The 141,908-nt window shown below is 36.5% G+C and overlaps 16 protein-coding genes and 1 non-coding gene across 19 annotated transcripts; 9 read left to right on the top strand and 8 right to left on the bottom strand.

The window, feature by feature from the left end:
• Positions 1–5,621: 5,621 nt before the first annotated feature.
• LOC140812725 (elicitor-responsive protein 3-like) lies at positions 5,622–8,348 on the top strand. Its single transcript, XM_073171075.1, has 7 exons — positions 5,622–5,789; positions 5,866–5,970; positions 6,049–6,175; positions 6,281–6,352; positions 7,593–7,638; positions 7,724–7,991; positions 8,079–8,348. The coding sequence occupies exons 1-7, from the start codon at positions 5,747–5,749 to the stop codon at positions 8,117–8,119; spliced, it is 702 nt and encodes a 233-aa protein (XP_073027176.1). The 5' UTR covers positions 5,622–5,746; the 3' UTR covers positions 8,120–8,348.
• Positions 8,349–13,575: 5,227 nt separating this feature from the next.
• Positions 13,576–14,898, top strand: LOC140811856 (uncharacterized). Its single transcript, XM_073169967.1, has one exon. It carries the CDS (start codon positions 13,612–13,614, stop codon positions 14,803–14,805), a length of 1,194 nt encoding a protein of 397 aa, XP_073026068.1. The 5' UTR covers positions 13,576–13,611; the 3' UTR covers positions 14,806–14,898.
• A 12,582-nt stretch (positions 14,899–27,480) lies between these two features.
• LOC140812741 (stress enhanced protein 1, chloroplastic-like) lies at positions 27,481–29,878 on the bottom strand. Its single transcript, XM_073171100.1, has 4 exons — positions 29,728–29,878; positions 29,557–29,646; positions 28,640–28,818; positions 27,481–27,725 (listed from the first exon to the last, which is right to left on the bottom strand). Exons 1-4 carry the CDS (start codon positions 29,780–29,782, stop codon positions 27,621–27,623), a joined length of 429 nt encoding a protein of 142 aa, XP_073027201.1. The 5' UTR covers positions 29,783–29,878; the 3' UTR covers positions 27,481–27,620.
• Positions 29,879–31,954: 2,076 nt separating this feature from the next.
• Positions 31,955–35,201, bottom strand: LOC140812426 (D-3-phosphoglycerate dehydrogenase 3, chloroplastic-like). Its single transcript, XM_073170686.1, has 5 exons — positions 34,576–35,201; positions 33,727–34,103; positions 33,235–33,345; positions 33,051–33,146; positions 31,955–32,754 (listed from the first exon to the last, which is right to left on the bottom strand). The coding sequence occupies exons 1-5, from the start codon at positions 35,120–35,122 to the stop codon at positions 32,083–32,085; spliced, it is 1,803 nt and encodes a 600-aa protein (XP_073026787.1). The 5' UTR covers positions 35,123–35,201; the 3' UTR covers positions 31,955–32,082.
• A 22,598-nt stretch (positions 35,202–57,799) lies between these two features.
• On the bottom strand, positions 57,800–60,402 carry LOC140812513 (receptor protein kinase-like protein At4g34220). Its single transcript, XM_073170792.1, has 2 exons — positions 58,720–60,402; positions 57,800–58,559 (listed from the first exon to the last, which is right to left on the bottom strand). The coding sequence occupies exons 1-2, from the start codon at positions 60,230–60,232 to the stop codon at positions 57,991–57,993; spliced, it is 2,082 nt and encodes a 693-aa protein (XP_073026893.1). The 5' UTR covers positions 60,233–60,402; the 3' UTR covers positions 57,800–57,990.
• Positions 60,403–62,801: 2,399 nt separating this feature from the next.
• Positions 62,802–65,878, top strand: LOC140812666 (protein TIC 21, chloroplastic-like). Of its 2 annotated transcripts, XM_073171004.1 has the most exons (5): positions 62,802–63,136; positions 63,657–63,914; positions 65,049–65,252; positions 65,500–65,614; positions 65,727–65,878. In XM_073171004.1, exons 1-4 carry the CDS (start codon positions 62,858–62,860, stop codon positions 65,611–65,613), a joined length of 855 nt encoding a protein of 284 aa, XP_073027105.1. In that variant the 5' UTR covers positions 62,802–62,857; the 3' UTR covers position 65,614; positions 65,727–65,878. The 2 variants fall into 2 exon arrangements, with proteins under 2 accessions (XP_073027105.1, XP_073027104.1); XM_073171003.1 differs by having other exon boundaries at positions 62,803–63,136; positions 65,500–65,872.
• Positions 65,879–66,667: 789 nt separating this feature from the next.
• Positions 66,668–68,577, top strand: LOC140812906 (uncharacterized). Its single transcript, XM_073171283.1, has 2 exons — positions 66,668–67,007; positions 68,099–68,577. The coding sequence occupies exons 1-2, from the start codon at positions 66,738–66,740 to the stop codon at positions 68,363–68,365; spliced, it is 537 nt and encodes a 178-aa protein (XP_073027384.1). The 5' UTR covers positions 66,668–66,737; the 3' UTR covers positions 68,366–68,577.
• A 354-nt stretch (positions 68,578–68,931) lies between these two features.
• LOC140812413 (uncharacterized) lies at positions 68,932–74,071 on the top strand. The gene is made up of 10 exons (XM_073170671.1): positions 68,932–69,147; positions 70,471–70,538; positions 71,337–71,362; positions 71,642–71,732; positions 72,107–72,202; positions 72,439–72,507; positions 72,691–72,749; positions 72,826–72,948; positions 73,553–73,624; positions 73,706–74,071. The coding sequence occupies exons 1-10, from the start codon at positions 69,055–69,057 to the stop codon at positions 73,768–73,770; spliced, it is 762 nt and encodes a 253-aa protein (XP_073026772.1). The 5' UTR covers positions 68,932–69,054; the 3' UTR covers positions 73,771–74,071.
• A 4,922-nt stretch (positions 74,072–78,993) lies between these two features.
• Positions 78,994–83,463, bottom strand: LOC140812132 (triacylglycerol lipase 1). 2 transcript variants are annotated; one of them, XM_073170339.1, is made up of 9 exons: positions 83,234–83,462; positions 82,548–82,649; positions 81,620–81,760; positions 81,055–81,165; positions 80,829–80,972; positions 80,715–80,755; positions 80,482–80,558; positions 79,680–79,775; positions 78,994–79,456 (listed from the first exon to the last, which is right to left on the bottom strand). In XM_073170339.1, the coding sequence occupies exons 1-9, from the start codon at positions 83,393–83,395 to the stop codon at positions 79,134–79,136; spliced, it is 1,197 nt and encodes a 398-aa protein (XP_073026440.1). In that variant the 5' UTR covers positions 83,396–83,462; the 3' UTR covers positions 78,994–79,133. The 2 variants fall into 2 exon arrangements, with proteins under 2 accessions (XP_073026440.1, XP_073026441.1); XM_073170340.1 differs by lacking the exon at positions 82,548–82,649 and having other exon boundaries at positions 83,234–83,463.
• A 2,116-nt stretch (positions 83,464–85,579) lies between these two features.
• On the bottom strand, positions 85,580–86,299 carry LOC140811074 (uncharacterized). Its single transcript, XM_073168949.1, has one exon. It carries the CDS (start codon positions 86,297–86,299, stop codon positions 85,580–85,582), a length of 720 nt encoding a protein of 239 aa, XP_073025050.1.
• Positions 86,300–91,301: 5,002 nt separating this feature from the next.
• On the bottom strand, positions 91,302–101,095 carry LOC140811073 (uncharacterized). Its single transcript, XM_073168948.1, has 6 exons — positions 100,715–101,095; positions 99,466–99,508; positions 93,192–93,310; positions 92,168–93,112; positions 91,935–92,081; positions 91,302–91,826 (listed from the first exon to the last, which is right to left on the bottom strand). Exons 1-6 carry the CDS (start codon positions 101,093–101,095, stop codon positions 91,527–91,529), a joined length of 1,935 nt encoding a protein of 644 aa, XP_073025049.1. The 3' UTR covers positions 91,302–91,526.
• LOC140813410 (U6 spliceosomal RNA) lies at positions 94,462–94,564 on the bottom strand. Its single transcript, XR_012113944.1, has one exon. It is a non-coding gene; the product is annotated as a U6 spliceosomal RNA (small nuclear RNA).
• A 5,022-nt stretch (positions 101,096–106,117) lies between the features above and the next one.
• On the bottom strand, positions 106,118–107,140 carry LOC140812152 (uncharacterized). The gene is made up of 2 exons (XM_073170364.1): positions 106,533–107,140; positions 106,118–106,386 (listed from the first exon to the last, which is right to left on the bottom strand). Exons 1-2 carry the CDS (start codon positions 107,031–107,033, stop codon positions 106,303–106,305), a joined length of 585 nt encoding a protein of 194 aa, XP_073026465.1. The 5' UTR covers positions 107,034–107,140; the 3' UTR covers positions 106,118–106,302.
• Positions 107,141–109,508: 2,368 nt separating this feature from the next.
• Positions 109,509–111,327, top strand: LOC140812679 (uncharacterized). Its single transcript, XM_073171017.1, has 2 exons — positions 109,509–109,926; positions 110,909–111,327. Exons 1-2 carry the CDS (start codon positions 109,624–109,626, stop codon positions 111,026–111,028), a joined length of 423 nt encoding a protein of 140 aa, XP_073027118.1. The 5' UTR covers positions 109,509–109,623; the 3' UTR covers positions 111,029–111,327.
• A 1,126-nt stretch (positions 111,328–112,453) lies between these two features.
• On the top strand, positions 112,454–113,963 carry LOC140813284 (3-oxo-Delta(4,5)-steroid 5-beta-reductase-like). The gene is made up of 2 exons (XM_073171788.1): positions 112,454–112,611; positions 112,684–113,963. Exons 1-2 carry the CDS (start codon positions 112,573–112,575, stop codon positions 113,812–113,814), a joined length of 1,170 nt encoding a protein of 389 aa, XP_073027889.1. The 5' UTR covers positions 112,454–112,572; the 3' UTR covers positions 113,815–113,963.
• Positions 113,964–117,031: 3,068 nt separating this feature from the next.
• On the top strand, positions 117,032–117,997 carry LOC140811072 (uncharacterized). The gene has a single exon (XM_073168947.1). It carries the CDS (start codon positions 117,032–117,034, stop codon positions 117,995–117,997), a length of 966 nt encoding a protein of 321 aa, XP_073025048.1.
• A 13,895-nt stretch (positions 117,998–131,892) lies between these two features.
• Positions 131,893–133,447, top strand: LOC140813286 (3-oxo-Delta(4,5)-steroid 5-beta-reductase-like). Its single transcript, XM_073171789.1, has 2 exons — positions 131,893–132,132; positions 132,217–133,447. Exons 1-2 carry the CDS (start codon positions 132,094–132,096, stop codon positions 133,345–133,347), a joined length of 1,170 nt encoding a protein of 389 aa, XP_073027890.1. The 5' UTR covers positions 131,893–132,093; the 3' UTR covers positions 133,348–133,447.
• Positions 133,448–141,908: the final 8,461 nt, after the last annotated feature.

Genomic DNA, 141,908 nt, shown 5'->3' with positions numbered 1-141,908 from the left:
CATATAGTCTTATTTTCGTGTCTCGATTAATCCTCTCATAATCATATCAAATTATAGATCAATAATTACAGATTACTAGGATTAAGTTTCCGGGCATTACAAGTATAGATAGATATAGAAAAAAACATGTATAAATGATTATTATTAAATGAAGGTATTAGTTTTATATTTTAAAATAAAAATGTATTAATGATTATTATTAAAAGTTTATGTAAATTCACAATTCACATTCTTATATTTATATTAGTATATAGAAAAAAACATGTATAAATGATTATTATTAAATGAAGGTAAGGATATTTATGTAAATTCACAATTCACATTCATATATTTATATTAGTATAGACAAATTGTAAAACAAAAAAAATAATATAATAGTAAGCTCACAAATGAAAGTCATATATTTAATAGATTAATAGATAGATAATATATTATTTAGTAATATGTATTTAGCATCATATATTAAAAATTGATTAAATAACATAAATGTTTGCAATGAAATCACTTACATACAAACATTTTCTCTCAATCACGTATTTTTGTTGATATATAAGTAATCTAAATATATCTACGTTCTAAATGGGAAAAAAATGTTTTATATGACCTTAATATTTATTAATAATTTAATTTTATTCAATCACACTCATCTCTATTCGTCTTCCCATTATTACCTTAATATTCGTAATATTAACAATTTATTTAAATTTATAACATTATGATTTTGATTTTCTATGAATTTGATGTGAATGTAAACATTAAAGTAAATAATTTTAAATTTAAAAACAAAATATATTAATGATTATTATTAAATGAATAGATGAAAAAAAAAAACTAAAAAAATATGTATTTATGATATTGATTTTATGTGAATTTGATGTCAATGTAAATATTAAAGTAATTAAATATAAATTTAAAAATAAAAATATATTAATGATTATTATTAAATGAATATATGAAAAACAAACAAAAAATAAACATGTATTTATGATTATGATTTTCTGTGAATTTGATGTAAATGTAAATGTAAATATTAAAGTAATTAGTTTTAAATTTTAAAATAAAAATGTATTAATTATTATTATTAAAAGAATATATGGAAAAAAAACATTTATAAATGATTATTATTAAATGAAGGTAAGGATATTTATGTAAATTCACAATTCACATTCATATATTTATATTAGTATAGATAGATAGATAGATATAGATAGATTAGTATAGATAGATATAGAAAAAAACATGTATAAATGATTATTATTAAATGAAGGTATTAGTTTTAAATTTTAAAATAAAAATGTATTAATGATTATTATTAAAAGTTTATGTAAATTCACAATTCACATTCTTATATTTATATTAGTATATATAAAAAAAATATGTATAAATGATTATTATTAAATGAAGGTAAGGATATTTATGTAAATTCACAATTCACATTCATATATTTATATTAGTATATAGATAGATATATAGATATAGAATAGATATAGATATAGATTATATTAGTATAGATATAGATTATTCACTAAAACAATTTTTGTTTTATTTCATCTTAATTTATGTTTTACTTGTGATTTTTTCAAATCAAGTGACATTTTATTCTTATACATTTTATTCTATGTCCTTTTATTTTTTAATGAAAGTTCACAAAAATCAATGGTGCTGAACGAGAAATGAAATGGCCGCCATCTTGAATGACCCATTTTTTGTGCGGTCTTTTTAAGAATGAAATATCATATCGTATTTTTGCCGAAAATTATATCTTGTATATCGTAACGAAAATTACGGTATAAGAAAATTCATATTGATATCGTATCGAAATTGTATGATATATCGAAAATTTCATCGGTATATACCGTTTTATACTGAAATTTTATAAATTTATTGTTTTAAAATATTATATATTTTAAAATTTTTATATATTCTTTCAATGTTCCGATATATACCAAGATTTTCAAATTACATAACGTTATGGTACCGAAAATTCGATCTTATTATCGTATCATACCGAAAATTCGATATTTTTTACCGATCATAATCATTCCATAATTTGGTGGCATTGTGTCGACAATACATATGTAGTCAACCGATCGTGCCTAGTCAACATTAAATAACAAATCAAATACAAAAAGCACCACAACGCCAACCAAAGACTAATGCTAAAGTTTAAATATTTAAATTTAAATAATAATAATAATAATTTTCAAAGTCAATTTAGACAAACTGTTCCTTTAATTGAACTAAAATAAATATTCTTCCGTAAAATTTATTTTTGATTAAATTTTTTATGAAACGATATCACATGTCTATATTCGTGAAACAGATCAATCATATTAATATTTAGAAACGAAGCTATTAAGCTCGGGTGGCCCAAAATTTTTAGAATTTTTATGTATTAATTTTAGAAAACTTTTATATTAATTTGATATTAATTAGTTGGCTCTATCTAAGATATTAAATGATTTCAGAATGTAAAATTTTAACCTGAGTATAGCCCAATATTTGTGGCTCCGGTGTTACCTATATTTATTGTAATGCCCGGAAATTTAATCCTAGTAATCTATAATTATTGATATATAATTTGACATGATTATGAAAGGATTAATCGGGACATGAAATAAGATTAAATATGAAGGGTGTAAGTGTTGGACAGAACTGGTGGCGCCCGAGCGGTAAGAAATGACCGCCCGAGCGCCAAAGTTCAATAAAAACACATTTGGGACAGAAGGTGTGGCGCCCGGGCGGTAGTTTTTGACCGCCCGAGCGCCAATGTGCAATTCGGAAGGATTTGCACAGAGGATGCCGCGCTCGAGCGGTAGTTTATTACCGCCCGAGCGTCGACCAAAATACATGAAAATGTGCCACGCTTCTTTATCATGCAACCGAGGATATATATATATATATATATACACACGTATCCTTTAAGATTCAGAAAGGAGAAAACCGAGAAAGAAGCTCGAGAAAGTTCACCGAAAATCCTTACGCCTTTTGTGAGAAATCCGTCCGTCAGATTTTGAATCCGACTTCGATACCGAATTCCTAGCAACGTAGGCTACAAGTGCACGTAAGTTTTGCTACGTTTTGACATGCTTTGAAATTATGATTTTGTCAGAATTGAATGTAATTCATATATGATGTTCTTGACATGTTAGACATCATAGAATCGAAGTCAGATTAAGAAATGGGTTGATTATGGAATTATTATGAATTGTTAGGATATATTGATTTATACCAGACAGATTTGAATGGTGATTGAATTACAGATTGTAATGGACATGAGTTACGATTTGTAATTGATATCTGTTGATTTGGTATTGACGGGGATACTGAGATTGTACCGTTGTGCCGTTGATTTTGAATTAAATCCAGATTAATTAGATTGTTAGTAATTTGAAAGGTATATTGATATGAGATTATTGGTATTACCATTGTCAGATTGAGGGATTGACAGAGTTTGGATTCCAGACCGAAACCGACAAACGAAAGGTATAAGTCCATGTGTATTGGGACATCGACTCAAGTAGGATGTACTTGAGTTTCCCTAAATCACATACTTATTATTTGTTTATCATTGTATTTAATGATTTGATTTAAATGCTTGTTCTATGGAGTTATAGGAGCATGCATTAGACGAGTAATCTTGTGACAGAAGTACCTGATAGTGGCAGGTAATCACGGGTACATTGCACGATGTCACAAGATATGGCGATAGACCATAGTCTATGACGGATGCGTCTGGACACTGGATGTTGGTTATATCGACTTGGATAGAACTGGAGTCTTTTCTATTACTGTTTGTCGATATAGGAATGCCACATCTGGACACCGGGATCCCTAGGCTAGGAATGAGTCTAGTCTGAATCGTGGAGTCACGAGTATTGTCGACAGATTGATATTGTTTACATTTCTGATTTTGATTTGTATTACTGTCATATGTTTCATGCTTTATATTTATTATATGACTGCATGTTCGTTGAGTTATACTGGGATTTATTCTCACCGGAGTTATCCGGCTGTTGTCTTGTTTGTATGTGTACTTGACAACAGGTGGGACAGGTTCAGGGTCCAGGAGATGAGGAGAGATCGTTATTAGAGTGGATGCTCCGGACTTGGATTAGATATAGGGTGTGACACTCGATATATAGATGTTGTACCTTAGTTGTACCGGTTTGTAGACGATACATGACATGTGCTTTATTTTATACTGATATGTATATTAGTTTGATCTCACTACGTTCCGCATTTTAAAAAAAAAATATTTAGACCCTGTTTTATAATTGATTAATTAGTCCCAATGACGATTATGATTATGATTAGCGTACGGGTCCCCACAACAGGTGGTATCAGAGCGATAGATCCTTGAGATTGAGATAGGAGCTAGTGAGCGGGGTAGAATGTGTTTTCTTTCCCTGTTTTGATTGCTAGCATGATTTTGTTCTTGAAATTAGTATAATTAAAGCGCACGATATCAAAAACATTTTTCACAATTCACACGAATAGACAGACAACTCATTTAAAAAAAACGTTTAAAATATCTGGAAATTCAAATGCAAGAACAATATACAATACCGAGTGGAGATACTTTCTTCATCTGCCTTAGAAGCAAATTATTTAAATGTCAGAAACGTGTGCAACCACAATACGCGTCACTCGTTTCGTACTAAAGCTTGTTCTTTTCCTTTTAATTTTTTAAATTATATTTTTTTTTAAATTCTAACATATCTCAATATAAGAGTATGTCTCTTGTGAGACGATCTCACGAATTTTTATCTGTGAGACGGATCAACCCTACCGATATTCACAATAAAAGTAATACTTTTAGAATAAAAAATAATATTTTTCATGGATGACCCAAATAAGATATTCTTCTCACAAAATATGATCCGTGAGACCGTCTCACACAAATTTTTGTCCTCAATATAATTAGGGGGAAGTTATTTAAAAATCCCCAATCATAATATTTCTTTGCATTCACTCCCTACCCACAAAATTGTGGTACTATTTCATACAAAATGTGGTACACTTCATGTGGAAATGTGGTACACTTCATGTGGAAATGTGGTACTAAAAAAGTACCTAGGGACTGAAAACAAAGAAAAAAGGCGGCTGGGGACTGAAGCCAAATTTCCCGTATTAGAGGGACCATATAAGTTTTTAACATATTAGTAGACGTTGATATCATATGTTGATGATTTAAACAATGAAATTTTGTAGCATTACTGGGTATAAACGCTTAAAAAAAGAGACCAACTTCCGACGTGGTACCCTAACTATTCAGAAACAAGTAGATATCCATTTATAATATTTGACAAAGCTTAGAATTTATAACTTCCTTTAAACAATTACTTATATAAAAATTTATGGATTTGGATCGTTGAAAATACAGTACTTGATGTTGTATATTTTTTATATATCATCTTGTGGACATCATACCATATGAGATAAATTTAAAAAATTGTTAGATTAAACTAGGTCAACACAACGTAAGATCAAATCCAAGAATGTATTCGGATCCAAAAACAATTATCCGGGAAAAAATTATATGGATTAATTTGTGTCTGAATTGAGTACGTTTCCACGCGCAGCATTGTACCATTTGTACGTATGTAATAATGTTTCATTTCATGGTCAGCCACTGATTTCTGAATTCTTCAACAAATAGTAAGTAAAATATCTATAAAGTCAGAAGCGGTGACGCCAAGTTCGTGCTCAAAACTCAAAATCCATCATCTTCATCTCTTCTTCAATGTCGATTTCTGGGATCCAAGGTCAACCCCTGGAGGTCACCGGTACTGTTTCTCTTCTTTATCCAAGGTTTTCTTGTAAAAAAATTTGCTTGCTTTATGGGTATGTTTCGGATGGCAGTTGTTGCTTGTACCAAGTTGAAAGATACTGAATGGATTTCTAGGCAAGATCCCTACGTCTGTGTCGAATATGGTAGCACCAAGTTTCGTACTCGTACTTGTACAGGTACATCACCGATTTCGTGTAATACATACAGCTAGCTTGCTATTTTTTTTTGTTTTAATTTTGGCGAATTTTATGTAGATGGAGGGAAAAATCCGACTTTTCAAGAGAAATTCGTGCTTACGTTGATAGAAGGTTTGCGGGAGATCAATGTTTCTGTATGGAACAGCAATACTCTGACTTATGATGATTTTATCGGCAGCGGAAAGTAATTTTTTTTTCTTTTTTTCTGGCTTGTGTGTGTCTGATTATGATTCTTTTGAATATCTGTAAAGTCTTTTTCTGAGCTTGATCTTGAATTGGGTGTGTTTAGGATTCTGTTTCAGAAAGTTCTATCCAATGGTTATGACGACAGCTCGTGGCCTCTTCAGGACAAGAAAGGCAGGTATAAGTCCCACAAAACAAACTGCGGCGTTTCGATTTTTGTCTTAAGCATTTTGTGCGATCTTGTGTCCTTGTAATCGTTTGTTTGCTCGTGTTTGGTGTTTGCATTTTCGAGGCTGCTTTATGAGACATGTTTGCTGCATTGCGAGTGAGCTTGTGTCTTTTATGAACTAGTTGAAAGAACTTTGTCTGAGCTTATTATATATTCATGTAAAATTTTTGCTTGTATTTGTTCTTTGAGACTATATTGAAACTTGCATTTGCATGATGACATAACATCTCCAAAGTACTCATAGTCGATTATCATTATTGTATCGGCACACAGAACATCTGTTCTTTCATATCCGTCTTATTAGCATGGTAAAATGATGGATTTTTAGTTAGTTATCGTTGAAAATACAGCATCAGACAACCAACTTCCCCATATATCATACTTCTTTTGTCTTTTGGATCAAATATAGTTTTTAGCAGCCAAAATATTACAACCGAGAGCATCTCTTCCTCCTTACATGCCTACTCGTCAACTGAAAAGTCAATTTCTGTTTAAGCCCATTATCGTCTGCCAAATCAATCTCATAGGCTGAACATTTGTAACTTTACGTTGGGAAGCCAACATGCGAATTTGGAAGATGGAGCGGGTGATTTTTCTCTTTGATAAACTCATTAAACATCATACTTTCTGTCCACATGCGTGACTTCCATCTTACTTTACACTTTGTTCGAGTCTCAAGCCGAGGCGAGAGTGTGAGAATATTTTTTCCTTCTTTACGAACATCCTCCGTGCTCTTATGCCCGAGTATCCTCGTGAATCTTTTTAGAATGAAGATTTGATTTTTCTCCAAGAGTGTTATGTCGATCATGTTTATTACTGCTTGTATATAGTTGCCACCTCCATCCCACTTTCTCCAGTGCATTCCAGTGCCCCCAGCCCGTGAGATGGATGTATCTTTTTCAGAAATTTTTTAATACTTTAAAGCTAAAGTGTGAAATTTGATTTTCATTATTCGGATAAACTTTCATCGAAGTTTCTGGCGGAGGCTCCACTTATTACGTTGTTCTTGACTTTGATCTCTATTGATGTGATATTGCCACTCTAATCTCTATCTTTCAAAATCTGATAAATTACGATTGTAATATGATATGTAAACAAGAACCTATAGATGCTTGCATCTACATGAGTACTTATCATGTATTCGGAATGAATTTCTGGACACCTGATGCATGTAATCTCTCTTTTTCAGACATGCTGGAGAAATTAAGTTAATAATGCACTATTCTACTGCCAATGTAAGCTATATTCGATTTTGTTTCGTGCAAGTACCAGGAAATTATTGCAGTATCTGAAGCTTATGATCATGTTTTATGTTTTCAGAAACCAGCCAAAACCACCCCGGCACCATCAGCTCCTCCTTACCCGGGCATGCCAGCACCTCAAGCCCCTCATTACCCTGCACATGTGCCACCATATCCTCAAACAAGTATCCCAGAGCCAGCTTCTTATCAATCTTACCCTCCTAATCCAACTGGATATCCCCCATCCCCGTATCATCAATCCGTTACTTATCCTCCAAATTATCCCCCTGGGCCATCGCATTCAATGTATCCTCCACCACCGCACATTCCACATCATCATCCTCCTGGTAAGATATATCCGCTCTTCACTTATGCAGAATCGCGTTCCTTTGAAAAAGCGTAAACTTTATGGAATTTATGGTTTTTTATAACAGGGATGTATCCTCCGCCACCTTATCCTCCACCACCTTATTAAGACAAGCTTTTGCTCGTCGATCTGGTTCTGCTTAGCCAAAGAATTTGTGTTGTGCTTTGTTGTTAAAAGTATTGTAATTTTTTTTCTCAATTATTTCACCATCTGGAGTATTCGGTAGTGCGGATTCTATTATATTTTTTCGTCTTTTGTTTTTCGAAGTTGTTAATGTTGCAAGGACATTGTAAAAAGCAAAACCATATTGTAAAAAGTAGCAATTTGGTTCTTTGAACTGACTTTAAATCCACTAGGTAATTTTTTTCGAAAGAATATGGGCTTCTGGTGAAACTAAATTTAGTGGAAGTTCCTGAAATTTGAGAGAAACGTGTGTTTTTTTTCCTATCAATTTTTCAAATTGATATATATTATGTATTTAATGTCACATATAATTATTTTTTCGAGTTATCCCTAGTTATGCCTTTTCCATGTAAGCTATGTAAGCTTTGTTAATTGTCCCACATCGGTTGAATAAATAACCTGGGAGTTGTATATATTGATTTGGACAATTCTCTCTCTTTGAACTAGCTTTTGGGGTTGAGTTAGGTCTAAGTTTCCATCTTTACATGGTATCAGAGCTCGGTTCCACTGTTATGTGTTCCGGATGTTCATTTTTGGGCGTGAGAGGGGTGTTGGTTAAATAACCTGGGAGTTGTATATATAGGCTTGGACAATCCTCCTCCCTTGAGCTAGCTTTTGGGGTTGAGTTAGGTCCAAGTTCTAATCTTAACAAGCCTGACATTTAGGAAAAATATACACTACAAGAAAACATTGGTTTTAGCGACGGTTATGTTCGTCTGGAAAATCTTGATTACTAACTAGTTACAGTTTTGTTTGTTCGTTCGCAACCATCTTTAAACATAGTATGGCATGATTCTTTCGCTCCCGTTGCAAGGCTCATTTTAAGTTGTGGGTCATAGGATGGGCAGCTTTATTTGTTAAAGGGTCGGGGCACAACAGTTTTGGTACTATCTAGGTGCGAAGAACCCCGGAGCCGAAGGGGACTTCAACGAGCAGAAATCTCACTCACGGGCCTAAACGCCGAGCAAATACTCGAACGTGATAGCAAGGGATTAATTTCAAATGAAGTCCCAAACAAATTTTGTTCATATTGTTTAGATATTAAGTGACAGAGGGATTAAAAAAAAAGGACAGAATATTAATTTCAAGAATATGTTGATTTTGGCCTTAGATGTAGTTTAAACTTGTGAATTTTATTTTGAAATCATATTTATGAGATGTTTATCCATATAAGTTAATATATATTGTTTGAGTAAGATGAACAGAAATTTTAGATTCCATGAAAAGGAAAACTTTTATACATCAAAATTCAAATCGTCAAAGCTATTTCAATTTATAATTTGAAAATAATAACTCAATTTTGACGATACTAAGTTGGAATGAATTCAATTTTTTTTAACCTTTTCTATTGTTATAATTATGATATAAATATTCAATTTTATAAAGATATAAACTCCAAATTTGGACTAGGCTGGATAGCATTATTGGTCTGTGTGGTGCAGATATATTTGTTCTGTTTCACTAATTTTGTGGACGAAATAGAACTAAACAAATGGAATCAAGAATCATTTGCTTTTCTTCCTACTTGGATAAGGATGCTTCTCACGAGCTATGAGTTTCAAATATTCTTTTGTGATTGATTATGATTAATAAATTTAAAATTATATATAAATATATATACACACAAATATAAATGTATTAAATTTTAAAATTTTAATATTGGATTACCCATTAAGAATTTTTAATATGGTACATTTTATGTATGACGTGATCAATAACAATAACAAAAATAATCTAAATAACATCATATCGAACACTTATCATTAGGTCAAAATTTATAGTTGTTAGTCAAGAAGTAATTTTATTTTCTTATACTAATGACATTACAAATTGCACCTACTTGGGTGATAATGGATCAGATTGTTAGGTTCATGGGTCAGAAGATATACATATTTATCTGCTGGTATTGTCACGCATCGCTTTGAAATTTCTCCATCGTCAGCCTTGTCCTTGCAAATACACTATTACCTGTCGTTAACATCTAGTCAGCCCAGCCAGCCAACTAGATCAAACAGTGCAAAATTAGCATTTTGACGCACAAGAATTTCTCAAAAATTCATCCATCTCAGTCTCTCAATGATGCTTGCTTAATCCAACAATCACCCCCAAGAAGTATAAAAAATATTCTTCGTAGGAGTCAGAACTCATAAATCGCGCCATATCAATTTTTAGGATAAACATTTACCATTAAACCAAAGCTATTATTATTAACCAAGAAACAACTTTATTTGTTTATATTTGTGGCAGCTCAGAGTGCACCTACTTGGGTGATAATGGCTCAAATTGTTAGACCGATGAGTTTGGAGATGTGAATTTCTATCTGCTAGTGCTTCTTATATCACTTAGATATCAAATTTGTCATTTCTCTACTGACAGCCTTGTCCTCGACAAAGACTGTATTACCCGCTAAAAATTAGCATAACTCCTTTACAGCTCATCTAGCAAACCAAATCAAGTAACGCAACATCAACAGCTTGATGCACGAGAACTTTCTATAAGATCATTTATCACAATACTACTATCACTCATCCACGTTTAACCTAACAAAATTCTTATAGTATTAATTTATATGTTTTATCTTTTTTATTTATATACTGTACATAATAGATTAAACATTTATCATTTTAAAAAAAACACGACTTTATATTAAAAATAAAAATCAATGTACTCTTGGTACTTTAAAAAAAAACTAGAATACATTTGAATATTGCACTCTAAAATGAGTTTTACATATCGTATAGGTTTAAGATTGAAGAATTATCATTTGATTTTTAACCAATATATTATGAAAATTTATAGTTTTGATCACGTACGTTTGTCTCTTTAAACGATGATATCAAAATATATATAATTTTTACAATTTTTTCCACGAGATTTTTTCATGTCAATATCATATCGATGTCATGTATATGCTACATCGATATCATATAAACGCCAATTGTAACGTCTGGGAATAAGACTAAAATTTTCAAACAAAAACACACACACAAAACAAAAATATAATAATATAACTGTCAAATAACATAAATTGAAAAAACGCAAACTTACATTGTTGAAATTTCAATTTTACATCAATATTAATAGCACAAATCATTTCCTTTATCAATGCGTTCAAGTGTGCGCCATATCAATTAGAGCAATTGATTCTATCTCATCTAAAATATTCCCTATTTATTTTTTTAGTATTTAAATTAATTTATAATTTTTAAAAACAGGAATACTCATATAAAAAAATCAATTATATAAACATGCAAAACGCGCTCAAGATCACTAATACATATAATAATTCCAAAATATATTTAGAAAGAAAAAAAAAAAGTTATCATTTTCGTTGGACGAAGACGTGATTTCATTGAAGATTCATTTTTCACATTTTAATTAGAGTTGCCAAAATAAATTGGGCTCGTAAAATTGACACGTCCCATCAATAAACCTGTTGGATCGACAATTTTCCGGGTTTGTTTCAACCTACTCGTGCAGGCAGTGCCTGCACGGGCAATGAACGGCCTGGATCACTCCATATGAGTGATCCAGGCCACTTCCATGTAAAAAAAAAATTGACTCGAAAAAATCCGAGTCATTGGATCGACCTTTGCGGGCAGTGCCCGAAAGGGTAGGGTCGACTTAACCAATTTTCCGAGCCTCCGAATGGAAAGCGTCCCACCTCGCCCCACCTATTATGACTGAACATCGATGGATTGACAATTTCTCAACCAGGCAAATGGTGATCCATCCTGTCTCGTTGACCCGTTTTGAGTGCTCTACTTTAATATTAATCTGTCCATCTTATGTAATTTCTTGAATGATTGACTCAAAAGAATTTATTAGGCTTCAAAATGCTACTAATATATTTCTTTCAGCGGAAATTATTGAACTTGTCGATATGTATACAATGAGATCTTACCGTGTGAAAGATTTGTCTGAAAATCATTGGATACCATCGGATAACATGAATTAAACTTCAAGTTATCAGGTGGATCATCAATCATTTTATTAGAATCAAAGTTCTTGTGTGAGACGGTCTCACGTGTCGTATTTTGTGAAACATATCTCTTATTTGGATCATCCATGAAAAAATATTACTTTTTTGCTAAGAGTATTATTTTTTATTATGGATATCGGTATGATTGACACATCTCATAGATAAAGATTCGTGAGACCGTCTCACAATAAACTTATTCTAGTTATAAAAAGTCAAATAATTGAATCGAGAACCACAAGCTAGATGCTTTTTGGCTTAAAGTGATGTCTTTTTCATGAATGATTAATTTCCAACATTTATATTAAATTTTGACTCTCAATTTGGCTAATAATTAGAAATATATGTTTTTTGCACAGCTTGGTTAATTTTTATTAATGGACAACTTGAAAATTTTTCAAATATTGGTCACGCCAAGTAATAGGAAAACATTTGTTTTTTTTCCCAAAAAAGATGAGTTGAAAGCGATTTAATTGTAGAATAGTAAATTTTCAATTATAAACTTCACATGTCAAAATTATTAATTTTAAGCATGTGAAAATGTTTTGATCGTCACACCAAACTTTTGCTGTCTCACTTTGATCATAAAAGGGACATTGAAATTTAGATATCTCATAATCATAGAAACCTAATTTTGGTTTTTACCAATATCTGATTTGAATGTCAATTGATTATGAAATTTTCTGCTTTACCTGATATTTCAAATCGTGTTATATTTTGTTCAAACAAGTAACGTTTGCACGAATTAAGAAAAATTGAATATATCAAACATTATATATAAATAAAATAAAACAAATCACGAACAAAACATTTGATTTTGTCCCGGTTCTATATTAAAACTTATCATAATTATATTGTTCATATTTATTAGTTGTCTCACATCGATTGGATAAAATTCTTCAGAGTTACATATATAAGCTTGTATAATCCTCTCTCTGAAACTAGTTTTTGAGATTAAGTTAGGTTCAAGTCTTAATCTTAACAATATTTTTATTAACATTGAAATCATTGGGGGCAAAAAACATTAGTATAAAGGTCTAACTTGGGAAACCAAAAAGTGGCTATTCTCGGTTTCTTCAGAAACATTCATGTGAAATATACTGTACGGTTTTTGAAATACGAAATTTAATACTTGTGGATAAAATTATTATGATGTCAATTTTAAAAGTTAAAAATGTATGTAAGACAGTTTTACGGATCGTATTTTATGTGACATATATCTTATTTGAGTTATCAATGAAAAAGTATTACTTTTTATACTAAAAACATTAATTTTTATTGTAAATATCGGTAAGATTGACCCACCTCACGATAAAAATTCGTGAGACGGGCTATTAGAGAACTAAGCGTTATAAGTTATTATGTACATATATATAATATAAGAAATCTTTTGATGAAATCTTTGAACAAATGCCAACTCCAAAAGGTTAAACCAGAAATGGCACTCCACACTTGGCCAAACCTCTCCATTTTCACCATGCCTAGCCATTTTATCCTCCTTTTTATCTTCATCTTCTCCATTTTCACCGTTGACTCAACCACCTCCCCCGGAGACATCGCCGCCCTAATGGCCTTCAAGTCCGCCGTAAAACCAGCCTCCATCCCGCCCACCTCCTGCCTCGCCACCTGGAACTTCTCTACCGACCCATGCTCGGCTCCCAGAACCACGCACTTCACCTGCGGCGTCACCTGCTCCGGCAACCGAGTGATCCAGGTCACCCTTGATTCGCAATCTTACTCCGGAACCCTCAGCCCGCTCGTATCCAAGCTCACTGGACTCATCACCCTCGACCTCAGCGATAACGCTTTCTACGGCACCATTCCCTCCTCCATTTCTTCCCTTCTCAACTTGAAAAGTTTGATCCTTCGAGCTAATTACTTCGAGGGTTCAATCCCTTCTTCCCTCACGAATCTTAAATCCCTCGAAACCCTGGATGTTTCCCGCAACTCCCTTTCCGGCACGTTGCCGGATATGAATTCTCTGACCGGGTTAACCAACCTCGACGTCAGCTACAATAATCTCACCGAAAACATCCCCATACTTCCGCCAAATCTCAAGGAGCTAGCAATGAAATCCAATTCATTGTCCGGGTACTTACCCATATATTCTTTCTCCGGGATGGCCTTGTTAATGGTGTTGGAGCTGAGCAATAACTTGTTCTCCGGGACGCTGGATTCTTGGCTCTTCCTCTTGCCTTCTTTGCAGCAAGTAAATTTATCAAACAATTCCTTCACAATTGCCTTCGTCGCCAAGCCTCCATCGGGCTTCAGTAGCGATCTCGTGGCCGTTGATCTGAGTTTCAATAAAATCGAGGGGCTTCTGCCAGTGAATTTTACCAAATACCCGATGCTGCGGTCACTGGCATTGAGCCACAACCATTTCAGAGGGCCGATTCCGAAGCAGTTCAGCAGGATGGAATATTTGCAAAGACTATATCTGGACGGGAATTATCTGAATGGGTCTCCTCCGGCGGGGCTTTTCGCTGGCGGGGGACCGGTTTCCGGTAGTCTGGGAGATAATTGCCTGGTGAATTGCCCGGTTTCTTCGGAACTATGCTCGAAATTGCAGAAACCAAAGTCAGTATGCCAGCAGGCTTATGGTGGGAAACACAAAGTATTGAGGGTCAGTTAAAGTCAATGTCTTTAGATTTTTATTTATATTTTATATATAAATTTCTGTCGTGTAAGTACCGAGTATAGATATTATTAAGGGGAAATTGCTCCTAAATCCCTAAACTCAAACTTAACTTGTTCCTAACTCCCTAGCCATCAAAACTCTCTTTTAACTCCCTAAACCTATAAAATTGACAAAACTACCCTTATTCTCTATTTTCTTTAATTGATCCTCCGCGCTTCAAAAAATGGTATCAGAGCATGGTTAATTTATTTCAAACACGAAAATTTTATTATTACTAGTAATTAAATGTATGAGGAAGAGAATTTCGAAAAAATTATGAATCCGAATTTTAGTTCGAGGAGAATAATTTACAAGAACTATTCCAATATTTTGGAATATACACAAGTTTATCTAACTATTGTTAGATATCAGAAACAGGAGAACAAAGGAAATTTATCTCCTGATGAAAGACAGCAGTGTTTGCAAAACCTTGCATACACAATAGGTAGACTCTTACAGGCCGAAAAGACCAGATCTTCAAAGATCTGTTAAATATGCCAGGGACTACCATCCAGTCCGAAATTGAACTTATTTCCCTAGAAATAATTCAATTAGAACAAGAATTACAGCGAAGTACATGCTTCACTGAACTCAGAACGAAAGGTATGCGTTTACAAGGTTTAAAGAACCGTAAAAACATACTTCAAAATCTACTCAGAAGAAATTCTTCAGAGAACAACGGATCTACAGAAGATCTACGAAGGGAAGCAACAGCACCCTCAGGTAAAAATTTATGATTCAGAATAATAAATTTCTGGAGATAGTACCAGACTCCTCTAAGCTCTCTCTGGATCTTAGAGAAATACAGAAAACGGTACAAAATTATGGCAATATGCTATATTATGTACCTCAAAGGATTGAAAAGGTCCTAGAGAAACAAGAAGAAATTCTTGAGATCTTAAAGGATATTCAAACAAGAATACAGAAACTAGAACAACAACCAAGTTCTAGTAGAAGAATTTCAGGAGGCTGGTTACCACCATCCTTTGGTACCGAACCTTTGTTACATCAACAAGGGAAGGCCAGAGTGGTGTCAAAACCTTTAACTGAAGAAGAAAAGATGATCAATCTAATCAAGTCTGTCTCAGAAAAGAAATTGATCTGATGACAACTTTAGAAAGGATTGGTTTGGAGGATCTACAAGAGCTTGCGGAATCTTTCGCAAATCTCAAAGTTGTAGATCTAAAGATGAATACAGCAGTAGGTGAAACACCACCTGCAATAACCTGGTCATCTTCTCAGGAACCACCAAGGGAAAGTATGGGATCTCATAATGTAAATATGAGAGAATCTCAGACTGATTTCCATACTGGTGGAGGATCACACCCAGCGGGAACAAGGGCAAGGAGAACCCAAATTCCTCTGCACCAAACACCCTATGGGAAAACTGTTTTAGATCCTATACATCCTTACGGGGTTATGCTTAACCTTGATGTATTGGACTTCAAAAACAGAGAAGATCTCATAGACGATTGGACATCTGCTATGAGGATTGCAGCAGGAACACTTGATCTCAACAAAGAAGGATTCATTAAACTTTTGGAAATGAGTCTTATGGGATCAGTAAAAATTGCTTGGGACATGACTTCATCAGACATGAAAGAGTCAGTCCTAGTTGGGGAATCTCTTAGTGAGATCGCTGGAAAGATGGCTACCCTATTCAAAGCACACTTTATAGGGGTAGACTATTTCAATAGTCAAGATACAGAGAAGAAGAAAAAATATACTCAAGCTCTGTATAGTCTTGAATTACATGATATATGTTTGATAGATGAATACATTATGTTATTCACCAAATATAGATGGAATTCGGGAGTCGAAGAAGATATAGCTATGCAGCTTTTCTTCGCAAAAATGCCAAGCCCTTGGAGAGAAATGCTCATAAGGGAATACGTACCTGGTAATCCAGATACATTGGCAAGAAGAGCCTCTTTCCTTAAAGGGAAATTAGCAGAATAGTGTCACATGGCAGCATTACAAAAGAATTACAAACGACTAAGGGGTATCAACAAAAGAACTCCTTTGTGTTGTAAGGAAAATGATCTTCCAACAATTATTGGAAGTAAACCACAGAAGCATAAAAGGAAAAGTTTTAGGACTCATCCTTATGCACGAAGTGGAAGAAGTTCTTGGAAACCAAGAACCGTATGGTCTAGACAGAAAGCCAGATCTTATAAATCTGGACAAAGAAGCGGACCATCGAGAAGTAGGATATCATCCCAGGCATCAAGTTCATCTCGAAGCACAGGAAGAACACCTACAAAGAAAACTTTCAGAAGAGCTCATACTCGAGCTAATGAAAGTTTCAAAGATTGTAATTGCTGGACATGTGGAGCAAGAGGTCATATCTCAACCAACTGTCCAGAAAATGAGAAAAGAGGTATTAAACGCTTCGATCCTACTCCGGATATAGAAGATGCAGTTTATTACCAAGATCTCATTCAAGTATACCGATTTGAGGACATTGCCTCAGATGAGAGTATATATGAAGAAGAGGAAGTCTTAAGTCAGGAAGATTCTGATGGAACAGAATCGGAATCCGACTGAAGACGAGGTGTTTCGACACGAAACACATGAAGATTTGTCTGGGTTTTTTAGCCAGACAACAATATCTCATAACATGGTTCAAAGAATCATGAGGGAAAATCCAAGTCTACAGAGATATCAAGGTTTCTCTGCAGGACAGATAGAAAAGCTCTTAGGAAGTCTTGGCCTGAGAAGCAGAAAGCATCATCTAATCTATAAAGTTTCTAGAAGGGAAATGGCAATCCCAATGGAACTTACAGGAAATAAAATGGAGATGCAGTTAATTCCTTCTGAAGAAATAAAGGAGGAATTACAAAAACTCAAGATAGAAGTAGCAAGGACTATGTCCTGGATTCATATAGGAGCAATCCAGATTATGATAAAAGCTACTTTCAAAGAAGGGATAGATTCACCAATTGATATCGCCATATGCGATAAAAGAATGGGGAATCTACAAGATTCAGTACTAGGAACAATCTCAGGAAACCTCTGTGCAGGAAAAATTGTAGGAGTAATCTATCCAAGGATAGCCTACAACCTGGCAGATCGAGACTTCAGCCGAGCCTTGACATTACATCAGAACTTCAAGGAAAAAAGGTTGATGAAAGAAGGCAATAGACCATATTCTATTACCTATCAAATTTCATATGCTCTATCTAATACACATCATTCTGAATTGTTTATTAGAAACGAGTTTATTGAAATCCCTGAGATATTTGGAAAAGTTGCGCAGGCAATTTATCCAGAAAGAATTGAGTTTCCTTTAATACAGGAAACAGATATCCAGATCCAAGACAAACCGATTCTACAGAGAAATCAAAGTCTTAGACTGGAACCAAGAAGACTATCTTTTCAAGGAGATAGAATTACAAGTTACAGATGGGATAAAAAGCCTGTCATAGAAACCCAACAGGAGTTGAAAAGTTTTTCTACAATAGGAAAGCTCAGATGCCCAGAAGGTTGGAAGGAAGTAGAAATAGTATTTGACATTACAAAACAAAGGAATCAATTTCCTTGTAATTCAATATACTATTTGGAACAACCGATGATAGGAACTTATCAAGGACTGATTAATATCGGAGAATTGGAGGTTCATATTCAAGGAATTCCAGGAAAAGAATCAGAACGACTGATTCTTGGGCTAGAGTTTCTCGAGGAACATAAACCTTGGAAACGTCTAGAGTATGGAATGGAGTTTATGGCAGAAGATAAAATGTGGAAAATCCAATGACCACAAGTCCATTCTCCATATACATTCCAGTAGGAATGTTGTATGAACAATATAAGGCAGAATACTTTGCTGCATATATTGATTCAGGCGCTGGAATATGTACAGCAAAACGAGGAGTTTTTCCAAATAATTTGGAAGAAGAGTTACCCAAGATTGCTGGAAGAGATTTTTCCAGAAGAATCTTAATCTTATGTAAAGAGATTAAGATGACTGAAATCATGATTGGCGGTGCTGGACAAACACCTTGGTACAAGGTAAAGACACCACCAATTTATTTTCATGATACAGGAGCTGACATATTGTTAGGAAATAATTTCCTACAAATGTTCAAATCCTATACACAGGAAAATGAGACTAGAAGATTAATGTTCACAACACCATGTGCTCACAAAATCATAGTCCAGAGACTTAGGGAGGCATTTTACAGAAAATTGCCAATCCAGTTTCGCAGCAAGCGTGGTGATTCAGGAAAACTTCTGAACCCAAAAATGAAGGATTCAAGACGGTTTGGAGAAACAATGCTTCAGTTAAGAGCAGATAAGGAACTCCAACCAGAAGATATAGAATGCCTTAAGATAACTCTACATACAAATGAAGTAGAGTTTGAATCTAAGGTATCACTGGAAGATGTCAAGAAGAGGATCAAAGAAAATTATAACGAAGATCCCTTGGCATGGTGGGACAGAAATCAACTCAGGGCTTGCCTTAAGATCAAGGAAGGCAAAGAGTATGAATTTGTCCGTTGTAAACCCATCCCAATGAACATCATTGAACAGAGGGATATGCAGATTATAATCAAGGAACATTTGGACCTTGGATTAATCAAAGCAGGTATGTCACCATATAGCAGTCCAGGTTTTCTGGTAAGAAACCATGGTGAAATTAAACGAGGAAAACCCAGATTGGTCATTAATTATCAAGAAATTAATAAGATTATGGAGTTTGATGGGTATTTTATACCTAGTAGAGAACACTTGATTAGTTGCATTCGCAATGCCAAGATATTCTCTAAATTTGATTGCAAGTCTGGATTCTATCAGATTCGGATGCAGGAAGAAAGCAAGAAATTCACAGCTTTCTCCACACCTCAAGGACATTATATTTGGGAAGTATTACCAATGGGATTGGCTAACTCACCCCAAATATTTCAAAGAAAGATGGATAATCTTTTCAAAGATTATTTCAAGTTTATGTTTGTTTACATCGACGATGTTTTAATAGCATCCAGAGATATGAACGAACATGTTAAACATTTGGAGATTTTCTCTAATGTTTGCAAGAAAGAAGGACTGGTTTTATCTGAAAAGAAAGCAGTCATTGCTACAAGAAAGATTGAATTCCTCGGAATTGAAATCGATGAGTCAGGAATAATTCTGCAAGAGCACATAGTAGAAAAAGTGCAGAATTTTCCAGAAAATCTCAAAGACAAGAAGCAACTTCAAAGTTTTTTAGGGGTTGTTAATTTTGCTGGGATGTTTATTAAAAACCTAGCAAAACACAGGAAGGTGTTCAGTCCATTATTAAAAAAGGATGCTAGATTTATATGGACAGACGAACACACAAAAGGACTTATCCATTTAAAGAAGGTTTGCAAAAATCTTCCAAAGATGGCTATTCCTCAAGACGAGGATGATCTGGTATTATATACCGATGCCAGTGATCATTGGTGGGCTGCAGTATTAACAAAGCTCACACCAAATGGAGAACAACCATGCAGATATTGTAGTGGGTTATTCTCAGATGCAGAAGCCATAAGATGGCATATCAACGAAAAGGAATTTTATGCAGTAAAGAGGGCTTTTGAAAAATGGCCATTATTTTTACTTGCAAAGAAATTCACTTTGAAAGTTGATAACACTCAAGTTAAAGCCTTTTTGAGGAATAAAATTGAGTCTAAACCGGAGAAGGCTAGATTATTACGATGGCAAGCTTTATGTCAAAATTATATTTTTGATATTATGATAATAAAATCTCATGAAAATATTCTTGCAGATTTTTTAACAAGAAATGGACAGCATTGACATTGATGCTATTATCAAGATGCAGAGGCATTTGAGGGAACACCTTGAAATGCTTCAAACCGAGTTCAACAAGTTAGCTGTTAACGCAGAAGTTGCGGGAAGGCTACAACAAGCTGATAAGAGAATTGTCTCTGATCGAATTACAGGATGTTTACAGGCATATAATCAGTTATGGTCTGTAACGCAAAGGCCTATCCTCCAGGGCATTGAGAGACCACTGGTTTCTCAAATGGAGAGTTTTCGAGTACAGGACTCTATACCTGTAGCAGGGGATTCAAATACCCCTTGCACAAGTGTTAAGTCGGGATCATCACGAGATGAGTCGGCTGAAACAAAAATTGAGACTCCTGATCCTTATCTTGAGTCCTCAAGTCAACCCTTCACCTCGGGGTTTGAAGAGTGAGAGATCAACCTTAGGCCTCGTATGGACAAAGGCAAAGCTAAGGTTGGTACTAATGAAGGTGTAATTTCTCCATTTCAGGTTTATCAGCAAAATTGGGAGAAATTAAAAACACGAATTGGCATTAACCCAGCTACAAATAGGGTTGATGTTTCAGGAAAATATCCCAGGGTATGGATGAAACCTAATTCATATCCTAAGGAGGTTAAACCTTGGTATGAATTTGGGGCTCTTGCCTCAGTTTATACTACATCACCCAGCTTTCCGGAAATCTCAGGTTTACCAAAGTGGATCCAGGAAGCTGTTCACGAGACTTGGGCAAACAATGATTATTTGTCCAGAGGAGATGTTTTGGAGCTATACTTCTTTAGTGCAGCACCAGAACCAGCAGGGAAAGGTTCTCACGAAGCCTTTCATTTCATCAAGCTAAGGAGGCCGGATACAAATGTCCAAAAATTTATCAAGGATCCTCCAACAGAAGAAACACCCCTGGTTGCTTCAATCACTGAAGATGACATTTCTACCAGAAGAGCTTGGGGTTTATGGGTCTGTCTTACTGAGATGGACAAAGTCAAGTTTCCGTTCAAATTCTACAATCATTCAGTGAACGGATCATTCCTGTTGAATACCATGACAGGAAAAACAACAAGTTTCGCAGAAGATTTATTTGAAAAGAAAAGAAATCTCTTGTGGAACAGCAAGCTACCGGCAAGCAAAGAGACTCGCCGAAAGTTCTGTAATATGGCACACATAGGAAGATGGTCGGAGAACATCTGCTCTGAATGCCAAATACAGAAAGAACCAGAGTTCGGTAAAGGTTTCAAACCAAGATCTGATCGGAAACATTTTACCGAAGCAAGGACAAGTGGGGAAGGACCACATGCACATTTTCCTCGAGGATACAAAAAACCGAAGATTTCTCGACAAAATTAAAAAGGACATGTGACCCTCCATTACAAAAAGCAGGACCACTACCATGTGAGTGGTAGAATAAAGACAACCACTAATTAGTGGTAAAGGACAAATGGACCACCAATAACAAATGGTGGATGACTCAGCAAGCATTGGATACCAATCTAAAAGGAATCCAATGAATAAAAGTAAATTAACTGGTCCCGAAAATTCATCCATAAATAAGGACAGAAAGGAAACCAGCTAACACACCAGAATCAAAACTTAAAAATGTATCGTGTATATTTGAAAGTTTTGAAAATAAGAATAACATACAAGAGGAAAGAGGCAGAAGCACTGAAATGGTTAGTAAATCATTTCAAAGAGTATAAAAAAGATGAGATTACTGCCGATATCCTGGAAACTCATCGTCAGTGGTATCTAAAAGAGATAAAAGAGGATGAGAAGTTGATGTCAAGATTAATAATCTAGACAGGGACCCCTCAACCACCAAATGGTCCCCAATGCAAGCTGTAAAGGCTTATGAAGATTTGAAATCCGAAGTTCAAATCCGAAGGAGCCTTCTATAAATAAGGCAGGAAGAAGGAAGTGAAGATCATCAAATATTTTCTCCATTTCTTTCATACAAGGTTGTAATATTTTCTCTTAAGTTTATGTGTGTTAAGAGTTCAGCTACGATAAGTAGCTAAACAAGTTTCTCCTCCTCTACAGGAGATTACTATGTAATAAATAAATGTTTGTGTTTGAATAAAAGAGATCTTTGCTCTTAGCCCCTATCATGTATTATTTTCAAAAATTGATCTTTTGCTGTACGCTCTAAGGTAGGAAACGAATTAGAGCTGTGCTAAGTATTGCTGAAGGAATCTGCTTAGTAACCATCGGTTGCGATCGTGTGGTTGGACTGTGAGGAACAGTTCGTAAAAAACGGTGGATATAACCCGGTGGTACTCTAGTCAAAAGGTAAAAGATTCAATTTATTTTACGGAAGCATGATGGGCCTTTTACTACAAAAAAGAAATCAATTATTTAAAATAAATATATAAGGGCAAACTTGGAAATTTGAGGGATATGGGGAGTTGAAACAAAGTTTTAATGGAGTAGGGAGTAAAGAGGAGGTTGAGAATGGAAATAGGGAGTTTTTGACAATTTCCCCTATTATTAATTACAATTATTTTTCAGTCTTTCTGTATGATTGGATTAATTTTAAAACAAATTAAACGGATCGTTTATTATTATCTTTAGAAAACAAAAATAAAGATGAATCGCCCAGTTTGTCCCCTTCTTAATAGGATAAAAACTTGTGCGAGACGATTTTACAGGTCGTATTTTGTGAGACGGATCTGTTAATTGGGTCATCCAAAAAAAATATTATTTTTTATGCTAAAAGTATTACTTTTTATTGTGAATATCAAGAGGGTTGTCTCATCTCATAGATAAAGATTCGTGAGACAGTCTCATAAGAGACATACTCTCCTAATAGAATCTTTCCTTCAAACAACAAGTTCGTCGGAAATCAACATTATTTACTCGACTTCGACACAAAATATTAGAACATATTCGATAGCAATTCGAACTATTATTCGAAAATAAATACTTTAAAAGTCTCAAATCTATTTATTTTATATATATTTATATTATATCAGTAGAATATCAAATATCAAGAACTATCAAACAATATGATTTGAATTCGAATTCGATAAATTCAAATAAGAATCAAATACTTTTCGAGTCAACTCGATCGTTTACATTTGGATCTTGACCACTCTGAATCCACATCCTTGAGTAAAGAATATCCAAATCTTATTTCTGGAATTCTCGTACAACGAATCGAAATGTTTGGTTTATGATACATAAGATTAAATATGTTTAGACAATTGACGTAATACGAAATTTCAATTAGTTCAAAATACGTAAATTTCTTTGGTATTCAAAGAGGGTTGATATCATAATATAACATGCGCATCGCATGATATGAATTAAATCAAATCAAGCAAGTATTCAGTAGAAATTAATTGCACAATATAAAAGGATGGTGGGAGGAAAGCTGTGATCAAATAAATGAATTTTATAAAAATTAAAATTAAAAGTTGCAAATTGGTCAAGGGATGTCGGAGGTTCAAAGGAATCCAAGAAAAATTCATGAAGTAAGTGTCATGATAACTGTGTCAGCATATGTATATCAGAATATATATAATACCGATATGGTTGCTCTGTTTGTAAACCATAATAATTTAATTTTCAATTATTTTTATATATTTTCAATGCATAACATAACCATCCTAAAAGGAATAAACAATTTTCTTTTTATTTGTTACATTGTACTATGTTCATATTTTGAAAGATTATGTTAGGATGAAATGCTGATCACAAGAACAAAAATTATAGCTGGTAATCAATGTACAATTTTATTTATATATATATATATGTGACAACGTAGAGTGCACTTAATTAAGTGTTAATAGATCGAGTTATTAGGCCCGTGAGTATATGAAATATGTGTTAATATATTGGTATTGTGTCACATCCATTAGAGATCAGTCTTACTTTGTTTCTTACCGTCGGCTATGTCTCCATCAGAGACAATATTACCTATTAAGGTTTTGTGTCACTCTTTTACGGTCCACTTAACCAACCAGATCAAGTGGCACGACGTTAGCAGCTTGATGCACGAGAACTTCCTAAGAAGTCGCATATCATAGTGCTACTCTCACTCGTGTACACTTAACTCAATATTGACCCCAAGAAATATATAAATACGCTTCTTGAGATACTTGAATTCATAACCTCCCTCTGATACTAAATGTTATGATCAAGCGCTTACAACTAGACCAAAAACTATACATAACTTTATATTTTTATATTTCTATCAACGCAGAATGCAATCTACTTGAGTGCTAATGGGTCGTGCTGTCAGACCCATCAGTCTAGGGAGACATGTTTCTATCTATTGGTGATGTCTCACATCCCTTAGTGATTTTTTCAACCGTTGGTCATGTTCTCACGAGAGAATAAGTATTATCCTTTAGAATCTGAAGTCACTCTTTTACAGTCCACTTAACCAACAAAATAAAATAACGTAATGTTAACAGCTTGACGCATGAGAAATTTTCACGAGATCATTTATTATCATTATTACTCTGTCATTCATACATGTTTAACCAAAAAAATCGGAACTTAATATTTGAAAATTCGATCCCGCGTTTTAGTATTCACTATTTAATAATTGTTCTCCAAAGTCCGAAAGGCTGAAACTTGCACGAACCTATTTATTTCCCCAGCCAGAGAACAACCTCATTCGCTATTTTTAATTCCAATATTTTAAAGTTATTTCCAAACTTAAAATCTATTTTAGTGCATATATTACATTAAAGTAATTCAATTTTTTCACCAAATACAACATTTGTTTTTACTCATTTACTTCAAATGTCACACTAAAGGAATATTAGTAGAATATTTTTTAAATTTACTTACATTATTTCTTATCATTTATTTAATATCTATTTGATATCATTTACACGATATTAGTATTATATAATTAATAAATGCAATTATAATAACATTTAAAATTTTATTTTAATTATCATATATTTATTAAATTATATATCATATGAATTGATCCATTATTTAATGTTTAAAGAATTAGACATATACTTACCAACTTAATTATATAATCACAGATAAGTTTATGTTTTTGCATGTTGTATTAGGAGTTATAATATTGCATTTATTAATGCACTAATTAATTTTTTGCTAATTAAATATTTTTAAAATCATTATAAAATTAACTTCAATATATATTACATATTTATAAATTGGATTAGATTATTCTTTATCAAATTAAACTATTTTTTAAACTATTTGTTAAAATTTAAAAATAAGTAAAAAATTTCAAAATTTTATATAATTGCAATGCCAAATTTTGGTGCAATTGCAAGGACCATTGGAGTAGCGATGCTGTACTAGAATTTAACTCCATTGAAACTGGCCTAATATAAGATCCTTTGATTTAGTTCCAAATTTGCCTTCAATCCCCCCAAAATATAAATAATTATTAAAGTTTTTCTTTTAATTTTTTTTTGTCCAAATCATAATTTCCTTCATTTTCGCGGCTCCTTGTGTTATATTTCTTCAGTTCTTTATCATTTCCCAACTTATTGTCTTATTACAACCTCAAACCTGAATTTAAAACTTTTGTAAAACAATATATATCATGAACAACAACTATCAAAAAATATCCAGACATTTCCCTATTCAACTTTAAAAAGAAGAGTACCATTTTCAGGTGGACCCGTCTCCCCTTCTACTCAATTTAAGGGTAAATTAAAAGTTCGATGAACCTCCAAGGTTGGTCAAGTGTAATCACCAATTTAATTTTTAAAAATGTTTATTTTTAAGTCATTGGGAATTGACATATACGACTATTCCTTGAGTTATCTTTTGGATTTAATTTAAACTTAAATCTAAATATAATATAAGAACACAACCCATGTTATATGTTTTATGGACACTTCTCGTTCTAATTATTTTTTTCTAGGAACTATGAGGTATAGTTTGGTACATGGGATAAGAGAGGGATTGATAAACAATCCTCCTTATCCCATGTTTGGTACATTTTTAAAAAGCTCATGATAATATCATGGGCCCTTGATAAATAATTTTTTAGAAGGATAAGATATCCCTTCATTTAGGTGTGATAATTTTTATTTAAGGATAAAATACACTACAAATGACTTAATTGCCCTCAATTTATAAATGATTTTTATAAATCTATACTAGTTGGTAGAAATTAAAATCAAATAATTATTTTTATTATATTATATAATATGATAATTATATAAATGAATTCGAGATAATTATATAAATAATTTTTATAAATCTTAATAAAATTATTAGTATCATCCGAATAACATTAAAAATTGATATTTGAATTGACTCACAAAATCAAGGGCTCAATTATCATATTATATAATATATAAAATTAGGTAAAAATAAATAAAATATGCAAGCACTATCGGCGTATGAACAAATAAAAAATATAAACTCAAACAACAACTTTGAAATGATAAAAATTATTATGATAAGGTTAATTTTGTCATTATAATCTAATATATAAATTTAATCACTCTTATTAAAATCATACCAAACATTAAATATAATATCCTACATCTTATTTATCCTTAACTTATCTTTACATTATATATCACATGCTTATCCTATCATATGTGCCAAACTATACCTAAGTGTTAAATTTCTCACATCGATTAAATATTGGAAATTTTTGTTGTTGAATTAAATTTTAAGTCTCAATCATGATTCATAACGGAACATTTCTTACATATATGAAGAAACAATATCCTTCGGATTTGAATCACATGGATAATTTTATCATGTCATAGTAAACGTTTTGGTGGTGTTTTATATAAACATATAGTCTATAATAAAAACATTAACTGACTATTTCAAACTAAATGCAGTTTTTTTTCTAAAAAAATATTTCAAATTTCACTTTGAAATATAATCTGCCCGAACATGCGCACAAATGCCATATAAAAGTGGGAAACAAATATGACAGACTTTACATATTCAGTAGGCAAGTACATGGTAAATTATACATGGACAAAAAATAGTAACTCGACAGAAAAAGATTTGAAAATGGAAGTGGGGAGAGAAATGTAACTGATCAATTGTTGGATGCAGATTGGAAGATGAAGACTGCGAGTAGAACTCCCACCAGTGCTGTAACTGTCAATGCTGCTATGGGCAATGGTGTTATCAGCCCAACATTCTGAAAATAGGAAGAGTCAATATTTCACTATAATTCGCCACTCGGGGAGCGGGACCAAACTTCAATCCATCATAAAAAGTTTCCCACCATTTCTTTGATTATGGAAGAGGTGGACATGGTTTTATAAAACTACACAACGGACTCTTGCAGCAATTTTAGTCTATTATTGCGAAATGAATAAGGACAACTAGTAGTTTCTAGCAGAGTCCGTATCTAAAGTTTTTTTGGCATGCCCAAGTGACCTAGATTGTGATACATAATACCAGCAAAAGTTCCTAATTTCCACAAAAGCCTCTCCCGGATTAGGCTTCCTAAGATTGGGGAGGATAATGAGACATCAACGGCGCAAGGCGCAGAATCATGCGTTGCATGTGCCTGAACAAAAGCTTGTTGTGGTGTGTAAATACCCGAACAAAATGCCAACTCTTCCTTTTCCTTTGGTCTTTTCAAATACCCTCCTCAACTATGGTTTCTTTTTACTTTATGCTATACTGATGATTAAAGCCAAATGATATTATTAGTATTTCCCTTCTTTTAGGGTAAGGAACAAATTAAAGTCACTTAGAACATAATGAAAAGTGAATCTCATATCATGAACTTGAAAGACCATGTGCATCCTCCCGTCCAACTAGGTATATCATGAGAAATGCCTTACATTCAGCATATATGATGCTACTCGTACCAAAATTACAGATCACATAACCAGGGCAGACCCGAGATATGGAAGAGGGGATGGCACATGAATTTTTTATTGAAAAAATTCCATAAAAAATTTAAGGATGGTCGAAGTGTGCCAATAGCCCCGCTACCTGCTGTGCCCGAGAATAACTAAGAGGAATTGGAAAATTCGAACTCCAGCAATTGTCAATAGAAGATTCAAAATCTCAACAAAAGCATTTGTACAGATGGAATACCTCTAGGAGTCCTTTGCCTGTCGCGATTTCGATGGTAATAGCTGCAGTAAAGCCTACCATTGCCAGTCTCCCAATCCATATATCTAAACCATTCCCCTCCTTGGTGTTCTGCTCACATCTAATGGAAACAAATTTTGAATTTTGTGCTGTAAATCTCTGGTAAAATGGTTTCTGAATCACTGGAAAAGAAAATAAACATTAGCAAGATTACACTCAAATTCCTTGAACCAAGTCCATCTTCACCAGGGCCTAAGCAGGAGCTAGTGGTGGTAGCCACTGCCAGATTTTTGTCTTGAGTTTTCTAAAACTATCACAATCTCTTATGATAATACTTGAACTGAAGCACATGACAATAGCCCTATTAAGCTAAAAATTTAGCTACGTGTTCATGAGAGAACACCAGACCGAAAAACAAAAAATAAAAGAAATTAAAAATAGTCTAATTTTTTCTAAAAAACTTCCACTGTGACCTATGGCAACAAAAAAAACCGAACCACCCACCCAGCGGCAAAGATTTTTTTCGAGTTCTTCATCACTCCTTGCGATTTCTCGCTCCACGACCAACAGTTCAATTTCCAAGTTCACGATTAACCTCAAAAGGAACATTGTTTGACATTTTATGCCAAAACTTTTCCAAAACCATTACTTTATATCTCCACAAAACAAATACATAAAATTAAAGAGCCACGCAATACATCATAGCGGTCCTATTCGAAAATTCAGTTCCATCCCATTTAAGATTGGCATTTGAAATAACCAAAAAAAATAAAAATAAGGTACCAAAACGATACACTGAACCGAGCAGCGAGAGAATGATAAGCAGAATCGTTGCCGCTTCTCCTCAACAAACACAAATACGAATTGCGAAAGTTACAGCAAGCATACATTACAATCAAAACTTGTTGAATACATCTTACAGAGAGGACAGCCAGTAGCAAATACGGTTCCGAATTTGCACGGGACACGAGCAAAGGCAAGAGTTTGTGCTGGAGTTATCCCACCGCCATCTGCCAAATGCGAGTAACCAGGGACAGTAAGAATGGTAGGTAGTATAAGAAGCATCGAAAACTATAAGCTATTAAATCTACCGCGAATTGAAGCGTAGCTGCGGAGAGGAGAAGAAATCTGCGTAGCTGCCGCCATCTCACTGTAAGCCTCCCAATGGCTATCAGGATTTGGGAATTTATTTGAGAGGCCAAGCAGGGAAGGGAAATGTCGACACGTGTCATATCTATGTGCTGACTTCAAAATGTTGTCTAATTCCAAAGAATTTACTTTACTTTATCACAGCGAGGACGACGCACACGTGTTACGCATACGTGTTGTATATTACTTAATAAAATATATTATAATTGATTTGCTCACGTTTGTAGACATAGTTTTGTTAATATCGAAATAACCGACCGGATCGAAAAATTCTGCTTAAATGGCTCAGTTTATCAGTTCTTCGGCCATTATGATTTCAAAATTAAAGAAATTCGGTTTTTCGATTCGGTTTATGGTTTTGATCCTCAAAAACCGAAATAATCGAACTGACCATATTATGTTTAAATATTAGGTTTTTTGTATAATGCGCATTAATCATGTGACAACTCCAATATTGACTATTGACTAATCATCTCGTTTGGGAGTTAGGGTTGAACTTAGTCATTACTCATCAGTGTACGTTTATACCTCTATCAACCGTTTTCTTTCCTTCTTCATCTGAATTCACGCAACTCCATTATCTGCTTGAAATTTCAATCTTCATAGCTCATGGTACTTCAATAACTTATCATTTTGTTTTTCTTCTGGATGATTCTTAACCATAATTTTATTTTATTGGGTTGTTCTCTTCCAAGTTCACGGTTCTGTTTCTTAGATTGTTAAGTCATAAGTTTATTGTAATCATATATATTCTACTCATCTACTGTCATTGTTTCTTTTATATATATTGCATTCATCAAACATCAAGCGATGTATAATTTTATTTCTTAACAAAATATTATAAAACTGTATATAAACGATCATATAAACCGAACTGTATTACAAAAAAATCGGACGAACCGTAATAAAATGTTTAGGTTTTGGACCAGATATATTCAAAACCGAAAACTGAAAAATCGAACCGTTAGAGAGAAAAACTAGAATGAACCGACTGATTTACGAGTTATTTATTTATTAATTCGAAAATTTGAAAGATAAATCCATGGAAATTAGGGTTAATTTTGTAATTTGAAGGTACATGGTTATGTGTCTTGATTTTGTTCAGTTGAAGTAGATATTTATCGAAGCTTGAAAAAAGAGCTTTGGTTAAAATGATGATGGAGTTCAGTTATGAAAGGGATTCTTCTGAAACGGAAAGCGCATTTGAAAAACCGTGCTTAAGGCACCAACTAATTATTTTTTCTTGGTAATTCAAGATTTAGACAAGTGGGAGACCAAATTGGGAGGGAGGCTCAAGCAAAACCGAATATTCTATTAAAAAAATAAGTTCAAGATTCTGAATTCTGGCAGCTCGTAGCATTTTGTGCTGGTACAGACAGGTGGATCCATATTAGTCATCGGATCTTCTGCTGCTGCTGCTGCTGCTGCTGCATTTATGGGGATGGAGAATGTCCAATTCTTTTGGTACCTGCGAAATGTATATTTTGCAAGACATGTATTATCTACGAGACTAAATGAATTTTTCATACCTTAAACTGAGCCACTCTATTTTTTCTTTTACTCAGGTAAGTGGCTTTGCTTTTGCTGGTTATGCGGCTGGTATTGCTGCGTATTTGGCTGTTCACCATCTCCCCGTATCCCTTCAGACTACTCTTGCTCATGTCCCATTCCTTTCTGGTTCATAAGTAGGAACTATTGTTTGTCATTGGCTTCTTGGTAACATTTAGCCACTGTATCTTAATAATGCTTTTGTGATTAGGAAGTTGCAAAAGATATTGTAATTTCTTATTACCAGTGAAATATGAAGTAACAAAGTTAATGGCCAACTGTTTTGAATGAATCAGAACGTGATGTCTGACCTGATTTATAGTATAAAACAATGTTGTCGTCCTAACTTTTAGTTAAGTGCCATTTCATTTTCTGAACTAAATATCTCTTACGTTTAATTTTCACTGAAGGCAGTTACAAGGACGTATTGATCCTGCACTGAATTATGCGCAGAATCAATTGATAATGCCACTGAAACTAGCGTATGGTTCAAAAGATAGGCTATTCATGCCAGCAATAAGTGATGAGTGGGGATAGATAGGAAAAGTTCGAACCACTAAAAGGGCGAATTGTTTTAAATAAAGATTGCATGCGGTTTGCTTTTTGCAGATATATGGAAGCTTGAAAGCAGAAAAAAGGATACAAGGAATACTTGCAAAATTTGTTAATAGACTGGATTGGAAGTTGATTTTTCCTTGTGGTATATTTAACAAAAATTGAGTGCTATACAACAAAAGAATAATGAATCTCTACAACTTAAGGTAAACAAATTCCTCAACAGCTGAGATTTCTCCAATCCTTCTCAATGACTGTCTGCTTGGTTCCTCGTCGACTCCAATAGCCATTATAGCTTGCTTCCTAGGAGCTATCCTTCCAACACTCATAAAGTTCACATTCACGTTCTCCTCGCCCAGAATGCTACCAACTTTTCCTATCATTCCAGGCTGATCAACTTGCCGGCAGAGTATGATACTGCCTTCTAAGCTGACATCTACACCAAAAGATCCTACTTTTGTCAAGTGTGGGATTCCATCTTTAACCCGACCTTCGACATTGATTTCGCCAAAATCAGATATTGCACTGGCAAATCTTGATTCCACGCTGAAGATTTGAACTTGGATTGAATCAAGTGGGCTTTCTGGTGAACCATCAAGTATAATACGTTCTTCAACTATGTGTAGTCCTCTTTGTTTAGCATTGAAATCAGCATTCACCAGATTCACAAAAACGCTTGAGATAGGCTCAATCAGACCCTTGATTATCATGGCACGAAGCACGCGTGTGTCGAGATCATCTGGGGCCCTAGCGGAAGCATATGTGATTTTTACATTGGTTACGCCACTACCACCTGCCACTAACTGGACAGCAAGGCGACCGAGTTTTTCTGAAAGAGTAACATAAGGCTTCAGCTCTGAGAGAACCTGCAATCAAAAAATTTATGTAGATAGAAACTTCGACAGTTTACAAAGGCAATCCTGTTTTCCACAGTAAGAGTTTTACTCTCTCTCTCTGTCTCTCTCACTTCATTAAAAACTAGCGACAAGTCGATGTCATAAAATCTGCATCAATGGCCAAAATACCTTTCCTTGTACAACAAAATAATAACAAAGCATGACAAGCACCATAAATTAGGATCACAGCTCAATCAGATAGTGGCTGTGTCCCTTTGGAAAAACAAAGGACTAAATTTTGTAATAACCGTGTTTAATAAGAGTACCTGTGCAGAAACCATGGGAGCATTGACAGCAGTTGCAGCAAGCTCCCCGTTCAAGGCTCCTAAAACAGCTTCAGCTATTTCAATGGCCACTCCTTCCTATATTTAATTTAAACAGGAAGAGTTATGAAAAACTAAAATTGGGGAGATTCAGAAATCAAGAAAGATCAAGCAGCATTGTGCAAACCTGAGCTTCCATTGTACTGGCACCAAGATGTGGACTAGCAGTTACATTCTCATGCTGTACCAACTTGCTGCCCCTGGGCGGCGGCTCTTCCGTAAAGACATCAAGTGCTGCCTGCAACGACACTTTTGAGAAAATTTTTATTTAAGATAACCTCTTATGAGCTTGAACTTTTAAGAAAAATAGTTTCTAATATGACATTAGATCACGAGTTCGAAACCAGCAGACACAATCCCCATCATATTTCATTTAAGTGGTCTTAAGTGATTATTTTAGGGCTCTTGTTGCCGAACATCCAAACACATGTAGGAGCACGCCTTGAATATTAATTTGCACATATATTTCCCAATCGTAAACTAAGATGTGAGTGTATTGTAAAGTATAAATATTAATACTCCGGGCCACTTTCCATGACTTCAAGCTTTTCAGAAAAGTGACTTCTAACAATAATTACCACATCATTTATCATTTGTTATTCGAAGATGAAGCAAGAACCTGGGCTACAATGCCGGCATCCAGGGCTCTAACTAATGCTTCTTCATCAATCACTGCCCCTCGTGCAATGTTGACAATCCGGACTCCTTTTTTCATCATAGCAAAAGTTTCATCATTTAAAATTTTGGCAGTGGAAGCTGTCAGTGGCATGTGAAGTGAGATAAAGTCGGCTGACATAATAGCTTCTTCGAAGCTCACAAGTTGTACACCTATGGCCCGTGCACGGTCAGCAGGGGCATATGGATCATGTGCGATGACATGCATTCCAAGTCCCTTAGCACGCCTGGAAACTTCAGACCCCACCTTCCCGAACCCCATTACCGCAAGTGTCTTTCCCACAAGAGACACACCAACATATTTACTTCTCTCCCATTTCCCTGGATCGGTCACAAAATGAAATATTAAGAAAATTCCAATTTCCAAGACAGAGTCAAAAACTAACAAACATGCTTAAGCATTGGACACAAAAAATATTTACAGGAATGCTGGAAACAGAAGCTATATTGACTGGTACAATGCAGAGTCAGATGGGTTGGATGGATACACCATAATGGAATTGGCAGAATGAAACTGATTAACCTTGATGCCAAAATGAAATATGCCTAAAGGATTTGGGAACGGCGATGATATGTATTCATGAAAATGTAATTCTTATGTGAAATTAGCTTCTTCTGTTTTTATAACCATTATGTTTGAAGTTTGTCTATGACAGCATCTACCTTACTCCAATCACTTGAAACAAAAAAATTCTATATGATCAACGATTTTAAGAAATGCTTCCAAATCAAACACGGGTATGGTGCATTCACATAATTTGATGACTGTGCAAAAATTACGTCGAATACAAACCAGCTTTGATCGATGCGTCCGCTTGAGCAATATTCCTGGCCATGGCTGTTAGGAGAGCAATCCCATGCTCCGCTGCGGCCACTGTGTTAGCCGTTGGCGCGTTCACCACTAAACACCCATGCTCAGTCGCGGCTGCCAGATCCACATTATCGATTCCAACTCCAGCTCTTCCAACAACCTTCAGCCTCCCGGCGGAGGCTTCGAATACCTCACGGCTCACCCTGGTGCCACTCCTCACAATCAGCGCGTCACATAGCGAAATCTTGGTGCAAAGCTCCTCGAGGCTGAGGTTGTACGAGCAGTCCACGTTGGAGAATTCTTTGAGCAGCTTCAACCCCGCGTCGCCGAGCTTATCAGCAACGAGAATCGTCGGTTTCGCGTCCATGGAGAGAACAGAGAACCGGCGAGGTTGATGGTGGCGACGGCGGCGGGAGAAGGAAAACGAGTTGATGAGGAAAGTGGAGGAGAGGGCCCGATGGCCTAGCCATGAGACGACGATGGACTGCGGCGGAAGTTTAATGTTCGTTAACGAAGGTGAAGCCGCCATTTTAAAATAACAACAATACCGGTCTTACGGTGGTATGTGCTAACTTGCACCTGGAGGTGCGGAGTGCAGGATAAAAGGAGTGGAAAAGGTGCGATTTTATAGCTGGAAACTGGGGGTGTACGAGATTGGATTTGCCTTGGTGGGGTCGGGAGGCAAAATAACAATTTTTTTAGTAATTTATAATGATTTTACTCAAGGACAAATTGCTTAAAACTCACTATATTTCAGTGTTGTATTTTCTCATTTTTACTCAAGTTAACGGTTAATTCGATGCTGGCGTTAGGGCTGTGCCCTAACTCAGTCGGACGCTGACATGTGGCACTTTTATTTAAAAAAAAATTGAAAATCTGCTTTGAAAAATAGAAGAGACTATGACCATGGTTAATCTTTCCACCTTTTTCTACTTCTACTGTGGTTTGATATTCCAATTAAACGTCAGGGTGGAGAGGTACACGATCACCGTCACCATCACGAGCCACCACGACGATCGCCGTTGTCACCACTCCGCCACCTCCGAAAAACTGTCTGCGTTCATTGGTTGGTTTGTGCGTAATTTTGAATCATTTTATTTCCAAGTCTTTATTGATTCCAAAGTCTTTATTGATGGAATCAGTTCTTTATTTGATTGGGCAGATTGGGTAAGCATAGATTCATATTATACAAATATTTTTCATCCTCCAATTTATGATTTGGAGGTTTGATGAAAAAAAATGACCATGAGCTCTAATTTTTTATTTGGGCGTGTGCTTGGATTTACCATCGACTTTAGGTTAAGGAATACAGTAGTCCAGCAAGAAGCTGAGGTAGGAGTCTCATTAGAAGCAGAGGCCCTAAGAGGAAGTAAGGTAATCCTTGTGTCATGTATTCTCTTATTTTGAACTTTATGTGCATTTTAACTGAACTAGACACTGATATTTTTTTGTATGCATATCAGTGGAGAAATCTGCTTCAAGATCACCATCTGCATCTCCTGGTAAACCTTCCAGGTACAAGAAACTACATTTTCACTCTTGCGTTGGAATGGAGTTTTGAAAATTTGTGTTAGATAGGCAACAATTTGTGCAATACAGAGGCATTGTGTGTGACAGAGGGATCAACACTAATAGGTTGGGTTGTGGAGCAATAATAGGAATTGAACAAGAGTTTTATTTGTGTGGTACTGCTGAGATAGGTTTGGCTTCCATTGGCTGTTTTAATTCAGTAAAGACTTGGACTATTGGACCTTCGCAGCATCTGCTGACTTGATAGTGCTAAAATGGTGAGCCGTTTAATTTGAAGTTGCTATTTTTTGTATTATTTATTGCATTTAGTAAACTAGTTAATTTTTTTGGAAATTTTGTGTAACTATAGGGCAAAACATATGTTGTGTTTGTTGGACGCAATCCCGGCGTATACGTCTTGGGAAGAAACGCATATGCAAGTTAACAAATTTAGTGGAGCTGTACACAAGTCTTATAAAACTAATGAAGAAGCAGTAGCAGCATTTACGGCGTACAAGGAAAAACAATCTTGTTCGAGTTCAAGGTCCGCTTCAGCGCCGCTTCAGCTTCCGCTTCAAGTTCTACTACAGCTTCAAGTTGCACCACATCTGCCGACCAATATGAGAAACTAGCTAAACTAATAGATGTCTAGGTAGATTTAGCACGTGATCAACGGGAGCAATGCTTAAAGGCTGCACAAATTTTTGAAGAGATAGAACGACAATTGAAATCTCTTCGTGTTAAAGAAGATTAAAAGTAGTATTTGTATTATTACAATGAATTTTTTTTAATTATTTTGTTTTGTCATGTAAGATAAGTGGATTAATGACTTTTGTTTTGTCATGTAAGATAAAAATCGAGAACTAAAATTTTGTTAATGAGTACATTATTTGTATTATTACAATTCAATCAGCTCTCAATTAACTAGAAATAAAATTAGGTTAATTAGTAATTTAGTAATTACAGTTTTGGATTATCATCTATTTCACAAACGAGTTGTACGCAATTTAAAATCCCACGTGATACATGATCATCTTGGAGCATTAAGCTCAGAAAGGGAAAGTTTATCAATTCATGAACTCAAGATACAAGCTTCGCCACATGTAAGGAAAATTCTTTACACCCAGATGGTTCAAAAAAGGTGTTTCATCGGTACATATTTAAGCAAAAAGATGGATAGTTTTAGTCAACAAAAGCATGTTTTGCAACACAAGACTCTAAAGGTCAACACCACAAAGAAGGGGTCCTCCAAACTAAATATTTAGATAATTAGGAACTCTGCAACGATTCAACTTTACACTCCGTAGTTTCTCCCTCTCCCACAACTTTATCATCAGCTTTTTGGTCTTCGGGTTTATCTACCTCTACATGATATAAGATAGGCATAATAAACAAAACAAATCAAGAATTAGCGCACAACCAGAAGACTGAAACCATATGAGAGAAGTACAAATCAAGACCTAGAGCACAACCAGAAGACTAATAACAAAGAAAAACCAAGTATAATGCCTGGCAACAGATGCGGAAACTTACAGAGAAATCCATGTGTTGCGTGTTTTCACTACCGCAAGTATACGGTGTCAAGTTTTAGTACTGGTTAGAGTACAGGTATCGATCCCACGAGGAGTGTGTATAAAAATGTATATCAATTCTTGTAATTAAAATAGCCTAGACTTTATCTAGAAAAATCAATAATCAGTTTTGTTTGTTTAAACGAATTAATTGAAAGCAATGAATAAATTAAATCACCGGATTGAGAGATAATAATGAGAGAAAGTACCTAGAGAAATGATTTCACAAAGTTTCCACGATAATTATTCACAGTTTAATTTATATTCCTGAATTCCAATCGATTAATGGCCAAGAACACTTAGATTGTTTTATTCCCCCTTTCCCAAGTGACGAATAAAGTGTATCTATCAACTTCGATTCAATTATTCCTAATTAGAATCTACGTTTCATAGATAAGCGCATACAATGTTCTTACTAGGTCTCGCTAAAGTTATACGCCTTCCGAACGCTATAAACATTCAACGATGTGTCTCTAATGATCTATAATCCTAGTCCCTCTCCCGAGTTATAAGATTAATCAAACAACAAACAATTTATGGCCAGTAAATTGCAGTGCAGTAAACGCAGAGAACACAATTAAACGAAAGCGGAATTCAATCACATAAACAACGGTGTCAAGTCATCGTATCAACAGAGTTACGTCATTCTCTAGAATGGGAATTTAGTTCATCACGAAATCTAGATAAACACAATGCATGTTTGTTGATTCAGACATTGAGTTACACGAAAATATAAAAACGAAAGATAAAATACAAATCCGAAGTGTCGTCTCTGTGTCCAGATCCGTCGTTCTTCGTATCTGCGATCGATCTTCGCGTTCCGGATCTTCGTCTCTTGATTTCTCCAGCCCTCCGAGGTGTTTTCTCTACCAAAACGGCTGATGATCTCCTGTGCTTCTCCAGTGATGGCTGCTCCCCTCGTTATGACCTAACTCGCGCAATTTATATATTTCTGGACTCGCGGTGCACGCTATGGCGCGACAACTGGCGCTGGGGCGCGTTGTGTGCTGCCGAGTATGGTGTTGAGTGGGCGCGCGGTCGCGCGAGGTTTGGCGCGAGGGCGCGCGGTCCTCTGTCAATGAATGCTGCTGCGAGCGCGCGGTTGCGCGTGATGTCGCGCTGGGGCGCGGAGTGTTCTGCAAGTGGTGTTATGGGGAGTGCGCGCGGTCGCGCGTGAAGTCGCGCTGGGGCGCGGAGCTTTCGGGTTTGCACACTTGCATGTCATTGCGCGCGATGGCGTGAACTCTCGCGCTGGGGCGCGCATCGTTCTGTCCTTGGGCGTTTTCTCGGTTTTCTTGGCTTCGTGTCCGCTATTTCCACCATTCCTGAAATGACAACAAAAACAACCAAAAACGCATAATTCTGTTCGAAACAAGCATAATTCAAAATGGATTCTAATATAAATTAAGTGCAAATCTTGCACTTATCAAACCCCCCAAACTTGAACTTTTGCTAGTCCCGAGCAAAATAGAATAAAAGCTAATAACTAAGGAAAAGATTAACGCCACTACTAAAGTCATGGATATGCGAAACATGATATTGGCCTCCGACTTATCTTATTTCATGTAATTCATGATTTCCCAAGAGTCACGTGCGTGTATGATATGTCAATGTTTATTTACCCAATCAAATGCTCAAATCGAGTTGTCATACCCATTCGCCTTACAAACTCAAGAAATCATCATCTCAGTGCAGCTCACACTTCATTAAAATTCAAATTCACATTCATAGATCACATAGGACTTTATTGGCGATTAATTGGCTCAATGACTATTCAACGAATTTATACCAAAGATGAAATCACAAAATGAGATGATTGCACGCAAGTGATTAAAGTCTATACTCGTTGACAATGAATTTCAGGTATCCATAGGCTTGAGTTGAACAACTTTTCTCCACTAGTATATTGGATAAATGTGACAAGGTTAATAGGTCTTGTAGGCTTGTAATGTTAGGCCACGGCTCATGGCTACAATAAAAGGTATGGGATTCAAAATTTGAGAGAAATATTTGAACTTCATCAATTTCACTCATTTTCATTCTCTTTCCATTCACCACTCAATTACTGTTTTCTTTTCATTCATATCCTTCATTTCCCATATATTTTCTTTTTCACCACTTTTGATTCATCCTTTTCTTTGATTGAACTTTTTCTCCTTCTTTTTGTCTATTTTCAACTCCCTCTTTGCACACTTCAATAATTTTTTTTTTTTTAAACGAGCTTTTGAATCATTACAACACCAATGAATTTATTTCTCTCAAAATCAGGTAGGAAAATAAGTGTATAAGCTTCATTAGGTAGTTGTTGTGGGATGTAGAATAGATACAAGTGGGGGCTAATTGTATGTCATTGACACACACCACTTGTTTTTTAGTAAGCTCAAAACGGGACACTAGGGACATTTCATGTTCATTTGGTAGGCTCGAAGGCTCAACGGTTTCAAAGATCGCCTAAATCATTCCTATGTCACATATTATCCGTATTTCGCCTCGAAAAGTGTTCGAACAAGTTCTAGACTTCCGTCAATCCATTAGTCAACTCATACAAACAAGTCACATGCAATTTTTAATCAAAATGATATATGAAATAGGTGTACGAAGAAAAAGTAAGTATCTCAGTTAACTTTTAAGCTCAAAGGGTTCCAATTGACAGTAAACAAAGAATCCAGGCCCAAGGATGTTGTGAAAGACTGCCTAGATCATTTCTAAGTCTGCAAAAGTGTCAATCAATGTCATGCAAGATTTACCAAGAGTCGGATCTCCCTCATCTATTTAGCATCATAGGCATGCAACTTGTCTCTGAGCAATGATAGTATCAACAAACACGATAGTGCAGACTAATTGTGACTCCTAAGTTATCATGAACACATATAAATTTCAGGATCGCAATTCAGTTTTCATCATCGGTCACACATTTTACTTATCCATGACTCTACCTAACAAATATAGAATGCAATAAATCAAACTAACTACTGATCGATAAAACAAAAAAAATAAATAAATAAAAAATTTGCAGAAAAATTCTAACAAGCAATGACCAACAATTTTACCCTCCCCCAAACTTAAAGTATGCATTGTCCTCGATGTATAGAAATAAAGAACACGACAACACATACCTCGCGCACGAGTGTCAAAACTCGGGCGCTCGAGTTGTTGTCCGCAGCATCTGAGTCATCCATTTCCACGGGCTGCGGCGGTGATAGATCTGGTGGTGGGTAAAATTAACAACTAAGGACGTAAAATAAAATAAAATAAATGAATGCTAAAGAAAATAAATTGTGGGTTGCCTCCCACACAGCGCTTGGTTTAACGTCATCAGCCCGACTATACCAATCCTGTTCATGGTGGATCATATGATATCTTGGATGCCTTTATTTCCACCAGCTGACCTTCAACTTCCATGGTCATCTTTCCTCGTTTCACGTCAATAATAGCTCCAACAGCAGCCAATAATGGTCGTCCTAGAATGACATGAACGTTCTGACTGTTCTCAATATCAAGTACCACAAAATCTGCTAGAAGCCTTATTTTATCAATCTTAAGTTCAACATCTTCCACAACACCCAGCGGTGTCCTGACCGATTTATCTGCCATTTGCAAGCTTAGTCCTGTGGGCTTTATCCTGCTCAATCCAAGTTTCTCGTAAAGAGAACTTGGCATTATATTCACGCTCGCTCCTGAATCACAGATAGCATTTTCCACCAATTTACCCCCTATTTCACATGGTACTACAAATTCTCCGGGGTCTTGTAGCTTCTGAGGGAGATTTCCTTGCTTCTCCTTATAATCTCCTCCATTAAATTCCACATCTTCCTGCTCTGCAAACTGAATATTAGAATGTAGGGTCTTGAGATCTTCAAGACTTTTTTTCTTTTTAAATTCAGCTTGTAATTGTAAAAATCTCTGAGGGTAGGGAAGTAAGGAAATATCAATGCATTGATTTAAATCATACCTCTCAGATTTCTTACCTCGGGTTCTTTTGCTTGGAGTTGGCTTTTCATTCTGAACATGTGTGAGTTCAACCTCTTTCTCTTCGCTGCCTACCACACCAATCTCCTCATGCTGCATAAAAATGGCATTCACCTCTCTCAGATTTGGATTTGCAGTCTTTTGTACTGCGCCTGACGGTTGAGACGTGAGTTGCTTCGTTATCTGCCCAACTTGCGACTCTAGGATTTTCAACGAAGCTCCAATATTTGTCATGTGTGTCTCGAGGTTGTCAAGTCTAGACTCAGTCCTAGCCATCCTCTTGCCAGATTCAGAAACGAATGTCCCAACTAAATCCTCAAATGACGGCTTCCCTTCCCTATTTGATGTATTGAACCCCGGTGGAGGATTCAACACATTCTTATTGTTTGCATATGAAAAATTCTCATGGTTCCTCAAATCAGGATGATAAGTGTTAGGGAGAGGGTTACCTCGATATCCTCCATAGCCTCCCAAGTTTTTGTTGTTGATGTATTGGACTTCTTCAAGAAATTGTGGTTCTTCAACAACAAGCGGTGGTCCCTCAGTGTTTGATGTACTCACTTTATTCATGGTTGCTATCTGTGTAGTCAACGCTGAGACTTGCGCAGTGAGTGATGTGATAGGATCCACAGCATAAACTCCAGCTGTCCTCTGTAATCCTGACCTCTCAGACGGCCATTGGTAGCTATTAATAGTCATCTGCTCAAGTAAGTCATAGGCTTGAGCAGGAGACTTGGCAAAGATCGTGCCACCTGCTGCTGCATCCACAGTTGTACGCGTCTGACCATTCAATCCATTATAGAAAAGCTCGATTTGTACCCAGTCTTCAAAACCATGATTTGGGCACCTCCTCAATAACTCCTTATACCTTTCCCAAGCTTCATACAATTGCTCGAAGTCAGTCTGTCTAAAAGTGCTGATCTCAATCTTTAATTGTGCAGACTTCGCAGGTGGAAAATATTTAGAAAGGAACTTCGTCGCCAGCTCTTGCCATGTCGTGATGCTCCCTAACGGCAGTGATTGGAGCCATCCTCTTGCTTGATCCCTAAGAGAAAAAGGAAACAAGCGCAGTCGAATAATATCATCAGAAACACCATTTATTTTTACCGTATCCGTAATCTCCAAGAATGTTCTGAGATGTAGATGAGGATCTGCAGTAGTGGCTCCCCCAAATTGGTTCTGTTGAACCATGTTTATCAATGCAGGCTTAAGCTCGAAATTGTTGGCGTTGATGGTTCCTCGAGCAATGCCAGAATAATGCGTGTTGATCACTGGTCGGAAGTGATCTCTGATTGGTATAGCCTCAGGCGGCATCTGCCGGTCGTTTTCTCTGTTATCAGCCATCGCTTTGATTTCTTCCCTTCTCGCTTTTCTCAATCTTCTCGCAGTTCGTTCGATCTCCGGATCAAAAATAAGCAAATCAGGGCTGTGCGATCTTAGCATGCACTGTCAAACAGAGAAAGTGAATAAGTCAAAAATGAAATAAAATAAAAGTTCTAAATTAAAATCTAGACTAATTGGTAACAATATTGATATAAATGCAAATTTGACACTCCCCGGCAACGGCGCCAAAAACTTGTTGCATGTTTTCACTACCGCAAGTATACAGTGTCAAGTTTTAGTACTGGTTAGAGTACAGGTATCGATCCCACGAGGAGTGTGTATAAAAATGTATATCAATTCTTGTAATTAAAATAGCCTAGACTTTATCTAGAAAAATCAATAATCAGTTTTGTTTGTTTAAACGAATTAATTGAAAGCAATGAATAAATTAAATCACCGGATTGAGAGATAATAATGAGAGAAAGTATCTAGAGAAATGATTTCACAAAGTTTCCACGATAATTATTCACAGTTTAATTTATATTCCTGAATTCCAATCGATTAATGGCCAAGAACACTTAGATTGTTTTATTCCCCCTTTCCCAAGTGACGAATAAAGTGTATCTATCAACTTCGATTCAATTATTCCTAATTAGAATCTACGTTTCATAGATAAGCGCATACAATGTTCTTACTAGGCCTCGCTAAAGTTATACGCCTTCCGAACGCTATAAACATTCAACGATGTGTCTCTAATGATCTATAATCCTAGTCCCTCTCCCGAGTTATAAGATTAATCAAACAACAAACAATTTATGGCCAGTAAATTGCATTGCAGTAAACGCAGAGAACACAATTAAACGAAAGCGGAATTCAATCACATAAACAACGGTGTCAAGTCATCGTATCAACAGAGTTACGTCATTCTCTAGAATGGGAATTTAGTTCATCACGAAATCTAGATAAACACAATGCATGTTTGTTGATTCAGACATTGAGTTACACGAAAATATAAAAACGAAAGATAAAAGACAAATCCGAAGTGTCGTCTCTGTGTCCAGATCCGTCGTTCTTCGTATCTGCGATCGATCTTCGCGTTCCGGATCTTTGTCTCTTGATTTCTCCAGCCCTCCGAGGTGTTTTCTCTACCAAAACGGCTGATGATCTCCTGTGCTTCTCCAGTGATGGCTGCTCCCCTCGTTATGACCTAACTCGCGCAATTTATATATTTCTGGACTCGCGGTGCGCGCTATGGCGCGACAACTGGCGCTGGGGCGCGTTGTGTGCTGCCGAGTATGGTGTTGAGTGGGCGCGCGGTCGCGCGAGGTTTGGCGCGAGGGCGCGCGGTCCTCTGTCAATGAATGCTGCTGCGAGCGCGCGGTCGCGCGTGATGTCGCGCTGGGGCGCGGAGTGTTCTGCAAGTGGTGTTATGGGGAGTGCGCGCGGTCGCGCGTGAAGTCGCGCTGGGGCGCGGAGCTTTCGGGTTTGCACACTTGCATGTCATTGCGCGCGATGGCGCGAACTCTCGCGCTGGGGCGCGCATCGTTCTGTCCTTGGGCGTTTTCTCGGTTTTCTTGGCTTCGTGTCCGCTATTTCCACCATTCCTGAAATGACAACAAAAACAACCAAAAACGCATAATTCTGTTCGAAACAAGCATAATTCAAAATGGATTCTAATATAAATTAAGTGCAAATCTTGCACTTATCACCATGCCTCCCAAATCCAAATCAAACCAAGGTTTGAAGTAAGCTCCAAAACTCAAGTACATAAAAAAACAAGTGCAAAATCATTCCATGTTCCTATCAATGCATGATCTACTTCTTGGCTATTCATGCATTGGGAAGCCTGTGAGCTTTGTCCTTTTCTTTTGCCACATCTTGCATCTCCTACATCACACAATGAGAAAATTTATTAAAGATTGAAATAACTATTAACAATTAACAAAAGAAATCACGACTTACTTGAACTGTGAACTTTTCCTTTTCCTTTTCTTTTCTTATTTTTGTCATCCCAATGACGTTGTATGTTTTTATTTGTAATTCGTCTTGACTTGACTTGAGGAGGATTACGTACAACCATTTCATCTACCATGTTTTCTTCTTGAATCCAGTTGTCATCCAACTTAAGTTTTTCGAAGAACTCATCTATTTGTTCTCTCGCACCTTCAACAATTTCTGTCAATTTCTTTCTTGCATCTCCATTAGATTTACGTCGCATGGTAAGATTATATGTCGATCTCATAAGTTGGTTTACAAAAATCATCTCAGATTCCTGGCCACTTCCACTTTCTTGCTGACAAAAATCATCTACCAAAACTCTATTTTTTGCATTTTTCATCCAGCGCTTCTTCAAGTAGGGTTTGAGAATATAATTCACATTCATAAAATTAAAGACCATCAAAATGTGTTTGCACAATATTCCCATTGACTCGAATTTCTGACAATTGCATTTTACTTCAGTAGTTTCCTTATTAAATAGCACGTGTCGAACCCTTGAGTTCTCATCATGAGATTTTACTTTAAATAGAGGATAACCGCACTGAAATCCAAAGGCATCTCAATAAACCGCATATTCAAAGAATTAATAAACTCTAACTCGAATAGCTTGTACACGGTGAGTGTATAAACATCAGCTGCAGAATTCAACATTGGAATGTTTTTCAACATTTTCGGGGCTTTCTTGTGATGACAACGCGTATCTTCGGCCTTATCTTTCTCTCGCCAACTTTGTTGGATTTTTTCGTAATTAACCACAAAATCATACAATGAAATTTCAGTGTTACTTGATCTCTTCAACACAAGCATTTGTCACATCGCTTCTAGAAGTTGCCAATATCCCTGCACTAAACTTGTGATTGTAAACGCAGTAGCCCATTTGTATCTCAATGTGTACATACCATTTAACCATTTGTGGCCACTGAGATTGTATTCATCAATCATAATACTCCATGTGGATTCAAATTCTTCTTCAGATTCACAATGAGTCATGCATTTATTCCACAATCTTTTAAAACTCGAATCACCATTCAAACTACCTAAGTGTGATGGAGCATTTTGATTTATGTGCCATTGACATAACTCATGGTGTGAATGTCGAAAAATTGTTTCAATTGCATTCATCATTGCTTGGCATTGATCTGTAAAAATTGTTTCAGGTTGTTTCTCATTCATAGAATCAAGAAAAGTTTGGAACAACCATTCAAATGAACTCTCAGTTTCATCTGACATAAATGCCAAGCCAAACATTACATTTTTTCTGTGCTGATTAATTCCAACGAAAGGAGCACATATCAAATTGTACCGATTGGTTCGATAAGTCGTGTCAACTGATAATATATCACCAAAAAACTCATAATCAACTTCACATCTGGAATCCCTAAGGAAGAAGTTCATGACTCTATTGTCATCATCTAATTGCACATTCCAATAAAAATTTGACTCTTTATTCGACTTGTTTATAAAATGATGAAGTAATGCAGAAGCATCTCCGTTCTCAACTTTCGTTTGTTTTTTTATGCGACAAAGATGATTAATCATATGCATCTTTTCGAATAAAGCTCAAATTCTGTGGTCCTTGTGCTTCATTTATCATATAAGAGACATCATTAGACACTGTTATCCCAGAATTTACCATGGACTCCAAAATAGATTTTTGAGCATATGAAATATTGCGTGATGATCTCAACAAATATCTTTGATCAGCAGCAAGCATTTCATGATTATGTTCCATGACAAATCTACCGACCGTCCATTCTCCACCATGTTGCCTAGTTATTCTGAGCTTTGCTTTACATTTACTTCTACTTGTCGGCTTCAAGTGAACATGTATTTGCGCATTAGAACGTTTTTCATCTTTACTACCCTCACAAGAACATTCAAACTCTTTAGCTTGAAGTTTGTTAGTGCCAGAAAAGTAGCGTTGATCACCTTTTTTAACACTAAAACCTTTTGCATGACCATAATTACAATATAGTATATAAGCATCTTCAACACTTTTCACAACTTCACCAACAAATAGTCTACTCTCCAATTGATCTACAATAAAATTTGTGGATAGTACCTCAGCATCTCTATGAATCACAGATTCCAAATTTGAAACTCGAAACTCTTCAATATTATCTACCACAAAGTTTATAAGAACAAAAAATCAATTTGGATAGTATTTGGTTATATTCTAAAAGGAAATTTATAACTATTGAAAAATAGTACAAGAGTCAATATATCTACCATCGCAATTCAGATCCATTCGTCTTGTTTCAGGTCTCGGTTCAGTCAATGTGATGTATGTAGATGTGTAGCAACCACAGATGGACCAGGATCTAATCTTCTGATGAACTCAGGAAGAACAATACTCCAGTAAATTCTATGAGACAATAACAAAAAAAATTAGAAGTAGTACCAAAGAGCATCATGTGCCAAATAAGAAATATGAGTTAGTTCATGCCCTGTCAAATGCTGTTTCAAATCAAAGATTTCAACTTTCCAGTTCATTGATTGAACTCAAAGGCTAAAATTCAAAACCCGAGTCTAGAATTCCAGTTCATAGATTCTTTAACCATTTACACCAACTACAACCAGCGAGTTTTCTGTTTCACGTTTACGTCTCGATAGCATTCTCACTTTTCAAATTTTGACCAATTGGGAAAGACAAAACCAATTTTATTTAGTGAACATGTGTGCATGAAAAGAAGGCAAACAAAGTACATATCGAGTATCTAAACTTATAGTTAACATCTAAAATTCTGAAACCAAATAAAATTTACCAAACAGTATCATAAAGAAATTGTTCCCCATGAATCACTCTTTCACGATATGAGAAATTGCCTGTTACGCTGGAGTTGTGCTATAAATTTGACAGAGGGATCAAATTTCTTTCCATGAGACAATTACGCTGGAGCGCCGGTGCTGTTTTGGGGAAAGTATGGAATGAAATTTAACGATGAAGATGGTAGAACCTGAAAGAAGAGGGAAAATAATGTGGGTAATTTTTTCACGGGAATTTGAAATAATTTGAGTTATTATTTTTTTTAAAAAAAAAGAAAGGGTTGAGCAAATAACCATGGTAAAACAAAAGGCTATTTTTCAAAGCAGATTTTCAATTTTTGTTTTTTAAATAAAGGTGCCACGTGTCAGCGTCCGATATAAATTATATTTAATTTCATAATTACATCCATACATACTGTCAATGTCATTTAAAATATTTATATTTAATTTATAAAGTTTATCAATCAAAGAACCAATATAAATCATATTTGAATTTCGAAAAATTGAATTTTTTATATTTCCATATGGATAAAAAAACTTGATTTGTACAAATATGAAAATTTCTTTTAAAAATAACTCTAACAAAAATGTTTTTCTAATTCAAATACTAGAAAATAAAAAATCAATTCCTAAATAAAGCTTTAAAAACACCAACAATCTTATTGTCATTTTCTATAAGATGTATCTTTCATAATTAGTTGGGAACCGACTCTTTAGGCAATTCTTTATTTGCAAGTGAATTGGTGTATTTGGGACAATTCTTTTCACATGCCCATCAGTTCTTTTGCAAAAAAAACAAATGATCACTTTATCTCGTTTATGTTGTTTCCTATGCTATGAAGTCCCAGAGTTTCCCTACTTATTTATACATTTCTTTTTCTTATTGATGCAATTACCTTGATAGTTACATGTCAAGTGAGCACTTTCAATCACATCTTGTTTCAATATCTCCTCCTCCTGAACGAACTGCACAGTAAGATCATTCAAAGTCGACTTTTCCTTCTGGGTATTATAATTTATTTTGAATTGATTAAATTGCGCAGACGTGACTACATGCACGAGTATGTACTTACGACAATTCCAATTTGAATGCTTTTTTAGTCGAATCACGATATTTGACATTTCCATTATGTACTCCATTATGTTCTCTTTCTCTTTGTACCGCATGAGACAAGTTCAGTTAGAATAATACTTGTTCCGACCTTTTCGTTTGCCGCGAAACGATCTGCTATTTGACTAAGGAACTTTTTGGTATCATTTTCTTCAGGAATTTTTCCCCTTATAGTATCTGGAATAGAATGTTTCATAATCATCATACTCGTGTGATTTGACTGCCACTTTTCCAAAGAACATTTTTGATTAGCAGTTCCTGAACTGGTCAAAGGTTCTAGGCGATCTTCCCTTAGCGCATAATCAAAATCCATGCAGCCGTGCACTATCATAACATGCTCTTTCCATTTGCACTATCATAACATGCTCTTTCCATTTCTTGACGTTTGAATCATTAAGTATTGGAATGTTGTTCAGATTGGCAGATATAGATGATGGTATAACAAAATAAAACAAAAACTCACAATAATTATAATTCATGCATATATTTAACTTAAATAAATCACAAAAATATACACATGCATGTGATGACCAATAAAAGATACCTAGCACAATATTGATATTTAGTCTCTGAACAAAAATAATAATTTCTAAGTGATACATTTAAATATCATGGTTATTAAATATTGATAATAAATCTGGCCAACAATATGTTTTTCTTTGGAACGACAATTGCATGCATGAATAAATCCAAATTATCACATATTCAGTACCACATATTGTGTTATAATTTGGCAAGAAAATGACATTCCCTTGGATCAATCATTTTTCGCATAAATTTAACACAATTTAAGACCATATAATCATGTGTTTATAATATGGTAAAAAATAATCTTACTTTGGACCGATTATTTTATGTATAAATTTAAACAATTTTTTGGTCACTTATTAAGTCTACAATCTGGCCAAAAATAGCTTTGTTTTGAGCCAACTATTTTTGCATAGATATAAATACACTTGAAGAAGATATATTATACCTAAAATCTGGTTAGAAAATAATATTTCTTCAGGCCGATTATTTTCTGCATAAATTTATATACCCTTTAAAATCATCTATTGTGTTTGCAATTTGTCCAAAAAATAGTCTTCTTTTAGGCCTACTATTTTTAACATAAATTGAAACACAATATATTTTTAACTTTAACAATATCTACATATCTAAAAAAATAATATTATTAACATATAATTTAAATTTAACCAAATTTGAGATACACGATATTAATTGAACTCAAAATTTTCACAAGAAAATTAATTTAATTTTAATGGGTCAAATTAAAAAATTTAGAGACCAAATATGCAAGAAATAAAATATTTGCATATTATAATTATTCATCCATAAATATTTTGTCGAAATAAACAAAGACGATAAAATAATAAATAAATCCATATTAATTTTATTTCATGCAATTAAATTTTTGAAATAGTCGAATTTAATTTCACAAATCAGAATTGCAGAAGTCAAAATTTAATAAAATGTCAAAATCTTGAATTCCACAATTTGATTCAAAATTGGACAACCGAACAAGAACTTAAATTCAACCAAAACCCCCAAATCTCCGAACCTTAACCCTAACAAAAAAAATTGCCGCCGCCGCCTCCTCCGACCATACCATTCGACGACCATGACCCACAGCCGTCTTACTGCGACCGACAACCACCCTACAATCTCCGACCACCTACCTGTTTGGAAATTGCGTTTTTTCATAAACAATCGCTCTATTTTCAGGCCGAATTACAGCCGATCCTGGTCGCTACCATCGTGTACCACCGCCCCAATACCACGAGCTCTTCTATAACTGACTTTTACCTTCAAGCCCGTGGTCTAGTTCCCCGAAACTCGAACCCAAAATCCACTGGAATGGAACCCATCACGCGGATATAAAAAGCCACGATTTTCAGGTGGAATCTCGATGTTCTCGACGTACGGTGGCTCATGTTGGTCGTCTCGACGTGGTGGTCCAGCGAGCACAAACAATTTCCAAAGTTGGTTCTCTATGCGTGATTAATTTCAAAGCTAGGGTTTGGATCAATTCAATTTTGAGATTTTCGAATTTGGCCATATTTTTCAGATTTTGATTTTCCCACAAAATTTATCTAAATTATTCAAAAAATTAATATATATCTCGAATAATTCAAATTTCCACAATCAATCCAAAAAAAAAAATTTCTTCGTAATTCAACATGAACGTGTTTCTGATATCAATTGTTGAAGATTTAATAATATAAATCTATAAATCTTGTGATTAATTTCATATATCACAACACGATCAAAATTCATGTCGAATTATCATAAATGTAAATAACAGTAAATGATTGCCAGAATCCATTGATTGATCTAGCGTTGGAGTTATTAATCTTCCAAGGCAACATATAATCGACCACTTTATTCTTACCTGAGATGGGAGAAAGAAAGATATCTAGAATACGTGTGACATACATATTCTGTGTTATTCTCTGTGTCTCGGGGACCATAACCTTATATAACTTTAGAAGTGTTTGACCCAGAGGCGGATGCATTGGAGGGCTATACAAGGCTGACCCCAACCCATTTTTTTAATACTTAAGTTAAAATTTCAGCCCATAAACTCTGATTCGGTCCACCTTAATTTTACAAAATTTCTCTCCCAACTCCTTTAGAGAGAAAATAGAAGGCGCAATCTGTGGGGACCCGGACGCTAATCAATTTCTTAATCATTGTTGGGATTTAATTATCCGTTCTGATAAACAGGGTCTAAAAATTTTTCTTTTAAAATATAAGTGCGGAAGGTAATGACATCTAAATAATATACATATCTGTATAAAAGTACAATAATGTACAACAGTCATTCAATTAATCCAAGGTTCAACTACTAAAGTTCTAGTAATAAAACCTATCTATATCCAAGTCCGGAATCACCACGCTAAACTCATCTTCTCGCATCATCTTCTGACCCCGATGTTGTCCCACCTGTTGTCATGCACACATACAAAACAAGACAACAGCCGGATAACTCCGGTGAGAATAAATCCCAGTATAAAACATGGTAAACATGCATATACATAAAGTAAATCACGAAATATTCTATCATGAATAAACTTAAAAACAATAGATTTCATAATCTATGAAATCAACTCAAAATAAGCATGCAACACAAATCAGTTAAACATGCTACTCAAATCAAATCATAAAAACATGCTATCATAACGGAAAGCAATAACAATGGGTTTCATAGTCTATGAAACCACATCCATAAACACATGCATTTCTAGTCAAATCATGTCTAGACTCGACTCAACTATAACTCTAGGGATCCCGGTGTGAATAAGACGTCACTGTCTGTCACCTACCCTCCCAATCGGGGTTACGTACGTCTTATTCCTAGACTTCGGTCATATCTGTATCGAATAATCTACAATAGGAGGGTGTCTGCTCCTATGTAACGATACACCGAACGTCTAGAAGTCTGACTATCTGTCAAACTTTCCTATCTTAAATGCAATGAATAAAATCTATAAACAAAGCATGTTATTTTCAAAAGATTTGAATATAAGTCTATAAACAAATCATAATCATATCAAAAGATAAACAATAATCAAGTATGTGATTTTATTGGGAAACTCAAATGAGATCTGATTTGAGTTATGTCTTCCCAGATATCACATGAATTATACCTTTGTCGTCCTGGTCTGACGAAGACGAAGTCTCGAAGTCCAATCTGTCCATATCAAGTCTGAAATGACAATATCAAATACACTGTATCAATGTGTAACTCAATTCACAATCTGTTCTGATCAATACTCAACTCAGGATATAATCTGATCAATATCTGAACAATACATAATCTGATTCATATCAACGATATCACGATGAAATCTAAATCATTACTGAATCTGATCAATCTAAATCAACTGATGTTTCAACGGCATACTAACACAGTCTTGTAACCCCGTCAAACTGAACATCACAAATATAATACTGGAACTCATAATCGGTGTCAATATAACTCATAATCTGAATACTAACACAATTTTGATATAGAATCTCAGTTAATATCTTTCAAAAATCATAACAATTACAGAAACGGTCTGTTATTTTGTCTGACTTCAATTCTATAATGTCTACGGTAGCAGAAACACCATATCTGAATCATATTCAATTCTATCAATATCATAAATTCAAATCTTGTCTAAACGTAACAAAACTTACGTCCAGTTGTAGCCTGCGTTGATAGGAACACAGTACTGAAGTCGGATTCAAAAACAGACGGACGGATTTCTCAAAATCACGAACCTATGCTTTACAATCTGAAATTTCATTTGGCCCTCGTTTCCTTTATTCTGAAGATTGGCTTGGTTCTTTTATATATATATATATATATATAAATATAAATATATATATATATATATGCTTGTTGCATTCCCAAGAGGCCAAGTGGCAATTTGACAAAATGCATGCCGCGCGCATATGCGCGCACAAAGCCGCGCATATGCGCCGGATATTCGGCCCAGCACTACCGCATTGCTGCCCCTCGCGCATATGCGCGTATTTACTCGCGCATATGCGCAAAGGCTTCTGGCCATGTCGCGCATATGCGCGTGTCTACTCGCGCATATGCGCCGCAGCTACTGTCTTCTTCGCGCAGGTGCGCCCAACTACGTTGCGCATGTGCGCCAATCCCACTCTTCACACATAATGTGAATTCTTTCCCGGCTCTCCCGATCTGGTCCGTTCCGCTTATAATCATATCAATTATCATCCATGATTAGCATAATCATTTCTAAATCTTTTCAGATTAACCGGCTTAATTTCTCGGCCCTACACAATCAGACTCACCAAGAAATCGAATTGCTCATCCGGCAGGGCAACAATCCGGGTAAGAATCGACTATACATGTTTGATTTTGTTTTGATAGCTTCTCTATGCGTGATTTGTGGTTTCTTGGTTGTCTTTTTCTCTGTTGTCCTTGAATTGAGTTAGAGGGAGTGGCAAGACTAGGATACTCTGAATTTCGAAATCATAGCTGGGCTACTGTGATTCTGCTATTTGTATTTTGTCTATCGTAAAGTGGTTTGAAGAAAAATTTATCGGTGTTTGAGTAACAATTGTTGTTCTTTAAATATTGATTTATTGGTGACAATTTCATTTGCGGGTGTATTTTTGCAACTTTTGTATTCACAAATTGTATTTGTGTTATCACCAAAGCTATTGGTGATGCATTTTCATTACCAGTGATTGAAATCTACTTTCCAAATTGTTTTGTATACATTGGGCAACTTAGATTTAGTTGCTTTTGTTTTCTGTCTTGTAATTTAAGGCATGTGTCGTCTCGAGACTCGAATCATAACTATTGTTCTTCTTGCTTCAACTTTTTTCACCACTGTGTGTTCTTGCATATTGGTGTGTGTAATTAATTGATGACACGACACATAAATACATTATTGCTCATTTGCTTGTTCTTCCTAAGATTCAGTCCATCAAGTGGGTTAGCTCCATCCTTAATAAATCACCAATTACTTAATTAAATGTCATGGTAATTATCATGACATTTAATTAAGTAAACAACTACATTTTTCCATTAAATTCTTCTCGCACAAAGTTTGAAAGATCGAGCGACAATTCTCAGTCTTAGAGTGTGACGTAGAAATTGAAATTATTATGGTTATTCTATTATTTATGATGCTAAATAAAAAGTGAGTTTTCTCCTAAAATTTTCAATTAAAAGTTAGATTATTGCGTGAATATTTCATGAATTTTCAATTCTCTTTTAACATTTGATAGCATATTTCTTGTTATTCGAATTTTTTTAATCTTTAATTAATATGTCAATTACGTAAAGGTTGTTATTTTGAATTGTGTATCTGTATTTTGTTTTCAAGTATAGCATGTAAAATTTATTATTTTGTGGAATAAATTTTTTGATGTAAATAAAGAAGTAGGAACTCTTTTTACAAACACGAAAACTTATGTGAGAATGGCTCACATATCAATTTGATGAGTCATTAATTGGTTATTGATTGAATATTTGTTTATGAGCAATTGATTCTTGAGTGTTGATTGTTTGTTGTTAAGTTATTGATTGATTGTTACTTGTTTATTTGTTTGATAATTATTTTATCACTTGTTTAGGATTATTACTTGGACTATTTCAAAATAGAACATCAATCTGCTGAAAAGAAAGGAAAAACGTTGATATCTTCTTTCTTTAAGAAGAGAGATCATCAAGCTAGTGAAGATACTTCAATTCCTATGGTCCTTACAATGCAAAATCAATCCAATGAAAGTCTTCCATTTCCCAATATCCAAATTCCTTCATGTTCCTCTCCTAGAGACGGTCACCAATCATCATCTACTTGTATTGAACGAGATCCGAGAAAAAGAAAACAGATATGTGAATATCATGTTAATGTACGAGATGAGATAAGACGTTCATATCTAAATACGAGGCCTTATCAACCAGATATGTTGAAGTATCCAGGTACAAAATTTGGAAGCCAGAATCGCCGTTTTCAGAAAAAATGGTTTCAGAAATTTTATTGGTTGGAGTATTCGTCTTCAACAAATAAGGCATATTGTTTCTATTTTTTTCTTTTCCTGAATGATGTTAATTCATCTAATATCTCGGCGTTGGTCAATGAAAGATTTGACAATTGGAAAAGGGTAAACCAAGGAAAAACATGTGCTTTTCTTGCCCATATTGGTTCTGCAGCTTCTTCGCCTCATACTATGTTTGAGAGGGGGCTGAAAATTTGATGAGGCCCTCACAACATATTGATAAATTGATGCATGCACAATCTAAAGAGGAAACAGAGAAAAATCATCTGCATTTGAGCAACTCAATTGTAGCTGTTCTTCGACTAGTACTTCAAGGTTGTGCATTTAGAGATAACGATGAATCTCTATCTTCATCTAATCGTGGAAATTTTCTTGAATTAGTGAAGGCTTTTGCAAAAAGAATACATAAATTGATGAAATTGTACTTGAGAATGCTCCAAAAAATGCCCAATATATCGCTCCAGAAATTCAGAAAGAGATTTTACATATTATGGCCAATAGAGTACGGCAGATGGTTCGTGAAGAAGTTGGAGATAAATACTTATGTATTCTTGTTGATGAAGCTCGAGATATATCTAAACGAGAGCAAATGACCCTTATATTGAGGTTTGTGAACAATCATGAGATTTTGATAAAAAGATTTTGCCATCAAAAGTGTTAGTGACACTACCTCAATGAATTTGAAAAATGAGATATCAAATGTTCTTGTTCATCATGATATCCATGTTAAGAAAATCATAGGCCAAGGATATGATGATGCTAGCAATATGTGTGGAGTGTGGGATGGACTTCAAGCATTAGTTCTCAAAGATTGTCCCTATACATACTATGTCCACTGTTTTGCACATCGTTTACAAGTGACATGGTTTATGTAGCTAAGGATGTTAGTGTTATTTGGAATTCTTCTCTCATTTGGAAAATATTGTTAATATTGTCAACTCTTCTACTAAGCGCATTGCTGAATTACATATTGCACAAAGAAATGAAATTCAATATATGTTGTCAATCGGAGAACGTGATTCTGGAACTGGTGCAAACCAGATTGATAATTTACAACAAGCAGGAACTACTCGTTGGAGTTCTCACTATGATTCGGTAAAAAGCTTGATAGGTATGTACACTGCAACTTGCAAAGTTTTTGAAGTTCTCAGTGATAATTTTCCAAATGGAAGAGCTAAGGCTGAAGTTCGGGGATTTACAGAAACATGGCAAGCTTTGAATTTGTGTTTATTTTGCACTTAATGCGTAAAATTATGAGAACAACATATACTCTTTGTCAAATTCTTCGAAGAAAATCTCAAGACATTTTGACTGCTATTACATTTGTCACTACTACCAAAACTAGCCTTCAAGAATTTAGAGAATGTGGGTTGAACGAATTTCTTTAGGAAGTTAGAGTTTTATGACCTTTATTGTCTATATAAGATTGGACGTTCCTGTCGGAAAACTACAATAGAACATCATTACCACTTTGATGTTTTTAATGCCAGCAATAGATTTCATTTTGATGGAGTTAAATACTCAGTTCAATGAGTCATCGGTGGAACTTCTTTCTCTTAGTACAACTTTAGATCATAAAAATTCATTTGACTCATTTAACAGTGATGATATTTGCAAGCTTACAACGAAGTTTTATCCTGGAGATTTCACAGATCAAGAAATTGTTGCTTTGGAGTATGGATACATTATAAACTTGATGTGATGCAGAATTTAAAGGTTTCTACACTTGTTGAATTGTGACAGCAATTGACTGAGAGTGGACGGTCAAATGTGTACGTTATGTTGACTAAATTGATTCATCTTGTTTCGACATTACCTGTGTCTACCACCACTACTGAGCGAGCTTTTTCAGCAATGAAGCATGTGAAGACGGCACTTCGCAATAAAATAGAGGATGACTTTCTTGCCGATTGTTTGACACTCTATATTGAACGAGGATTTAGCTCAACATATTGATGTAATTCTATTATTGATGAATTTTATGTTTTAAAATCTCGTAGGACACAACTTCGTTGAACGATTTGACTCGTTATAGAAGACTTAATTGGGCTGAGTTTTTACAAATAAGGTGGACTATACAAATGTATTTAATACTTTAGAAACCGATAATTAACTATATCACGTTATTATGTCTTTTATTAGATAACTTGTTCATATACAATTATTTAAATTATGTGAGCTCGCAAAATAATTCCAACATACACCGTCTCGGCCAAATCTGAGAAATCCACTGATGGCATTGTCTTTGTCTCGTTTCTACTTTTAATTAATGGGATCTCTATGTTTCATTGAATTTTATGGTTTTGGTTAAATTTCTAAAATATTTTTTAGGGTATTTTTCAACAACAACAAAAAAAATTGTAGTTTGGGCGAATTGGACCAATGGTCAATGGAGTGCTTTGAGGCGAAAGATTTTTTTTAGTTTTTTCCAGTTCTATGATATATACTTAATCAATAAAAAATACATTTTGTTCCATCTTAACTAACTAAGCTTCACCACATTATTATTACACACACTTTCAATCTTAATCTTAACTAAAAAAGGACCAAAGAAAAACCTTTGCTCATTTCTAGCATTACTTCCCATTACCCCATCACTAGAATGAGTAAATCAAGAAACTAACAAACCATTTTCTCCAACACTTGAAGTGCATCTTTCATGCTAGGCCTTTTTTGTGGGATCAATGATGCACAACTTAACCCTAGCCTAAACCATTGCAGCATGGACTCCTCATGGCCTGCCAAGTCTCGCCTTAATGCGACGTCGGCCACACTTAGAACCCTTTCTGGATCTTCCGCTACTTGATTGACCATTAATTGATCCAACTCTTGACCTGAGAATACCTTTCCTGTTAGGAGCTCAAGCAACAGGATCCCAAAAGAGTAGACATCCCACTTTGAGTTAGACTTAATGTTCTCGAGTGACTCCGGGGCACGGTACGGACAGGCGGACGCCACAAACTCGACTGGATCTACGTTGTGGACATACTTGTGCTCATGTATGAGCCAGTGAAGCCCAAAATCGCTTATTATGGGATCGGTGTCTGGTGTAAGTAGAATGTTGCTGGGTTTTATGTTGCCATGCACGTGTTTTCTTTCATGGATGCATATTAGTCCCCTGGCTACACCTGTTGCTATATTGCGTCGAGCTTCAAATGTTAACTTGTAATGGGAGGAACCATCTTTTCCTGAAATTTATGATAGTTAGACCATCAAATATACATAATTTTTAAGAAGAGAAAAATGGCAAATTTACCTTGAAAACACATAATTTGGAAAAGGAAAAGAAGAAAGAGTTAAAAGTTAAAAAAATAATCAATGATTTAGCACGAAAATGGGATAACTTACCATAACAGGTACTGGCCAAGCTGCCATTGGAGACATAGTCATAGATTACAAGCTTCTCCTCATCACCCCAATGGAATCCCCTGATTCGTACTAAATTTTGATGTCGTAACTTGGCGATGGCCTTAACTCGGTTCTCGAATTCCTCGAATCTCTCGAAGCCATGTTTTCCAATTCTCCTTACAGCGAATGCAGTCCCATTTTGCAGCACAGCTTTGTATACAATGCTAACACCGCTCGATCCAAGAACGTAAGCTGAAGCCTTCAACAATGTCTCGAGTTCTAGTTTAGTCTCACCGTCAACCATTACAAGGGACATTTTATCTATATTGATCCTTTCTTGCTGAATTTTGGGCTGATGTTCGATGTTTGAGCAAGGCCAAGAGGGGAGATTTCTTGATTCTTTTAGTACTGTTGCGTCTGAATCTTTCCCGAGTTCATATTCGTTGGATGTCGCTTTCTTTTTATTTTGGTAGATACAGAGCAATAATACAGCAAGAAGTATGAATGCAGCTACGGACCCTACCACAATCCCGGCCATTGCACCTGGTTTTAGCCCGTTGTTGGAAGAATTTTGAAGTGGGGTTGAGTCGATTATCTGCGGTACAGCTGCAATAGCTGGTGAAGTGGAAGGAACAGCACATATTTTCTTGATTTGTTTTCCACAGAGGCCTGTGTTTCCGGCAAAAAACTCAGTTCTTTGATCAGATAAAGGCACTGAATCTGGGATTTCTCCGAATAGATTGTTGAATGAAAGATCAATAGTAGCATTTGGTGGTATTTTTCCTGCAAAATCTTCATTCAATAAACCTGAAATCCTGTTGGATGAAAGATTCAAGAAACTCAGATTTTCCCCATCAAAGTCTTTAGGCAAAGATCCATTCAACAAATTGGAAGACAGATCCAAGAACTCAAGAGATTGGATCCCACTTAAAACTGAGCCTGAAAACGAGTTTCCCCTTAAAGACACAACTGTTAAATTCTTCAGGGAAGTTAAACTTTTAGGTACATTTACGGACAATAAATTATCAGATAAATTGAGAAACTTGAGACTGTTAAGCCCTGAAAAGGACTCTGGAATCACACCGAAGATTTCATTATTTGCAAGAGAGAGGACCTGAAGTTCTTGATTATTGAAAAGCGAACTCGGCAACGTTCCATTCAAGGAGTTGTTTGAAAGATCAAGAACTCTTAGATATTGAATGTAGCCCAACTCCTCAGGGACTGTTCCAAGAAGATTACAATTCGGGAGGGCTAAGCTTACTACTCGAAAAACATCTGGCGCGCCAAAGTAGGACTCGACTCTAGCACATGTAACACCAGTCCATAAACATGGTGTAGCATCAAAATAGTCCCAATTATTTAGAACTGATGAAGGGTCTTTCAGAATGGAGTTTTTGAAAGAAAAAAGGATAGCTCCATCCAAGTTGATGGATAATGAAGTAGCAAAAAGAAAGAACAACAGCGAAAAGAACCCGCAAAGATGAGGATAGTTACCGCTTCTAATGTAGTTCATTTTCACAAGAACTGAAACAACATGGAAGTAGTTTTGAGAGAATATATTTCATGATGAGTAAAGGAATGGAAGGTAAAACAAGTATGGAGATGTTTGTTTTGGTGAACCTAAAAAGGGATGCAAATTTGAGAGGATTTGGTGCAAGTAAAGGGAGCAGAATCAAGAAAATAAGAAGGGATGGTTCGCTTTAACTCTTGCTCCTACTTCTAAAAAACTTAATCGGAAAGCGATACAATACTAAATTCAGATTTTTGTTCTGTATGGTAACTTTTCCCTGTGTCAACAAAAATTATCAAATCCTCAAAATACAGGATGAAACTCACATAAAATATGAAAGATTCACGTAATCTAATGATTTTTTGACGAGAAGGAAACTACTTATTCATAATAATATTACTTTAATAGTCTTTTATTTATTTTTATATATAGAGTCCGTCGAAAAAATCATGGACCTCATATGTGAAAATAAAGTGTATATTGTTGTCTACACATTTAGTATAATATCTAAAAGATAAGTAAAATTCGAAAATTTAGCTCTAGTTGAATCATCAATTTGGGATGAAAATTCGAAGGGGAATATGTTTCCTTCTAAGTGGAGTAGATGAGTCCAAAAGTTTTGTTGACGTTTGCCATTTGTCCTCATGCTCCTACTTCAATTTTTTAATAATTGAAAGTATTGGTAATTTTTCAAGACAAAAACTTGTGTGAGACCGTGTCACGGGTCGTATTTTGTGAGACGAATATCTTATTTGGATCATCCATGAAAAAATATTATTTTTTATGCTAAGAGTATTAATTTTTATTGTGAATATCGGTAGAATTGATCTGTATCATAGATAAAAATTCGTGAGATCATCTCACAAAAGACTCACTGATTTTTCAAATTTAAAGTCAAGTTTGAAGGTATTGTGTATTAGGTAGGTTATTTTTTAATTTTGCGAATGAGAGTATGGAACTAACTAATGAATTCAATGAACTAGTGGAGTTGATCACTGGATTGTACTCGTACTTCAATCTTAAATCTTTTGAATTCAACTACTTCAACTTCTTGATGAGATGATATCCAGTTTGAGTATTTAATAATTTATCATGACTTTTTTCAAAAAAATAATTTCTAATAATAATGCATATAATTGTCACCAACTTTTCTATGATAATGCATCTAACTTCATTTCTTTAAGCATAAAAATTCATGTGATAAATTCTTACAAGTCAATTTTTTAATACAAATCTGCAACTTGTTCTGATTTATAAAAAAAATTATTTTTCACTTTATGTATGAATCAGGTATACACATTTGTTAGGATCAAGCGCTTACTACTAAGCCAAAAGTTATAGATGTTAGCCACGATACAACTTTATTTCCTCATACTTGTGGCAGCGCAGAGTGCACCTATTTAGTTGTTAATGGATCGGGTTGTTAGGCTCATGAGTCCGAGGAAGTGCATGTCTATCTGCTGGTGATGTCTCATATCACTTAGAAATCAGTCTTACCCTTTCCTTACCATCAACAATGTCCCTAGTAGAGACAGTATTACCTGTTAAGATCTGATGTCATTATTTTACGGCCCACTTAGCCAACCAAATCGACTAGCGCAACGTGCTTAACCCAACATTCCTCCCAAGAAGTATAAAAATATGCTTCTTGGGACTCGAACACATGACCTAGCTCTATACTGATTGTTAGAATCAAGGGATTACCACCAGGTCAAAAGTTATAACTGTTAGTCAAGGCACAACTTTATTTCTTTATAATTGTGGCAGTGTAGAGTGCACCTACTTGGTTGGTAATGAGTAGGGCTGTTAGGCCCATGAGTCCGAGGAAGTGGGTGTCTATATGATGATGCTGTTTCATATCACTTAGAAATCAGTGGATGATCAACCATACAAGAAATAAATCCAAGCCAGCCTTCTCTAGAGACTGAGTAATACTCTTAGCATAAAAAGTAATATTTTTTCATGGATGACCCAAATAAGAGACTCGTCTCACAAATACGACCAATGAGACCGTCTCACACAAGTTTTTGCCTTCATTTATTTAATAAAGAATAAGTCTCATGTGAGACCGTCTCACGGATCATAATCTGTGAGACGGGTCAACCCTACCTATATTTACAATAAAAAGTAATACTTTTAGCATCAAAAGTAATACTTTTTCATGGGTGACCCAAATAAGAGATCCGTCTCACAAATACGACCCGTGAGACCGTCTCACACAAGTTTTTGCCTATAATAAATCGAAGAGAGAGTGACACCTCATCGGTTCTCACATAAATGTACATATATATATATATATATATATATATTTGAAATCTATGTGGTATATAAATATCTATTTGATAATTTTAAAGAATATTGACATAAAAATATATATGTCAATATTATGTTACCGTCACATCAACGCTATATGTTTTTAAGTCCAAAAAATAATTAAAATTATATAAAAAAATAACATACTAAAAAAACTAAAATGTGGGCATTTTCCGTAAATCAAAATATGTGTAAAACGGTCTCCTCAATTTTCCATTAAAAAAAAATCAACACAAAAACAAAAACTCCATAAAGACGTTAAAATCGCGGAAGGCCTGAATCGAAAATTTGCTGCCTCAAACGCGACTATAAGCTATGCCAACTCTACTGTTGCCTGCAGCTCGCTCTGCGGTCTCACCACCACCTGCGCCGTGTACGGCGGCGCTGCGTAAGCCCTTGTCGTGTAAACTTCCCCCTCAATCACTACGTTTCAGCAGCACCATAAATCCTGATTCATATCTCTCTTCTTTGAAATGTGTTAGTGGTTTATCTTCTTATTACTTAATTCTCAATAGTCACAGCAGAAAATCCCTAGCTACGGTTCCCATTTCTGCTGCCTATAGCTCTACCAATGATGATGGCAAGCTCGCTCAGGTATGTTTCCCTTTCTCTCTCAGTCTCTCTGTACGCATGTTTTTTGGCTGGATGGGATATGCCGTAGCCTTAATTGATGTTTCTCTAACGACAGCTGAGTTTATTTTTTATTTTTATTTTTTTCATTTTCAAGTGTCGTGTTTTGAATTTAGGGTTTATGATATTGCTGTTTGTTGGAGATGAACTTGTAATTATTTCATGTTTGGTGTTTTATTAGAATTAAAGGTCAGATAATGTTCTCAATTGAGTGTGTTTTTTCTTTCGCTGAGCATTTTAACAAGATGTCTTGCAAGCTGATGAAGTTTATATTTGGGGTCTTTTCTATTGAAATTGTGTAATAATCCATTAAATCAGGGAAGAATGATCTTCGAAAAATTGAAAACGGAAATTAATCCAGTATTTGGTATCCTGCTTGTTGGGTTTCTTACTATAATAGAATAATAGAATAACGAGGGGTCCCGATTGTTGAAACAATGATAAAGTTGTACATAAAAACGTCAGTTTGAAATGACCTTATTAGGTTTCAAAGAGATTAGAGAGCACCTCGAGGAGTTTCAAAAGATTGGGAAGTTTTGGTTTCTGGGGACAGATAGTTTGTACGGTAGTTGCGGCTACAATCCTTTCATTTTCTGTCATTATCACTGGGAAGATTACGTCGCCTGCTACCTTTTATTCAACTGCTGGTGGTATAGCGGCTGCATTCATTTCTGTGTTCTGGTCATTCGGCTATATTCGGTTATCCGAGAAACTTCGGAAAACAGCCAATGATCCTTCTAAGGTAATGTACAATCATGCTCAAATAGCGGTAGATTTAATGTTTGAGCTTCAGTTGGTCAGCGTTACCTACTGCCCTCTAGTTCATGCAATCTGTGATCCCATTGTTATGATTTGTATGTATCTGTCGATTTTTTTTCACTTTTAACTACTTGGGTGGAGCATTAAATCTTCAATTTCAAGAAGTTATACCCTTTTCCTGTCTGAAGACTGAAAATGACTAACATGATTTCGCCTGACGATTAATACCGAAAAATTTAACAAATCACTTTTTGGGGATGTGTTATATAATACTTGACACATGCAAATTGACGAGATGATTGTCTTAAAACATGCAAAAGATGGTGTTTTGGACTGACCAACCATCTTTACTTGACACATTCAAATTGACGAGATGATTACCCTAAGACTATTTTGGGATTGTGTTATATATATATATATATATATATATATATACATACATTGAAATAAAGTTTATAGGATGCTAACAACCCAAATAAAACACATACTTGTCCATTTCTTTCGGATGAGATCAATCTTTCAATTCTTGCCTGCATAAATTGTGAAGATTTTATTTTTGTAGTAAACTAAATATTAAGGTTGGATTTTTACCAAGTTCACAAGTCTGCAAACCTTATATGCCTGGTTCACATGAGCCATTGTAATCCTGGACTTGGCTTCAATTTTAGTCCAATCACTATGCAAACTTGATGAACCAAGTGGAGCTTTGTCCCTACCTGTAGCCAACAGCCTGTGCGTGTATTTGTGCTCCCACTAACCACTATTTAACTAAGTTCTTAATACTTGCCTATCTTTTCTAGCCCTCTTTGATACATAACTTGGAATATCCATCAGTGAACTGACCGTGATGGACCCAGCGGGGGTGGGGGACAATTGCCCCCGTCAAACAGGTTTTTTGAAGTTTTGTTTGTAATTTCTGAAAATTGATAGTTAATAGTTTTGCCCCCTCAAAATCCATTCAGTCACCCTCTCACCACCATGTAGTTTGTCCCATCTTCTGAATTCCTAGATCCACCTATGGAAGAAACCCACTATATCAGTACATATGGTATAAACTTAATCAGTACGCTTGTTATTTCATACCTTGTAAACTTATTGCAAGTTGAATTTCTTTTAGGCTCCACCTCGTGCCGATGTTGTAAGAAGTCTAAAAAATGGTATAGTCGTAAATCTCTTGGGCATGGGTGCTGCAATACTCGGTATGCAAGCAACTGTAGGTTTATTGGTGGCCAAAGCTCTTACAACCTCAGCCAATCCTTATTACCAAGGATCCTCTCCTGGGTGTAGTCCCGTTCTTGCCTTGGATGTTTTCTTGGTGCAGGTATCCTTCAGGCTTTCTGATCGTCTGATTCATGCATTGTGCATCAAAGTGTACCGATGTTTACAGGGAGAGCTAAAAATTGGATTGGTTGGGATATGGGTTTGAAAAATGGATTTTTAGAAAAATTACACCGAAATTTCAATTTTCTTCTCATTGAAGAATGAGAGGATTGGCTCCTGCTAGATTCATCCTCGGGGCCTTGGCTTGTAAGTCGGATATATTCTAATTACCTTTGCTTATTTTACAGGCATCTGCAAATACTATACTTTCACATTTTCTAGGATTGGTAAGCTCGTTGGAGCTACTGCGATCTGTCACATTGCCACCTTCGGAAGGTGCCCCGAGTCCTAAGCTTGCATGAGGTATTTAGTATGCTTAGAAAACACAGTCGAAAATGAAGTTCATAAGCCATTTCAATGGTTGTTTTTGGCCTAAGAAATTGTATCCAACTTCGAGCTTAAATCTTTTTTATAGGCGAACCGTTTTGTGTGGAATTTGTGCTTGCTAAACGTGTATAACACAGCCAGCATTTGGAAAAATAGAATCTTTTTATATTCCCTTTTAAATTTGTAATTATTTTATAGCTGCATTGAGCAAGTCCAATAAAAAGAGGAGTGGCCATGTCGCTAAATTCAAATATTATATATATTAAATACTAATATGTATATATATAATTAATTAATGTGGACTATTTGAGTATTTGATTTATGTTTTTGATTTTTAGTGTTAAATAAACAACTAGTAAATCGCACTTGAATTTATATATAAAACTAGAGCAAAATGGTCTTAGGCCAATACTTGATGATGATATTGTATGAACTCGATATCGACTCAAATTTATAATATTTCACTTGGTTTTTCCTCAAAACAAATTCTCTATTCAAATGGTGACATTCGAAATTTCCTAACAAAAGTTGCCATTTCAAATTTATTAATTTTTAAAATAAAATTATCTGATCTAAATCTATTGATTCAAAACATGTAATTTTAGTTATTTTCTTGTACTTTAAATTGTATCTTTTTAAATTATCACACCTTCAAAACAATTAAATTAAATCACATTTATTTTAGACAAAAATTTGTGTGAGACGATCTCATGAGTCATATTTTGTGAGACGAGTCTCTTATTTGGGTCATCTATGAAAAATATTATTTTTTATGCTAAAAGTATTACTTTTTTATTGTGAACATCGGTAAAGTTGATCTGTCTCATAGATAAAGATTCGTGAGACCGTCTCACAAGAGACCTACTCTTTGTTTTATATATCATCAATTCATCATTTCTCTTTGAATACTATAACAATTTTAATTTAAAATCTATTTTTGTATGGTCATGTATATTTATTTATTATTTATTATTATATTATTAATTTGGTATGATCTGGGCTGTCGGGTCAAGGCCCTGAAGGCCAATCATTAAATGATTCTGTGTTCTTCCTTGGATTCATAATTTAGGGTTTATGGGTTTGTAGTGACTTCCTGAAAATGTCATCTTCGTCAGGTAGGCCGGCTTCCGTAGCTGCCGGAAATTATCAGGTGGTTCAAGTGGTGGAGAAGGCGGTTTCTTCACTTCCTCCGCGGCCTCCACCTTCCTCTTCGTCATCATCTGCTTTAGTAGAGTACACACCGCCTGTAGCTGCTCCAGAAGACGAGGACCTCGAAATTAAGCTCCGCCGCATTATTGAATGTGTTCCAGTTCGTGTCAACAATACCTCCGGTAGTTCTGCCGGTTCAGGATCGGGTGACTTCCATCAGGTTGTGGTTGCCACTAGTTTCTTTTATTCGGTAATCGAGATCGATTTATCATGTGACACTGCGAGGTTTTCACCGACAATTCATGATTTTTCTGGATTTTATAAACTGCAATCGATATGATATATACTTTGTAACCACCGCTAAGTAATCACCATAATTTCCAAGAAATATAATCCCAAGGCCATATCAAGGATTTGTGTTATGCTACTTTCATAGTTGTGTTTGATGAAATTGTATGTTTTTAAGTAATATTCCGAGTAATCGATGGGATATTTTTTCCTTCAAAAGGTAATACCGATCGACCTACTCGATCTCAAGTATACAGCCATTAGGCTGCTGTTGGCCATGGCTAAGTTTCTTCTACAATGGTCAGGTTCATATCGTGCGTTTTCATTCATGAAGTGAGTCTAAACACAGGAACCTGCCGTCGATTGCTATTCAAAATCTTTATCAAACATTTCTGAATTTGAATGAAAAGGATAAAATGCAAATTTTGAACTGAAAGGTGTTTAGAGTTCATGCCTCTGTATAGTCGAGTCACAGCCTTGGTGCTTGTTTGTCTTAGATATTCAGAAGCTTTCTCAAAAAAAATTAGAATTTAAGAAAGGTGAAGAATGTAATTTTTGGAGTGATTTATGTCTGCTGAAATGCTGAAACAGTGAAGGTAACTAGAGTATATGCCACTGTACACCATGGTTCTTGTGTTTGGTCAAGTGGTTTCCTACAGGGTAGCATCTGAAATAAGGAAAGTAAACTTGAGGGAATTTAGCAAATATCCATGTTTAGTAGTGCAAAAACTTGGAAACTATGGTCTTATTATTTTCAACATGTCTTCTATATGGCTTCAAAACTATGATTTGACTTGCGTGGAATGAAATATTGCATGGGAAAAAATAGGGAATTATCTTTCTCAAGAAAGGGTGGAGGCAAATGGATTTATTACGAAAAAACAGAGCAAGTCTCAAGATAAAAAACAGAAACTTATAACTATGTGTTTTATCTGGTACAACCTTATCTTGTTATTCTCGATTCCCTTTAATTTTATTTATTAACGACGGTGTACATTTTTGTTGGGTTATTGATGGTGACAGTATCGGCAAATGAGGCGAAAGGAACAAGATCGGCTAACAAGGATGGACGTCGACTACAAGAAGAGGAAAGATATCTCAGAATTCAACCAGAGAAGAGACGAAAGATTAAAAGCTGCAGAGGAACGTACACTGAAGAAACGTTTGAAACGTCAGAAGAAAAAACAGAGAAAGAAAGAGAAAAAGAGCAAACTGATTGAAAATGGAGACGAGCATCAGAATGAGCAATCATCAGACGATGATGGAGATTCGGATAATGATGAAACTTAGAGCCAAGAAAGACAAGTCGGATGCTTAGGCTCCGAATCCAACCGAGCAAACCAAGAAAGGTAGTTTTCTGTGAATTGTAGGTTGATGGTGTTGCATCAATGTTGTGTAAAGTAGGAGTTCTGACAAGTTGAATGTGTAATCTTTTTTTTGATTCGACAAATTTTGGCAAAAGGGAAAAAAAAAAAGAACAGTTCGCCCTCATCATTTACCTTGTAGATTTATTTGACCATCTCCTGTCTACTGATCAAACGATTGTAAAAGGTTGTCTCACGAAAAAAACACACGTGACTTTCTTGATTCTGGATAAAAACGATTGTAAGAGTTTATCTCCCAAAAAAAACACGACTCTCCGACGAACGTGGAATAAAGTTGTGATCATAAAACAATCACATTGACTAGCTAAATAAAACTTAAATGAAAATAATTTAAATTTAATATATGGATAATGTAATTATCTCAACAAAAAAATATTAAAAAAATAATTTTAAATGTTCAAGTTCAAGACTTCAGTTTCTCTTAAAGTGACTAATTGGGCCTGTTACTTCAGCTGAAGGCCCGATCCATATTGCTCGCATCCGTATTCTGAAAAATTGGACAGATCTCTGTATCCATAAATTCGCAGCACCATAACTTGGTGTAAATCGATCAAAAACCAGAAGAAAATAGTGAAGAAGAACACCAGCAATAAGATGCTGCCCACCTCTTCATCGGCGAAGGGGCGTTCGGGTGCTCATGCCCGACCCAATTCGGTCCTTCCCCAGTACCTCCGCAGAATAGTCAAGGTAAAGTTTTCATTGTTTTGCAGATCTGATCTTGATCTTTGATGGTGAAATGTACCATGATTTTTCTTTTTCCCCTGTTATTATTATGTGGGTGAAGGCCCTGAGATTGATCGAGTTAACAGAGGAACAAATGTGAAAGGTTATGTGTATCATTTCTGTTTTCATTTGTTTTCTTTCTCTTAGTTGAGGTGATGGGAGTTCTTTAGTGCTTGAAGTTGGAAATAGAACAACCTTGAATTGTATTGTTTTATGGGGCCTAAACTTGTAAGAGTCCTGTAAGGGAATATGCATTCGTACTAAACTGTGTGCTTTATTTCCTGTGGCATTACACAGTAGACAGAAGTATTGGCCTAGTAGTCACCCGTTCATTGTATAATTATCTGAAGAGAGTAGATGTTATGTTCAAATAGAACATTGTGACTTTTGAGCTAATAAAATCCATGTTCTGAGCTGAATTATTCAGCTTGATAAATATCTTTAATGCTTTTCTTACGCCAATATGGTTGGATAAACCATAAGGGTGTTGACTTTATGAACACCCTTTGAAATCTGGAATGCTAATAGTTTGCATTCAGTTCTGAACCCGATGACTCAAAATTTCAGAGTGTAGTATTTTGTGCTCATCAGAACCCAGAAACCAAATTATTTCAGACTAAATAATGATATAAAGGTCATCGTGAGAGGTCAAGGCTGTGTTGTGGGATGAGGGACATAAATTGGAAAATAATCTCTGGGTTAACTAATGCGCAAGCTCTTTATTGTGGTGTTACACCATTTAAACAATAAAATTTAACGAGTTGGGGATACACTTAGAGTATGCATGTGCATATTTGACGTTTTAAGTGGGAATCTAATTGCTAAGTCTTCGCTTAAATTTTTGCAGATTTTTTATGGAGTACTTTCATCAGATTATTTCCTAAATTTTCAGTGGATGATGCATAAATTAGAACTTTACGAAGGAGTGAAGAATATTATTAACGTGTTGTTTAAATTTTGTTTAATTTGTGTTATTATTTAAAAACATGAAGTAATCCTAGATAGGTTGTTCGTTTCTGAGGGCATGCAAGTTTGAAATTTGTGGATTAGTTGAAAATTTCTTTTTGAAACTTTTATCTTAGCTGTGGTGTCATGATTTAACTTCGAATATGGTGCGGGTCAAATCAATTACTTGTGGCCATGAAATATGCTTCATTTTTATTTTCTTTTTTACATGAATAAAATTTTCAGAAACTTTTGGCTGTCTACAGTTGTCTAATTTATAGTCTATAAATGCTTCTGTTTGATTTTCAATCAGTGACATTTGTTTTGGATGGCTCAATGTAGTGGCAACAAATGGATATTGAATATACTTTCTGGCAAATGCTTCATCTATGCACTTCACCAAAAGTTGTGTGAGTTTCTATTTTCTACAGATGGCTGTTGGTGTTCCATAATCACTTAAATTTGTACTTGTTGTTTATAATATTTAGTTTTAGTTGGCTTACTTCCCTTTATATTGTGTATATTGAGAAACTTCTAAAAGTGCTTTTAAGGTCACCTGAATTTAATTCTAACGCATCTTGACTTTTCTTGGGTCTGTCTCTTTATAATTGTGATATGTGAATATAGGTAAATATGTTGAGAAGTATAAGTCAACCAACTAAAAACTAATCTATTAAGCCTCTCATTTAACATAATTAGCTAAGGTTGTTACTTCTTTTTCCATGATTTAAGTAGTTAAAACCAGCTATTAATTTTGTATTCCCAATATGTTTACGTCAAAGCAGATTTTATCATTGTCACATTACACATATGAAGAGACTTTTTTTCACTGTAATAAACACCTCAGATGTCCATATGGCCTATTTGAAAAGAATGGTGTCCTAAAAGGAAACAAAAAAGTGTTGTCTCTTCATGTTTTGTTTTATCGAACTACCAGGACATCCTTTGTGGTAAGAGAGAGTTGATACACATTCATAAGTCATATAATTTTATTGTGGGATCCTGGCGGGTTGTAATATGTGGAGAGGTAAGAAGATTTTGTTAATGTAAACAGTTGTCTAGTGGGCATTGAGGATTCATACTAGTATAACATTCTATGTATCTTAATATAACACCAGAAAACTTATGTTTGTCGTTTGCTTATTGATTTTATAATTCTGATTTATAATTTTTTTCATTTTGCATGTGAAACTGTTCAACCAACGCAGATATCAACACACCAAATATCACAAGCGTAAGTTAGTTTTTTTACTTGGCATCATATCCTACTTATGGAACCAACATTTTATCCTATTTTCTATGGGATCATTGTATTTCATTTGTGGACGTCAATTTTTTCAATTGATGTATTTTTCTGCTGAATGAATGGTTTCATATGATAATGGTTTCTCACAATTTTTCTTTGATAATTAGTTAAATTTTATACTCCATTTCGTTAAGCAAGATATTTCATTATTCAACTGGATTTAATCTGTAGGTATTATTAACTCTTTTCTATTTTCATGTCATGTAGAAACAAAGAACCAATGGGCGCGTGATGATCCTGCATTTGTTGTGATATTTAGTCTCCTTTTGTCAGTTGCTACTATGGGTTATTGTGCTGCGTAAGTGCACTCTTTTCATGATCTTAGTTTTGAACAAACTTTTGTAAAGTCCTTGTATAGTTGATATTAGTAATAAGTACATTTATTTTTATGAAGATTAATTGAATAAATTATATTGCACTTGCAACTGAGGTTTAACATTCAACATGATGTTCTTTTAAATGATCTCAATACCATCAAGTAGATTTATTTTTATGAAGATTAATTGAAAAAATTATATTGCACCTGAGGTTTAATGTTCACATGATGTTCTTTAAAATGATCCCAAGACCATCAGTTTTTCAAATGAAAGCCTGGGTATTGTGTTCTTTTCACCCCTTGCAATTCTTCATGTGTATTTTATGCTATTATTTGACATAACTCATTTATTTCAGGTATGATCATAGTGCAGGACACGCTGTTTTTGTGGTTATTTCAGTATTGCTTTTCCATTTCCTTGTGACAGGCACAATTTTGGCTACTTGTTTTTGGTAAGGAAATATACGAATATGGGGAGAGTGGTTTTTCTTATTATTGCATGTTTCTATGTTCTCGATTTTATTTTTTAAATTTTGAGGAGCTACATTTCTATGAAAATGCTCGCTCTTAATTTTAATCTTTCAATTATCGGATCTTTGTCAGCTGGTTCAGAACTTTTGACAGTTTTCAAAGATGATAAAGTTTTACCTAACAAAATGATGAAAATTTATTGCCAAATTTTGTCCAGGCTCTTGACTAACAATTATCTTCGAGAAGAAGCTCTAAACAGTCACGTGGTGGAGCAACGGGTGGAATGGCAAGTTCTGATCTTCTTTTGCTAATCTCTTGTATATGTGTGAGACTTTTAGTCTGCATTTCTTTAGTTTCTGTATATCTCATGTTTGTAAAATTATGCCTCACACCTGAAATTGTACGCTGTGTTTGGACTAAGAAACCTTTAATTTTCTTGCTAACTTTATGTTGATCCAACTTTGTGAAGGTTGTATTCTTTTGATGTACATCTCAACTCTTTCTTCCCTATGTTTGTGCTGCTATACGGTATGTATAAAATGAATGGGTCTTATTTTTTGGTTTTCTCCTACCGTTTATTTGCTGATGTCTTTACCATTTGCAGTTGTTCATTATTTTCTATCACCCCTTCTACTGGCTCATGGTTTTGTTCCGGTGTTACTATCTAATTTGCTCTTCATGGTGGGAACTTCCTACTACCATTACCTAAATTATTTGGGTTATGATGGTGAGATGAGTTTACAAATTGTCTATTTTTTCTATCATTCGGTTAATGAATAATGACTGTCATTTCTTATCATGTCCTTTTGTCTCTCACGCTCAGAGTAGGCTATGAAACTCGTCAAATTGTGTGTTCCAATGTGTCAAAGTTTCCACATTAGGTTATAATTATGTTCATGAAGTGTCCAAAAGATCAAGTTGTTTGTATAGACTTTTCTCAGCTTATTAAATTCAGAGTTTGTCAAGGAAAAATACAGAGTCAGTTTCCACCTAAATCACATATTATGCTGTGAACTGATCTAATAAAGCTGTTTGCAACTCTTCTGTTTTGTAAAGAATGGCTTCCCGATTAAAAGTAGGATGATATACGCAACCAAATCTAGCGCTGTTGGGAATAATCAATGTTCGCAAGCTTTTTGCTGCTGAGTCAGTTTGATTGTTTTTAATTATTAGTGCGATTCAGTTGAATGTAATTTAGAAGTATATGACATCTTTCAAAAGAACGTTTCTTTTATGTTCCCACTTCTCACAAGGTTTTGATCATCTAAAAAACTGGTACTGCGTAGGGGATTTTTTAAAGTTTGACGCATAATTTGTCTCCTCTAATGCAGTATTACCCTTCTTGGAGAGGACCACGTTGTTCCTATATCCAATTGGCATCGTCCTTGTGCTCTTTCCCATCTGTAAGCATCTTCACTCTATATTCTCACATGTCTTCGAATTATAATTCAACCAAGAGATGAATATTTTACCTTTTTTTGCAGTAATTTTGAGTGGATTCAATCCATCAAGATATTTCATGAACATGTACTTTAGCCAATTGCACTAGATTCATCTAATATCTCAGACGCTGTGCATGACCCCAAGAAGATTATGCAAACGCAAGGACGATTGAAGTGTAAGTGTACTGGTTTTTAATGAGGAGATGGAAAAGAGCTGCAAACTGGCAAAGAAGAGTAGGTATGGTTAACCTTTGTTTTTTGTCCTACTTCGAGTGACATACTGATTGGTCATAGGAAACATGAATGGTGGTTATTATAGAAATTTTGCTTGCAATTCTTCAATGCACACCACCTCATGTATACGCAAAACGGGCTTTAGCTTAGTCTCTCAAATGCTGAGGTTTTTTTTACGCTTAAAATCCTATAAAAGCATGTGAAGTTTCCTCCCCAGTAAACCAAGAGATCAGTTGTGATGTTGGTTGGTTAAACTCCATGGTGCATCTTATGGATGGCACTACCAAACACAGTTACACTCGAAATATGAACCGAAATCGAAACCAAGTTCTTGTTTTGGTTTGATTTGTGCTTCAAAATCAAAATTGAGGACCCGATGGTTCTATGTTGATTTCTAAAAATTGGAGCAATGTGGACTTTAAATTCAGTTCAAGTTTTAATGTTTCAAGATATACATAGACAACTTAATTATATAGTCTAAATTATTATTATTTATTTATAAACTTAATTTAATTTATTTTTAAAAAAATCAAATATTCACAGTGTTTCATTATATAATTTTAAGATAATTAAGTTTGTTAAATGTAATGGTTCTTGTAGACGATATCAATTTGTATCTAGAGGCAGTGACAACGAGACGTTGCTCATAATTTAGTGAGTTTAATTGAAATAGCAATACATGCATTAATAGTTAGTTGAAAGAATTTACTTGATCTATACATATAAAAACGATCGAAATGTAACTCGAAACGATTGGAGTGAGAGAGTCGAGTCGAAAATAGGATTTCTTACTTTTTTTTCTCTCGTCTTTCTTTTTTGATTACTTTGTTTGTGTGTGCGTAAAACCGAGTCCATTGGATTTCTAAATCAGGTTATAAATCCTTAATTTTTCTAGGAATCCTTCACAAGTGGTTGTCAATGATTGATTTTTTCAATCTTTTCTCTCTTGGTTCCGCATGAGCAAGTGAGAAAGATTGAAAAATATAATCATCAAATTTATTTCATTCTTAATAGTCATGAAATGATCATCTTTAGTTGATTTTTTTGTCGACTGATGTTCGCTCTTACTATATTTTTAGTAATTATGTAACATCTACGTCGAGAATTCAAGTTATATGTGTCGCCTTTAACTGTAATTTGATTATTCACGCAAGTTTTGCTAATCTTTCGATTTGACACATAGGCCTCTGCAGAATGCAGTCTAAAGGTCAATTTTCAAAATTTCCCTGTTTCATTCACAGTCGACTATGGGAATAAAAGTTTAACAAACTAGAAATTATCACAATATATGTTTAGTTAAAAAGTATGAAAGGATGCATCCTTATACCAAGTTATTCCATTTCTATGAACAAATTCAAATTGATATAATATGTTTCGCAATATTAGTTAATTGATTACCTAAACACATTCATTTATCTATCTGGATTATTTAGTATGGCTTAAAGTCTAACGGGTCTGACCGTGAGACGAAATGATCTGATCTATAACTATCATGAATAACAATATTTTTGGTATAAAAAGTAATAATATTTCATTAGTTGAGTCGGTCAAAAAATTATCTCATAAAATTGATCTGTGAGAGTCATAAAGGCCAAATCTCAATACCAAATATGCGTTTATTTCGTTAGTGGGCTGGGCTAAGTTCGGCCGACCGACCTTTGCCATGTACGAGTTTATGTCCCTCTCCAGGAGGACTTGGGCCCGAGCTTGCAACCTGAACGAACTTGTTCATCAGATCCTTAAGCCCATGCCCTTTTCCTGGGCTCAGCTCAAAACTGGAAATATTCGCCTCCTTCATTGATACCCCCTCTTCAATCCGTAACGATTTACTGACAACGGGCCGGGCTCCGACATGGTAGAAATCGGGCTTTAAAAATATTATTATTATTATAAGACAAAAAAGAAGAAAATAGGTGAATATTTTGCATGATTTCGTCATTCCGATTATTTTCAGGGGATTTTGTTTTGGGGTGTGTTTTTATAATGTGAAGATCCAAGATTTTGTGCATGAATTTATAGATTTGAAGTTGCTTCTATTGATGATGATAGTTTTGACTCCAAGCATTTCAATTTATATCAATCCAAATTAAAATTGCATTGCCATTTCAAAAGATATACTCAAAAAGAAAAGAATAAAGGGCATACCAAAATAATTGTAATAATGAATATATGTTTATGTGATAATAACTTTTTATATAGTTTAATATAAGGCTATATATATATATATATATATATATATATATATATATATATATATATATATATATATATAGTACAATACTTTACATTGATTCAAGAGTTGAGAGATAATTTTAACTATGGTTTAATTAATTGTTTCTTTTGTGTGTCATCTGTATATCTAATACTTAATAAATATGAATTATAAAAATGTAAGCCACTTCTATTTTAGGAAATTGATAAGAGAATTACTGGAACTCTTTAACACCACCTTTTTATTAACTATGGTTTAATTAATTGTTGGAGTTTGATTCTTTTTACAAACATTTTCTCCGGTGAACTTGTCGTACGGAGCTTGTCCAATATGATTTACTTGACTAAAGTGATTTGCAGATTATTTCATTAATTCGAGATTTTACTCAGTTCACATAGAAGGGTAGCGGTTGTGAGTTCTCATGTCAGAAAAAAAATAATTGCTACCATTTGCCAGCAAGAGAGGTCTGAGTTGGTGGACTAAGTGAGTTCTTGGTCAATAGTCAGGAATTCGATTTTTCTACCAATACCTTTTTGGGTGAACTTGTCACTCAGAGCTTGTGAAATATAGTCTACTTGGCTAGCGTGATTTACAGCCTATTGTATTAGTCTGCGCTTACTTGGTGTACACCGTATATTGGCGGCTGTGGTTTCACACATCATAAAAAAAATAGATACCATATTGTCTTTTAAAGTGTTCAAGTTGATTAAGTATGTGAGATCTTTTGCAATACTAATGTATTCGATTCATCTTCCAATACTTTTTTCGGCGAGCCAGTCGCACAGAGTTCGCCTGATTCTATCTAGAATGGTTTGCATTCTACTACGTTAACTCGAGATTTATCCGATGCATACCGAAAAATAGGACCCGACTCCGAGTTTCATCGTCATAAAAAATATTAATAATAACTTTCATTTTGATTCATCCTATGTATAATGCTCATTAATTTTTTTAGTAATAAATGTCAGTCGAAAAGTAAATTTGTATTTTGTAGTAATTCAGTCAATTAGGAGATAAGTAGTATGAATTATACCTTACACTGTAGCCATGAAAGACATTCAATGAATTTGATGGTATTATGATGGATGAATCTGTACCTCTTGGCGATTAAAGCTTCCCATTGTCACCGTCTCTGTATCAGGGGTGTCAAAATGCGATACGATCTGTCAACCCGACACGACCCAACACGAAAAAAATCAGGTTCGGGTTGGGTGGATTCTGACTAGTGCCATGTTAGGCGGGTTTCGGGTTGGACGGGTTGGGTCGCGGATTGACCCGCGAACTTTTTTTTTAAAAAATATTATCTATATTTTTATATATTGTATTTTGAACAAAAATTATTGTATATTTATATGATAAATTTTTATCATTTAATATTTATTTTGCATAATTTTATTTTTTTAACAATTTTTTATTTGATTTAGTAAATATACTTTTAATTTTCTACGATTAAACTTTCAAATTTAAATCGAAAATTTTGTTATTATGTGTTTAAATTAAAATATTATTATTATTTTTTATTTTTTTGAATTTTTTTCATTAATTTTTTTTAAAAAAATTTTAAAAAAAAATTAATAAAATTCGGATTAGGCGGGTTAGACGGATTGAGTCGGGTTATACGGATTTCTGTTCGGGTTGGGGGTTTTCGGGCTGCTTCGGGTTCGGGTTGGGTTCGAGTTGAAAAAAAAATAAAAAAAAAATTCGCGGGTTGACCCGAAATCCGACCCAACCCACCCGATTGACACCTCTAGTCTGTATTATATGAACATCATATTTTCTTTCACAAGGGGGTATTTTACTCCTGATGCATCGGGTATAACACAAACTCAACCGTAAAATAAAATAACGTTAATTATTTTTGCCGCCGGCCACTTTGTTCGGTGTCGATCCACAATTCAAGAAAGTTTGGCTACTTTTGGGTGTAAAAGACGTTGGATTCATAATAAGACCTAATTCAACTCTTTCTTTGGTCAAATTAATTTCATGGCTTGCGAGATTTTGAAAAGTCTCCTAAAGTTTCTGATTCATGGTTGGGAGTGGGGACAATTATTACCATCTACAGTAAATAAAAGGGTTAGCGAATTATTTTAAACTACATGTGAATTTTATTTTTTTTAAAGAAAACATAAAACTCTATATAAAATAAAGGGGAAGTTGGTGAAAAATCATCAATCAAAATATTTATCTGGGTTCATTTTTTACTCACAAAATTGTGGTACTGTGTCATACAAAATGTGGTACACTTCATGTAGAAATATGGTACTAAAAAAGTACCCAGGGACTGAACACAAAAAAAATCGACGGCTGGGGACTGAAGGCCAATTTCCCGTAAAATAACTTATATTTTAAAAAAAATCAAACAGCTCATAAATTGAGTAAATGTGTACACTCTTTTAAAAATAGGGGTTTTTTTAAAAATCATAGACTTTATATAGCGGTTTTTTGTGCTTTTTGGGATCAAATTTTTTTTAGTAGCATCCAAACTACGTTATTAAATTAAATTAAAGTACTGCATTTTTATTTGAATGCACTTATCGTTTAGTTATTACAGTTAAGTCGTGTGATGTATATAAAGAGAATGCAAGAGCATGGAGAAAATTATAAGATCGCCTACACTAAATTCCCCACCTCGCCATTATAGTGAGTTTATGGACCACCCTAGGCTCCATCCTATCACGGCCGTATCATCCAAAGTTTGTAGGCAAACCGAAACTAAATTCACTGGCATTATAAAGAACTTCGGTGCATTAGATTCAGAGCTATCCCGTCGAAAGAATCATGACCGAGGGGATCCTTTAATTGGAACAAAAGCGTGAAAATATGGTCTCAACGAGGGTGCAGTGGCAATACTTACAGAAGCTGCAGTAAAACATGTTCCTTTAACGTAGAAACTGGCTCCATAAGCTGCGATAATATTCATGTGCATCGTGTATGTAGATAAATGTCTCAGGGCTAAGTATAAGTATGTACAGTACCAGTTCAGAATCCTGAAAAAATGTAGTCCAATATTTGTACAATAGCAGGTCAATAACTGCTGAAGGTTCCTAGGGAGCTGAAAAATGCAGCCATACTGTCGTAAACGTCTTCCTTAGATTTTGTGCTCAAAAGGAAATCTAAATGGCCGTAGTTTTCAAGATAAAGCACATTTGGTTTCGATCCCAATTCCTTGAGGGTGTGCTGGACATCTGCTACATCTGCCAATGCATCATTTCCCCCATAGCCCATCCAGATTGGCAATGAGTTGGGTATGGAGCTCAGATCAAATACTGGTGGCTTTAATTGGTTGTATCGCATCAGATTTTTCCAAGTGCCATAGTCGTACATTGAAAAAGTTCCTTTACGGATCACTGTCAGAAGAGTAGTTAAAATCTCAGCATCACAATAACCAAAATAGCATGTTTTTTCAATTTGACAAGTGACTGAAACTGCTTGTTAGTAACATAGAACCAAGACTCGATCATTCACCCTTTTTCTCTTCTTCCAATTGGCGAAATCCAGGAAACTAGATATCAATTCTGCATATGCTTTTGGAGATAGGTAATGAGAAGATATAGAACCAAAAGTGCTTACTCTGGAATAAATGGTGCAAGTTCTTGGAAGATGATGGATGAGGTTCAAATTCAAGGTACGAATCAATCCGAGAGCTATTGAAACAACAATTCTTCCCTGAAAAATTCATGTACAAGGCCTTTAAACCAATAAGAACACGTTATTCCAAGAATCAAGACCCATTTATGTCACATCTAAAATATCGTTCAGCTTTTGATGGATGCCAAACTTAAGGAGAGGTGAGGGGAGGTTATGCTTATCGTAAAAAAGAACAGTTTCGTACTTTGAGTTTCACAAGTATAACATCTATTAAGCACCATTACAATTCCCAGATAAATGTATAGGTATGACATTATTGATTGCCCCCAGTTTCATTCAATAAATTAGAATTCCATTAAACGATTATTCTTTTTCCACAAACTACATATCTTAACCATTGGATCCCAAGTGCATGCAATCCCGCTGCAAGATAATTTTCATTACTGAATCAGAATAGAGAGAAATCTTGAACTGGAGCAATTATATAAAACTCACAGGGCATAGAAAAACTGAACCAAAGAAGCATCAATTTTGAGAAAACATAAAAAAAAACATATTAGACATATCTAATTCATAAATCTACTTCACCTACCAACTATGCCTCACTTCACCATTTACTTGACTTAAAGTGACATATGTTTTTATATAGCCAACCTCCATTAACCAAGAAACTTGCAGGCAGGTAAAGTTATTATTAACTTTTTTGGAGAACATTGGCCAATCAAAAACCTTTAGTTTAAGGGGTATGAAAGGACTGATGAGAAATAGCGATCGGAATATGAACCTGTAATAGAAGTAAGCATATCATCACAATCTAAGTGTCCATCACACATCATATCCATGATGCGAGTGCCCCATTCACTGAATACATCAAATAAAAAAATTAAAAGCTTATCAAGAGCTAAACAACAACCGATATCGATCAATCCCGATTCTTTTTTTTTCTCTAGATTATTTTTCGATCGAGATGTATAGATCATGTTCATGAACAGGTAAAACTACAAAGAAATGAAATACCTTTTGAAATTGAGTTCATGAATGCCTATATCTAGAATTGCCTACAAAAAATTATTTTCTTTCAGCATGGCTAGAAACATTTATGGGTACGAAAAGTCAAGGCACAAAAAAGACCTCGTCAAGATGCATTTTAACTAATCTAAGGACAAATGGAGCAGTGATGTGTTCCAAGTATGATATTGGACAAAGAAGTGCAGCAGCTTCAACCATTTTTACAATATCTGGTTGAGTAAAGGCAGCGAGAGACATAATTGTTCCCTGTAAAGCAAAAGAGAACAAATAGAACTCAATGTCACATGTACCATTGAACGAAACTTCAAAGAACCATGAGAAGGAAGACCTGTGAGTGTCCAACAACAAAGACTTTGGAGTTTGTAATGGAATACACATAATGAATCATTTCTCTCAGATCGTAAAGAGCCAGCTCCTGCCAGCTCCAATCCCAAAATTTCTGAAACAAACAGACCTTAACAAATTCAAATCCATGGAGATAAATATATAACTACAAACAAACGAGTCCACACACGGAAAGTTCAGATTTACTGTTCGGTCTAGAAATATAACTATAAGTAAGAGACAAAATGAACATGTTTGCAGTAAAATAATATGTCCTATTCAGTGAAAGATTGCCATGTTTGCATAAAAAAAACGATCAAGATTTATGGTATCCCACTGATAATCACAATAAGGTAGCAGATATTCTTTGAGATAAGAAATATGAACTCGCTTAGAGGATTTGACATCACAGTAAAACAAGGCATTAAAATGAAAACTGAGAAAATTAAATCACAGTAAGACACGGACCATCCAGGCTTCAAGAATTTCTTTATCAACCAACATCAAACTTTTAACAATCTTTCAAGTGCGTTCATAATTATTAGAACTGATAGGGAATTCACATTTACCTTATCTTTCTCCAGTAACGACACATGGCCATGACTCCAGTGTGTCCCACGCACATTACCAACCCAGACATCAAAACCACGATTGGCAAGGATAAAACCCAACGATTGATTTGGGGAGTCCATGAACCACGCATCACCACCCTATCAATCATGTATTGCACAAATTATTATTAAAGAAAAAACAATTGTAATTAATGATAAACGGCTAGTTTTCTGTCGGGTCAATAAATGATCAACACACGAATAGCATGGATGAGACCAACATATAACAGAAAAAGATAACCTAAATGTGCACCTCAATGTTGGTAACATAAATCACATACAACTAGTTTTACACTTCTGAGATCCAATCACACTTCCTGTTAAAATTTTTACAAGAGGCATGGTCAATAAAGTTATAATCAGTTAAATTTTGCATATTTCTGAAAATTTAAATAGATTGCCACAAATTGCTTCTTCCAGTTCTTGATTATAATTCAAAATAGTATATGCATGGGAGAAATCCGACTAAAGAAACTCAGGATTGGCCAAAAGAAAAGTCATGTCAGAGCACATAAACCACAAAGCATGAAGTCCTTAATCCATAAGGCAAACTTGCATTTCACTTCTTGAAAATTCTGGCACTTCTTAAATTTAGGTTAATACCAAAAATACTTATTCAATCCTTCCAAACCGATAAACAGGTATAAATTCTGAATATGTTGAAATCAATAATACAAAGAGGTAATTCTGAAAAGTTGTCAAAAATGATATAAGGTACTGAAACAATATTATCCTAGTGAGGGCTTTCCAATAAATTTTAATCCACATACATTTAGTGTCTGGAAACTTTAATTTCATGTGACTAAACCTAATGCACATGGCAAAACGCCGCACTCTAATCTCCTGCTTTGGTCTTTAGTGACCAAGTCGCCAATGCCAAGCTTACCATAAAAAGCCCGTGAATAAGCAAAACTGGAGGACCTGTTTTCTTTCCAGAAGCAGATGCAACGCGCTGGAGACCCAATATGTATCCATCTTTTGTTTGAGTCTACATCAAATCATCACATAAGGGATTACTTGTATTAGTTCTATCATCCAGCAACTCATTCCACACAAGTTGCTTACATTATTTCAATCATCCAACACGACAGAATGAGAAAACAAACTCAAAAACAAGATCAGGCGTGCTAAACAACACTACTTAGGTAGACATATATCAAATAATGCAGATATGTCACTAAATCCAAAACAATTGAATAGGAAAAGAGGTAGATAATTGACAACCAATTTCAATCACATTTTTCTTTCAAGTAATGGAAAAATTGTTGCTGAATGCCAGGAAAAAAAAAAGATTAAATATATTCATCAAAACAAGAAATTTCACTCCGCAATAAATTTCCTCAAATATTTCATCTGCTTTTTCCTCTGAATAACGGAAGGAACAAAATTATTCATTAATGGGTTTTCTTTGCCAAAACAATAATATGATCACAAGACCGTTAACTCCCGAATTTCAACTACAACATGGATGTTCGGAAAGAATAACGAGCGGAACACGGCACGTACAATTTTCAGAACTCATACAATTTACTTGAAAAGTGGACTTATATACATACTTAAAAAATTACTTACAGTGTGTTCTGAACAAGGGAATCCCGAGAGTTGGATAACGTTTGCACACAATCCAGCTGTAGATGGCTCACGCCGGCGGTTTAAGTCAGCAGAGAAGTCCTCAGCGGAAGTGACGGCGGCAGATAGGAGGAGTGAAGTGAACAGAGCCACAGTAACGTCCATCGCCGCCGAGTGATTGACGAGAGAGGGAGGAAAATTCGCTACCTTGATGATCTTTTAGTTAATCTGCGTCGTTATTTGTTGACTGAAACTTATCCTACGCGCGGCAATGGCGCGTTTCAAAGGGCCTCTTATTCGGAACGTGACAATCGGGTCGAATCCAACCCAAATAGCTGACCCGTCTTCTTTTTATTTATCTTAGGTTCTGTTTGGTACGTGTGATTGTGATGAGATAAACAAATAATTAGTAATTAGAATGATTAAAAATAAGAGATATTGATTAATAGTATGGTTTGATAAATAACATGGTGTTTGATATGATTTTAAAATGATGGATTAATTTTGTAAATTTTATTGTAATGACCAAAATACCCCAAGTGCTAATTAGATATATTCCTAAAATAATTTGATAAATAATTAAATATTTATAATTATAATTTACATTTACTAAAATTAATTTAAATATATTTATTAGAAATAAATTTCTAAATATACATTTACTTTAATATTTAAAATAGCAATAATATTTTGATGTCGGAAATACCCGTGTTATTTTTTTTTTCACCTTTTTAAAATTGAATTTAACAAGATATTTTATTTCTCAAAATAAAACCAATTTTTATTACTGTTTTAACAAATATTTTATCCATCGTTCTTATCCCTTTCTTTAATCATAAATACTAAATCGGTTTTTAACCATCTTTGTTTTTTTCTAAATAATATTATGAATAAAACTAAAAAATATTATTATATTTTAAAATAAAAACAAATTTGTTTTGGCAAAAACTTGTGTGAGACAGTCTCACGGGTCGTATTTGTGAGACGGATCTCTTATTTGGGTCATCTATGAAAAAGTACTACCTTTTATACTAAGAAGTATTACTTTTATGATGAATATTCGTCGGGTTGACCCATCTCATAGATTAAGATCCGTGAAACGTTATCACATGAGGCTCACTCATTTGTTTTAATCACACAAAAAAAAAAAGATTTATGTTGTTATAAGTGAAAGAAATCTTTTTGTTACTTTTTCCTCAATAAACAAACATATTTTCCATCATTTTATGTTTTTATATATGAGCTCACTCAATTTCAAGGAAACAATATATCATCCAATATCAATTATTATACAGTTAAATAGCATTGTTGATTAATATTTTATGAAGGGGTATATTGATAATAAAACTCCAGTATCATTCTTTATCCCACCAAAAAATAGGTAATAACTGTCCCTCAAACTCGAGAAGAACATGTGATAAATTGTGAAATTTTAATCAATTCTATCTAATCACCCAAACCAAACTCACCCTTTGCATCGAACTTTCAATTTGAATTAAAAATAATTTGCCATTCAAGTTCCATTTCTACTCCTCCAATTGTTTTGAATTACTCAATTTGGGTTCAAAAATTTTGATTACGTTGTACAATTTTTTTTGCACTGTGGAAGTATTCAAAATCATGAATTTTAAATTTACTATTTCAAGTTCTTTTGATTTGTATAGTATATTAAATTTGGGTGAATTTAGAGATATTTATTAATAAATAAGCTTTCAAATTAAGTCCAAAATTTCTCAAATCAAATCAATCAATCTAAACATAACAACCATATCAATATATCGCAGAAAACACAATTTTCAAGATTTAAATTTCCATATTTAAAAATATAATTCCTGAAAAAGCTAAATTTAAAAGAGTAGGTCTTTCATAAGACGGTCTCGCGGATATTTATTCGTGAGACGAATCAATTATGTCCATATTTACAATAAAATTAATATATTTGACATAAAAAATAATATTTTTTCGCGGTTGACCCATATAAAATATATGTTTCAAAAAATTGGCCCGTGTGACCATCTCATAGGAGTTTTCGTGAATTTAAAATTATAGCCTAACAAATTTGAGCACATAATTATCTCAAAAAAACAAAAGTTGAGCATATAACATCCAAACTAGACTAATTCCGGCTTGTCCAAAATATTGACTAGTGTAACATGTAAATAATATTGGACTGAAATCATTCTTCTATATAAAATATAATTAAATTAACGTGAAATCTAATCCAAAAACAAAACTAAACTTTTAATTTAGAAACGTCAACAATCATAATTCAACTATTACAACCAAGGTTGTAAGACAATTTTTTCTTCATAATTCATACAAGAAATGCTACATATTTGATATTCCACTTTAGACTGGAGATTTACCATACTTGGCCTTATAATCTCTCCAAAGCTGATCCAAAGGTTTTCCCAACAAATCCATAAAATAATTATCGCTATAAGCAAATCTCATCTTCTTGTTCAATGCCACAGTGAACCCTTCTCTCAAACCATCACAATACTCCAAAAAACGCTCGGTGACACCATACCCTTCATCCCATCTCGAACCCGAGCCGGGTTTAGTATACGTAGAAGCATCGTAGATTTTCGATTTGACCATGATATAATCCGCGACTCCCTCGGTCAGTCCTCCGGGAGCGGTCCTGTTGCCGGACCATTGGAAAATATGTGTCATTTCATGGTACATTATTGAGGTGAAATGGTATCTCGAACTTGCCTTTCCTGGAGGGAAGTACTTTTGTATGGCTGAAGCACTAAAATTAATGTTGTCATAATTTGTATAGGCCATAAATGGACCTTCAATATCCGAGATGAATAGATTTAGAACAGGCACGTTGTGTCTGTCAGCGCTAGTGTATTGTTCAAAGACTTTCCATATGAATATGTTGGCATCAGCCATTATTTTTGAGGCGAATGTAGCACCGATTTCTTTGTCGAATCGGGCGCCGCCGGGAGTGTTCTTGGCGTTGTTTGTGACTTTGTATTTGAATGCAGAAATGCCATGAAGAAGGGTCGCTAGAACAAGAAAAGAGGAGAGGAAACTGAATTTATGGAGGTATTTTCCCATTATAATTTATATGGGAATTACGTTGGCCTATGTATATATATATATATACATAGGCCATAGAAGTTGGTAAGAAGAGTCAATTCAATCGAAATTTTATTGATGAAATTTGCATTATTTTTAAAATAAAATCAAGCGTGCATGTCCTCGTCCCGTTTTGCTGTATAATTTATTTATATAGGTTCAGAAATAATTATTGAAAAGTCTTTATTATACGTTTATTGTTTAAAAGATTCGTAATTTGATTATGATATTTTAAAGGATTTACGTAATTAGCACATTTATAATTGGTGCATATTATATTTAAAGAAATTAGTTTTTCGGATGAACAAAATCAGTATAATTTATTGACAAAATACTTGTTCTCCTTTCAATTATCGCTTTTTGCCATTTATGTCACACATGCTGCAAATTAACTAACATTTTTCCCTAAAAAAAATGATTTGTATCTTCCCAAAATGTCAATTCATTTTCTTCGATATTTGCTTCTTAATTCTAAAGTAAATATTTTAAATTTTGGTAAAACATTGACAGAACATTTTTGTACTTCTATAATATTTTATCAATGCCAAAAAAAAAATTATTTCAAAAGGTCAAACTATTTATTTTTCAAAAACTTCGAGCATTAAGTGTTTAATGACTAACGTTCTACACGTACTCATCAAGTTTCCCATGCAATTAAAAAGAGTGAATGCATGTCGTATGATAAAGCATCTGTTCAAATTGGTGAATCCTGACCATAAAATTGATTTTGAAGGAGGACTTTATGCTAACCAATTCACTGCACATGCTCATTTCCAGATTGATGCAAACTTTGGGTAGGAAGCTTATCGTTTCTTCTATATTTTGAGTTATGATTGTGTGAATTCTATATTTGAGTTCTTGATCGTGCGACAGTGTCTACAAAAAACACTTTCATCTTCTTAGCAAGTCCCTTTTATGAAAAAAAATGAAACACTTTCATCTTCTTAGCATGTGCCTTTTATGAAAAAAAATTTGTCTGGACGATGGGTCGGAGTATTGACCTTTTTGCAGTCTTGAGTTGGGTTAGTGAGATCCTTTACTCAAGTTTTGCCAATGACCACTGTGAACCATTATACTTCTTGCTGAGAACTACGTTGTACTAAAAGACAACTGTGGTTTTTGGTTTCATCAATAGGTGAATTCGATGTACACAGTGTTGTGCACGAGAGTAACATTTCCTAAACCCTTCTGTTCGGGTCTGCATTGTACATTTGTTTTGAAGCACCATCATTTTAATTTTTACGTCCAGTTAATCAATCGCTTCCCATCCTTCCCCTCCCTATTGACATCACCAAATGTACCATATAATAGAGAGCCTCACCAGCCAAGAACAAGAGTACAGACCCAATCTTGCATATTTGTAACTAGTTTTTTCTATCATGCCAGATTTTCTGCCGCAATAGCACAAATGCTAGTTCAAAGCACAATTAAAGACTTGCATTTGCTCCCTGCTCTTCCTCGCGACAATCGGGGGAATGGCTTCATACAAAGCCTGAAGGCTCGTGAAGGTGTTACTGCAAGCGTTTGCTGGAGAGATGGAAATCTTGACGAAGTTGGGCATTTAAAAGATGTATCTGAGTATGACAAAGCATTGCACTTAAAATAAAGTTGACAGTCTATGAAGATGGAAAAAAATGAAGATAGCGACTCGGAATTAAGGCATATCCAAATTTAGAGGCCAAGGTGGAAAGACGGATTATGATCTGACAAATGAAATAATATACACAACATACAGACGACAAGGCACCAAATGTTGCTTCTCTCCAGCAGCTTTCTCGAAGAACAATCGGTTCTGTATCATCCCTGAATATGCAATGCATACGGGTGTCTCTCAGTCTCATAAGCACTCCATCGACTCTGAGTTGTGAGATGACATCAAACAAAGAATCTCCAAACCCGAAACTTCAGAGATCTATTTCCCATCTCTTCAAAAATATTAATGTGGCACGACGGATTCGAAGATTTTCTCAAACCAAAACTTATTATTATTAATGATAATATTATTATTAATATTTTAAAAAATAATACTATTATTATATTATTGATACTAATAATATTATTATTTTATTATTGATATTATTTTTGGGACGGATACGAAGATGTGGATAGTAATCTCATACCCGCCCCAAACTACATTAGAAAATTAAAAAAATCCTCGAACCTGAACCCAAACCCGAAAAAAATTGGGGATCATCATCTCTGTTTCGGGTTTTTCCCGTGAGGCCTTAAACCTGTGAGGAAAGTTGTCATCCATATTCGGAACGTGACAATCGGGCCGAATCCAACCCAAATAGCTGACCCGTTTTCTTCTTATATCCCTAAAGGTATCGAACTTTCAATTTGAATTAAAAAAATTTGCCATTCGAGTTCCATTTCTGCTCCTCCAATTGTTTTGAATTACTCAATTTGGATTCAAAAATTTTGATTACTTTGTATATATTTTTTGCATTGTGGGTGTATTCAAAATCATGAATTTTAAATTTATTATTCCAAGTTCTTTTGATTTGTATAAGTATATTAAATTTGGGTGAATTTAGAGATATTTATTAATAACTAGGATTTCAAATTCAGTCCAAAATTTCTCAAATAAAATCTATCAATCTAAATATAACTACAACATCAATACTTAGCAGAAAACACACTTTTCAAATTTTGATATTTAAAAATATAATTCCTGAAAAAGCTAAAATGTAAAACTATAACCTAACAAATTTGAACACATAATTATCTCCAAAAAAAAAAATTAAAGCATATAACATCCAAACTAGACTAATTCCGGCTTGTCCTAAAATATTGACTAGTGTAACATGTAAATAAATCCAAATTCCATAAATAATATTGGACTGAAATCATTCTTCTATATAAAACATAATTAAATTAACGTTAAATCTAACCCAAAACAAAACAAAACTTGTAATTTAGAAGCGTCAATTATCATAATTCAACTATTATAATCAAGGTTGTAAGATAAATTTTTCTTCATAATTCATACAAGAAATGATACATATTCCACTACATTTGATTTGGATTGTATCAAACCTTGCCTATATTTCATTGATACAAATTTTATAAGCATGTGGTAGCATCACATGCACTTTAGGCTGGAAATTTACCATACTTGGCCTTATAATCTATCCAAAGCTGATCCAAAGGTTTTCCCAACAAATCCATAAAATAATTATCACTATAAGCAAATCTCATCTTCTTGTTCAATGCCACAGTGAACCCTTCTCTCAAACTATCACAATACTCCAAAAAACGCTCGGTGACACCATACCCTTCATCCCATCTCGAACCCGAGCCGGGTTTCGTATACGTAGAAGCATCGTAGATTTTCGATTTGACCATGATATAATCCGCGACTCCCTCGGTCAGTCCACCGGGAGCAGTCCTGTTGCCGGACCATTGGAAAATATGTGTCATTTCATGGTACATTATTGAGGTGAAAAGGTATCTGGAACTTGCCTTTCCTGGAGGGAAGTACTTTTGTATGGCTGAAGCACTAAAATTAATGTTGTCACCATTTGTATAGGCCATAACTGGACCTTGAATATCCGAGATGAATAGATTTAAAACGGGCACGTTGTGTCTATCAGCGCTAGTGGGTTGTTCAAAGACTTTCCATATGAATATGTTTGCATCATCCATTATTTTTAAGGCGAATCTAACACCGATTTCTGAGTCGAATCGGGCGCCGCCGGGAGTGTTCTTGGCGTTGTTTGTGACTATGTATTTGCATGCAGAAATGCCATATTGAAGAAGGGTCGCTAGAACAAGAAAAGAGGAGAGGAAACTGAATTTATGGAGGTATTTTCCCATTATAATTTATATGGGAATTATTGGCTATTCTCAATGCACTTGGGTTACATGCAAGTTCTGAATATATATATATATATATATATATATATATATATATATATATATATATATATATATATATATATATAAAATAAAAGTTGGTGAGAAGAGTCAACTCAATGGAAATTTTATTGATGAAATTTTTGCATTTTCAACTCAATTGAATTTTTATTGACGAAATTTGCATTTTAAAAAAAATGAAATATCAACATTTTACATTTTTCGCTTGAGGGTGCATGTCCCGTCCCGTCCCGTTTTGCTTTATAATTTATGAGTAGGTCTCATGTGAGACCGTCTCACGGATCTCAATCTGTGAGACGGGTCAACCCTACCATATTCACAATAAAAAGTAATACTCTAAGCATAAAAAGTAATACTTTTTCATGGATTATCCAAATAAAGACTCGTCTCACAAAATACGACCCGTAAGACCGTCTCACACAAGTTATTGCCATAATTTATTTATATAAGTTCAAAAATAATTATTGAAAAGTCTTTCTTATACGTTTATTGTTTAAAGGATTCGTAATTTGATTATGATATTTTAAAGAAATTAGTTTTTCGGATGAAAAGGAATTGAAATCTGTATAATTTATTGACAAAATACTTGTTCGCCTTTCAATTATCTTTTTATTTTCTTTATGTCACACATGCTACAAATTTACCAAATTTTTCCATAAAAAAAATGATTTGTATCTTCCAAAATGTCAATTCATTTTCTTCGATATTTGCTTCTTAATTCTAAAGTAAATACTTTAAATTTTGGTAAAACATTGACAGAACATTATTGTACTTATATAATATTTTATCAATGCCAAAAAAAAATCATTTCAAAAGGTTAAACTTTTTTATTTTTCAAAAACTTCGAGCATTAAATGTTTACTGACTTACGTTCTACACGTACTCATCAAGTTTCCCATGCCATCAATTTCAACAAGCGTAGAATTAAGAAATAAATTAAAAATCCTAAATCTGAATACAAAGATGAGAGTTAGTTTGTGTTGCACTGAGAATAATTCTCCTTGTATATCGACATTATTAGATTATGTGAGTTCCTCGTATATTAACAGAAGTTGACATCATATGTTGATGATCCAGAATCTAAAATTTAACCACGTTACTTGCGTCAAAAGGATCCAGAAAACTTGCAAACATTGACTAGAAGACCCAATATCGACAAAAAAAGTAAACGCTGAACCAGAAACGACAGATACAAAGCAGGATATGAGATAAGAGTCACTCGAAACAAATATTAATATTAAGTAATAAAGTGAGTGAGCCAATGTCAAGATGTTCATCAAAGGTTGAAACTAACTTTTAAATGATCTATCGTTTCCAATTGCTTACTTTATAAGGTAATAATCTCAACATTTTTAGAAAGGGCGTGTCCTTGCAACCATTTGTGAGAAATTTGATGTTTCTCGCCATTCCTTGCTTCCATCCAACGTCTAAGACACATTTGGTAGGTTACAGCAGACGAGGAGAGTATCAATCGTTCAAGTGAGGCAACAGTTTTAAGGATGTACAAAATAAAATTATACTCACACCCCTTCCCTCCAAATCCGTTAAATTCCACTTCTTTCAATTGAGTGTCACGCCTGACCATTCTCTCAGGTGCTCGTTTTGGATTAAATGTCGACGTTACCACCTACATTAACAAGAACCAACAGAATTGTAAGTCACAAATAACATTTATAAAGCAAAGCACATTATCATGGTGGAGCAATGTGTAGATGTACTGTTATTAATACAATACCATTGACAATTGGAGCTTGAGTAGAAGGGGGCATGCATCCAGGAACACAACAAGTTCTGATAGATCGAGCTTATTGTGGTATCTTAATATCAAAACTAAATGTCTGAGGTTGCTAAGCTTGCTAATCACTCGATCCAGTTTCCTTCCCTGAGACAACGGTGAAAACTATATATAAAATATTTCTTCACTTTAAAGAATAACAATAAATAAATAGTGGATGAGATTTCTCACACCTCAAAGAAGCTCGCATAAGACGTAAAAACCATGGATTCAAGATGAGGCACATCTTTGGCAATTTTTCCAAATACATAAGGAGTTACTTCGCTGCCATAGAACTCGATAACTAAAGTTTGCAGCAATGGTACGTGAGAAAGAGACAATTTCAGTATACTTACACTACATATTTCAAAATTAATTAGATTGACGGCAGACAAGTCTATCTCTTCCACAAATTTACAGTCATATATAGTCATACTCTTTAACTGGAGATCAAGACCGTGAATTAGTAATTTGGAGGGGAGCGCACAAAATCTTAACCTCAACGATTGGAGGCTCGAGCAATTCGATAACATGCACTGTACAGCCCCGGAAGTCAAAGCAATAAAATCCAATTCAAGAACTTGGAGAGAATTTTTGTTTGGTATCAGTAAAGAACCGCCCCGCAGGAATAGACGTTTCACCGACGATGCTTCAGTAAGAAAATCAGTCGAAAAAACAGGAAGGCCGTTCCCACTCAGATTGTGAAGGCAGCAAAATCCAATGGTAAGTTTCTCCACTCCCATTGTGCCAACGGAATTCATCCATTTCCTAAATGTGTCCAAGATGCATCCACGAAAACAGCAAACCAATTTAAAGGACAATATTTTAGAACAAGAATGATGTTGCAAAAAAGTATCCACTCCTTCCACAAACTTCCTTTGGATCAACTCTTTCCCCATAAGAGTATGATAACAGCAATAACCATCATACATATCAGAGCAAAAAAATCTGACTTCGTGGATAAGTGTGTAAACATGCCTCCATCTCTTTGACAAGATGCTTGTCCTGACAGCAGCTTTGGTCCCTAATCGCGAGACAATGGAAGAGATGATATCGTCTGGCAATTGACTAATTCTATCTTTCCTCTCCTGTTCTTCAATTTCAATATCAAAACACTTCTGCTTGTCCACAGAAAACCGCTGGTGCGAATATAATAAGGGGTTTACTTGTGAAGCACATATTAGAAAACAAGAACTTCAAAAGTCAGTTTAATCATACCTTCACCGGACGTCTCGTAGTAGAAAACCATCCATCCCATAACAAAGCCGAAAATCCCACGCAAACAAGTGCAAAACAAGCAACTTTTGCAAGAAGTGGCGAATTCGGGAGCCCACAAACTAAAAACAGGAGAATTTAAATTTTGTATAAAAAAACCATGCATCCCAACGAATGTGGGGAAAAAAAATAATCATAACCAAGCAACCGAAACGAAGGGAATAAAATATTTTCTACAACAAATTAGAAAGTAAAAGTCACCGTTGTGCATCTTTCGGAGAATAATGTCAATGTTTTTGCTCCTGTTTCGTGTGACGGCGTTCTCGTTCTCAGTGTATTTGTTCTATTAGGCCTAGTAAAAACAGGCCCAAAATCCAGACCCGTTGCTTTCTTAGAATAAAATATAACTTACCATAAAAACATATGTACAGCCCCCAAGGGAAAAAAAAACAAGAAATTTGATTTGATTTGATTTGCACCCTCACACCGATTCATATTGAGATGGCAACTATCAACAAAGAGTCCCTTGAACTCCATCTCACACTACAACTATAGCTTACAGCTACTTTGAATGGTCGTAAAACTCACATTTATAAAAAAGAATAAAGAACGTTTCAACAAAAACTGTAGAATCAAAATTAACAGAAAATTATCATAAAAAGCATAAACCTCCAGCTAATAAAAATTAACTGATTCTGTGGATAAAATAGCAAACCATTACTTTAGGTTTATTTTTCTTTCTATTTAGCATACATAAGCTGCATGAGGTCAAAATAATCAAATTTCATTAAACATAAACCAATCTTGGGAAAAGAATCTGTTTGAGGATCGAACCACGATGGGCGTTGCTAGGTGAAATCGAGGACACTCGAACCAAAGCGATGAGCGTTGCTGACCGAGACACAGAATCGTCTAGTCTTCAGATTATTGATGGGCCTAGCATCCAAGCCCACGTTTATTCTTAATCGGTTGTTGGGTAACGATCGGGTATTAACTTGTTACCCGATATCAGAATTCGTCGGGTTCGGGTAATCCCGGAACACGCCTAATTATGCAATTTACCCTGCAAATTCTATCCGGTTTGGTACTTGTGAGTTATTTTAACTCTCACGTGTATTCGATGTGGTCCCAAAAATTTGTATAGTTTCAATTTGATCTTTATTATCTCAATTTAGTCCAAAATCTTTTAAAATATGCTCACTTTGGTCCTTTAAGCTAAAATACTTTGAAAATGCCCAAAGCACCAATGGTTTTTATTTTTCTTCGTCTCTTTAAAAATTTGGACAATTTCTCGATTTATGCGTGTCATTCTTACGCAGGGACCATGCTTATCTTCTCTGTATCGTTCCAATTTTATCGGATGTCCCCCAAGGGACGCACCAATGGTTTCATTACTATTAGAAATTAATTATATTGTGCCACAAAAATAGTATCAGAGACGAGGTAAAATTATTTCGAACATACATAATTATTATTCTCATGTAATTAAATGTTGGAGGAAGATATTTTTATCAAAATTATGGATCCGAACAAATGTTCGAGATGGATAACGTACGAGATATATTCCAACATTCTAAAATATTTAATGAAAAGGGACATGGCTTCATTTCTTAGTAGCTCAGCCGTTTTCTTACTTGTGGACTCTTCAACTGGAAGAGTCTGTAATTACCCGAATCTTTGTTTTGAATTAAGTATTAATTAAGAGATAATTAAAGAATTGTTGATTAAGTATTATAAAGAAATTGATAATTCGAGATCAAGCTGTTGGGATCCACCGAATTTAAAAAGAGATAACCCGATCTACTTCAAATTAAATTATCTCGAGAAATCCAACTAGACAAATGAGATTCTGACACGTGACATATAAGATTGATTCGGATTTTCTGAACTAGTCAGATGCTCGGCGTTGGCGGCCTTCAACTCCTTATCGTCGCTTTCCCATTCCACCTCGGATAATTAAGTTCAGTGAAGTGAAGTTTCTGCTTCGTTATTTCTCCACATCTCGTTTCTTTCATAAACTCAAAAATCCGGTCTAGTTAATCCGGCTCCGATTGGCCCGGATCGTTTCAATTCGGAAAAAAGATTTGAAAACTGTTGTTCCGTTTGACAAATGCTATAAAAATCTTATTAGTATTTTATACGTACATTTTTTAAAAAAATATTTGTTTGAATAAAATTTTTATAAAATATTTTTAAATAAGTGTTTTTCAAGTATAGTTTATCAAAAATAATTGAGAGGTGTTTTTTTTTTATATTTATAAAATAAAAATATACATGTTAAATGAGAATTAGAATGTAATTTTTTTTTTAAACTCTGTAAAAAAAAACATTTGTCCGACCATCGTTTCAATTTTAAAAATAATTTTTTAGAATACTTTTCTAAACATTTATTTATTCAAAAAACAACTTTTAATTTTTTTTAAAAAAAACATTTTCACAAAAAGTGTTTTGTAAATACTTGTCCAAATGATTATTATGCCTTTAAGAATAATCTAAGGTTGCACTTGAGAAAATGTATTTGAAATCTATTAATCTCGATTATAGTTTTATTTTACAGCTTTCGAACATTTATTGATCATGCGAGAGAGACTATCAATTGTTTAGATATCTTGAGTTCTTATTTTGAAAACATGAATATATCATTGAAAAAAAAAATTTAAGATTCCAAAGAACAATATCATTTTGAAGTTATATGATACGACCTATTTCTTTCACATAAAAAATGAAAAAGGAAAAAAAAAAGAAAAATAAAAGAAAATAAAAATATTTATAAATGAAAAAATAGAGGAAAAGAAAGATTTTGTAAAAATTGAATAAATAAGTGATCAAAGAGCGTAAACTCAGTTTGATTATATATTGTTATGGATAAACATTGCACCAACAATACGTACAAAATAATATTTTATTTTCTTTTGTCTCTTAAAATTGACCTATAAATAGGAGTGTATTGTGATTAATGATGCGGCTAGAAGAAGTGTACATAATTACACTTGATAAAATGGTTTCAATAATTAAATAATCATTATTTATATTATTGTTATATATTATTCTCTTATTCAAATATTATATACATTACGGCTGCGTTTGGTTTGGAGGATAAAATAAACTAATGATTAATTTTTAAATGATAAAGAAAATGATTGTTGTAGGAATGTATTATATAGTGTTATGTTTGGTATGATTTTTAAGTGTGGGATAATTTTGAATTTTTCGATGAAAGGACAAAATTGCCCCTTCTTTTTTTTCTTCCACTCCGGCGGCGACGGCGGCGGGCTGGCGACGGCGGCAATTCGGCGGCGGCGGTCCGGCGCAACGTCAGGCGGTGGGTGGTCTGGCGGCCGTCGACGTGCGGCGGCCGCCGGCGTGGGTGGTCTTCCGGCGACGGCCGACGGTGGTATGGCGGCGGCGGGCGGTGGCCGGTGGCGGCGGGAAGTGGTGGTGAGTTTGGATATAGGAGAAGAGTAAAATTGGAAAATAGGAATGATTAAGATTTGGATAAATAATCCTAGGGGGTGAGGAGGTATTATTTTAACCCACCTAATATAACCTAATCATTCATAGGAGGTGTTGACTAGGTTAAATAATCACGCGAACCAAACGACTGACTAGGTAGGATAAAATAATCAATCCCTCCTAATCATCCCGAACCAAACACTACCTAAAATTATAAATGTTGTTAAGTATTTATTGAGCTATATATCGTAAATATCAAATCAAGATAATCATGGCTTTAAATGGTTGATAATATCAAACTAACATCTAAATAGTAATAAGACTCGGCCATGCCTTAAAATCATTTTATTTTCTTCCATGAAAACAGGCGAAAACACATAAGCATCACAATCAATTCTAAAAATACTGACATCGACATTAGCAAGAAAAATAAACATAGAAGACTTGTCCCCATGACTAAGCTTCTTTTCTAGAATAAGACTGGGTTGGAGGAGGAAATGATGTCTTTGATTTACGATGTGTGGATTCCACATTCCTCGGAAACTAATAAAAAAATCATATAATTTTGTTGAAGTTATAGTGTGAAATAATTTATACATTAGAAATAAAGTTCAGTAAAAATGATAGAGATTTAGAACATAATACTTTCGAAATTTCCATTTAGCAGCTGCAGTAACTTCAACCAGAAGTAATGCCTCCTGCATCCATCCACATAGAGCATCAAGTGTATTAAAATGAATTTTAATTCCTTTATTAGTGTGCTTAAAAACCAAAGAACTCTCCCCAAACACCATCTCTGGTAAGTGAAATGTTTGAAGCTTCTCTTCCCACCTGCATGTATATGCGTACACGGGTAGTAATAGGCACAGCTAAAAGACCAATTTATTTACACCGTTCAGTAGGCCACAAAAGAATACAATGTTTTGGATGAAAATTATATTTCATGACAAGATCAATAAGAGAGTAGTTCATCGAATCCATGCAGTAACCATTTGAAGGGGAAAATACTAAGACTCAAGCAGCCATCTCCTTTATCTCTGCAGCAATCTCACCTACAGCAGTTGCAATCTTCTTAATACTCTCGATGGTTTTCGTGCTAGGTGCTTTCCAGAAAGTTGCACCAAGAAGGAAGCACGTCAAACCAAATGCCAATGTTTTCCACATTGGCACATCTCTGGAAAGGAAAAGCTTTCCCTGGTTCGTCCCCTCCGGAGCCAGACTGGCAGAACTACACTCCTTGCACATTTTAGTCGCCAAATGCAGGGTCTCCAAATCAGCTTCAGGGTCAATAGCGACATCGATCTTTGACCCTGGTTTGATCCGACTGCCAGTGAGGGTTGAAACCTCAATTGAGTAGACGTTGATCAGATATCTCAGACCATCATCGTGATTGTCCATATCCTGCGACAAAATTTTTATTCAATCTTTTAGATGGTGAGATGAACCCCAAAATTGTAGACTTTGGCTTGGTGAGTTTGTGTGCCACATATGAAACTCAGAGCAATACCAACAGAATTGTGGTAACCTAGTAAGTTTTGTTTCATTTGATTTAGGGACAAATTCAGAATCATTTGTAGGAGAATGAGACAGGTCATCCATACCAGGGGAGGATCCAGGATTTTAAGTTTGGGGGGGGGGGGGGGGGGGGGGGGGTTTTCACCACTAATGATGAAAGTTTTAAGTTGGGCATTTGACCTTTTGTAAAGGCTCGTTATTTAGTTTTTCGAAAAAAATTGCAGAGAATAGAACGCGGGTCACATATATAAATCTTGAAGGTCTATAACTATTAAACTAATTATAGATACTTTATTTTTTTATGGTCAAATAATATATATACTAAATAATAAAATATATCTTATAGAGTAATAATTTTTTAAAAAAATTTCGAGGGGGTCGTTAATAGATATTTTATTTTTTTTATGATCGAATAATATATATACTAAATAATAAAATATACATTGTATAATAATAATTTTTTTTAAAATTTTCGGGGGGGCCACAGCCCCCCCGGGTCCTACACTAAATCCGCCACTGATCCAGACCATCAGTCATTGGAGATGAAACTAATATCTCATAGGATACCAGGACGAAATTAATGTTCTTTCTTTGGGTGAAGTCATGAGCTATTTCTTCTCAATCGTTATATCCTCATACTAACAAACTTCTTTTCATTTATTTTGAATAGACTGCACAATTATGCTTTTGACGATTGAACAACATTTTCTTAATGATACTAATAACTTGCATGTTTTCAGCGAGTATACCAATCTCTAAAAAATTGACAGATCCATAGATGGAGAATAAATCTACTCAGAAACTAGACACGTAACTCAATTTTGATAAAATATAAAAAAAATTACTAGAAAAACTCAATTTGATCTTAGATAGCAGACATTGATAATCGTAAAAATATATGAAAAAAATATCAGTAGAAAACTCAAATTTGATACAATTACCTGAAACTGGAGATATCTCTGAAAATGGAGAGTAGAAACCTCAAATTTGATCCTAGCTATCGTAACTAAGATTTGATAGAAAATATGAAAAATATTAGTAGAAAACTCAAATTTGATCAGACATTGATAATCGTAAAAACATATGAAAAATATCAGTAGAAAACTCAAATTTGATACAATTACCTGAAACTGGGGATATCTCTGAAAATGGAGAGTAGAAACCTCAAATTTGATCCTAGCTATCGTAAGTCAGATTTGATAAAAAAAATATGAAAAATATTAGTAGAAAACTCAAATTTGATCAGACATTGATAATCGTACAAACATATGAAAAATATCAGTAGAAAACTCAAATTTGATACAATTACCTGAAGCTGGAGATATCTCTGAAAACCTCAAATTTGATCCTAGCTATCGTAACTAAGATTTGATAGAAAATATGACAAATATTAGTAGAAAACTCAAATTTGATCAGACATTGATAATCGTAAAAACATATGAAAAATATCAGTAGAAAACTCAAATTTGATACAATTACCTGAAGCTGGAGATATCTCTGAAAATGGAGGGTAATTTGAGGGGCGGGAGATTTGACGGGCTAAGACAGACGTATATATAGCCCAATTCAATGTCCACAATATTGAGGAAAAGCATGAGATAAATTTTTTTCCACAATTCATGTCAATCTGAACAACAAATTAAAGTGGAATGAATGGAATTACATTATTATCAAACTTGAATATTTTGAATATATATGTCAAAATACTTATTAAAAAAGTATAAAAATTTATCATAATTCAGAAAACTCAATTGTGAACAATATTTGTTTGAATCAAATCTGTTGGGAAGATTATCAAAGATTGAGTGCAAGATTCAATAAAAGGTTTGAGTAATTTATGCAAATTTTAGCGACGATTTTTGCAAAACGTCGCCAATGTAGCGACGATTTTTGGAATAACCGTCGCTAAAATTAGAGAAGGTTTTTAGAAAATCTTCGCGACACATCAACGATGGCTGACTTAGTAACGGCTTCAAAAACCGTCGCAAACAAAATTAGCGATGGTTTTGATCGTCGCAACCTTTTTTTTATAGTATCTCAATTGAATTTTGTCACCAATTTTGCATGTGTGATGTAGAGGATTTTTTAATCCACGTGTCTATTGGAAACAATGTTGCCATACTTTATCTTGAATCAACATTTATTATTTTTATAAACTTTTCTCCTATAAAATTTGTTCATTTTGTTCCTCCTCCGTTGGTATCCGCATTTTAAATTTTTCTCCTATAAAATTTGTACGCTCGAAATGATTTTGTTCCTTCTCTGGATGATGCATCTCTGATGATGGTGTGGTCTCAAGATCGACTCACGGTTGGGGTATTATGTATTCACTCATATTCTACATATTTCTATGTGCGAAATGTCCCTATTATGCTAACGTGATATTCTATCATAAAGTAGAGTAATATAGCTAACCCGTCATTTTGAAATACAATGCAATAGTTTTTAAACTACAATAGTTGAATATTATCTTTTATGATTGAAACAAGAAAAGAAATTACAGTAGTCAGCCTGGTCTATTTACGCAATGCAAAGAACTAAGACTCTAAAGAATCCACCATCTCTTTTGTTGCTGCAGCAATCTCACCGACAATATTAGCAGTCTTCTTAATATTTTTGATAGTCTTCATGTTGGGTGGTATCCGAACAGTTGCACCAAGCAGGAAACATGCCAAGCCAAATGCCAATATTTCCCACATGGACACATCTCTGAAAAGCAAATGTTTTCCTTTGTTTGTCCCCCCCTCTCCCTGGAGACTGAGAAAATCACACTCAGCGCACATTTTAGATGTCAAACTCAGGCTGTTCAAATCAGTGTTAGTGGCAATAACAATATCTACTTTTGACCCAGGTTTGATATCACTATCAGTGAGGGTGGTTGAAACCTCAATTGATTGGACATTGATCAAATACCTCATTTCATCATCATGATTGTCCATCGTCCTGAATAATTCAACCAAATTTTTATTCAGTACTCACAGAAGTATATCGTTTCATCACATGACTTCGGCCACAACGGTGACGACGACGACGGACATGACGATGGTGATGGCGATGGCCACGACTGGTTACAACGATTACGAGACCGAGGCTCCGTAGTATTTTCTTATTTTGTTCTATGATTATTATTACACATCTTAGTTAAATATTAGACAAACTTTATATGTTTTATATGAAATATCAATGGGATTCAGTTGCATATATATTAATTTAATGTTCTTTTTTGAAACGAATGGTTAGCAAAATATATTAAAATAAAATTTTAAAAAATAAATGGTGATATATAAATTTTTAAATATATAATAAATATATGATTAAAAAAAATTTAATATAGCTCCAGTTTTTCTTAATATAGGACGGTTTTTTTGAAAAATCGTCGCTAATTTAGTGACATATATTTTAAAATCGTCGTTAAAATTCACGAAGGTTTAAAAAAAACCCTCGCTAATTTTAGCGACGGTTTTTGCAAAACATAGTCAATGTAGCGACGATTTTTGGAATAACCGTCGCTAAAATTAGAGACGGTTTTTAGAAAATCTTCGCTACACATCAACAATGGCTGACTGAGTAACGGCTTCAAAAACCGTCGCAAACGAAATTAGCGATGGTTTTGATCGTCGCAACCTTTTTTTATAGTATCTCAATTGACTTTTGCCACCAATTTTGCATGTGTGATGTAGAAGATTTTTTAATCCACGTGTCACATGGAAACAATGCTGCCATACTTTATCTTGAATCAACATTTATTATTTTTAAAAACTTTTCTCCTATAAAATTTGTTCATTTTGTTCCTCCTCCGTTGGTATCCGCATTTTAAATTTTTCTCCTATAAAATTTGTGCGCTCGAAATGATTTTTTTCCTTCTCCGGATGATGTATCTCTGATGATGGTGTGGTCTCAAAACCGACTCACGGCTGTGGTAGTATGTATTCACTCATATTCTACATATTTCTATGTGCGAAATGTCCTGGTTATGCTAACGTGATATTCTATCATAAAGTAGAGTAACATAGCTAACCCAACATTTTTGAAATACAATGCAATAGTTTTGAAACTACAATGGTTGAATATTATCTTTTATTATTGAAACAAGAAAAGAAATTAATGTAGTCAGCCTGGTCTATTTACGCAATGCAAAGAACTAAGACTCTAAAGAAGCCGCATCTCTTTTGTTGCTGCAGGAATCTCACCAACAATATTAGCAGTCTTCTTAATATTTTTGATAGTTTTCATGTTAGGGTGGTTTCCGAACAGTTGCACCAAGTAGGAAACATGCCAAGTCAAATGCCAATATTTCTTATATTTTTTGTATGATTATTATTGCACATCTTAGTTTACATATCAGACAAACTTTATATGTTTTATATGAAATATCAATAAGATTCAATTGCATATAATTAGTTTAATGTTCTTTTTTGAAACGAATGGTTAGCAAAATATATTAAAATAAAATTTTAAAAAATAAATGGTGATATATAAATTTTTAAATATATAATAAATATATGATTAAAAAAATTTAATATAGCTACAGTTTTTCTTAATATAGTACGGTTTTTTTGAAAAATCGTCGCTAATTTAGCGACATATATTTTAAAATTGTCGCTAAAATTCACGAAGGTTTAAAAAAAACCCTCGCTATTTTTAGCGACTGTTTTTGCAAAACGTCGCCAATGTAGCGACGATTTTTGGAATAACCGTCGCTAAAATTAGAGACGGTTTTTAGAAATCTTCGCAACACATCAACGATGGCTGACTTAGTCACGGCTTCAAAAACCGTCGCAAACAAAATTAGCGATGGTTTTGATCGGCGAAAACTTTTTTTTTATAGTATCTCAATTGACTTGTGCCACCAATTTTGCATGTGTGTGTAGAGGATTTTTTAATCCACATGTCCCATGGAAACAATGCTACCATACTTTATCTTGAATCAACATTTATTATTTTTAAAAGTCTCCTATAAAATTTGTTCATTTTGTTCCTCCTCCGTTGGTATCCGCGGGGAATTCTTCACAACTCTCGGGTACCCTGGCGCATGTGCGCGTTTTCAAGTCGCGCATGTGCGCCCAACTCTCTGGAAATGCTGTTGGACACCTCGCGCAGATGCGCGCCCTCACTCCGCGCATATGCGTGGGGTCTCCTGCCCGTTCCACGCATGCTCGCGCATCAAGTCGCGCATGTGCGCGAGTGCACTACCCTCACACATCTTTTGCGTCTTTTCTCGTCTTTTCCGGTCTAATATTTTCCGTCTATAATCATATCAATTAATCCATAAATCATTTCAGATTAATCTTAGATTACAATAAATAAAATCCCGGGCATTACAGATGGTGTGGTCTCAAGACCGACTTACGGCTGTGGTAGTATGTATTCACTCATATTCTACATATTTCTATGTGCGAAATGTCCCGGTTATGCTAACGTGATATTCTATCATAAAGTAGAGTAACATAGTTAACCCAACATTTTTGAAATACAATGCAATAGTTTTGAAACTACAATGGTTGAATATTATCTTTTATTATTGAAACAAGAAAAGAAATTACAGTAGTCAGCCTGGTCTATTTACGCAATGCAAAGAACTAAGACTCTAAAGAAGCCGCCATCTCTTTTGTTGCTGCAGTAATCTCACCGACAATATTAGCAGTCTTCTTAATATTTTTGATAGTGATCATGTTGGGTGGTTTCCGAACAGTTGCACCAAGCAGGAGACATGCCAAGCCAAATAACAATATTTCCCACATGGGCACATCTCAGAAAAGGAAATGTTTTCCCTTGTTTGTCCCCCACCCTTTCCCTCCCCGGCTGTGGTAGTATGTATTCACTCATATTCTACATATTTCTATGTGCGAAATGTCTCGGTTATGATAACGTGATATTCTATCATAAAGTAGAGTAACATAGCTAACCCAACATTTTTGAAATACAATGCAATAGTTTTGAAACTACAATGGTTGAATATTATATTCTATTATTGAAACAAGAAAAGAAATTACAGTAGTCAGCCTGGTCTATTTACGCAATTGCAAAGAACTAAGACTCTAAAGAAGCCGTCATCTATTTTGTTGCTGCAGTAATCTCACCGACAATATTAGCAGTCTTCTTAATATTTTTGATAGTCTTCATGTTGGGTGGTTTCCGAACAGTTGCACAAAGCAGGAAACATGCCAAGCCAAATGTCAATATTTCCCACATGGGCACATCTCTGAAAAGGAAATGTTTTCCCTTGTTTGTACCCCCCCCCCCCTCCCCTCCCCGGCTGTGGTAGTATGTATTCACTCATATTCTACATATTCTATGTGTGAAATGTCCCGGTTATGCTAACGTGATATTCTATCATAAAGTAGAGTAACATAGCTAACCCAACATTTTTGAAATACAATGCAATAGTTTTGAAACTACAATGGTTGAATATTATCTTTTATTATTGAAACAAAAAAAGAAATTACAGTAGTCAGCCTGGTCTATTTACGCAATGCAAAGAACTAAGACTCTAAAGAAGCCGCCTGTCTCTTTTGTTGCTGCAGGTATTCTCACCGACAATATTAGGAGTCTTCTTAATATTTTTGATAGTCTTCATGTTGGGTAGTTTCCGAACAGTTGCACCAAGCAGGAAACATGCCAAGCCAAATGCCAATATTTCCCACATGGGCACATATCTTAAAAGGAAATGTTTTCCCTTGTTTGTCCCCCCTCCCTCCCCGGCTGTAGTAGTATGTATTTACTCATATTCTACATATTTCTATGTGCGAAATGTCCCGGTTATGCTAACGTGATATTCTATCATAAAGTAGAGTAACATAGCTAACCCAACATTTTTGAAATACAATGCAATAGTTTTGAAACTACAATGGTTGAATATTATCTTTTATTATTGAAATAAGAAAAGAAATTACAGTAGTCAGCCTGGTCTATTTACGCAATGCAAAGAACTAAGACTCTAAAGAAGTCGCCGTCTCTTTTGTTGCTGTAGTAATCTCACCGACAATATTAGCAGTCTTTTTAATATTTTTGATAGTCTTCATGTTGGGTGGTTTCCGAACAGTTGCACCAAGTAGGAAACATGCCAAGCCAAATGCCAATATTTCCCACATTGGCACATCTCTGAAAAGGAAATGTTTTCCCTTGTTTGTCCCCCTCCCCCTTTCCCTCCCTGGCTGTGGTAGTATGTATTCACTCATATTCTGCATATTTCTATGTGCGAAATGTCCCGGTTATGCTAACGTGATATTCTATCATAAAGTAGAGTAACATAGCTAACCCAACATTTTTGAAATACAATGCAATAGTTTTGAAACTACAATGGTTGAATATTATCTTTTATTATTGAAAGAAGAAAAGAAATTACAGTAGTCAGCCTGGTCTATTTACGCAATGCAAAGAACTAACACTCTAAAGAAGCCGCTGTCTCTTTTGTTGCTGCAGTATTCTCACCGACAATATTAGCAGTCTTCTTAATATTTTTGATAGTCTTCATGTTGGGTAGTTTCCGAACAGTTGCACCAAGCAGGAAACATGCCAAGCCAAAATTCGTGACGGTTTTTGAAAAAGCAACACATCAACGACAGTTGACTTAGTAACGGTTTCAAAAACCGTCGCTAAAACCAACACAAACGAAATTAACAACGGTTTTCGTCGTCGCGACCTTTTTTTTTATTGTCTAATGTTTCTCAATTGAATTTTGCCACCCATTTTGCATGTGTGATGTAGAGGATTTTTTAATCCACATGAAAACAATGTTATCATACTTTATCTTGAATCAATATTTATTATTTTTAATAACTTTTCTCCTATAAAATTTGTTCATTTTGTTCCTCCTCCATTCGTATCCGCATTTTAAATTTTTCTCCTATAAAATTTGTTTGCTCGAAATGATTTTGTTCCTCCTACAGATGATGCATCTCTAATCATGATGTGGCCTCAAGACCATCTCACGACTGTGGTTCTATGTAATTGCACCCAAATGAGCTAAGATAATCTCATACAAAATACATTAATCCCCTCGGTACAAAAATACAAGCTCAAAAAGAATCGAAAATGACAATAAAAAACGAACAAAAAGAAAAGAATCCAAATGAATGTATCGTTCCATATCGTCCCAGCAAATATATATGTAATAAAGCCCATGGCCCAATATATAGAGGCTGTTTTAGATAAGGAAATAGAGCAAAGCCCAGCCCAAAGTAAAGAATCCATAGATCTTCTGCACTGCCCATATTGAATTTGCTCCACTCTGCATGGGTCATTTAAAATAAATATCACGTAAATAAATTTAAATTCTTATTATTTTACTAAATGATTCATAATTTTGTGATCGACACAATTTCATAAAATTTTGCATTTTTGACGTTGTCCTAAAAAAGCTATATGGTAACGAACCTGGTTGGTGGTCGTGGGGGCAGGAGAAAGAGCTCCTAGTTCTGCGCTAGGCGAAGGAGCTCCAGTGGGAGGAGCTGGAGGGCTCGACAACAGGGGAGATGGAGCCGGAGGTTGAGCAGGAACAGCAGCCGGAGGAGAAGCGAGCGGTGCGGGTGTAGGAGCGACTGGTGGGGGTGGACTAGGAGTGGGAGGAGGAGGAGGAGACGGCGTGGGTGGAGGGGGAGTTGGAGCTACCGCAGGAACGGCCGGTGGTGGAGTGGCGGGTGGAGGAGTAGCAACCGGTGCCGGAGGAGGAGAAGCAGGACTTGCCACCGGAGGAGGCGGTGAGGCAGCAGCAGGTGGTGGAGATGATGCTGGAGGTGGAGAGGTGGGAGGAGGCGAAGCCGCGATGGGGGTGGGCGGAACAGGAGTTGCACTAGGAGGACTCGCCGGAGCTTGTCCAAAGACGGCGGCCACGGCAATGGAGATCGAGACAATGAATAGAAGGCGTGTCGGAGCCATCGCCACAGAATTTACCTCGATATTCTTAATGTGCGCACCTCCTGAACACGCAGTAATAAGAGAGAGTGCTGTGTGTGAGATAGATGGGATTGAATGGCGAGTATAAATAGAATGGGTGTCTCATATAAATTATATTCATATATATTACATTTAATGTATTTTACATTTATTTTTCTCGTATGTTATAATTTTTGTATTTGAATAAGAAGATAAGTGTCAAATATATTAAAATATATAACATGTAAATGCGGAAAACCCGAGATGAATCGAAGTTTTTGAACAAGATAATGAGTAAGTGTAATACGAATAGGCAAAAACTTGTGTGTGACGATCACATAGACTGTATTTGTGAGACTAATCTCTTATTTGGGTCATCCATTAATGCTAAGATTATTACTTTGTATTGTAAATATGAATAGTGTTGACCCGTCTCACCGATTAAGATCCGTGATACGATCTCACATTAGACTTACTCATACAATAATGCAAACTACCGTTTCAGGACTTTTACAATAAATACTAAATCGATAATTTTGCATCATTCAACATTTACAAACTACAAATTTATTTATCAAAAAAAAAATTATTTTTAAAATAAACCTTTTATCTAATAGGCTTGACCCCCCAACGTTTCTATTTCGGTATTTCCTTGTTCACATCCTAATATTAATTGCATCATTTTTTTTAAAAATGGAAATTAATTATATATATATAATATCCTAATTATCGGATATTCGAGAAACCGGGAAGAGTAAAAATCAAGCCAACCGTATATTGAGCAGAGGGACCCTCAACACAATCGGCCTAATTAAGTTTTGTCTGCTCACACGTGTCTTGATATGGTTGGTGTTGGATAATGTACCTAATGATTTTGCTTTGAAACCAATTTTACGTTGGCTTTCTGCTAATCATGGCTTGGCTGTAAAGTCTTCGTTTTTCAACCAAAAGACTTATATTTTGAATTTCACATTTAACTATCAATTACATTTCAAATGATATTTTGAGTCATATTGCATATTGGTAATTTAACAAGCACTTTTTACGAAACCCAATAAAAAAAATTAATCCAATGATATAATGAAAGTACAAAAATTTGAGTGAGACGGTCTCACGAGTCGTATTTGTGAGACGGATCTTTTATTTGGATCATCTATGAAAAAACATTATTTTATATGCTAAATGTATTATTTTTATTGTGAATATCGGTATGGTTGACTCGTCTAACAGATTAAGATCTGTGAGACGGTCTTACATGAGACCAATCATGAAAAAAATATCTTCGAAATAGGTTGAACTAAACATATTCAACATACCGATTATATCACTTCTTTGCCGATTGATTTCCCTCCGACTTCGCTCTATTCCACATTTCCTTACGGGAAAGAAGCTTCAAATCGGCAGTCAAATTGTCTCATTCGGGTTAAAAGTTAGAAAAAAAAAATTATTATTGTTATTATGTGAAACATTGAATGTAATTATTAATATTTTTTTTTAAAAAAAATATAGGGAAGCTCGGATAAAAGCCAACTGACTTGAAATAAAAGGTAGGATGAGTGCTGGAGTAAGAAGGGCTGTTTGGTGAGACCTGATCAATTCATGCCTCTATCGGTGGGGGAATGATTGTTTTGATAATAATAAGGTCTCTCTACCAACCGAAGGTTGTAATCTTGCTTTCTTAGATTGATGATTAGATTCAATTTTACCTACTGTTTAAGAGCATTTCTACTATAAAAATATGGATTCAAAGGTGGGGTTTTATAGTAGAAAAGGACAACATCGTGTTACTATCGTTTTATTTTCGATAGTTTTATGTAGTGTTTGGATTTATTTATTTGATAATAACAAATTTTTGGTTTGTTCGGGTGAATTCATTTGCGCCAAAACTTGTGTGAGACGGTCTCACGTGTCGTATTTTGTGAGACGGATCTCTTATTTGAATTATCCATAAAAAATATTACTTTTTATGCTAAGAGTATTATTTTTTTATTGTGAATATCGGTATGGTTGACTTGTCTCACAGATAAAGATTCGTGAGACCGTTTCACATGAGACCTACTCTTTGCGACAAAAACTTGTGTGAGACGGTCTCACGTGTCGTATTTTGTGAGACAGATCTCTTATTTGGGTTATCTATGAAAGAGTATTACTTTTTATTGTGAATATCGGTAGGGTTGACTTGTCTCACAGATAAATATTCGTAAGGCCTACTCCTCATTTCCCTCCATTGAAATCCAAATCTCCAACTAATTAATTCTAAATCCATCCCTAGATAAAATCTTGTTATACCGTTTCTTCTAATATCTTATCGAACTTAAATCCTCTAATTCGAACTCACAAACTTAGATATTTATCCGACTTAAAGGCCTTAAAAAACGTGGTCCTGAGAAGATACGAGTCCATATTCACAAATGGGCCCAGCCCAATTAAACGGTAAATCGTAAATATAAATCCAATTGGACAACGTTGAAAATGGGTCAGAACATTCGGGTTTGGGTTTCGAGTTTTCGCACCCTTTCGTTTTCCAAGAAACTTATCTTCTTCCTTTCAAACCCTAAAGCCATTCATTAAATTTTCCCGAATACTGCTGCTAATGGCGATTTCTCTGGGTGTCTTCTCGAGTGTCTACACAGTTCATACGGTGTCGTTCTTGAACTCTTCCGCGGCTGGGAGTTCCCGGATCCTTCCCGCTAACTTGCGTGCTGTGCGCGCGGTGACGGTCGCTGCTGCTTCGAAGCCGGATACGGAGACGAAGAAGCGTGAGCCGAGGGGTATAATGAAGCCTCGCCGGATTTCGCCGGAAATGCAGGCCTTTCTTGGCGGCGGCGTCACTGAGATTCCCCGTACACAAGCACTGAAAGAGATTTGGGCGTACATCAAACAGTACGACCTTCAGGTACGCGCGTGTTATCAATATTACGCTAAGTTTTATGAAAAATCAAAGCCTGTTTGAGTTTCATTTTTCTTGCTAAATTTACTTGTGATTTGTGATGCTTCAGCTGAGTGATCGCACTTCGTGACATTCTATTTGCTAAAAAAATTCATCATCAGTGCTATATATCTATCGGACTTGCACTGGTTATGATGTAAGCCTGATTTAAACATTGTTTAGGAACTTTAGACTTGCATTGTTGCTGAGCATGTCTTTTCTAAGAGTGAAATTGTTCTGTGTGGAGCTTATATTTTTGTCATCGGAGCATTCACGTATGATGGATCACTCTAAATGATGAACAGATAACTTAGGAGAATAAACTTCATTAACATCATATAACTTCAAATTAGCACTTTTAAGTCTCTTTACCTCAATAGTTACATTTTACTTGGCGGTTTCAGTTGTCGAAAAGCTTTTAGTTGCTACAAATCATTGATAAGGTGGAAGGATTCTTTGTTGTCCACGAGTAGAAGAGTTTTAACATTGGCTTCGGTGTTGTGGATACAGCGTGCAACTATTTATTCACTTTTCATGTAGCTGTAACTTTCTCCTACTTTCATGTCTCTCCATTTGACAACTACTTGCTGTCTAGTTTTCTTTTAGCCGCGGCTGATTTTGCGGATACATAATTTCTAGTTTGCTCATGTTTTTTTAATAAGAAGTTTCTATGGTTTATGCTGTATTTTGGTATTCTTCTGAATGTGGGTTATCATAAAAGATTTCATGGTTAAATGAAGAAAACAATCGGGTTATCCTTGGTGCCATCTAATGTGCATCCTGTTTCTGATTATCTCAAACAATTTTCATGTGGGTTGCTGCACTGTATATTGGTTATTAATATAAGATTCCTTGATCAATATTGACTTTTACGATTCGTAGTTTTCAATTGTTTGTCACAAATATTACATGATTTTTCCCGTGTGACTTGGTTTTATCTTCACCTAAGGATCCTGCGGACAAGAAAGTCATCGTGTGTGACGAGAAGCTGAAGAAAATTTTCGGAGGAAAGGAACGTATTGGGTTTCTTGAGATTGCTGGTTTGATCAATCCACACTTTCTTAAATGAGAAAGTGACCTACTATAAGGAGTACTGTATCTCTACCGCACAAAAACGAAAAGCCGCATTCCATTAGTGAGGTGTGTTCTTTATTACATCTCTTAGGAAGCTCTAGTACACACTGGCTTTTCCTTTTCTTTCCTTCCCTTAAAGCCAAGCATCTTCTATTAGATCATTACTAGTTTATGAGTAATTTTGCTAAGGAGCTACTTGTAAACTTCAAATGTGGTTCTTGTAGTAATTAATTGGTATCATGGTTTTCCAACTTGACGCGCTCTCTAGTTTACATGGATTCAGTTTAATCTTGAGCTTTTGTGGGATTTCTGCCATGATATTTACTCGATCATGTCATCAATTTTATTTACGAAGTGTGTCCTCAAATCTGGGGGTTATTTTCCCTTTGGCTCGATCTCAGCCAAGTCAAGATTTTCACGGAGATCGAAATTAATTGATGAATTTTCATGTTGTCAAGTCTTTAGACAAATGAGACGATGTGTAGATGCCATATTCCTTTGAGGGGAATATTTCATCCAAGCCCTGCAGACAGATCCAAGGGCCAGAATTTTTCTGGCCCTTATATATATATTTTTTTTTAAAATTTTCCCTCATGAAAGAATCTTGGCCGTTGATTGGGTGTGAGGTACAGGATCGACCTTTCCCCTTTGAGGGAAGCTAAGTGGCTATAACTTTGGGAGATGATTGTTTTCATTGTTGGGATTTTTTTTTCCATATTTGAATATAAAAAGGTTAAATTTTTTATTTTAATTTTTCGTAAGACAATTATATTCACATATTTTTGGCGTAATAATAATAATAATTACTTATAATTCAAAATCATTTCATATAAATATTATGTTATTATATCGTAATCTGGCACGAATTACGAAATGACTTATTTTAAAAAATTTAAATCCTCTCTTCAATTTTTTTAAAAATCCTATATATTAATTAAAATCAATCAAACTATATTTGATAACGTGTTGGCTCAAACATTGTTGAGGGTGTAAATTTTGAAGGCAGCGGTTGGTTGGTGACTTGGTGTGATAGGATTATAGACCACGTATTAAATAAATACTTAATATTTATGTATATATATGTTCAATTGTTTTAAAAATATATTTTAAAAATTCATTTTTTTTAAATTGAAAATTCATATTAAATAAATACTTAATATTTGGGGTGGCTATAAATTTCAACTTAATTCACATTAAATAAATACCAAATTTCATAATTTATTTTCCAAAGGGCTTGCAGAAATTTCCCAAAGATCATCCCAACTTATTCAATGTATTTTTTTTTATTTTTTATTTTTTTGTGACGATTAAATTCGCGTACGCTGTTTTTTTTTTTTTGTGGCACACAATAAGCTCATTATGGTTACACGTGTCAAATTTTGAGTGACAGAAAAGAAGATGTGGAGAATTTAATTTAGTGATAAAAAAAGCATTGGCATGTCTTGACGGACTGGACTCGTATCTGCCTTAAATCACTGATCATTAATTCAATTTTCTGCACAAAATCTTGATCCAAATTTCCCAGAGAATCTGTCCAAAATGAGCTGGTGGTGGGCCGGAGCAATCGGCGCTGCGAAGGTAATCGCTCGGTCATGATGTTTTTACGATTCATGTTTGTGACGATTTACGTTCGTAATTTGATTGAAACAGAAAAAATTTGATGAAGATGAGCCACCACCTAAGCATGAGAGCGTAGCACTAATAATTGGGGTGACCGGGATCGTGGGCAATAGCTTGGCGGAGATCTTGCCGCTCTCCGACACTCCCGGCGGCCCCTGGAAAGTCTACGGTGTCGCCCGCCGCCCTCGCCCCACCTGGAATGAAGACAATCCGATCAACTACATCAGATGCGACGTATCCGACGCGGATGACGTCCAGGAGAAGCTTGGATCTCTCACCGACATCACCCATGTGTTCTACGTCACCTGGGCTCATCGGCCTTCAGAGGCTGAAAATTGTGAGGTCAATGGTAGAATGTTGAAAAATGTTCTTGATGTTGTGATACCTAATTGCCCTGGTTTGAAACATATTAGTTTACAGACTGGTACGAAGCATTACCTTGGGCCATTTGAGTCATTCGGGAAGATAGCAATTCCTGATTCTCCTTTTGATGAGAGTTTACCACGGTTGGATCATATAAATTTTTACGACACACTCGAGGATATCTTGTTCGCAGAGGTGGAGAAGAAGGAAGGTTTGACATGGTCGGTGCATCGACCGGGGAAAATATTCGGGTTTTCTCCGTATAGTCTGGTGAATTTGGTGGGGACCCTTTGTGTTTACGCTGCTATTTGTAAGCATGAGGGGGCGGCTTTGCGGTTTCCGGGGTGTAAGGCTGCCTGGGATGGGTACTCAGATTGCTCTGATGCGGATTTGATTGCCGAGCATCATATATGGGCAGCAGTGGATCCATATGCTAAGAATGAGGCATTTAATGTGAGTAATGGTGATGTGTTTAAGTGGAAGAGCTTCTGGAAAGTGTTGGCAGAACAGTTTGGTGTGGAGTATGTGGAGTTCGAGGAGGGTCAGCAGCTGACATTACAGGAGCTGATGAAGGATAAAAGCTCCGTTTGGGACGAAATTGTGAGGGATAATGGATTGACACCGACTAAGTTAGAAGATGTTGGGAATTGGTGGGTCATTGATCTTGTTCTGCAGGGGGAAGGTTGGTTGGATACTATGAACAAGAGCAAGGAACATGGTTTTCTGGGATTCAGGAATTCAAAGAATTCGTTCATTTCTTGGATTGACAAAGCGAAAGCTTACAAGATCGTTCCTTAGTTCTATTCCTTTATGTGTGAGTTTGTCTCCACTCGTAGTTATCTTGGCATTTTGTTAGTCTTGAATTTTCATGTATGTTCATGTTTCCCTTGGCTTGTGTCTGTTTGTATTTCACATCTTAGATTTGTTCAAATGTTACTAATTCGTCATCTCATCTTCTTGCATCTATTTACTTGTGAACAATATTTTTCACAACCCAGTAAGAATACGTTGACAGTTATGGTAACGATATATCGTAACCATCTGCTACATTTCACCGAAGAAGTATTTCAATGTTAGATTCAAATAAATGAACTCCAAAAGGAACTACAAATCAAGAAAAGAGATTTAGTGTCAGTGGTTATTACATTTTCTTGACGCAGGCAAGGTGTACGCACTACCATGTTTGCTGTGGCATTGAACTATTTCTTATCGAGGTCATTTAAATTTATGGACTTCCTTACACATCTATTTATAAAACAGGCTTGATTCCACCTGATGTGACCGGGTAAAAATGGATGCGAGATGTGTGGGCAATTTTACCGGGTCGGGTTATATTCTTTCAAGAAAAAATTCTCCCTGGCTTTGAAAATATCTGCACACTTAAAATAACAAAGATCGTTAGTGGACGCCAGATGGTTTTCCGGCTTGATTCTACCTGATGTGACCGGCTAAAAATGGGTGTGAGATGCGTCGGCAATTTTACCGGGTCAGGTTATATTCTTTCAAGAAAAGGTTCTCCCTAGCTCTAGAAATATATGCACACTTAAAAATAACAAAGATCACCGGATGGTTTTCTGGCATAGCTATTCCGACGCTCAAGTTAATATTTTTCAAAAAGAGTGGATATTTCGTTTGCAAGGAAACGATATCTATATGAGTGTCTTAATAATAAACAAACCTTCATATTTATAGAAGGCAACCTTCCCATCATGAGTAGTAGCTGGGCAACCTTGCCATGCTTTAGCTGGGCAACCTTGTCTTGCTTTTGTTTTACTAACACTGTTAGGTCTGACAACAGATGTTTGTTTCGATTCAGTCCGGTCAACTTTTTACACGCCAAATAATCTCCTAATGATGATCAAGTCATGGTGTCCAATACTTATAGTTTAAACATGACACATGTACTGTGATACTCAGGAAATAATCCTGGTGGCACAAGACGAAATCGTTCCTAAGATACAATGACTTCGAGTCGACAGATTGCAGCACTACAAACTCTCGAAAGCAGCGAACAAATTTACGCAGAAGCTTTCAAAAAACGAAGTGAAGTATTATGCAGCAAGATGGCAAGAAGAAGTGAAACGAAATTGGCAAGAAAAAATGCAGCGAAAATGGATGAGAGATGATTTGTAAATGATCATCGGATGCGTAGAAGAGACACGACTTTTCGGACTGGATGCGTAGAAAATTCACAACTCTTCGGACCGAATGCGTAGAAGGGTTACAACTCTCTGCGAGTAGTGAAGGGTCGCATTGTTTGGTGCAAACAATAGGCTAGAGTAGACACAACCTTCGAGAAGGAACCCACACACTGTTTCATGTGCAAAAGGACAGTGGGAGGTGCGCCGAGGCGGTATTTTGGGCGTGCACCTCTGTTTTTTCGCTCCAAACCAGCAGGAGGCGCGCTTGGGTGACACTCCTTGCGCGCTAGTCCTTGTTCTGTGCATGTGCTCCGAAAGGCAACAAGTGCGCTGGGGCGCACATATTGTCGCGCACCAGCGTGAGTGCTTCTATTAATAAAATTTATTTTCCAAATAAATTTGATCCAAAAAAATTAATATTATTCAAAGACCACACGCGCCACGCCGGCCCAGAAGCACGTGCGTGTTTCATCGCGACACAGCCTATAAGATGTCTTCTACCTTCTAAAAACATCTGGTACCTCTTGGAGCCCAAACCTTTGCTCAACTTGAAGCTTATAAGAGAGACCAAGCTTGTCTAATTTTCCAATGTGAGACAACTCTCAATTTTTTTTTATTCACCACTCTTTATTCTTCATTTATCCGACATGAGGTTTGGTTCGTTATTTTATCATTCTTAGGAGTTAGGTAACACTTGTAAGATCTAGCTTTGCCTTTTCTTTCCTTCTCCTGTTAGACAAGGGTCCTCGAAAGATCATTACTATCTGGTTTATCCGGTCTAATCTTAAACTTCTGAAGTGTTCTATTCAACTCTAACTATGGTGATACCCCTATAAGGGCCCGGGTCATGGAGGACCCGGGAAGTTTCATTGAGTAGCCCATATAGAAACCGGGAGGGCGATTGTTACCCACGCGACTGGGCGCTTCATGCATGACCGGGTATTTACTTACCTCCTGGGCAACTAGGGACCGGGCTTTCATGCTAAAGCCGAGGGCTCAATACTCGAGTAACTTACTTAGAGGATCTTATAGATTGTAGGGAAGAAAGCGACTGGGCGGGAAGTCAACGTCTTTCGCCTGAACGTATCCCCGAAAATATGGAGAAGAAAGGGACTGGACATGCAGTCAACGTCCCTTATTCTTGGAGTACCCACGAAGCTATCGGGTAGAAAGGGACCCGACAGGCCGTCAACGTCCGAGGGTACAAGTAGTAGGTGAGCACGCGCATCAAGGTAACCCTAGCTTCTCTTCAAATAGCAGGTATCGTTGACATTTTACAGGTCTGAAATTTCTTCACTCTCAAGCATCCATACATATTGCTTTAAGTTTCTCTCTCGACAAACCTGCTGACTTAAGCATCGGAGTGGTCACGCCGGATACCCTTCCGGCGCCCATTCACGAGTTCCTTTCATTGTTTGCAGGTCACGATCGAAGCCATCTACCTTGTTCATTTTCCTAACAACACTATAAATTCTTGATTTGACCCGGTGGAGCACCCGACCCTGCTCATCCATTTTACCCGGATCATATCATTGGCGCCGTCTGTGGGAATCTTGAGACTAAGGCGTTGATATGGCTCACACGAGGAAAACTAACCAGAACACTTCCCGGGTCCAGGGAGTTGACGCGAATCATTCAAGACAAGAGGACGCTCCTCCCGATCTTATCACTATGACTCCAGCGGAGTTTGATAAACGCATTAATGAAGCCGTAGAGATAGCTATGGCTAGGCGGGAAGCTTCCCACCATGATATACCACTCGAGAAGGAACCAGAAAAAGAGCAGGAGCAGCAGCAGGAATTGAGGGAGGAGGAGAAGAGGGGAGAAGGGAGGAATCCTCTGCTGGTTCTAAGTCACCAACGATAGTCGAGGAGATGCTGGAGTTAAATCAGAAAATGAAAGTCTTGGAAGGACAGCTGGAAAATCGTGGAACTTCTCGAGCGTCTGTCAAAGGACGCCCGTTTGCTGAGGCTATCATCCGGGAACCTCTTCCTGGAAACTTTAAATCTGCTAAAGTAAGGGCGTATGATGGAAACGAGGACCCGGAAGAACACTTGGCCAGGTTCGAGAATATGGCTATGCTGCACTGTTACACTGATAGGATCAAGTGTAAAGTGTTTTTGACCACGCTGGTGGACTCAGCTCAGAGATGGTTTGATGGATTGGCTCCATTGAGTATTAAATCATTTGAGGATTTTCAGAAAGCCTTCTTACACCATTTCAGCAGCAGTAAGAAGTATAAGAAAACTGCTTTCAGTTTGTTCGAAGTGAGACAGGGGCCGGAGGAAAGTTTGAGGATGTATATCAAGAGGTTTAACAAAGTGGCTTTGGATGTGCCAACTTGTGCTGCAGAGACAAAAACTACTGCCTTCACTCAAGGCCTAAAAGAGAGTGGGTTTTTCAAGTCATTAACGAAAAAAGTGCCTGAAGATTTTGAGGATTTGCTGTCTCGGGCAGAGAAGTATATCAATATGGAAGAAGCCCAGAAACAAAAGAGGGAAGCCATCAGGAAGGAAAGAGGGGACCGGGCACCTAAGCCCGAGGAGAGGGGACCACGGCGGGGTAATCCAGGACACTTTTCCCCGCATGTGCCTTTGAAAATTATCCGTGAAAGAGAAGTGCAGGAATGCAGTAGGGATCCGGTTCCCAGTCATCAGCTGTCCCAACCCGGGAAAAGTGGATTTTGCACCAGGCATGGGGTGTGTCAGCATAGAACCGAGAATTGTAAAGCTTTGAAAAGAAGTTATGTCCCACCCACCAATCAGGGGCACGACCAGTACACCAAAAGGTCGAGAGGTCCACCTTGGACCCCCGGCCACCAGTATCTCATGCTCGAGTAGACTCAAGAAACAACCCGGGAAACCATATGGGTAGGAGGAGGGAGCCAGAACCTGAGAAGAGGAGCCCTTCGTCCCCTGTTGCTGGATTGATTAAGATGATATCGGGAGGATCCACCGATGGAGATTCAAATCGGGCCAGGAAATCAAGAAGTAGGCGGGAGTGTCTGGAGGTGGAAGGATCTAGGAGGAACGAGGCCGTGATCAGCTTTGGTCCGGAGGACCTGAAGGGAATAAACATGCCCCACAATGACGCTTTGGTTATCCAAGCCCGGGTGGCCAATTACGACATTCTGAGAGTCTTCGTAGATTCCGGCAGTTCAGTCAATGTGATTTTCAAAGATGCCTTAGTGCAGATGGATTTGCAAGGGTTTAAGTTGGAAGCTGTGGAGACTGCCCTTTTTGGTTTTGCTGGACATGCAGTTTATCCGGAGGGAGAAATTGTTCTGCCACTCACTCTAGGCTCCCGGGACATCAAGAAAACGGTCATGACCACCTTCACAGTGGTGGACTCCCCATCATCTTACAATATCATTCTGGGGAGGCCGGCCATGAATGAGTTGAGGGCAGTAGCATCTACTTATCATCAAAAGATCAAATTTCCAGTGGGAAGCCAGGTGGGAGAAGTTCGTGGAGATCAACCCTCTTCCCGAAAATGTTATGTGGAAGGTATCCGGGCAGATCAGGGCAAGTCGAAAAAGGAGGGGAAGAAACCCAGGGTGGAGGAAGTTTGGAAGGGTGGAGTGGAGAAAGGAGAAGTTCACTTTGTGGCAGAGGAAGAGCAGGAAGCTGTGGAGATAGGACCAGGCCAACAGATCCGGGTGGCCCGAGACCTCGATATATCCACCCGGGTCAGTTTACTTAAATGTTTAAAGACTAATATTCATGTGTTTGCCTGGTCCCAGCAGGAACTAACAGGGATTTCACCCCTGATATCTGAGCATCAATTAAACATTCTCCCGGGAGCTCACCCGATCAAACAGAAGAAGAGACACTTTGGTCCCGAAAAAGACAAAGTTATTGATGAACAGGTGAAAGAGTTGCTGCAAGCCGGCCACATCTGGGAGATACAATTTCCTACATGGCTCTCGAATGTGGTGCTGGTACCCAAAGCTGCCGGGAAATGGAGGATGTGTGTTGATTTTCGGGACCTCAATAAAGCTTGTCCCAAGGATCATTACCCATTGCCCCAGATTGACCAGTTGGTGGATTCCACCTCAGGCTTCGAGCTGCTCAGTTTCATGGATGCCTATCAGGGATATCATCAAATTCCCTTAGCAAAAAATGATCAAGACAAGGCCAGTTTCATCACCTCGGGAGGTACATTTTGTTATATTGTGATGCCTTTCGGGTTGAAAAATGCAGGGGCCACATATCAGCGTTTAATGGATAAAGTCTTTGAGAAGCAGCTGGGAAGGAATCTGGAGGTTTATGTGGATGATATTCTGGGAAAGTCAAAAGAGGTGATGGATTTTATTGCTGATTTGGAAGAAACCTTTACCACTCTGACATCTTATGGAGTCAAGCTCAATCCTGCTAAATGTATTTTCGGAGTCAAGAGTGGTAAGTTCTTGGGCTTTATAGTGACAGAGCGGGGGATCGAGGTCAACCAAGAAAAAGTGAAGTCCGTCTTATGTATGCCTTCTCCCCGATCTGTCAAAGAAGTGCAGAAGCTGACCGGGAGGATTGCCTCTCTATCTCGGTTTATATCTCGGTCAGCCCACAGAAGTTATCCTTTCTTTCAGGTTCTCAGAAAAGCCCAAAAGTTCGGATGGGATGACAAGTGCGAGCAGGCTTTCCAAGATCTTAAAAAGCATCTAGCCGAGCTTCCAGTTCTGGTAAAGCCTGAGCCCGGGGATAAATTGTTTGTCTATTTATCCACTACTGAATATGCTGTCAGCTCTGTCTTAATAAAGGAAGAAGGCTCGGATCAAAAGCCTGTCTATTATGTCAGTCACGCCCTAAGAGGTCCCGAGCTGCGGTATAGTGAAGTGGAGAAGATGGCCCTGGCTTTAGTTTTGACTGCCCGGAAATTGCGGCCTTATTTTCTATCACATCCTATTATCGTTCTTACTAACAGCCCGCTTGGAAGAATTATGACTCACTCTGAAGTATCCGGGCGGATGATCAAATGGAATGTGGAATTGGGGGAATACGATATTGAGTATAAGCCCCGGTTGGCCATAAAAGCGCAGGCTTTATCCGATTTCCTATCTGAGATGATTCAACCTGCTGAGGAAGAGAGATGGAGGGTGTTTGTAGACGGGGCTTCTTGCCTGGTTGGATGTGGAGTCGGAGTCGTGATAATCTCCCCATCGGGAGAGAAGATTAAATTGACAGTCAAAATTGGTTCCCGGGTAACAAATAATGAAGCAGAATATGAGGCTGTTCTAGCCGGCATCCGAGCTGCTCGAGAAATTGGAGCGGCTAGGATTATATTGTATTCCGATTCACAGTTGATTACTCAGCAGATCAAGGGCGTGTATGAGGTCAAGGACGACAAAATGCTCAAATATTTGCATCTCATCAAAGCTCAGGCAGTCGTATTTGTGGATTGGAGCATCGAACAGATACCCCGAGAAGAAAATGGAGAGGCTGATGCCCTAGCAAAAATGACTGCTTCTTTGTCGGAAGACAGCACCCGGGAGGTTTTATTTGTTTCCCGAGCAGTTTTAACTATTGAAGAAGAAGAAATGTTGACAATACCCGAGGATTCTTGGATGACCCCTCTGATCAAATTCATCCGGGACAATGAATTGCCCGAGGAGAGAGCTCGAGCACAGAAAATAAAAAGACAAGCCCCCAGGTTTGTTCTCTTAAATAATATCTTATACAGGAGATCATTCCAGGGACCATTGTTGAAGTGTTTGAGCGGGAAGGAAGAGATTTATGTTCTTCAAGAGATTCATGAAGGATGCTGTGGTGAGCATTTGGGGGGAACATCTTTAGCTCGGAAAGCGATGCTAGCCGGGTTCTGGTGGCCGACTCTTCACCATGATTCGGCTCGAGTGGTCCGGACTTGTGAAAGCTGTCAACATCATTCCAACTTTCAACACAGCCCAGCCACTCCTATGAAGCCTATTTGGGCATCTTGTCCTTTTGATCAGTGGGGTATGGATATAGTCGGCCCATTTCCAGTTGCTCGGGCCCAGAAAAAATTCCTGTTGGTGGCTGTGGATTATTTCTCCAAATGGGTGGAAGCCGAGCCCTTGGCTAAAATCACCGAGCAAAAGGTTTTGAAATTCTTATGGAAGAATATAGTATGTCGCTTCGGCATACCCCGGCGATTGATCTCGGATAATGGGAGACAGTTTCAAGGAAAAGAAATAACGTCTTGGTGCCAGGAAATGAAGATCACCCAGTCCTTCACTTCTGTTGCGTACCCTCAGGCCAATGGGCAGACAGAAGTTGTAAACAGAATCATTGTGCAGGCTTTAAAGACCAGACTGCAAGGCAAAGGGAAGGACTGGGTAGAAGAATTACCCAGTGTACTATGGGCATACAGGACTATTCCTCGGGCACCTACTCAAGAAACTCCATTCAGCCTGGTGTATGGATCTGAGGCCATCCTTCCTGTTGAGATCGGTCAAACATCTGCCCGGGTAGAATCTTACCCGAGCAACAATGAGGGTAGCCGTGCATTGGAACTGGATCTATTAGAAGAAAAGAGGGACCAAGCCATGATCCGGATGGAGGCATATCGAAACCGGGTCATGAAATCCTACAACAAAAAGGTCCGAGTTCGAGACTTGCAGATAGGGGACTTGGTGATGAAGAAGGTTAATCCAGCTGGGGACGCGGGCAAGCTCGAAGCTCGATGGGAGGGGCCTTACAAAATCATTAGGAGAGTCAGTTCAGGATCTTTTTACCTAGAAGATGCTCAGGGTAAACTTCTTAAGAGACCTTGGAATGTACTTCATTTGAAGAAATATTATGCTTAGCCAATGTACAGATGTAATTTTCACTTTGAAGAAATAATAAAGGATCGTTTTCCTCATACTTTTGCCTACTATAAGTGATATTGCGTAAAACTGAGGAGACACAAGCCCAGGGTACTACTCCCTGGCTCGGGGCTCCGTACCTCGACCATTCCAAAGTCCCGGGACCTGTTCCCCGGCCTAAGGTTCCGCACCTTAGTCTTACATAAGCCCAGGGTACTACTCCCTGGCTCGGGGCTCCGTACCTCGACCATTCCAAAGTCCCGGGACCTGTTCCCCGGCCTAAGGTTCCGCACCTTAGTCTTACATAAGCCCAGGGTACTACTCCCTGGCTCGGGGCTCCGTACCTCGACCATTCCCAAGTCCCGGGACCTGTTCCCCGGCCTAAGGTTCCGCACCTTAGCTCCTCATAAACCCCGGGCACTACATCCTGTTAAGTGCCCGTTCGTTCCAGGCATTCACATCACAGATATCCATTTAAAGTACGGAAGGCTAATACCCGTTCACATAATTTGGTATCTTAGTTAGTTCTCAACATTTGGAAAATTGTTAGATTTGTTATAACAAGAATATCCTGGTCATATAAGGATCGAGTACTGAATTTTTATAAATATTGCGAAGAAGGATAAAAGGAAAGAAAATATTGCATTACTACGAAGCCCGAAGGCAGGGAGTGAACTTAAAAATAAAAAGATTACAAGCCTATTTTATATCAGCAGGGCTGTTTTCTGGCTCTTTCTCCTCCTCTGTCGGTTTCTCTGTTTGCTCTGCTTCTGCCTCTCCAGGTTTTCCTTTTTCCTCCCCCTCTACGGACTTCTCCTGCTTTTCCTCCTCTACAGGTTCCTCTCCGTCCTCCTCTTCGGATGTACCTTCATTGCCTCCCACCCCGGCTCCTGCAAGAGATGCAATGGCTAGCCCGAAATCTGGAAAGTTGGCTCTATCCTTGGGGATAAGCTCGGCTTCCTGGAATTGTTGAAGGCATCTTTTGAAGCCGGTCTTAAAGAAAGGATAGGCTCGATCCTCAACGGCCGCCTTGAATTCTGAGGATTCCAGAAAGGAAGTCCGCAGTTGCTCTTTTTGGCGCTCAGACTCGGCTAGAGCCTTCTCTGCTCTTTCAGCCCGGGACATTTGTTCTTCTACGGCATCCATCAGGGAGGCGTTCTTGCGATCAAGAATCAATTGATGCCTTTGAAGAGTTTCCTCCCTGATATGACTTTCCTTTAATTCCTCCCGGGCTTTGGCCAGCTCCGCCTGAGCAGACTCCACAGAACCCTGAAGGGTTGCCACTGTCTATGAATGGAATCCCTTCAACTGAGCAAGCTCCGCGTGAATAAGCTCGTGCGTCTCTTGGAAGACCCGGAGTTGGGGAGCCTGGTGGTTGGCTAAGGAGGACACCTCTTCATAGGCTGACATTAACATATGTGCACCCTATTTTTCAAAGAGAAGGCAGGGTTGGCAAGGTCATAATAATAAAAAAAAAAAAGAGAAGAGAAGAGAGGGGAAGAAAGAAGCTTACAGCCAGAAGCTTGTTCAAGCCATCCAGGCATCGAGGGGTTGGCGGCATGCTCTTCAGGAAGGCCTGATCAGTAGGAAAGGGCATTTGCTTGAGGAAGTCTGCCCCGACCCGGGAGGCTCCTTCGGTGGAGAAGACAGACCTGCTGGGCTGCGAAGGGAGGAGGGGCCCTGGCAAGGGCCCCTGGAAAGATTCTGGGAGAGGCCCTTGGAGAGATTCCTGTGAAGGTTCTTGGAGGGGTGCCTGGTCATCGCGCAGAAGGGGAGGAGTGTCTGACTGAATCGCTTGAAAGGAAGCCTGGCCTCCCGCTTGATCATCCTCGCTGAGAGTCACCACCGGGATGGTCGTGACTCTTCTTGGCCTTTGGCTAAGGGGGAGGAGGTCCTCATCATCTTCCCTGGATTCAGGCGTCGCTCTCTTAAGTTCAAATTGTACCCGGGCCGTCTCCTTCGCCCGAGCAGCCACATCCTCCGCTCTCTTTTCAGCAGCAGCCTTTCGGGCTGCCCTTTTCTTCTCCTTGACCGCCTTCTCGGCTGCCCATCTTTTGGCAAAAGCCTCTTCCATTAAATCTGCACAAAGAGCAGGAAAGGGTAAAATCCAAATGCAAATACAAAGCCAGGGAACAATCGCACAACATGTAAAGGGAAGTTACCGGATTGAAGGCGCGAGCCAGCAACTTCATCAATCACTTGGTCAATCGGGTCCTCAACTCGGGCACTTAAATGATAAGTAACCAGTTGTTCTTGGGCAATAAGGACGGAGGAAGAAAACTTTCTACCCTCTACCAGGGCGAGGCTTCGGATGTAAAACTCTTCAGATTTGTACGCCTGAGGAAGTTCTGGCTGAGGGGGAAGAGAAGAAAGGAACTCGGTTGAACAATCGAGAGAACCCGGGAGACGAATGAAAAAATATCTTCCTTTCCACCCCTTTTGAGAGGAAGGGATGTCATCAAGAAAGCGGGCATTAAGCCGGGCAGAAAGGGATAAGGCATTATCTCCTAATCTACAAATAAAGAAATAATGCAGAACTTTGGAATTTATTACCAGATCATGCGTACGGAAGAGAACAAAAACCGAAGCCATGATCCGGAAAGAATTGGGATGAAATTGATTAATAGGTACACCAAAGAATTTGGCAACCTCGATGTAGAACGGGGCAATGGGAAATCGGAGACCATTGCGAAGCTGGTCCTGAAAAAAGGTAATATAAACCGAGGGGGGTTGATCTGCCCGGTCAGAAGATCCGGGTATGAGAATAGGATAAGAAGAGGGAATGACCCCTAAGGTTCGAAGTTCTTTCTCTGCTCCGGGTCGCAAGGAGCTTTTCAGAGATGAGAACCAAGGAATCTCGGGGACCTCGGTTAAAGGGTGGTCGGAAGCCCGGGCTTTACCCTTACCCTTATCCTTTTTGGGGATCCGGGATATGCCCGAAGAAGAAGGTTTAGAAGGTCTCGAAGAAGATTGGGGTTTTAAGCTTATAGGTTTTTGGACAGTCTGGGTAGAAGGGCGACGAGAAGTAGGAGAAGGAGACGAATCAGAACGAAGGGCGGCGGATTCATACCCTGACGAACCTCGGGCATTGGCCCCGGAAGTAGAAGAAGTAGAATTAGACATAAGGAAAAGAGAAAACTTACGAGTATTTAGGGCGGAAGTGGCAGAAGATCGTCGGAATAGGGAGGCTTCAAACGTCGGAAACTGCAAGAGAAGAATTGGCAAGGGCTTCGCCGACAATGGTGATTTGAGAGTACTTTTCGAGAAACCTAGGGTCGCTATATATAGGAGATGGGGGAATGGTCGGGACCGTCGATTGAGTGAACACGTGTGCGGTTTCGATGCGCCTCGAAAGTCGCGACGAGCAGAACGAAAAGACAGTTACACAGATCGAGATGTCATGATGTTTTATCTCCTCGGAATACGAAACATTACTAGCCGTTGGGATAGATGAACACGTGTCGTTGTAATGACGTATGGATAGGCCGGGAGGTTCGGGAGAACCCGGCAAGTTTGTTTCATAGCCCGGGATTATATTTTAAGTTCACGGGGATCGGGTTATTACAAATAACTGTAAGTCTATTGATTCGGTCCGCATAAATTCGCACAAGATTTATTTGCAGAAGAATAAAGCAATAGGAGTCGATAAAATTTCCATTACATAAAATAGCGGCGAAAAGTTATGGGATCTATTATGTTAGATACAGAATCCTGCCACTCCGTTATCCAATTAGTTAATTCGTGAATGCGGAGGTCAATGAAGGATTCATTCTTCATTATCTTGTTCAGGGCATGCCACTCTTTCCACAGCATCATGTGCAGCAGAACTTCATCGTCAACCAGATCGGTCACCCGGTCTACTACGAATTCTCGGATATACTTCCTCGCTCTGGCTCTTTGCGCTCGAGTAGTGGCCAAGCGATTGCGGTAGGTATAATCCAAGTCATGAGCCTTGTCCCGCACGGCCATGACCTTCGCCCATATATGTTCCTCGATTTCCCTCTTCAGTTCCTCCACATGAGGACGCATCTCCGGGGTCACCAGGACATGTGTACTGCTGCAGGCACTGGAACCGCTTGAATTCGACATTTTGAATTGAGGGTCACTTTGCATCTATCCCCCCTTATTTATAGGTGAACGTTTTTAAATGTGGAGGAAATACAAGGGTCCCAGCCAGCTGAATCGTCCCCTCTATGAGTCAAAGGAAAAAGTTAATTGAAGCCATCGAATCTAAACACGTGGGCGGTCAGGATATTCCTTGAAAATTGTGCTAAGAAGGTGAAGGGGGCATTGACGGTTACCAAGACGCCCGACTGATACATCTAGGAATACGGAACGCTCTCATTTGGTGAAAGTTTTAATGATGAGTTGTATATCATCCGGATACCACGTGAATAGTCCGGGAGGTTTTGAGGCCCCGGCATATTATTCTAAGTCCGGGAGGTTTGAGGCCCCGGCATATTATTCTAAGTCCGGGAGGTTTGAGGCCCCGACATATTATTCTAAGTTCGGGAGGTTTAAGACCCCGGCACGTTATTTTCAGTCCGGGAAATTCGAGGCCCCGGCATTTTATTCCAAACGAAGCTCTAATGCTTTGTTTAAAGTAGGTGAGATTTTTGTTCTGGGTGATTCAATCGCGTATTTACGAATTATACTCGATTTATCATGGATTAACGTGCGAAGAAGAGAATGAAACAAGTAAACAGATTTTATTCATAAAGAAATCGCTCATGCCTAGCACCAATTATTAGTAAACCTACAACATGCTGCCACTCATGGATCCAGTGGGTTAGTTCAGGAGACTGGGCGATGTTAAAGGACTCAGAGGAGGAAATCTTTTCCAGTTGACGCCCTTCCTTCAGCAGCATCGCATGAAGCAGGACTTCATCAGTAGCTAGCTCGGCAACATGGTTGACTTCGAGCTCCCGTTTATACCTCCTCGCCACCGCTCTTTGTGCCCGAGTGAAGGCCAAACCCTCTCGGAGCGTGGCATTAAGATCTTGAATCTTATGCCAAGTGGACATCACCTTCGACAGGACCAACTCCTCAATGGTCCTCTTCAGATCCTCCAGATGAGGAGGTAGGGTATTGGGCGCTGGAACGTAGATGCCACTGCAGACCGTAGATTCGCTCGAACTTGCCATGTCGAAGGTGTTATCTCTTACCTCCCATTGCCTTCCTGTATTTATAGGCACGTAGCATTTATTATCGAGGTAGGCGAAGAGACTGTTACGAATATCGAGGTACTAAAGTATTAATCGTCAGAAGAGGAAAGGACACACGTGATTATCGAGGCGTTAGACTTATTTCTTTCCCGAAATACGAAGCGTCTCCAGGAAGGAGTTAAGGCTTACACCTGTTATCATAACAATCGGGACATCCGGGTAAGCGGGGAAATATTTGTATTGAGTCCAGGAGGTTTAAGGCCCCGGCATTTTATCTTCAGACCGGGAGATTCGAGGTCCCGGCATATTATTGCAAACCGAGAGATGCGGAGCTCGGGCGCCCTTTTTGTTTTAAATACGAAACCCTCACGTCTCCGTTCGTTACTTATTATTAGTTAATCTTGTCAGTCGAGTTATGCAGCCCGTGGGATATGCATCAGATAAAATGGTGCAAAGACAGTAAACTCGGATAATAATTTTATTTAACGAAATTACTTCGGATTACATCGAAATATGCCTCCTCTACGAAGGCTTTCCACAGGAACATCCAACGTCTCACTTCTCGTGTAGCCCTTCCTTCGTAGCCCTTGGTGTCAGTGATATCGTTGAGAGTGTTCCTCTCTTTTCGAAGCATCAGTTCGTACATGCGGTCCTCTTCAAAAGGATCCCCCAACTCGGAAATATTTAGATACTCCCGATACTTCTCCAATTTCGCCAGAAGCCGAGGAGTATTAGCCTCACCGCAGTAGTAGAGAAGCTGTAACTCCTGCAGTGCCTCCCAGAAGGCAAGAATCTTGTGAAAGACCTCCTCCTCTATTTCCGTCTTATGCCTCTCCGTAGATGCATTCATGAACTCTTCCGCCAGATCAGGGACGCTGGGATTGCTAGCACCTGCCATTGTATCTTCCTAACAACACTTTGCTGGTATGATGGCGGATCGGTAAGGCACTATTTATAATAAGAACAAATTAATAATGACCGTTGATCTTCAAGATGCCTGAACGGTTGAGATAAGTTTTGGAAATTGTGCCGGGAGGTGAAAAGACGTGCACAGCTGTCGAGGTGTCAGACTTATCCATTTCTCGAGATGTGGAGCGTTTTCTAGTAGGAATTAATTGTGGGTGCATCTCATTATAACGAATGCAATATCCAGGGAGGCTGGATAACAATTCATTCGGGTCCAGGAGACAAATCATCCAGGCGTGACATCTCTTCTACGGGATATTTAAAGGCTCCGATGCTATTATACACCGTGAATTATTTCACACCAATCGGGACAGCGAGTGAGACTCTAGCCCGACTATTTTAGGGATGGGTGGTGATACCCCTATAAGGGCCCGGGTCATGGAGGACCCGGGAAGTTTCATTGAGTAGCCCATATAGAAACCGGGAGGACGATTGTTACCCACGCGACTGGGCGCTTCATGCATGACCGGGTATTTACTTACCTCCCGGGCAACTAGGGACCGGGCTTTCATGCTAAAGCCGAGGGCTCAATACTCGAGTAACTTACTTAGAGGATCTTATAGATTGTAGGGAAGAAAGCGACTGGGCGGGAAGTCAACGTCTTTCGCCTGAACGTATCCCCGAAAATATGGAGAAGAAAGGGACTGGACATGCAGTCAACGTCCCTTATTCTTGGAGTACCCACGAAGCTATCGGGTAGAAAGGGACCCGACAGGCCGTCTACGTCCGAGGGTACAAGTAGTAGGTGAGCACGCGCATCAAGGTAACCCTAGCTTCTCTTCAAATAGCAGGTATCGTTGACATTTTACAGGTCTGAAATTTCTTCACTCTCAAGCATCCATACATATTGCTTTAAGTTTCTCTCTCGACAAACCTGCTGACTTAAGCATCGGAGTGGTCACGCCGGACACCCTTCCGGCGCCTATTCACGAGTTCCTTTCATTGTTTGCAGGTCACGATCGAAGCCATCTACCTTGTTCATTTTCCTAACAACACTATAAATTCTTGATTTGACCCGGTGGAGCACCCGACCCTGCTCATCCATTTTACCCGGATCATATCAAACTAAAATGTGGCCATCGGTAAGTTTGGTAATTGACCAAATCGAAATTTTCATTAAATCGAAATTAGTTGACAATTTTTCACCAAAGTTGAACCGATTTATTGTTTTAAAACTAGCATCATATTTGGTAAAGTTGACACGAGGGCAGATCCAACTTCCAAGCCATGTGGGTTTCATGCATTATCCGGTCAGTGGGGTAGATTCAATTTTATTCGTCACGTGGGATCCATCCACAAGTAGAAAGAATGCCGTATATTTAACGGAATCAAACCTGTGGGTCTCGTCCCGCAGCCGGGTTCATTAGATTTGTCGAGACATTATCTAGACAGAGACATCGAAAGAATTCGTCGTATTTAATGGTCTCAACCGATGTGGATCCACATGGCCCAAAAAAAACTTGGTTTAATCCAATCACGCTTGGTTCGAATTATGAGATTATCGAATGATTAGTAAATAAATCATAAAAAATAATAGTAGATAAAAAAATTATAATATATAATGATAAAATAATAATATGTTTGATATGATTTTTATAGATAAAATAAATTCGAATTGAATTTTTATTTTACTTTCCTTTATCGATTGTGGTGAAAATTGAATTTCATCTATAAATTTTTAAAAACGGCTGTCGATGAAATTTTATTGTTTATTATTAAAAACAGAAGTTTGTAAAACTTGCCGAGTCCCATTTGGATTTTACTACTGATAACATTTCTAAATTGGATTGCTTGTTTCCATTATTGTTACATTACATATTGGATGATGAAGGAGACGTGTGGTAGAAAAGTAGGGGAGAAAAAGTTGTAAATGTTGGTTTATCATTTACGACACGAATCATCTCTATTTATCTATAAAGTATATACGTCTCTTCTGAGATGGTCTTACGAATCTTTATCTGTGAGACGGGTCAACCCTACCGATATTCACAATAAAAAGTAACATTTTTAGCATAAAAAATAATATTTTTTATGGATGACCAAAATAAAATATTTGTCTCACAAAATACGACCCGTGACACCGTCTCACACAATAATTTAGAATAATTTGGACAGAATCGAGCATTCTCGTTGGCAAGCATACCAAAATCATACAATTTTTTCTCTCTTACTTTTCCACCGAACATCTCCTTCATCGTCCAATTTGTAACAACAATAGAAACAATCAATTCAATTTAGAAATGTTAGCATAGTAAAATCCAAATTGGTCTTGGCAAATCTTTACAAAATTGCTGTTTTTAATAATGAACAAAAAAAATTCATCCGCGCCCATTTTTACAAATTTATAATTGAAGTTGAAATTATTTTTTCACCATAATCGATGAGAGAAAAATAAGAAAAAAATAACCTTAAAATGAGAGGAAAAAAACAAGATAACTAAACACTATAATCAATAAAAATTAATAGAATAATCAATTTGGAGCTCAAATCTCGGTGTGGATCCCATCTTCCTCTCTGGGGAGTTAGGTGGGCGAGGATCGATTTCATTGTTGGAAAACGATTTTTCCCTTCTTAAATATTTTTTTAATGAATTTTTTTAGTCACATACCTATTTTAAAATAATCACTACTTATAATTTAACAATTTTCCTACAAAAATTATTTTACATAATGTAACATGTTTCAGGATTTTAAAATCATATATGTATCATTAAAATAGCAATCATCAAAAAATATATGATAATATGTTGTGTGAAACATTATTGAGGTAGGTGGGTATCTAAAAAAATCTCATTTTAAAAATTATGTATTTTATTAGGACATTTAGAGTAATTGTTTTAAGGCAAAAACTTGTGTGAGATGGTTTCACATATCTTATTTTGTGAGACATATCTTTTATTTGGGTAAACTATTATTTTTTATGCTAAGATTATTACTTTTTATTGTGAATATCGTGAGGGTTGACATGTCTCACAGATAAAGATTCATGAGACCGTCTCACAAGAGACCTACTCATATTTTAAATAATTGAAATATTTGTATCGATTTTTTAATTTTGTGTAATTTTTATATATTCCCCCAAAAGGTTTTGCAAAATTCTGAAAAAAAAAAAAAAACTACACCGTGCAATTAAAAAAATTTAAAAGAACATGCCCAACATTTATTTTTATTTTATTTTTTTAAAAAGAAGAATCTTAAGGTGTCAAAATTTGGAGTAGGTATCTTGTAAGACGGTCTCACGAATATTTATCAATGAGACATGTCAACCCTACCGATATTCACAATAAAAAGTAATATTTTTAGCATAAAAAGTAATAATTTTTCATTGATGACCCAAATAAGAGATCCGTCTAACAAAATACGACCGTGAAACCACCTCACACAAGTTTTTACCTAAAATTTGGTAGTAAGAAAATGTGGTAATATCAGATGAGCCAAATAAGAGATCCATCTAATACAATACGACCGTGAAACCGCCTCACACAAGTTTTTACCTAAAATTTGGTAATAAAAAAATGTGGTAATGTGGTAATGTGATAATGTGATATATATATATATATATATATATATATATATATATATATATATATATATATTTGATATGCGTGATATTATTATATATATTTAAGTGAACATCAATAAAATGACATTTATTTATTATATATATAATTTTTATATATTTTATCATATTTAATTTAATAAATTAATATCAATCTTATAGATGTTTTAGGTAAATATGAACGATAGTTGTGTACGTAATTGGAAGTGATTTATATATTTAAATGACTTTAAGACAAGCAAAATATACGTCTAAATAAAGCAGACTTTGCCACGTTTTGAGATTCCAGCTGTACATTTCCCAATCACCAGCAAATAAATATACAATTCAACACCTATGTTTTCTTGAGCAACTACTGTGTGGGCATCAATCGTCTGCCAAGAATCACTCATCTTTTCTTCAGTTTCCCTCTTAAAAATCCCTTAACTTGGAACCTGTTTGATCAAATCTTCCCTCGTGCAAAAAAATTATGAGCTGGTGGTGGGCCGGAGCAATCGGCGCTGCAAAGGTAAGCAGTCAATGATCATATTTTTACAATTCATGTTTGTGTCTACTTACGTTCGTAATTTGATTTAGCGATTCGTTGAATCAGAAAAAATTTGATGAAGATGAGCCACCCCCTAAGCATCAGAGCGTGGCACTGATAATTGGGGTGACAGGAATCGTGGGCAACAGCTTGGCGGAGATCTTGCCACTCGCCGACACTCCCGGCGGCCCCTGGAAAGTCTACGGTGTCGCACGCCGCCCTCGCCCCAACTGGAATGACGACAATCCGATCAACTACATCAGATGCGACGTATCCGACGCGGATGACGTCCAGGAGAAGCTTGGATCTCTCACCGACGTCACCCATGTGTTCTACGTCACCTGGGCTGATCGGTCTTCAGAGGCTGAAAATTGTGAGGTCAATGGTAGAATGTTGAAAAATGTTCTTGATGTTGTGATACCTAATTGCCCTGGTTTGAAACATATTAGTTTACAGACTGGTAGGAAGCATTACCTTGGGCCATTTGAGTCATTCGGGAAGATAGCAATTCATGATTCTCCTTTTGATGAGAGTTTACCACGGTTGGATCATATAAATTTTTACTACACACTCGAGGATATCTTGTTCGCAGAGGTGGAGAAGAAGGAAGGTTTGACATGGTCGGTGCATCGACCGGGGAACATATTCGGGTTTTCTCCTTATAGTCTGATGAATTTGGTGGGGACCCTTTGTGTTTACGCTGCTATTTGTAAGCACGAGGGGGCGGCTTTGCGGTTTCCGGGGTGTAAGGCTGCTTGGGTTGGGTACTCAGATTGCTCTGATGCGGATTTGATTGCCGAGCATCATATATGGGCAGCAGTGGATCCATACGCTAAGAATGAGGCATTTAATGTGAGTAATGGTGATGTGTTTAAATGGAAGAGCTTCTGGAAAGTGTTGGCAGAACAGTTTGGTGTGGAGTATGCGGAGTTCGAGGAGGGTCAGAAGCTGACATTACAGGAGCTGATGAGGGATAAAGGCTCGGTTTGGGACGAAATTGTGAGGGATAATGGATTGACACCGACAAAGTTAGAAGATGTTGGGAATTGGTGGTTCAGTGATATTGTGCTCGGGGGTGAGTGTTTGTTGGATACTATGAACAAGAGCAAGGAACATGGTTTTCTGGGATTCAGGAATTCCAAGAACTCATTCATTTCTTGGATTGACAGAATGAAAGCTCACAAGATCATACCTTAGTTTTCGATTCGGTTTTCTTGGCCTTTTGTTTATCTTGAATTCATGTTTCATCGTTGTTCTTGTTATCTTGTGGCTGTAATGTATGTATTTCACATCTTAAGATTTGTTCTGTCCGTGGAAAGAATGCAAAAATATCTCTGAAATGAGGCGTAATGTGCGCTAATTGAAACAAAGAGCCAGTCGTGAAAGTAGGGTGTTTATTTCTGGTGGATATCCATCTGTCAATCATTCATCAATTTAATTTAAAATTTTAATAAATTCTGGCTCAAGGATATTTTGTTTGGCGAAATGGAAAACACATGCAATATCAAATTGAACGCAGTATAAATTTAGGCACAATTGGACATTTCATCAAGGGCTTGAGGCTTAGAGATACGGCAAGAGACACTTCCCATAGAGGTTAGACTAACTTCTCTGCACATATCAAATCATCTAATTTAGCATATCACTGTATTTCACTTTCACTCTCAGAAACATCGCATGTAACAATGTTACATATCGTTTTTAAGAATTTTAATTTCCAAATTCCTTTCATTTCTTGAATTTGTAGGCACCGGCTAGAAAGTTAAAATAAACCGGCAAATTATTGGAGTGCAATTATTGTCCATGTAAGAGAGCAATCAAAACGTGATGCTTAAATATTATATGTTTAAAATATTCGAGTTCTTCATTGCATCGTTACCATCCGCTGTACTGTTTGATGAATCGATAAGCGCTCGATCCTATACAAATAAAAAATTCATAGAATTTTTAGAAGATTGTTTTTTCGCATTTATTTGGTAGATTAGCATCTGTCACATCCTTGCAAAAATTTCGGATCCAATAAATAAAAATTCGAAGTTAAAAAGAAAATAACTAATAATGAGACCGTCTCATTTGAGATTTACTCGTACGTCTAATTTACAAAAAAAAAAAAGTGATTAAAAAAGAGAGGAAATGAACTTATATTGTAATTATATTTTGAATATTAGTATAATATAATTGTAAAATAACGACACTATTATCTAATTAGTTAATAATTGTAGTTTTTGAAGTGAGAACTATAATCGCGTAATCGCTTTAACCCAGATATTTTCGTTTTCAGAAGAAGTCTTGGGTTTGATGTTCGACTGGAGTAATTTTATGTCTATTTTCTTAGTAGTTGGTGATAATTAGTTGTAATTGATTATTAGAGATTTGACCTAACTATAATTTGATTATTTGCAAAAAAAAAAATCTACAGTGAAAACACTTGTAATTTATTGAATAAGATAAAGATCCTTAATTACAAGATTAATCATCCAAAAAGGAACATGCTTCCAAACAAGTGGGGAAGACGAGGAATAATCAAAAGAGACAATGGAATGGGCAACATTATTTGCAGTCCGCCACACATGCCTTACGGGCTTTTCGAAAGAGACAGAATACCTCGGATATCCGAAGCTAGGGCCTCGGCGTAACTGCGATTCTCTTCTACACCAGTGACTGCTTTCACAGTGAGGAGAGAGTCTGAGGTGATAAGATGAATCCCGATGTTGTGTTCCTTAGAGATGTTGACTCCAACTTAAATAGCAAGAAGTTCAACAAACGTAACCAATGTGGATTTCTCAATCTTTTTTCCAAAAGCAAGAATCAGTGGTCCCTCGTGATTTCGGATTATCCCACCAAGTGCGTAGCTATTAGTACCTTCATTATAAGATGCGTCAACGTCCAAGCGTAGAGTATTCACAAGTGGAGCAATCCGGGATTCCGAAGAGCATAATGGTTCATGGTCGGGAGCTAGCCACAGAGCTTGGCATGTCGCTTGGAATTCTTCGAGTAGGCTAGCGCACCACTTGTAGTAGCCCGAATTCCAAATTGGGTAATTAACGGAGTAATGGTGATTAAGAAGGTTTAAGGTGTAATTTTGGCTATGGTCATGATCGGACGGACCGAAGATGGTTCGGAAGCACCGAAGAGTTCGGAAGGTCCGAAGTGGGTTCTGTGGATCCGATCATGAGGTGTCAAGAGCAGCTGGACACGTGCATGTTCGGACGGTCCGAAGTGTATGATCGGAGGATCCGATCATGAGCTGTCAAGAGCCAATGGACACGTAGCGTTCGGACGTTCCGAAGTGTTGTTCGGAGGATCCGAACATGGCCTATAAATAGTGCTCGGATTTCTCATTTTTGACTTGCCAATTTCTTGAGTTTTCTCTCATTTTGGAGAGTTTGGAAGGTTTCTAGGGTTAGTTGTTGGTCGAGCGATAGCCAAGAGCTGCCAGGAGTAGTAGCGTAGCGGCGCCTGAGTTTCAAGGCAATCGACATCAAAGGGCTGTCGACGGACGAAGGTAAACCCTAAACCTTTGGTAGTACTAGGGAGTACTGGTTTTGCTAGTTGAGCATGGTAGTATTGTTCATTGGGTATGCTTTTGATGCGTAGGCTTGTTCTAGACCTGATTAGCGGTGTTGCGTAAGGATAGGCTTGCTGTGATAGAGGTACGAAAGTACTATCCGAGATATCCTGGTTGAGTATACATTCTTATATGTGTTGCATGATTATGTGGTGCATTGATATATGTCATATGATGCATGCTATTATGTCACGTTTATTACTGCACGTTGCATTTCATGTTGAGCCGTATCTTCTTCGAGATAGCCTTTACTGTTGAGCTGTATCTCTTTCGAGATAAGCTATATCTTGGGGCCGCTCAGCCCTGTCTTGTGGACGCATGGACACCGAGAGTACACAGTGGCCGACGGGTCGGGAGGGCTTCGGTGGTCCGGGACATTTTAGGTCCACGTCTGTCTTGTAGTGGATGCAGTGACCCAGAGGTTGGACCGCGCGGCACTATCCACTTGGCGCCTCTAGACTGAGCATTGTTGAGATCCTTTTGTGACTCCTGTTTCTTGACTACCCCGGTATCATGATCATAGCATGTGCATTTCATATAGGTCTGTATACTCATACTTTTGTACTAGACGTTCTTATCGCTCGCGTCCTCGGTTTTGTTTATTCTTGGACACCCCATTCCCACGGGGCAGGCCTCAGGTTGGACAGCTCAGGAGGAGCAGGAGGAGGACGTTGAGTAGCTGGTTGGTTTAGTTTATCGGTATTGTTTTGATTCGATATGGTTGTATTGGATATTTTATTTTGAGTTATTCTAGACTTCGATTGGGTTGTATAACCATTTTTTTGTTGACTTTTTCCGCTGTTATCTCTGATTATTGTTAATTAGGTTAATTGCATGCTTAGTTTTTGATTAGTAGGTGATTCTGGAACGGGTCACTACACCACTCCACATTGATAGCAGGAGGATAGTCATTCCAGAGGTAAGTAAGTCGAAGTCTCTCACTCTAAACAGCCCACGAGCACATCACAAAGACTTCATAATCTTTCTTACTCAATTGTCTTTCATCCAGAGTGATATGTCCGCTGCATCCAAATGTCGGGATAGTTTTAAGATCTGCCAAAAACCAGTTCCTTTCCAGCAGTGCTTTATGGCCGAGCAGGTGAACAGAGCGTCGGAAGTGGAGTCCCAAGCATGATGACAAAAGGGACACGACCCAATAACTGGAACATGGTGAACCAATAAATTCTGCTTTGTGGGGTTAATATTCTCGAGAACCCTCCTCCAAAACACTCGGACATTCTGTAAGGCTCGAGATTATTAGTTTTCATTAAAATGATACTCGGAAGATATGGGAATGCATGACATGCACAGAGGGGAGAAAAGACATGAAAATTAAGAGGTTGCAAGACTGCACCCGCGCTCAAAACTGTAGTGCACCCGCGGTCATGCAATTATGGATTTTAGCAAGAAAAATCGAAGTCACACCGCACCCGCGGTGCTAGGAGACACCACACCCGCGGTGCATGGACAGTAGGTTGGCCAAAATTTCCGTAGCACCACCGCACCCGCGGTGCAGCAAGACCGCACCCGCGATGACAAGACCGCACCCACGGTCTTGCAGGGACCGCACCCGCGGTCATCACTTTTGAAAAATAAAAATCATGCCGAAGCATGAGCTCACCCGCGGTCTAGACATGAGCGCACCCGCGGTGCTGCATGCGGTAAGTCCACCCCTTCTTCTTAACGTGACACATGGCATGGTATATATATGAATTAGTGCTGATTCATTTCGTTCTCACTTCCAGCAGCTGAACCGAGAGTTCCCTCAAGATTTCTTCAAAGCTTTGGGGTAAGAATTCTCAAGATTTAGTTATCCGATTTTAAATCCGAGCTCAGATTATTGATCTTTGCATCAAGAGCTACAAGGTGATGTAAGTTTTATGTAATTCCAACATGTTTCGAATTATAGATGTTGGGGAAATTGTAATATGTTGGTTATATTGTGTTCTTGACGTATCGAACATGATATATTCGCAATCGGATCAAGAAACGGATGTTATATGCTATGGTGGATAGTTTACAGCATGTATAGATTGAAGTGATACAGATTTTGAGTATTGTCCTATGCTTATGATGATGTTTATGAGTTGAGGACTGTATATTGTTGATACATGTTGAGATTGGATTGACTGGTATCAAGGAATTACGTCGTTATGCCGTCAAATTGTACCAAGATCACGTATAGAAGTAGATATGTGTTGATTTGGATTAGCGATTGATAGAATGTCTCAACATTGCCATTTCAGATTGACATCGGTAAGATTCGTCTTCGAGACTGCGACTACGACACAGATTGTGCGACGAAAGGTATAAGCCATGTTTGTTTGGGAAGCCACAACTCAAATAAGATATTATTTGAGTTTCCCAACCAAAATCACATACTAGAATTATTGTATATATGGTGACATGTTTATGAATTGATTATAGAGTTATATTCAAATCTTGTTACATGATTATGCTTTGATTATAGAATTGTATTCAAGCATGTAAGATCATTGTGATATTCAGATATGAATATGAGCATGCTTTGTTACAGGTTGATATTCATTGCATTTAAGATAGGAGAGTCGTTGACAGCCATTGTCAACTATCTAGATGTTCGGTGTATCTCAGCTTAGGAGCAGCCTTGACTCCTATTGCAGTCGTTGATACAGCTCAAACCGAAGTCTAGGAATAAGACGTACAGTCACCCCGAGTGGGAGGGTAGGTGACAACCATTGACGTCTTATTCACACCGGGATCCCTAGAGTTCTAGTTGAGTCGAGTCCAGACATGGTTGATTCGCATTTCATTGCATGTTTATATGGATGTCGTTCATTATATCATGTTGCATGTTTTAGATTGATTATATGTATGTATACATGTTTATACTGGGATTCGTTCTCACCGGAGTTTCCGGCTGTTGTTATGTCTGTATGTGTGCATAACAACAGGTGGGGCAGAATCTGGGTCACGCAGAGGATGAGAGATGGACATAGCGTGGTGATCTCGGGCTTAGCAGATGAACTAGTAGTTGTACTTTTGATATGTACTGTATTTAATTACTAGTTGTTGAGTATGAATGGAACAAGACATGTTGTACTTTGTGTTGTATATTGTGATTGTAAAATAAATAAAGACTTTATGCTTGTTTATACATCATTAGAATAAATGTTGAAAAGCGAAAAATTTGACCCACTTTTTATATTAACGATCCATTTAATCCCAAAGAAAAGAGTTAGAGCCCGGGTCCCCACACATTCGGAGGGATGTTAAGAGACCATAGAAACCGCAACCCATCTATTGAATGGTGGCCCGAGCTCGAGAAAGGAGAATCAAAAAATCCAATCTCTGCCTTATAGACATTCCGAATTGAATATTTACCTTTCGGATCAAGAGCCCAAAAACGAAAATCTTCTTTTTGAGTTGTAAATAGAGGAATCAATAATATATCTTTGACTAGATATGAAGAGAAGATGTTATGGATGATGTCCTCTTTCCAAGTCTCCCCGTCGATGAAAGAGCTAACTATAGAGTTAGGAGGGAAGGACACCAGGCTCATCGTCCCTGGAATCCAACGCTCCCCAAAGGTAGCAATTTTCGAACTATCTCCCATTTTCCAGCATAGATCATTTTCCAACAACGGCCTGCTCCATAACAACGATCGCAAAATGTAGGAAGGGTTGCTGCCAATGGGTGCATCCATAATATCATGGTGCCAAAAATACCGAGCTTTCATACTCGTGCAAGCAAGGAACCCAGATCAGTAATAATACGCCAAACGTGTTTGGACAATAAAGCTTTATTGAAAGTCTCAAAGTGACAGAAGCCCAAGCCGCTCATGCACTTTTGCCTACAAAGAGCTCTCTAGCTTTTCCAATGTAAGCGCCTCCTCCCTTGTTCCATTCCTCACCAGAAGTTAGCACATTCTTGTTCAATCTCCTCACATATAGATTTTGGGATACGAAAACACGACATTGTATAAGTAGGTATGGCTTGGAAAACAGATTTGATCAATGTTTCCTTACCTCTCACCGAAAAATACTTATTTCCCTACCTTTGAATTCTATTCAGAATCTTTTCCACCATGTACCGGAATTGCAGTTTTTTACTACGACTAGAAGCAACATGTAGTCCTAAATACACCTCGTGTCCCTGTACCACGGGTATCGCCAGTGTCGATTTTATCTGATCTCCCACTTTTTTAGTAGTGGTAGGACTGAACGATAAAGAGGATTTCTCAAAATTGATAAGTTGCCTCGAAGCCCTTTCATATAAAGATAGAAAGTTGTGAATTGCCATACAATATTCCATTGTCGCCCTGAAGAACAAGGGACTGTCATCAGCAAAAAAAAGTTGGAGGCAGTCAGACAAGAGGGAGCAAGACGCATCCCATGAAAAAGTCTCCTGGATTCAAGAGATAAAAGAGCTGAGGACAGCCCATGGGCACATAGCACAAACATGTAGGGGGAAAGTGGATCTCCTTGTTGCAACCCTCTACTCGGAGTAATATTGCCAATCAGATCGCCATTCAGTAAGACAGAGTATCTAACAGATCTCACACACCATGTGGTATTCTCCACACAAGGTGGCACAAAACACAATCAAATAATCATATCCTCAGAAAACACCACTCAACTCGGTTGTACGCTTTGCTCATATCAAGTTTCAATGCAATTATTCCTTTATGGCCATGTTTTCTACTTCTGATCCAGTGCAGTGTATCAAAACTTAAAATAATATTATCTGAAATGAGGAGTCCGGGAATGAATGCACTTAGAAACTCATTAACAGTCTGCCCGAGTACTTGACCGAGTTAGTTCGTCAGAGTTCTAACAACTATTTTACAGCAGACGTTACATAAACTGGTCGACCTGCAATCCTTCATCGTCATAGGGCTCTTAATTTTCGGAATAAAGGTAACAATAGTTGCATTCCATTCATCAATGTTTCCCCATCGTTAAGAATAATAAGAATAGCAGTCGTTACCTCACCTTCTATTACATCCCAAAATTTCTAAAAAAAAGAAGACTGACATACCATCTGGGCCTGGGGCTTTGTCGAGGTGCATGTCAAATAGTGCTTTGTGGATTTCATGAGCCGAGGGATTATTTGGCATAAAATCTCATTCATATGTCCATCAATCTTTGGCATCACACAATCAAGAATCAGACTGCGATCATCCTTAGAGGGATTATTTGTCGAGAAAAAAATCACAAAATAGTGTTCAATAATATCAGACATGCTATTATGCTCTGTGCACCGGTCTCCATGAGAAGAAACCAAACCCCTTATATGGTTCTTTGCTCGGCGATTCAAGGCACGAGCATGGAAGAATTTGGAGTTCCGGTCTCCATGAGCTAGCCAAGAAACTCTACTCCTCTGTCGCCAATATAATTCTTCTTTGTACGCTAGCTTGTCAACCTCGCGCTCTAGATCACCAATTTGAGTAGCCGAGTGTTGTCAGTGACCATGCGATTTCGAAATATTCAGCTGGTTTCGTTTTCGTTAATCTGACGAGGAAGGTTATGAAAACGATCTCCAGCCCAAAACCGCAGTGTTTCCTTACAAATCAAGAGACGGTTAGGTAATGAGATAGAACTATCATATTTGCACCATGCCCGTTCCACTACATCTCGACAATCAGATTTACTAAGCCAATGGGGTTCAAATCGGAACACATTGGGCTTTCTAGACGGTTGTTGTTGCGATACTCGGAGCTCAATGAAAATAGGTATGTGATCGGAATGGAATATTCCAGTGAATGAGAATGAGAGGCTAGAAGCCTCCATTCAAAAGAAGCCACATACCGATCAAGGCGAGAAAAATAAGAGCGTCTGAAGAACGACGGTTAACCCATGTAAAGAACTCACCCTCACCATGTAGATCCTGAAGAGAACAATCATCCAGAACATCCCAAAACGCTATAGTCTGAGAAAGTGGCTGAGAGTTCCCCCCAAATTTTTATCGGTCAAAGCAGATCTCATTAAAATCACCCCTACCAAGCCACGGAAGATTGCATAGTTCTGGCACGGGAGATTGCGTAGTTAATAGCTCGGGTTCACTAGAAATCATCACATTCACCCAAATCCGTCAAGTCAGCTAGGAACTCACCTTGGGTCACATTTACCTAGATTTGATGTGAGGTTATCTGTGAGCTCATCCCAGTCGACCTCCCATATATACATAACTATCGATTTTTCAAGGGTTT

This window comes from Primulina eburnea, chromosome 14 (assembly GCF_022965805.1).
Source record: "Primulina eburnea isolate SZY01 chromosome 14, ASM2296580v1, whole genome shotgun sequence".
NCBI classification, from domain to species: domain Eukaryota; kingdom Viridiplantae; phylum Streptophyta; class Magnoliopsida; order Lamiales; family Gesneriaceae; genus Primulina; species Primulina eburnea.
The sequence above is the reverse complement of the archived record's forward strand: the minus strand, read 5'-3'. Positions and strand labels throughout refer to the sequence as shown.

What these genes read in the sequence shown, in the direction of transcription:
- LOC140812725 (XM_073171075.1), top strand. Translation starts at nt 5,747, where the DNA reads ATGTCGATTTCTGGGATCCAAGGTCAACCCCTGGAGGTCACCG. An exon ending in TCGTACTCGTACTTGTACAG is followed by an intron (nt 5,971 to 6,048) that starts GTACATCACCGA and finishes AATTTTATGTAG; the next exon opens with ATGGAGGGAAAAATCCGACT. An exon ending in TCCACATCATCATCCTCCTG is followed by an intron (nt 7,992 to 8,078) that starts GTAAGATATATC and finishes TTTTTATAACAG; the next exon opens with GGATGTATCCTCCGCCACCT.
- LOC140811856 (XM_073169967.1), top strand. Translation starts at nt 13,612, where the DNA reads ATGGCACTCCACACTTGGCCAAACCTCTCCATTTTCACCATGCCTAGC.
- LOC140812741 (XM_073171100.1), bottom strand. Translation starts at nt 29,782, where the DNA reads ATGGCGGCAGCTACGCAGATTTCTTCTCCTCTCCGCAGCTACGCTTCA. An exon ending in TGCTACTGGCTGTCCTCTCT is followed by an intron (nt 28,819 to 29,556) that starts GTAAGATGTATT and finishes TTTCTTTTCCAG; the next exon opens with TGATTCAGAAACCATTTTAC. An exon ending in CAGGCAAAGGACTCCTAGAG is followed by an intron (nt 27,726 to 28,639) that starts GTATTCCATCTG and finishes TCCTATTTTCAG; the next exon opens with AATGTTGGGCTGATAACACC.
- LOC140812426 (XM_073170686.1), bottom strand. Translation starts at nt 35,122, where the DNA reads ATGGCGGCTTCACCTTCGTTAACGAACATTAAACTTCCGCCGCAGTCC. An exon ending in GGACGCATCGATCAAAGCTG is followed by an intron (nt 34,104 to 34,575) that starts GTTTGTATTCGA and finishes TGACCGATCCAG; the next exon opens with GGAAATGGGAGAGAAGTAAA. An exon ending in CTCCCATGGTTTCTGCACAG is followed by an intron (nt 32,755 to 33,050) that starts GTACTCTTATTA and finishes TTTTGATTGCAG; the next exon opens with GTTCTCTCAGAGCTGAAGCC.
- LOC140812513 (XM_073170792.1), bottom strand. Translation starts at nt 60,232, where the DNA reads ATGAACTACATTAGAAGCGGTAACTATCCTCATCTTTGCGGGTTCTTT. An exon ending in CTTGGCCAGTACCTGTTATG is followed by an intron (nt 58,560 to 58,719) that starts GTAAGTTATCCC and finishes CATAAATTTCAG; the next exon opens with GAAAAGATGGTTCCTCCCAT.
- LOC140812666 (XM_073171004.1), top strand. Translation starts at nt 62,858, where the DNA reads ATGCCAACTCTACTGTTGCCTGCAGCTCGCTCTGCGGTCTCACCACCA. An exon ending in ATGATGGCAAGCTCGCTCAG is followed by an intron (nt 63,137 to 63,656) that starts GTATGTTTCCCT and finishes TGACCTTATTAG; the next exon opens with GTTTCAAAGAGATTAGAGAG. An exon ending in CAGCCAATGATCCTTCTAAG is followed by an intron (nt 63,915 to 65,048) that starts GTAATGTACAAT and finishes AATTTCTTTTAG; the next exon opens with GCTCCACCTCGTGCCGATGT.
- LOC140812906 (XM_073171283.1), top strand. Translation starts at nt 66,738, where the DNA reads ATGTCATCTTCGTCAGGTAGGCCGGCTTCCGTAGCTGCCGGAAATTAT. An exon ending in GATCGGGTGACTTCCATCAG is followed by an intron (nt 67,008 to 68,098) that starts GTTGTGGTTGCC and finishes TGATGGTGACAG; the next exon opens with TATCGGCAAATGAGGCGAAA.
- LOC140812413 (XM_073170671.1), top strand. Translation starts at nt 69,055, where the DNA reads ATGCTGCCCACCTCTTCATCGGCGAAGGGGCGTTCGGGTGCTCATGCC. An exon ending in TGCACTTCACCAAAAGTTGT is followed by an intron (nt 70,539 to 71,336) that starts GTGAGTTTCTAT and finishes CAACCAACGCAG; the next exon opens with ATATCAACACACCAAATATC. An exon ending in ACTATGGGTTATTGTGCTGC is followed by an intron (nt 71,733 to 72,106) that starts GTAAGTGCACTC and finishes CATTTATTTCAG; the next exon opens with GTATGATCATAGTGCAGGAC.
- LOC140812132 (XM_073170339.1), bottom strand. Translation starts at nt 83,395, where the DNA reads ATGGACGTTACTGTGGCTCTGTTCACTTCACTCCTCCTATCTGCCGCC. An exon ending in CGTTACTGGAGAAAGATAAG is followed by an intron (nt 81,166 to 81,619) that starts GTAAATGTGAAT and finishes TGTTTGTTTCAG; the next exon opens with AAATTTTGGGATTGGAGCTG. An exon ending in CTTGCACCATTTATTCCAGA is followed by an intron (nt 79,457 to 79,679) that starts GTAAGCACTTTT and finishes CTCTTCTGACAG; the next exon opens with TGATCCGTAAAGGAACTTTT.
- LOC140811074 (XM_073168949.1), bottom strand. Translation starts at nt 86,299, where the DNA reads ATGGGAAAATACCTCCATAAATTCAGTTTCCTCTCCTCTTTTCTTGTT.
- LOC140811073 (XM_073168948.1), bottom strand. Translation starts at nt 101,095, where the DNA reads ATGGACAATCATGATGATGAAATGAGGTATTTGATCAATGTCCAATCA. An exon ending in AGAGATATCTCCAGCTTCAG is followed by an intron (nt 93,311 to 99,465) that starts GTAATTGTATCA and finishes TCCTGTTTTTAG; the next exon opens with TTTGTGGGCTCCCGAATTCG. An exon ending in CTTATGCGAGCTTCTTTGAG is followed by an intron (nt 92,082 to 92,167) that starts GTGTGAGAAATC and finishes CCGTTGTCTCAG; the next exon opens with GGAAGGAAACTGGATCGAGT.
- LOC140812152 (XM_073170364.1), bottom strand. Translation starts at nt 107,033, where the DNA reads ATGGCTCCGACACGCCTTCTATTCATTGTCTCGATCTCCATTGCCGTG. An exon ending in CCCCCACGACCACCAACCAG is followed by an intron (nt 106,387 to 106,532) that starts GTTCGTTACCAT and finishes TGACCCATGCAG; the next exon opens with AGTGGAGCAAATTCAATATG.
- LOC140812679 (XM_073171017.1), top strand. Translation starts at nt 109,624, where the DNA reads ATGGCGATTTCTCTGGGTGTCTTCTCGAGTGTCTACACAGTTCATACG. An exon ending in TCAAACAGTACGACCTTCAG is followed by an intron (nt 109,927 to 110,908) that starts GTACGCGCGTGT and finishes TCTTCACCTAAG; the next exon opens with GATCCTGCGGACAAGAAAGT.
- LOC140813284 (XM_073171788.1), top strand. Translation starts at nt 112,573, where the DNA reads ATGAGCTGGTGGTGGGCCGGAGCAATCGGCGCTGCGAAG. An exon ending in GAGCAATCGGCGCTGCGAAG is followed by an intron (nt 112,612 to 112,683) that starts GTAATCGCTCGG and finishes TGATTGAAACAG; the next exon opens with AAAAAATTTGATGAAGATGA.
- LOC140811072 (XM_073168947.1), top strand. Translation starts at nt 117,032, where the DNA reads ATGCTGGAGTTAAATCAGAAAATGAAAGTCTTGGAAGGACAGCTGGAA.
- LOC140813286 (XM_073171789.1), top strand. Translation starts at nt 132,094, where the DNA reads ATGAGCTGGTGGTGGGCCGGAGCAATCGGCGCTGCAAAG. An exon ending in GAGCAATCGGCGCTGCAAAG is followed by an intron (nt 132,133 to 132,216) that starts GTAAGCAGTCAA and finishes TCGTTGAATCAG; the next exon opens with AAAAAATTTGATGAAGATGA.